Source organism: Salvelinus fontinalis, chromosome 28, assembly GCF_029448725.1.
Source record: "Salvelinus fontinalis isolate EN_2023a chromosome 28, ASM2944872v1, whole genome shotgun sequence".
In the NCBI taxonomy this organism is placed as follows: domain Eukaryota; kingdom Metazoa; phylum Chordata; class Actinopteri; order Salmoniformes; family Salmonidae; genus Salvelinus; species Salvelinus fontinalis.
In genome coordinates this window covers 11,691,044-11,792,714 of record NC_074692.1, presented here as the reverse complement: position 1 = coordinate 11,792,714, position 101,671 = coordinate 11,691,044, and the positions used below count along the sequence as shown (strand labels likewise).

The following is a 101,671-nucleotide window of genomic DNA, read 5'->3' as shown; positions in this document are numbered from 1 at the left end:
GCAGGACCTGGTCAATGACCTGAAGAGAGCTGGGACCACAGTCTCAAAGAAAACCATTAGTAACACACTACGCCGTCATGGATTAAAATCCTGCAGCGCAAGCAAAGTCCCCCTGCTCAAGCCAGCGCATGTCCAGGCCCGTCTGAAGTTTGCCAATGACCATCTGGATGATCCGGAGGAGGAATGGGAGACGGTCATGTGGTCTAATGAGACAAAAATAGAGCTTTTTGGTCTAAACTCCACTCGCCGTGTTTGGAGGAAGAAGAATGATGAGTACAACCCCAAGAACACCATCCCAACCGTGAAGCATGGAGGTGGAAACATCATTCTTTGGGGATGCTTTTCTGCAAAGGGGACAGGATGACTGCACCGTATTGAGGGGAGGATGGATGGGGCCATGTATCACGAGATCTTGGCCAACAACCTCCTTCCCTCAGTAAGAGCATTGAAGATGGATCGTGGCTGGGTCTTCCAGCATGACAACGACCCGAAACACACAGCCAGGGTAACTAAGGAGTGGCTCCGTAAGAAGGTCCTGGAGTGGCCTAGCCAGTCTCCAGACCTGAACCCAATAGAAAATCTTGGAGGGAGCTGAAAGTCCGTATTGCCCAGCGACAGCCCCAAAACCTGAAGGATCTGGAGAAGGTCTGTATGGAGGAGTGGGCCAAAATCCCTGCTGCAGTGTGTGCAAACCTGGTCAAGAACTACAGGAAACGTTTGATCTCTGTAATTGCAAACAAAGGTTTCTGTACCAAATATTAAGTTCTGCTTTTCTGATGTATCAAATACTTATGTCATGCAATAAAATGCAAATTAATTACTTAAAAATCATACAATGTGATTTTCTGGATTTTTGTTTTAGATTCCGTCTCTCACAGTTGAAGTGTACCTATGATAAATATTACAGACATGCTTTGTAAGTAGGAAAACCTGCAAAATCGTCAGTGTATGAAATATTTGTTCTCCCCACTGTACATATCTACCTCAATTACCTCGTACCCCATGCACATTGACTCGGTACTGGTACCCTGTGTACAGTATATAGCCAAGTTATCATTACTCATTGTGTATTTATCCCTCCTGTTATTTTTCAATTAAACATTTTTTTTTCTATATTTATTGTTGGGAGGGACTGTAAGTAATCATTTCACTGTTATTCTACACCTGTTGTTTGCGAAGCATGTAACAAACACAATTTGATTTGATGTAGCATACAAGTCAGCAGGACATGCCGTGAATGGACTGAGGTCCTCAGATGATCTCCTGTACTGGTCATTGTTATGGTGTTATGTGCGGAATGTGTGGAATGTATTAAATACAACTTGTGTGGTATTGTGAAATAAGAGGAAAAGCTCAGATCCCTGATCCTAATGTTTCTAAACAAAAGACAAATCATTTCTCTCTTAGATTTGTTGTGCGAATGATGCGAATGGTAACAACTGGCTTGTCATTATAATTCACTAGGTAGTAGAGTAGCATTGCCTCTACGTGTAATGGTCAGTCTAATCCCAGTTAGTGGTCGGCTGACAAACAAAGTCATCCCCCACAGTATCTAAGTCAGACCTCAGTGTTCAACAAGTAGCAGTAAAAGCCAGAGGACTTGTGTGACTGTGTGTTGACTCCATGGAAACAAACAATAACACTTCCCTCACATAAAAGGTTCTGTCTTCTCTTCTATTGAAAGGAGAGACGAGGGGGAGTCAGATGGGTTATCAACCAGGGGGAATGTGCTTTCGATGTGTGTATAAGACAAACATTTTTGCTTGCTCTGCAACAGTTCAAAACTGTTTACAGGTCTGGCTTTAAAATGCCAAATGGATAACGTATCCTGTCAACTGTTGGTTTACTCAGAGCAACTGCAGAAGCAATTTACAATGGCCTCCTCAGTGCAGAAGCTTAGTCACTAAGTATGACAGTAGTCAACAACATAGATTTTCTTTTTTTGTTGTTGACTATTGTGGCACTGTGTGCTAAGCCCAAACTCATCACTCCTTTGGCTCTATGGAAGAGGCGAGTGCTTCAGATACTTGTAGCAACATTATGGGAGGTGGCTTTAGAGGTCTGGTCTGAAGCGTTTTGTGTAGAGACAAGGTGAAATGTTTGTCACCGTGCAGTTTGGAGGTAAGTGAAAGAGTGCTATATCATCATCATCATCATGATGGAGTATAATTCCATCATCTCAATGGAGGCCAACAGCTGACCTCTAATGAAACCATCGGAGACCTATGGAGATATAAACAGATCATTTGAGAATAACACATTTAAACATTAGATGTACTTTTGTGATGTACGATGTCATATGAATGTAATACAATGTTAGAAGAAATGTACAAACGTACTTCTCTTCTCTTACTTTGAAAGAGGGCCAAACAGAACTGTTTAACCTGAACTGCAGGGTGATAGACTTCATCCACAGTTTGAAGGAGAGATGTTGTCTGGATTCTCAAGGTGCAGTTCCGTACATCTCCCACAGAGCAGAATCATTTACAGTTGAACTTCAGATATGTTGTATTAGATTCTTTATTCAACCTCAGAAGCACCTGATAGTGTTGTTTGTATTTGTATTTATTAGGGATCCCCATCAAGCTACTCTTCCTCGGGTCCAAACACATAAAGGCAATTGCATTACACATAAAACAAAATATTTAAAACATTATTTTTAAAAGATAAGAGTCTGAAAGCATGATACAAATACTATTGGATATATATTATACAGTACATTTCCGTGTGCGGTTATATGCACATGGTATCTGTGCCAATGACTGGAAATTATAGAAACAGCCTGCCAGATTGTCTCCTGACTGAGTAAATACCAATAAGTGAAAATGTAATAGACAGAGATCCCAGTGTAAAGGTCACATTACAGATGTACTCTACAGACTGTGTGGATCTGATGGACAGGACAGGGGAGCTGGTGAACCTGAGTGAAAAGGAGAAGAGCATGGAGCAGGCCAGCAGTCTGATGAAGGAGAGGCACAGCTATGTTCTCATACGCATCTGCAGTGAGTCTCTCCAAATATAATAAACGCACTAGGCTGTGTATGTCTAAAGAGCCCATTGGATCAAAGAGTGGTTTCTCACATTGCCTGCTCTACACACGATTACTAGGCCTACTAATATGTTATACATAGGTTGATAAGGCCAGGCACCACAGGCAAAAATTGTGATTTTGCTTGCATTTGTAAATTTTCAGATTTTGGGACATTTTGCAACTACAAATAAATCGGCAATAATGTATATAAATACTTGATTTGTATAATTTTATCTCAACTCCGTCAATTACACCTGCCATAAATGTTGTTCTCGTTAGCATTTTTCACGTAGAACTTCTACCTCTAATTCTACCTCTAACTTTCCATGTTGAATTATACATCATGCAAAAGATTGTTTTCCGGTGTTGTGCCGAAAAGCTCCCCCCTGTCAGATTGGTTTCTAGAGCCCTAGAAAATGGTGAAGATCCAACCAGTCGCAAAAACCATGGAAGCCATTTTGTTTTATAGAAAATGGTACCTCAAATCAAATGTTATTGGTCACATACACGTGTTTAGCAGATGTTAATATCAGTAATATCTAACAAGTAATATCTAACAATTTCCCAACATATACTCAATACACACAAATTTGAGTAAGCAAATGGAATTAAGAATAACAAAAAAAAATTCTGGGCTAACAATGTAATAAATAATACATAAAAAAAACTAAATACTGCAAAGTTTCCTAAGAGCTAGAAGCGAGGCAGCCCTTTCTGTCGGCTACCTGTATATCATAGGATTTCAAAAACTCCAAGATGGCGTAGCAGTCAGACGTCTTTGTCTTGTCGTGTCCCGTGTATATCTTTTTTTTCTTCGTATACATTTTTTCATGTTGTTAACCTCAATTTCAACATACTCTCCTGCAACCCGCCTCACCCAATGTGGTATGGATCTGCTATTTTCTATTCTTGAGAACCGGAAACCCCAACAGAAGCTTGCCAGCTAACTAGCTACTAGCTAGTAGTCAGTTAGCCACTGCTAGCGGTCATCAGCTAACCTCAGCCCGGACAACTCCTGCCAGTCTGCACAGCACGATTCAACCCAGAGCATATCGGACTGCTCTTTCTCTACCCCATCGACCACATCTCCACATCTCCGGATTCCTACCGCAAGCTCTGAACCTTTACATCGGATCATCGCCACCATCTAGCTGCTATCCGAGTGGCAACTCCTGGCTAACGTCTCTGTCCCGAAGCAAGCACCAGTTAGCCTGGAGCTAGCCCCGAGCTAGGCACACCTCCTGGCTAGCTGAAGATTTCTTGGGCTGCAATACCTATTTTGCCAATTGGCCTGGACCCTTTTACTGCCTACACGGAGCCCTGCCGAACCATCACGACTGGTCTACCGACGTAAGGCTTCAACAGACTCTTCTGTCACAACGTCCCCTAAGGCCCTTCTGCTAGCCCCGGCCTGCTAGCTGTCTGAATCGCCGTGTCTCCAGCTCGCCTAGCTACTCACTGGACCCTATGATCACATGCCTACGCATGCCTCTCCGTAATGTCAATATGCCTTGTCCATTGCTGTTTTGGTTAGTGATTATCGTCTTATTTCACTGTAGAGCCTCCAGCCCTGCTCAACATGCCTCAGCTAGCCCTTTTGTTCCACCTCCCACACATGCGGTGACCACAACTGGTTTAAATGGTGTCTCTAGAGACAAAACCTCTCTCATCATTACTCAATGCCTAGGTTTACCTCCACTGTATTCACATCCTACCTTACCCTTGTTTGTACATTATGCCTTGAATCTATTCTTCCGCGCCCAGTAACCTGCTCCTTTTACTCTCTGTTCCGAACGCACTAGACGACCAGTTCTTATAGCCTTCAGCCATACCCTTATCCTATTCCTCCTCTGTTCCTCTGGTGATGTAGAGATTAATCCAAGCCCTGCCGAGCCTAGCTCCACTCCCATTCCCCAGGCGCTCTCATTTGTTGACTTCTGTAACCGTAAAAGCCTTGGTTTCATACATGTTAACATTCGAAGCCTCCTCCCTAAGTTTGTTTTATTCACTGCTTCAGCACACTCTGCCAACCCGGATGTCTTAGCCGTGTCTGAATCCTGGCTTAGGAAGGCCACCAAAAATCCTGAAATTTCCATCCCTAACTATACATTTTTCCGACAAGATAGAACTGCCAAAGGGGGCGGAATTAGCCTGCAGAGTTCTGTCATACTATCCAGGTCTGTGCCTAAACAATTCGAGCTTCTACTTTTAAAAATCCACCTTTCCAGAAACAAGTCTCTCACCATTGCCGCTTGTTATAGACCACCTTCAGACCCCAGCTGTGCCCTGGACACCATATCTGAATTGATTGCCCCCCATCTATCTTCAGAACTCGTACTGTTAGGTGACCTAAACTGGGACATACTTAACACCCCGGCCGTCCTACAATCTAAGCTAGATGCCCTCAATCTCACACAAATTATCAATGAACCTACCAGGTACAACCCCAAATCCGTAAACACGGGCACTCTCGTAGATATCATCCTGACCAACCTGCCCTCTAAATACACCTCTGCTGTCTTCAACCAGGATTTCAGCGATCACTGCCTCATTGCCTGAGTCTGTAATGGGTCTGCGGTCAAACGACCACCCCTCATCACTGTCAAATGCTCCCTAAAACACTTCAGTGAGCAGGCCTTTCTAATCGACCTCGCCCGGGTATCCTGGAAGGATATTGACCTCATTCCGTCAGTAGAGGATGCCTGGTTATTCTTTAAAAGTGCTTTCCTCACCATCTTAAATAAGCATGCCCCTTTAAAAAATGTAGAACTAGGAACAGATATAGCCCTTGGTTCACTCCAGACCTGACTGCCCTTGACCAACACAAAAACATCCTGTGGTGTACTGCATTAGCATCGAATAGCCCCTGCGATATGCAACTTTTCAGCGAAGTTAGGAACCAATATACACAGGCAGTTAGGAAAGCAAAGGCTAGCTTTTTCAAACAGAAATGTGCATCCTGTAGCACAAACTTCAAAATGTTCTGGGACACTGTAAAGTCCATGGAGAATATGAGCACCTCCTACCAGCTGCCCACTGCACTGAGGCTAGGAAACACTGTCACCACCGATAAATCCATGATAATTGACAATTTCAATAAGCATTTTTCTACGGCTGCCCATGCTTTCCACCTGGCTACCCCTAACCTGGTCAACAGCTCTGCACCCCCCACAGCAACTTGCCCAAGCTTTCCCCATTTCTCCTTCACCCAAATCCAGATAGCTGATGTTCTGAAAGAGCTGCAAAATCTGGACCCCTACAAATCAGCTCGGCTAGACAATCTGGACCCTCTCTTCTAAAATTATCCGCCGCAATTGTTACAACCCCTATTACTAGCCTGTTCAACCTCTTTCGTATTGTCTGAGATTCCCATAGATTGGAAAGGGAGACACTCTAGACCCAAACTGTTACAGACCTATATCTATCCTACCCTGCCTTTCTAAGGTCTTCGAAAGCCAAGTTAAAATCTCTACCGCTTCTCTCTCCCGAATCCGGGATCCTCCTCATCAAAAAAGCTGACTAGCATAGCCTAGCCTAACGGGACAGCGATATCATATAATATAATTTTCATGAAATCACAAGTCCAATACAGCAAATGAAAGATAAACATCTTGTGAATCCAGCCATCATTTACGATTTTTAAAATGTTTTACAGCGAATACACAATACGTATTTCTATTAGCTAACCACAATAGCCAAACACACAACCGCATATTTTCACCATGTTTCCACCGCATAGGTAGCTTTCACAAAACCGACAAAATAGAGATAAAATTAGTCACTAACCAAGAAACAACTTCATCAGATGACAGTCTTATAACATGTTATACAATACATTTATGTTTTGTTCGAAAATGTGCATATTTGAGGTATAAATCATAGTTTTACATTGCAGCTACCATCAAAAATAGCACAAACGCAGCCAGAATAATTACAGAGAGCAACGTGAAATACATAGATATTCATCATAAAACATTTATGAAAAATACATGGTGTACATCAAATGAAAGATAAACATCTTGTGAATCCAGCCAATATTTCCGATTTTTTAAGTGTTTTACAGCGAAAACACAATATAGAATTATATTAGCTTACCACAATAGCCAAACAGACATTTACATTTACATTTAAGTCATTTAGCAGACGCTCTTATCCAGAGCGACTTACAAATTGGTGCATTCACCTTATGATATCCAGTGGAACAACCACTTTACAATAGTGCATCTAACTCTTTTAAGGGGGGGGGGGGTTAGAAGGATTACTTTATCCTATCCTAGGTATTCCTTAAAGAGGTGGGGTTTCAGGTGTCTCCGGAAGGTGGTGATTGACTCCGCTGACCTGGCGTCGTAAGGGAGTTTGTTCCACCATTGGGGTGCCAGAGCAGCGAACAGTTTTGACTGGGCTGAGCGGGAACTGTACTTCCTCAGAGGTAGGGAGGCGAGCAGGCCAGAGGTGGATGAACGCAGTGCCCTTGTTTGGGTGTAGGGCCTGATCAGAGCCTGAAGGTACGGAGGTGCCGTTCCCCTCACAGCTCCGTAGGCAAGCACCATGGTCTTGTAGCGGATGCGAGCTTCAACTGGAAGCCAGTGGAGAGAGCGGAGGAGCGGGGTGACGTGAGAGAACTTGGGAAAGTTGAACACCAGACGGGCTGCGGCGTTCTGGATGAGTTGTAGGGGTTTAATGGCACAGGCAGGGAGCCCAGCCAACAGCGAGTTGCAGTAATCCAGACGGGAGATGACAAGTGCCTGGATTAGGACCTGCGCCGCTTCCTGCGTGAGGGAGGGTCGTACTCTGCGAATGTTGTAGAGCATGAACCTACAGGAACGGGTCACCGCCTTGATGTTAGTTGAGAACGACAGGGTGTTGTCCAGGATCACGCCAAGGTTCTTAGCACTCTGGGAGGAGGACACACAAACGCATTTATTCACCGCAAAGGTAGCTTTCGCAAAAAACAGCAAAAGATATAAAATTAATCACTAGCCTTGAACAAATTCATCAGATGACAGTCTTATAACATCATGTTATACAATACAATTATGTTTTGTTCGAAAATGTGCATATTTATAGCTACAAATCCTGGTTATACATTGTGAATACGTAGCATCAATTCACCAGAATCTCAAGAGATATTTTGGACACTCACCTAATCTGACCAAAGAACTCATCATAAACTTTACATAAAAATACTTGTTGTATGGCAAATGAAAGACACACTGGTTCTTAATGCAACCGCTGTGTTAGATTTTTAAAAATAACTTTACCATAAAATACAGCTTGCGTTATTGTGAGACAGCGCTCACCAAAACGGCGGAGAATAGGAGTCAACATTTTACACAGAAATACGAAATAACATCATAAATGTTTTCTTACTTTTGCTGAGCTTCCATCAGAATGTTGTACAAGGAGTCCTTGGTCCAGAATAAATCGTTGTTTGGTTTTAGAATGTCCATTTCTTCTGTCGAATTCGTGCCACAATGCTAGCCAAAGTTGCTAACATTCCCATCCTCTCTTGACGCAAAGAACGGAAAACTCCAAAAGTCCCAATAAATGTTGAATAAACTGATAAAACTTGGTTGAAAAATCCTACTTTATGATGTTATTATCATATGTATCAAATAAAATCAGAGCCGGAGATATTCGCCGTGTAAACCGAACGCTTTTCAGAAGACAATGTCGAGCTCCGCCGCGCACCTTCGAAGACAAATAAAATTCCGAACCTATCACTCCAAAAGCTCTTGTTCGGCCTCAGATCAAGCTAGACACCCCATTCCACCTTCCACTGCCTGTTGACATCTTCTGGAAGGCGTATGAAGTGCATGCATATCGATAAATGAAAGCCAGCTGAATAGGCAGGCCCTGAAACAGAGCCTCGTTTTCAGATTTTTCACTTCCTGTATGGAAGTTTGCTGCAAAATGAGTTCTGTTTTACTCACAGATATAATTCAAACAGTTTTAGAAACTTCTGAGTGTTTTCTATCCAATAGTAATAATAATATGCATATTGTATTATCTAGAAAAGAATAGGAGGCCGTTTCATTTGGGCACGATTTTTTCCAAAGTGAAAACAACGCCCCCCTATTGACAAGAAGTTACAAACAGATCATCGACCATTTCGAATCCCACTGTACCTTCTCCGCTATGCAATCTGGTTTCCGAGCTGGTCATGGGTGCACCTCAGCCACACTCAAGGTCCTAAACGATACTATAACCGCCGTCGATAAAAGACAATACTGTGCAGCCGTATTCATCGACCTGGCCAAGGCTTTCGACTCTATCAATCACCACATACTTATTGTCAGACTCAACAGCCTTGGTTTCTCAAATGACTGCCTCGCCTGGTTCACCAACTACTTCTCAGATAGAGTTCAGTGTGTCAAATCGGAGGGCCTGTTGTCCGGACTTCTGGCAGTCCCCATGGGGGTGCCACAGGGTTCAATTCTCGGGACGATTCTTTTCTCTGTATACATCAATGATGTCGCTCTTGCTGCTGGTGATTCTCTGATCCACCTCTACGCAGACGACACCATTCTGTATACTTCTGGCCCTTCTTTGGACAATGTGTTAACTAACCTCCAGACGAGCTTCAACGCCATACAACTCTCCTTCTGTAGCCTCTAACTGCTCTTAAATGCAAGTAAAACTCAATGCATGCTCTTCAACCGATCGCTGCCTGCACCTGCCCGCCCGTCCAGCATCACTACTCTGGACGGTTCTGACTTAGAATATGTAGGCATCTACAAATACCTAGGTGTTTGGTTAGACTGTAAACTCTCCTTCCTAGCTCACAATACGCATCTCCAATCCAAAATGAAATCTAGAATCGGCTTCCTATTTCGCAACAAAGCGTCCTTCACTCATGCTGCCAAACATACCCTCGTAAAACTGACTATCCTACCGATCCTTGACTTCAGCGATGTCATTTACAAAATAGCCTCCAACACTCAGCAAATTGCATGCAGTCTATCACAGTGCCATCCGTTTTGTCACCAAAGCCCCATATACTACGCACCACTGCGACCTGTATGCTCTTGATGGCTGGCCCTCACTTCATATTCTTCGCCAAACCCACTGGCTCCAGGTCATCTATAAGTCTTTGCTTGGTAAAGCCCCCGCCTTATCTCAGGTCCCTGGTCACCATAGCAGCACCCACCCGTAGCACGCGCTCCAGCAGGTATATTTCACTGGTCACCCCTAAAGACAATTCCTCCTTTGGCCGCCTTTCCTTCCAGTTCTCTGCTGCCAATGACTGGAACCAATTGCAAAAATCACTGAAGCTGGAGACGCATATCTCCCTCGCTAACTTTAAGCATCAGCTGTCAGAGCAGCTTACAGATCATTGCACCTGTACATAGCCCATCCAACTACCTCATCCCCATATTGTTATTTATTTATTTTGCTCCTTTGCACCCCAGTATCTCTACTTGCACATTCATCTTCTGCACATCTATCACTCCAGTGTTTAATTGCTAAATTGTAATTACTTCGCCACTACGGCCTATTTATTGCCTAATCTTACCTCATTTGCACACACTGTATATAGAATTTTCTATTGTGTTATTGACTGTACGTTTGCTTATTCCATGTGTAACTCTGTGTTGTTTGTGTCGCACTGCTTTGCTTTATCTTGGCCAGGTTGCAGTTTTAAATGAGAACTTGTTCTCAATCTGGCCTACGTGATTAAATAAAGTTGAAAAAAATAAGAAATTACCTCCTCAAAAGAATATAGCATGGAGGAACCCAGAATGTATATGACTGTCTGAATTCTGTAATATGGTCGCAGTGCCCCAAAACTGTCTTTGTGGGCAAATGCGACCGCTCGGTTTGGGGCGAGCGGTCGCATTTGCATTCGCTCTGCATTCGCTCTGCAGGTAGTATAACTTTTATAACTTTTCATTACATTTCATTATAGTACAACGATTTAATTTGTCCAACCTTAGCAATTTCTTCTTAACTAGCTACATAGCCGTCTGTGTATCAAAGATAACTGCGTAATTATCGTATTTCGTCGTCTCGTTGTCCACTGCTATCTGCCCAGCAGCTAGCAAACGTCCACCGTCTACCGAATAGTAGTATAACTTTTCATTACATTTCATTATAGTACAACGGTCTGATTTTCATTTTCATTACAGTACAACGGTTTGATTTGTTTGATCTTAGCTAGCTACATAGCCGTCTTTTATCAAACATAATTGCGTCGTTATTGAGGTTCGCTAGCGAGCTATTTTCGTTCGAAATTAACGCAACGTAGCCAACACTGCTAGCTAGCCAGCTTGCCACCGAAGAGCATTGTAGAAACGATTACAATACAACGGAACGACTTGTTTTGTGTAGTGTTAGCTAGCTACATAGTTTTCTTTGCTAGCTTTGTATCTAAGATAATTGTGTAACTCTGAGTAATTATCGGTTAGCTAGCCAGCTAGTTTCGCCTGCCGCGCTGCCGTCCTCCTACCTAGCCAACACTGCTAGCTAACACTGCTAGCTAGCCAACTTCTACCGAATAGCAGCACTGTAGAAACTTACATTACAACGGAACGACTTGATTAGCGTAGTGTTAGCTAGTTGTCTTTGCTGTCCTTGTATCCATGATAATTGTGTAGTTTAGAGAAACTTAGAGAAACTGTCGAGGTCACCTAGCCAGCTTCACTTTCAACAACGCAGCTACTGCTAGCCAGGCTACTTCACCAGCCAGCAGTACTATATCATTTTAGTCAATAAGATTTTTAATTTTATTGATTTTTTGCTACGTAAGCTTAACTTTCTGAACATTCGAGACGTGTAGCCCACTTGTCATTCTAATCCCCTTTGCTTTAGCGTAGCCTCTTCTGTAGCCTGTCAAATATGTGTCTGTCTATCCCTGTTCTCTCCTCTCTGCACAGACCATACAAACGCCTCACACCGCGTGGCCGCGCCCACCCTAACCTGGTGGTCCCAGCCCGCACGACCCACGTGGAGTTCCAGGTCTCCGGTAGCCTCTGGAACTGCCGATCCGCGGCCAACAAGGCAGAGCTCATCTCAGCCTATGCGTCCCTCCAGTCCCTCGACTTCTTGGCACTGACGGAAACATGGCTCACCACAGATAACACTGCTACTCCTACTGCTCTCTCTTCGTCTGCCCACGTGTTCTCGCACACCCCGAGAGCTTCTGGTCAGCGGGGTGGTGGCACCGGGATCCTCATCTCTCCCAAGTGGTCATTCTCTCTTTCTCCCCTTACCCATCTGTCTATCGCCTCCTTTGAATTCCATGCTGTCACAGTTACCAGCCCTTTCAAGCTTAACATCCTTATCATTTATCGCCCTCCAGGTTCCCTTGGAGAGTTCATCAATGAGCTTGATGCCTTGATAAGCTCCTTTCCTGAGGACGGCTCACCTCTCACAGTTCTGGGTGACTTTAACCTCCCCATGTCTACCTTTGACTCATTCCTCTCCGCCTCCTTCTTTCCACTCCTCTCCTCTTTTGACCTCACCCTCTCACCTTCCCCCCCTACTCACAAGGCAGGCAATACGCTTGACCTCATCTTTACTAGATGCTGTTCTTCCACTAACCTCATTGCAACTCCCCTCCAAGTCTCCGACCACTACCTTGTATCCTTTTCCCTCTCGCTCTCATCCAACACTTCCCACACTGCCCCTACTCGGATGGTATCGCGCCGTCCCAACCTTCGCTCTCTCTCCCCCGCTACTCTCTCCTCTTCCATCCTATCATCTCTTCCCTCTGCCCAAACCTTCTCCAACCTATCTCCTGATTCTGCCTCCTCAACCCTCCTCTCCTCCCTTTCTGCATCCTTTGACTCTCTATGTCCCCTATCCTCCAGGCCGGCTCGGTCCTCCCCTCCCGCTCCGTGGCTCGACGACTCATTGCGAGCTCACAGAACAGGGCTCCGGGCAGCCGAGCGGAAATGGAGGAAAACTCGCCTCCCTGCGGACCTGGCATCCTTTCACTCCCTCCTCTCTACATTTTCCTCTTCTGTCTCTGCTGCTAAAGCCACTTTCTACCACTCTAAATTCCAAGCATCTGCCTCTAACCCTAGGAAGCTCTTTGCCACCTTCTCCTCCCTCCTGAATCCTCCTCCCCCTCCCCCCCCCCTCCTCCCTCTCTGCAGACGACTTCGTCAACCATTTTGAAAAGAAGGTCGACGACATCCGATCCTCGTTTGCTAAGTCAAACGACACCGCTGGTTCTGCTCACACTGCCCTACCCTGTGCTTTGACCTCTTTCTCTCCTCTCTCTCCAGATGAAATCTCGCGTCTTGTGACGGCCGGCCGCCCAACAACCTGCCCGCTTGACCCTATCCCCTCCTCTCTTCTCCAGACCATTTCCGGAGACCTTCTCCCTTACCTCACCTCGCTCATCAACTCATCCCTGACCGCTGGCTACGTCCCTTCCGTCTTCAAGAGAGCGAGAGTTGCACCCCTTCTGAAAAAACCTACACTCGATCCCTCCGATGTCAACAACTACAGACCAGTATCCCTTCTTTCTTTTCTCTCCAAAACTCTTGAACGTGCCGTCCTTGGCCAGCTCTCCTGCTATCTCTCTCAGAATGACCTTCTTGATCCAAATCAGTCAGGTTTCAAGACTAGTCACTCAACTGAGACTGCTCTTCTCTGTATCACGGAGGCGCTCCGCACTGCTAAAGCTAACTCTCTTTCCTCTGCTCTCATCCTTCTAGACCTATCGGCTGCCTTCGATACTGTGAACCATCAGATCCTCCTCTCCACCCTCTCCGAGTTGGGCATCTCCGGCGCGGCCCACGCTTGGATTGCGTCCTACCTGACAGGTCGCTCCTACCAGGTGGCGTGGCGAGAATCTGTCTCCTCACCACGCGCTCTCACCACTGGTGTCCCCCAGGGCTCTGTTCTAGGCCCTCTCCTATTCTCGCTATACACCAAGTCACTTGGCTCTGTCATAACCTCACATGGTCTCTCCTATCATTGCTATGCAGACGACACACAACTAATCTTCTCCTTTCCCCCTTCTGATGACCAGGTGGCGAATCGCATCTCTGCATGTCTGGCAGACATATCAGTGTGGATGACGGATCACCACCTCAAGCTGAACCTCGGCAAGACGGAGCTGCTCTTCCTCCCGGGGAAGGACTGCCCGTTCCATGATCTCGCCATCACGGTTGACAACTCCATTGTGTCCTCCTCCCAGAGCGCTAAGAACCTTGGCGTGATCCTGGACAACACCCTGTCGTTCTCAACTAACATCAAGGCGGTGGCCCGTTCCTGTAGGTTCATGCTCTACAACATCCGCAGAGTACGACCCTGCCTCACACAGGAAGCGGCGCAGGTCCTAATCCAGGCACTTGTCATCTCCCGTCTGGATTACTGCAACTCGCTGTTGGCTGGGCTCCCTGCCTGTGCCATCAAACCCCTACAACTCATCCAGAACGCCGCAGCCCGTCTGGTGTTCAACCTTCCCAAGTTCTCTCACGTCACCCCGCTCCTCCGCTCTCTCCACTGGCTTCCAGTTGAAGCTCGCATCCGCTACAAGACCATGGTGCTTGCCTACGGAGCTGTGAGGGGAACGGCACCTCAGTACCTTCAGGCTCTGATCAGGCCCTACACCCAAACAAGGGCACTGCGTTCATCCACCTCTGGCCTGCTCGCCTCCCTACCACTGAGGAAGTACAGTTCCCGCTCAGCCCAGTCAAAACTGTTCGCTGCTCTGGCACCCCAATGGTGGAACAAACTCCCTCACGACGCCAGGACAGCGGAGTCAATCACCACCTTCCGGAGACACCTGAAACCCCACCTCTTCAAGGAATACCTAGGATAGGATAAAGCAATCCTTCTGCCCCCCCCCCCCCCCCCCCCTTAAAAGATTTAGATGCACTATTGTAAAGTGGCTGCTCCACGATGTCATTAGGTGAATGCACCAATTTGTAAGTCGCTCTGGATAAGAGCGTCTGCTAAATGACTTAAATGTAAATGTAAATGTAAAAGCTGCATTGACACAACAGCCAGTATGGCAGTAGCAACGTTCAATGAGGGAACCACTGCTATATCAAATCTGATGGAAAAACTGTGGCTTGACAGTGCCCCAAAACTGTCTTTGTGGGCAAAAGCTGCATTGACGCAACAGCCAGTATGGCAGTAGCAACGTTCAATGAGGGAACCACTGCTATATCAAATCTGATGGAAAAACTGTGGCTTGACAGCCCTTTGGTGACACTGGAGCAATCAGAGAGGAGTTGTGAGAGCTGATGCTGCTTCAATGGAGTGTGTCAAGAGTAGGCGCAGGTCCCATGACACAGTCAAGAAAGTAAAGCGTCACCAGCAACAACTCAAAGAGGGCCTTACATATGGGGCAGGCATAGCTGATTACTGTTCTGCACATTTCAATAGCCATAAAATCTTCTTGTATGTGACACATTGGGCAAAGTGACATGAGAATTTGCCCAAAAGTGCATATTTGCCCATCAGACCAGTATTTAAAGCATATGCTCTATTCCGTGAAAGAAATGTATGAAACGTGCTAATGTATTAGTAAAAGGTATATCTCATGTTTATTTGTCAGTTTAGAAGTGATATATGAATAAGAGTTTAATTAATGTGACATGAATGGTAATATTTATGGAAAGTACATTTTAATTGCATTAGCCTATCTTTATCGGCCATTTTCTCAAAATGACATGTTCCCTGTGCTCCAATTCATTTTTCTCAGCCTTCAAATGACATACATTCACATTATTCCACATTATTCCATACACAGGTTCTTAGGTCTTATTTTTATTTTATCTTTATTTAACTAGGCAAGTCAGTTAACAAATTCTTATTTTACAATGACGCCATACCCTCCACTAACTGGGCCAATTGTGCCCTGCCCGATCACGGCTGGTTGTGATACAGTCCGGGATCGAACCAGGGTCTGTAGTGACACCTCTAGCACTGAGATGCAGTGCCTTAGACTTGCTGTGCCACTCGGGTAGACTTTTAGTCAGACTTTTACTGAGGCTTTTATTTTACATCTTGTGTTGTTTTGATTTTAAGTGTAATCTTATGTGTAAATATATGCAAAATATGCATCCATCATACATGTGAATAGTGTTTTTTAAATAATTGCACGAAATTACAATATTTTTATAAAATGATCTGTAAAAGTCTGACTATTGAGTGTCATATCACAATAAAACAAAAACAAAAATCATTCTGCTTTGAAGCAATGTGTTTAAGAACGGATTCTTAGAATATGCAAATTAGCGCATATTGTAATAAAATAATATATTGTATTTATGTATACTTTCAACTGGTAAAGGTTCAGTCTGATGAGAGTAAAGGAAGAAAAAAATCCCTAGTAGCCTGTGGTGCCTGGACTTAACATGGCTGAAGTTAATGTTATTATTACTAAAGTTACTTTACAGTAATGAAACTGGTTAACTTTAATTCACTTCATATTGCCCCCTGGAGGTGATGGGACTGAAGAGCAGAAGTATGTGCCACTCCTAAATGACCTTGGCAAGAGCCATCCCGAGTTAGCAGGTAATGAAAAAAACATCCACAGCACTGAGGCAAATGTGCCCGACTGAAACCACTGCATGGCTTTATTCAGTGCCGGCACCGAGCATGATCTAAAGTAATTCTTTGTGGACTCCTAATGGGACAATACCTGTAACATGACTTTGTTGCCTAGTTACTGTACATGTGCAGTACACTAGCCTTAAGCAAACCCACATCAAGCCTGATTTAAGACTGTATGATAAGGATGGTTAATATGTGGTGGTTAATATGTATTAACTGTCTATACTTGTGTATGTTACTTTTGTAAATGTTTCTACCTCAGAGGTCCTAAAGAAGCTGTCCAACCCCTATAAGGAGGGGATGAAGGGTGGTCCCTCAAGGAAAGGCTCTGTCAACCAGATCCGGCGCAAGCCCACTGCTGGAAACAAGAAGAGCCATCCTAGAAGACTTAAAGATATGAAGAAAGGAGAGGAGGAAGGCTGAAAAAGATGGTGATGGACATGCATGTGTAGAAAGCTGTGGATCACATACATGTAATTGTGTTGGTGCTGTGGTTCTCTTCACTCTAATTATTTTTTACTCACGTAAATTTAGGTTGATAAATTAACATTCCCACATATCCCTGGGAAAATTAAGAATGGCATTTGCATGTAGCTTGTCTCCTGTATGTACTAGAAGCTGGTATTGGCCCAGAAATGTTTTTTACTAATCTAGGATTATTTGGCTGAGTTAACACAGGCAGCCCAATTATATGTAAAAGAGCTGATCTGATTGGTCAAAAGACCAATTAATGAAAAAAGATCAGAATTGGACTGCCTGTGTAAACTGCAGCCTAATGTGAGAATTAGACTATATGGACCATTGAACTTATTAAAGGAATATAAATGTAGCCTGAGCATACTTGTCCATTTATTCACAACAATTAATAATGTTTAAATTAAATTATTAGTTGAACAACTAATAAAGGTAGCCTATATATGTACAGAACAACAATATAAATGTTGGTCCCATATTTCATGAGTTGAAATAAAAGATCCCAGAAATGTCCCATATGCACAAAACGCTTATAACCAGAAAGGCGTGGCATATCAAGAAGCTGATGATTAAGCAGTTTAATCATTACACAGGTGCACCTTGTGCTGGGGACATTAAAATACCACTAAAATGTACAGTTTTGTCACACGTCACAATGCAACAGATGTCTAAAGTTTTGAAGGAGAGTGCAATTGGCATGCTGACTACAGGAATGCCCACCAGAGCTGTTGCCAGATAATTTAATGTTCATATCTGTACCATAAGCCACCAATTTAGAGAATTTAGCAGTATGTCCAACCAGCCTCACAACCACAGACCACGTACGTGTATGGCGTTGTGTGGGCGAGCGGTTTACTGATGTCAACGTTGTGAACAGAGTGCCCCATGCTGGCGGTGGGGTTATGGTATGGGCAGGCATAAGCTACAGACAACGAACACAATTGCATTTTATCTATGGCAATTTGAATGCATAGAGATACCATGATGAGCCCATTGTTGTGACATTCATCCGCTGCCATCACTTCATGTTTCAGCATGATAATGCACGGCCCCATGTTGCAAGGATCTGTACACAATTCGTGGAATTTTAAAATGTCCCAGTTCTTCCATGGCCTGCATACTCACCAGACATGTCACCCCTTGAGTATGTTTGGGAAGCTCTGTGTTGACGTGTAAGACAGCGTGTTCCAGTCCCCTCCAATATCTAGGTCAAAAAGGCTCATTAATAACAGTTTCTACCCCCAAGCCATGACTGCTGAACAATTAATCAAATCTCCACCTAGACTATTTGCATTGACTATTCCCCTTTTTACACTGCTGCTACTCGCTGTTTATTATCTATGCATAGTCACTTTCCCCAACCTACATGTACAAATTACCTCGACTGACCTGTACTCCCGCACATTGACTCCGTACCAGTACCCCCTGTATAGCCTCATTATTGTTTATATGTATATATATATATATACACACACTTTTGTTTGTTTAGTAATGTGACCAATACGTCGCATGTGACCAATACAATTTGATTTGGATTTGATATTCAGCAACTTCGCACAGCCATTGAAGAGGCGTTGGTCAACTGGCCACAATCAACAGCTTGATCGACTCTACGTGAAATAGATATGTCGCGCTGCATGAGGCAAATGGTGGTCACCAGATACTGACTGGTTTTCTGCTCCACGCCCCTACGTTTAAAAAAAATGTATCTCTGACCAACATATTGTAATGAAAAAGGCAGGGAGCAGGCTTCGAACCCTCGATCTTCTAGCCCGAAGTCCAGCGCGCTATCCGTGTGTCCCAAAAGCATGCTCAAGCGGCAGAGTCAATATCGATATCCGCGCGTATAAACCCAGGGCCGTTACAATATGTATCTGTATTCCCAGTCATGTGATCCATAGATTAGGGCCTAATGAATTTATTTCACTTGACTGATTTCCTTACATAAACTGTAATTCAATAAAATCTTTGAAATTGTTTCATGTTGTGTTTATATTTTTGTTCAGTACTTCTGTTGACACAGTAGACCTACCCTAGTCCGATACTACACCTGAGACCTGTCAAAAGCGTACTTCCTGTAGTGCTGAGCATGACATTTGACCTTGAGAAATGTGATGGAATCCGGCTGGTTGCATAACCGCAGCAAAATTAACTATGTAGATTTTGCCCAATAGTCGAAGGGGTGGATTTACTAGGCTATCGGATTCACAAACACACGCACAAGGCTTGGACAGTATACAGAAGGAGCCTCAAAATGTCGGGGTCTGAGTTTGAATCTCTGGAGAAGATATTGGAGAAACATATTCCAGATGAGGAACTGAAAGAAGTTAAACGAATCTTGTTTGGAAAAGAAACCAAGTGAGTTGTTGTCGAATTCTGCACGCAACATTATCAGGGTTTAAAAATCCTGTCTGTAAGTTACTAGCCAGCAGATTCGACCCGCTTGCTTATAGCTGCACTAGGGTCAGACAGGATTCCTGTATAGATTAAGACAACATGGAGCCGGCACGAGATATGGCTCAGAAAACGTACCTCAATCCAGTGATGAGAAAAACGGTGTACTCTGAATTGTCAACTTATCCAAACTGTTACATCGAAAAGATTGAACGACTGCTATTTCTTTCCGGAAAACTTTCCTTTTCGTCCTCATGCTAGGTAGCAGAAACCAAAGCAGTCTTTTTGGAATGGCAGTGTCAGCCAATCAGCTCCTTTGTGACACTCCCCAGTAGGAGAAGTCCTCCATAGGAATGAATGGAATTTTACAGTATTTAAATTAAATTGACATGTATTTAAGTATTTATTTATTGTAGTTGGGACAGTAACATTAGTAATCTAAAAAAAAATCTACTTTAAAGGAAATGTATATATATATTTTAATGTTTTTATTTTGTATGTTTAGATCACATAATATATTTTAAAAGCATACATTAAAGTGTCTTTAAAATAATACATATATAATACAAAACAAATAGAGACATTAATAAATGCATTTCTATAGCGTCCAAAACATTTTTTTACAATGGTTGGGGTGCCAAGATGGAGGCACGGTGGCTTCAACACAGCACCACCTATCAGTCATCTAGTCTATATATAAATCCTTGAGTGCAACGCATTTCTCATCCCTGGAATGAGGTATGTTTTCCGAGCCATATCTCATATCTCGCACTGGCTCCTATGGCGTCTTAATCTACAGTGGAAGCCTGTCCAACCCTAGTGCAGCTGTAAGCAAGCGGGTCAGATCTGCTGGCTAGTAGGCTAACAGAGAAAATAGATCAAGTTTCATAACTACTTGGACAGTATGTATGGCCACATTTTGACACTGCTACTATAAAGTGAAACATATAGGAAAATATTGCTGTCTTTATTTTTCCTATCCAATCATTCCTTTTCACTATGATGTTCTGCATAGTGAGTAAATTATTTACAATCAAGTGGACTTTGACCAGTCAGTGTCCTTTCAACCTCTGTCATATTTGTGCCTGTAGATGGGGGCAGTATTGAGCCTTTCACTGGGTAATCCTCAGTCTTAAGTATATGGTTGGTGCACCCTGGCAGCGGTGGCCAAATTAAAGGGATAGTTAAATCAAAAACAATGTTTTGGTATTTTGTTAGTTAGCCAACTGTTAATACAATCACACAAAAATGCACTTGTTTGTAGGTTTTACTAGCAATACATTTGTTGCTGACGGTCTGTGAACCCAGATGAGAGTCAATGAAGTCATTTTTGTCTGGGTAATTAGGGTTATCTGACCTTCTGGCCCTCCACATATTGAGTTATTTCCTCCTTGAAACTAAAAGGTTTACAGCACATTTGACAATCTCTTGCAGGAAGTTGGTTCTACCAGCATGTGCAGTGGAGGCAGCTTTGGCGTGGGACTTTGAGCTTCAGGGGTACATGTTTGAAGCTTCCATGGAGCAGCTCAGGACCCCGAGAACTGTCCGGGTGGGCCTCATTCAAAACCGCATCGTCCTGCCCACTGATGCCCCTGTCCTGGATCAGGTTAGAGAAGAATGACTACTTGGATTCCATTTATTTTACCAACCAAAGCCTACTACAATATTGTTTAAAGCTATGGCTTTCTCTCTTCCTTCTCATTATATATGCATGTGAAGTTACAATTGCACTTTCAAGTCCTTGCTATGAGCAGTGTTGAGAAGATGCATGAGGCTTGGTGACTGATCCCTGTGTTTATCCCTCTGCCCAGATCACAGCGCTCCACAAAAGGATTGGTGAGATGGTGGATGTGGCAGCCATGTGTGGGGTCAACATTGTCTGCTTTCAGGAGGCCTGGAGTGAGTGACATAACTAAATCTCGGTCTTACTGGGGTAGTCTATTAGAGCTTATCAATGCTTTCCCAAAACTTTTCTTTGTGCAATTTGTTACAGAGAATACGGTAATTCCACCTTAAATAGGATACATATTGTGCTTGTTCACTTTACAGTATCTGTAGAAATTTGGAATTATAACAAGGTGATATTGGATTAGCCAAGGTGATAGGATCTGGGTATACGGCAGTAGGTTCATTTGTCCTTAATTGGTCATAGGGACGTCAGCAGCACACCAAACAGTCTGTTGTCTTATTTGTTTTGGCTCCTAAATGGCATGTTGATGTGTTGTGAATGAGGAGTGCATTACTCTGGTTCCTTAGAGTCTCCCAGTATAGAAACATACTAAACTCACCCCAAAGTGTCCCGCAAGGGAGGTGACCCCCATTCCCACAACTATTTACGGCATTGATAAGCGTACACAGAAGTTTGCACCAAAATGCTTCTCATGGTGTAAAGAAGGATCATGTGACAAATAGTTTGAGCATATTTTCTGTCCTCTGAGAGATGTACTTATGATATGCACCCAAAGTGATGTTTAACTGCTCTCTTGCCTTACTCTTACTGCCTTGAGTTTTTAGAGATGATCCTGCTTTGTTCCCCACCACAGCTATGCCCTTTGCTTTCTGTACCCGGGAGAAAGAACCGTGGACAGAATTTGCTGAGTCTGCAGAAGAAGGATACACTACCCGCTTCTGCCAAGAGGTGAGAGGTCAGGGGTCATCCAGAGTACAGGAATGTACCATGTCTAATGCAATACTGCTAGTGACTCGTACTCTGAGAACAGTCAGAGTAGTAGCCATTTAATAGTATGGTTAGTAAGTATGCACAACTATACTGAAGTTTTACAAATTCCTTTTACAGCAACTAACAAATATGAAACAGTTTAATAATGTCATTGCATAGATTGGAGATTGGCATTGCTCCTTAGTGTATTATTTAGCATGTGAAATAATGTTCCATTATGATTCATTACAAGGCACATTCTACAACATTTATTTACACTGCTCAAAAAAATAAAGGGAACACTTAAACAACACAATGTAACTCCAAGTCAATCACACTTCTGTGAAATCAAACTGTCCACTTAGTAAGCAACACTGATTGACAATAAATTTCACATGCTGTTGTGCAAATGGAATAGACAAAAGGTGGAAATTATAGGCAATTAGCAAGACACCCCCAATAAAGGAGTGATTCTGCAGGTGGTGAACACAGACCACTTCTCAGTTCCTATGCTTTCTGGCTGATGTTTTGGTCACTTTTGAATGCTGGCGGTGCTCTCACTCTAGTGGTAGCATGAGACGGAGTCTACAACCCACACAAGTGGCTCAGGTAGTGCAGCTCATCCAGGATGGCACATCAATGCGAGCTGTGGCAAGAAGGTTTGCTGTGTCTGTCAGCGTAGTGTCCAGAGCATGGAGGCGCTACCAGGAGACAGGCCAGTACATCAGGAGACGTGGAGGAGGCCGTAGGAGGGCAACAACCCAGCATCAGGACCGCTACCTCCGCCTTTGTGCAAGGAGGAGCACTGCCAGAGCCCTGCAAAATGACCTCCAGCAGGCCACAAATGTGCATGTGTCTGCTCAAACGGTCAGAAACAGACTCCATGAGGGTGGTATGAGGGCCCGACGTCCACAGGTGGGGGTTGTGCTTACAGCCCAACACCGTGCAGGACGTTTGGCATTTGCCAGAGAACACCAAGATTGGCAAATTCGCCACTGGGGCCCTGTGCTCTTCACAGATGAAAGCAGGTTCACACTGAGCACATGAGCACATGTGACAGACGTGACAGAGTCTGGAGACGCCGTGGAGAACGTTCTGCTGCCTGCAACATCCTCCAGCATGACCGGTTTGGCGGTGGGTCAGTCATGGTGTGGGGTGGCATTTCTTTGTGGGGCCGCACAGCCCTCCATGTGCTCGCCAGAGGTAGCCTGACTGCCATTAGGTACCGAGATGAGATCCTAAGAGCCATTGTGAGACCATATGCTGACACATGCACATTTGTGGCCTGCTGGAGGTCATTTTGCAGGGCTCTGGCAGTGCTCCTCCTTGCACAAAGGCGGAGGTAGCGGTCCTGCTGCTGGGTTGTTGCCCTCCTACGGCCTCCTCCACGTCTCCTGATGTACTGGCCTGTCTCCTGGTAGCGCCTCCATGCTCTGGACACTACGCTGACAGACACAGCAAACCTTCTTGCCACAGCTCGCATTGATGTGCCATCCTGGATGAGCTGCACTACCTGAGCCACTTGTGTGGGTTGTAGACTCCGTCTCATGCTACCACTAGAGTGAGAGCACCGCCAGCATTCAAAAGTGACCAGAACATCAGCCAGGAAGCATAGGAATGAGAAGTGGTCTGTGGTCACCACCTGCAGAATCACTCCTTTTTTGGGGGGTGTCTTGCTAATTGCCTATAATTTCCACCTTTTGTCTATTCCATTTGCACAACAGCATGTGAAATTTATTGTCAATCAGTGTTTCTTCCTAAGTGGACAGTTTGATTTCACAGAAGTGTGATTGTCTTGGAGTTACATTGTGTTGTTTAAGTGTTCCCTTTATTTTTTTGAGCAGTGTATATAGGCCTAATTGTTGAATGTATACTGTTTTAAGAAACAGAGTGATTGTACTGTAGGTTAGTTCGCAAGGTAATAATATTGAATAATACATGTTTGCAGTGGGAATTCATGCTCAGCTTGGGGACTAAAACATGTCAAAAAACATCAGCTCCCATCTGAGATGAGCATTCCAGCACGTAGCTGTGCGCTGTTGTCCACAATACATCCCTGTATGTACACATACTGTATGTGTGCTGATAAAGATGGGCAATTCCAGCCTTGTGTCTTTGTATGATGACCCATGTCTAAAACTGCTCTTGTTTGTCTTTAGCTGGCAAAGAAATACAATATGGTAGTGATATCGCCCATTTTGGAGCGAGAGGAGGTACACAACGTTCTGTGGAACACGGCAGTAGTGGTCTCTAACTCGGGCAGCGTGTTGGGTAAAACCAGGAAGAATCACATTCCCCGAGTGGGAGACTTCAACGAGGTCAGTACAGTAATCAATCTTTTTTTTAATCAGCGATCAAACAATCAATAAACAATTGTATGTATACAGCCCAATTTGTCACAAAGTGCCAAAACACCCAGTATACAGTACTGTATGTCTCACAGCTGGCACTATGTATCCTTCCCATGGTGGTCTGTGCCTCTGTCCACAAAACTGGTGCCTTCTTTCACAGAATATGGTTTTCCAGTGAGCCTCAAGGAATTGAACAGTGAAAGCACACTGGCACTAGTTAAATTACAGGGTTCAGAGAGGGTTCTTGCATGTGTGGACAGCACACCTCCTACCTTACTTTACTGCCATACTTGCCGTGCAGTACATGCTGAGCTTTCTATGTCTGAAAGGTTATGTACATGTACAGTGCCTTCGGAAAATATTCAGAACCCTTGACTTTTTCCACATTTTGTTACGTTACAGCCTTATTCTAAAATTGCTAATAGTTTTTTCCCCTCATCAATCTACACACAATACCCTCTAATGACAAAGCAAAAACATACCCTTTACTCAGTACTTTGTTGAAGCACCTTTGGCAGCGATTACAGCCTCGAGTCTTCACCGGTATGATGCTACAAGCTTGGCACACCTGTATTTAGGGAGTTTCTCCCATTCCTCTCTGCAGATCCTTTCAAGCTCTGTCAGGTTGGATGGGGAGTGTTGCTGCAGAGCTATTTTCAGGTCTCTCCAGAGATGTTCGCTCGGGTTCAAGTCTGGGTTCTGGCTGGGCCACCCAAGAACATCCAGAGACTGAAAGTCACTCCTGCGTTGTCTTGGCTGTGTGCTTAGGGTTGTTTTCCTGTTGGAAGGTGAACCTTCGCCCCAGTCTGAGGTCCTGAGCGTTTTGGAGCAGTTTTTCATCAAGGATCTCTCTGTACTTTGCTCCGTTCATCTTTCCCTTGATCCTGACTAGTCTCCCAGTCTCTTCCTCTGGAAAACATCCCCACAGCATGATGCTGCCAACACCATGCTTCATTGTAGGGATTGTGCCAAGTTTCCTCCAGACTTGACATTTGGCATTCAAGCCAAAGAGTTCAATTTTGGTTTCATCAGACCAGAGAATCTTGTTTTTCATGGTCTGAGAGTCTTTAGAGGCCTTTTGGCAAACTCCAAGCGGGCTGTCATGTGCCTATTACTGAGGAGTGGCTTCCTTCTGGCCACTCTACCGTAAAGGCCTGATTGATGGAGTGCTGCAGAGATAGTTGTCCTTCTGGAAGGTTCTCCCATCTCCACAGAAGAACTCTAGAGCTCTGTCAGAGTGACCATCAGGATCTTGGTCACCTCCCTAACAAAGACCCTTCTACCCTGATTGCTCAGTTTGGCCGGGCGGCCTGCTCTAGGAAGAATTTTGGTGGTTCCAAACTTTTCCATTTAAGAATGTTGGAGGCCACTGTGTTCTTGGGGACCTTCAATACTGCAGACATTTTTTGCTACCCTTCCCCAGATCTGTGCCTCGACACAATCCTGTCTCTGCGCTCTATGAACAATTACTGTGACCTCATGGCTTGGTTTTTGCTCTGACATGCACTGTCAACTGTGAGACCTTATATAGACAGATGTGTGCCTTTTCAAATCATGTCCAATAAATTGAATTTACCACAGGTGGACTCCAGTGAAGTTGTAGAAACATCTCAAGGATGATCAACGCAAACAGGATGCACCTGAGCTCAATTTCGAGTCTCATAGCAAAGGGTCTGAATACTTATGTAAATAAGGTATTTCAGTTTTTTGGGGGCAAAAAATTCTAAAAACCTGTTTTCTTTTCATTATGGGGTGTAGATTGCTGAGGATTTCTATTTTATTTAATCCATTTTAGAGTAAGGCTGTAACATAACAAAATGTGGAAAAAGTCAATGGGTCTGAATACTTTCCGAATGCACTGTAAGTGTCCTGAGCAGATCACCATGTACATATTAATCGAATAGTGTCCTATTTGTTTATCAAACAGTAAATCCTAATGTCCAGCTCCCACAATGGTGTTTCTAGGAAGACATTGGTGCATGCTCATTTCGGGCAATTTTCAATAAGTCATGTCATCCACTAAACCTATTTACAGGTCAATGGATTCTGCATATTCATGCAGATGACATGGCATGTATGACATGTTCATTGCTCATGTTTATTGTCCTACACTGACATCTACAGTATCAACAATTTCCTTAACCTCTACAGGTCTACTGTATTTCTATGAGAACTTATTTGAACCTTCTTTAATTTTTGTCTTTTTTTTCTATACTTCCTTACATGTAACCTTGTTATGCTCACCTCTTACATGTTTTTAAGGAAGATATACTGTACTCGATGCAGATATGCACAGACTTTTGCTTTGACATATTTTTCTTCCCTCCCTAACTCAGTCCACATATTACATGGAGGGAAACACTGGCCACAAAGTGTTTCAGACCCAGTTTGGAAAGATTGCTGTGAACATCTGCTATGGGCGCCATCACCCTCTCAACTGGTTCATGTACAGCATGAATGGAGCAGAGATCATCTTCAACCCCTCTGCAACTGTTGGAGGACTCAGTGAGCCCATGTGGTCAATTGAGGCTAGGAATGCAGCTATAGCAAACCACTGCTTCACCTGTGGAATCAACCGTGTTGGGACAGTAAGTACCACCAAAGACAGGATTATTTTGTTGCACATCTTTCTCTATTACAACCACCTATTATTGAGCCAAGTCCTAGAGGCATTGTAACATCTATTTTATGCTGCCCCCTACTGCCTCCATAGTACAATTATCTACAGTATACTGGTATTCCTTCTATTGTGTATAGCCATACATGCCATTGCTAGACTTCACAGCTGGTGTAAATAACATCATGTATGTGCCATCATGATTCTCTTTCTGACAAGGATATCTCTTGTTTTATGTAGGAGCACTTTAACAATGAGTTCACCTCTGGGGATGGAAAAAAAGGTATGAATCTTTTAGTATTTTTTTTAGGACAGCGTAATATCATGCATACTACTTTGTCCTCTCCTGCCTTATGCTGTCTGTGACAAAATATAGTCATATGCATATCTCTATTTCAACTCACCAATGCATCTTTCTGTCAAGAATTTTACATGGATGTACACTACCGCTCAAAAGTTTGGGGCCACGTAGAAATGTCCTTGTTTTTGAAAGAAAGGCACATTTTTTGACCATTAACATAACATCAAAAATGATCAGAAATACAGTGAAGATATTGTTAATGTTGTTAATGACTATTGTAGCTGGAAACGCCTCATTTGTTTATGGAATATCTTCATTGGCGTACAGAGGCCCATTATCAGCAACCATCACTCCTGTGTTCCAATGGTACGTTGTGTTAGCTAATCCAAGTTTATCATTTTAAAAGGCAAATTTATCATTAGAAAACACTTTTGCAATTATGTTAGCACAGCTGAAAACTGTTGTGCTGATTAAAGGAGCAATAAAACTGGCCTTTTTTAGACTAGTTGAGTATTTGGAGCATCAGCATTTGTGGTTCGATTACAGGCTCATAATGGCCAGAAACAAATAACTTTCTTCTGAAACTCATCAGTCTATTCTTGTTCAGACAAATTAAGGCTATTCCATGCGATAAGTTGCCAAGAAACTGAAGATCTCGTACAACGCTGTGTACTATTCCCTTCACAGAACAGCGCAAACTGGCCCTAACCAGAAAAGAAAGAGGAGTGGGAGGCCCCGGGGGCAAAACTGAGCAAGAGGACAAGTACATTAGACTGTTTAGTTTGAGAAACAGACGCCTCACAAGTCCTCAACTGGATGCTTCATTAAAGAGTACCCGCAAAACACCAGTCTCAACGTCAACAGTGAAGAGGCGACTCCGGGATGCTGGCCTTCTAGGCAGAGTTCCTCTTTCCAGTGTCTGTTCTTTTGCCCATCTTAATCTTTTCTTTTTATTGGCCATTCTGAGATATGGCTTTTTCTTTGCAACTCTGGCTAGAAGGCCAGCATCCCAGAGTCGCCTCTTCACTATTGCCGTTGAGACTAGTGTTTTGCTAGTACTATTTAATCAAGCTGCCAGTTGAGGATTTGTGATGCGTCTGTTTCCCATTAAGACCATTCTTGATTCACACGGGAAACTATTGAGTGTGAAAAACCCAGCAGCATTGCAGTTCTCGACACAAACCGGTGCGCCTGGCACCTACTACAATACCCCGTTCAAAGGCACTTAAATATTTTGTCCTGCCCATTCACCCTCTGAATGGCACACAGACTGTACACAATTCCTGTCTCAAGGTTTAGAAATACTTCTTTAACCTGTCTCCTCCCCTTCATCTACACTGATTTGAAGTGGATTTAACAAATGACATCAAGACTGATTCACCTGGTCAGTCTGTCTTGAAAAGAGACGGTTTTCTTAATGTTTTGTATACTAGGTGTAAGTGAATTTGCCCAAATACTTTTGGTTCCCTAAAATGGGAAGTCTATGTACAAAGAGTGCTGTAATTTCTAAACGGTTCATCCGATATGGAGGAAAATACCCTCAAATTAAAGCTGACAGTCTGCACGTTAACCTCATATTCATTGTATCATCCAAAGTGCTGGAGTACAGAGCCAAAACAACAAATGTGCCACTGTCCAAATACTTTTGGTCCTCACTGTATGAGCCACACCCCAAAGCAAAGTGTCTGTTTGTTGTTGACACTCAGAACAGGCCTGGGGAAAGCAGCCAAGTCAACAAGTGTCATGTTTCTGAACGTTATATCCACACTCATATCCAAAGACTTCATTACCCATGTATAAAGTGTAAGTTTGAACATGCAGTCCTGCCCTACTATTGTTACACGTAGGTGAAATCTGACCAGGTCCACACGAGCCATCTGTCATTCAGTTGGGATTCCTAGACTAGTTTTATTGAAAAGCTCATTGTCAACTAGAGTCCTGTCTTTGTCCTTTTATAGCTCACCAAGATTTCGGGTACTTCTATGGGTCAAGCTACGTGGCTGCTCCGGATGGCAGCCGCTCACCAGGCCTGTCCAGAACCCGTGACGGACTCCTTGTGACCGAAATGGACCTCAACCTGACCAGGCAAATCAGTGACAAATGGAGTTTTAAGGTGAACTACTTTCATAAGAACCTTATTTCACAGAAATGCATTTTTGCCTAACAGACATCACTATCTGGTCTACCTTTCTAGCTTTCAGTTAGGCGATAACACAACCCTGGTTTATTACATTTGCATTAAGTAGTTTGCACTGTAACTATTTGCAGATGACTGGGAGGTATGGAGAGTATGCAGAGGAGCTCACCAGGGCCACCAAGCAGGACTTTAAACCCAACATTATCAAGGAGTAGAAGATCCATGTGTCCTGAAGGGGACTCTACATGGAGACGTGCTGCACTGTAGACCGTATCTCAATGAGGACATGAAGTCACTGTTGAGGCAGACATGTCTAGTGCCATCAAGAGTATGAACAGACCAATCAAGCCAGCCATTTGCTCAAATTATTTTATTGATTACAGTACGTAATTGGAATTGTAAAAAAATAAAGCCATTTTAATACCTAACATGCTCACAACAAATACACAACCAGGAATAAATTGTCTTCCCACCCAATTAGTAGATTGGGAAAATATCTTATGTTAAAATATAAATTAAATAATACATAATTATGGCTGGTACAAATACCATAGTGCAATAACATCATCCATGATACCAAAATGTAAAAATAAATGTTGAATGAGAATGAAATAAAGGTGTCATTCTATGTGTTGTCTCTACTTGATTGCGGTTTTCAACAGAAAACATCTTATGTTCGGATTCCTTTAAAACCTTACGGTAGTGTTAAGTTATACAGTGAAAAAAAACCTACAAAGCATCCATACCCCGTACTGAGTATTTCAGACTTTACACTGTCTCCATTCTCTCTTTTTTCAAACTTAAAGAGATTGGAGATCGAGGCATGTCGTGCAATCCTGAAAAGGGACCTTCTGATGAAAACGAAGTTAACTGATTATCTGGTGCACACAACAAGAGCAAAGTCTGTTCAAAGCAGCTGGCTGAGGTTGAACATGATGTCCTGATTGCCGACATCTAAGCCTGCCGGGCAGATGTGGTTCCATAAACAGGCTATTGAATAAAGAAAATGAGTTTGTGAAATGGGTTTGCCATCGTAGTACAACACACAGACTTCATGGACATTAATTACCAGAGTCCTTCAAAAACAATTTCTCCCTCTATTCCCTGTTATTAGAAAATCCTAAATAATAAGTTAAGTTTAACAAACAGACATGCCAAAGGTCTCTTCACGTTCCCCAAGTCAAGAACAGACTATGGGAGGCGCACAGTACTATGTAGAGCCATGGCTACATGGAACTCTATTCCACATCAGGTAACTGATGCAAGCAGTAGAATCAGATTTAAGAAACAGATAAAAATACACCTTATGGAACAGCGGGGACTGTGAAGAGACACACACACAGACACATGATAAGACACGCACTCTTCACACACATACACATGGATGTTGTATTGTAAATATGTGATAGTGGGGTAGTGGACTGAGGAAACACTATATGTATTGGGTAAAGTGTTATGAAATGTAATGTCATGTACTGTTTTAAACGTTATATAACTGCCTTAATGTTGCTGGACCCCCGAAAGAGTAGCTGAGCAGCTAATGAGGATCCTTAATAAATACAATTAATACAAATCAAACTATTAATAAAATAAGACTATGCTAGTCTTAGGGGAGGAAAGCAGCTATACATGGCCCATCAGACTTGCATGACAAGTAGCATGACACCGGAATAAACCATTAAGAAAGCATCATGTTGCCGTAAGCCCTTGTATGTGCATTGTTTTGCCCTCGTCTCCAAGTTTAGAAACAACTTTAGTGTCATTGGCATTTTGTCCACTCAGCAATAGGAATAGGATTTATAGGCATGCACTGCTAAATATTTCACAATGTCAATTGGTAGAATCAACTAAAACTAAACAAAAGGGGACACTGTCAAAATTAATTTATTCTATTTCATCTATCTGCTTGTCCCCCAACTAACGTAAAAACCACACTTGCTTTGTTGATCTCTTCAGCTGTTATTCCTTTAGACACTGACGACTAGCATGGGCTATGTGTGGTGACGTAGGAGTGGTGTTGTATGTTCTGTGAGCAATCAGCCATGTTAGCACTGGAGTGGACAGCCCAGAACCATCTACAACACTGTGCCAGAGCTGGAACCAGCAGTCCCTGTTCAGGGACCTGTAGACCCACTATTGTGTCATCATAGTGAGGATGGGACGCTATGATGATGTGGAGACCATCTGCATCGTCATCTGCACCGTCACCATCAGCTCTCCTTGAAGATGAACAGAATATCCTCATCTGTCCCGTAGCTCATTCGAGCCTCTTCAAAGTTACTAATGCTGGTGCAACACACGCCTGCAAGCAAAACACCCAAAGGCTTTCTGTCAATGTGATATTTTCACTCTTACTCAATCTCCCTGTGCTTACTGCCAAGAACATGGTCAACCTTTCACCCTCTGGTTACATGTTAATGCAATGCACCATGCAGGGGTCAGGTGTGGGTGTTAATGTTATTGTGCAATGTATTAAGAAGCATTTAAATGTAGAACTTCAATGCCCAAAAATACAATGCGATTTATTCCACACTTATACATAATGATATATGGGTCTGATATGTCAGTGGCCCTGTTTACAGTTGGAGATGTGTAGAGGGACCACTCACGGTCTGAGTAGGCAGGGTTGTTGTAGAAGATGCAGCCGCTGCTCCGGTTGAAGCCGCACACCACCACGAAGTGACCCTGGTATTCTGGCTTCCTGCAGAAGCACTTCTGGCCCACAGGCAGGAAACAGCAGTACTTGACAGACGAAGTGCAGAGTTCACACACCAGAACCACAGCGTTGACCAGCACTATGGCCACATGGCTCTGGTCAACATGTTCCTGGATTTCCTGAATTGTCACAGAGCTACAGGTGACATTGAAAAAGGGAGAAAGTTGGGATCTGTTAGTTATTCTCTCTCTAGGTCTGAAAAACAACTATTACTAACCAGACAAGCTGGTAATTTTGGAACAATTTGTCTTTACTTTTCACAGTTAATTAACCATTGTTTCACCACGACACTCTTGCTCTCAGCCTTAAGGAAGAGTTTGTTCACTCTGTCTTCCTCAGTGTCAAAATGCTTTTTGTAGAAGGACTGGAAAAAGATCAAAGAAACACAAACACATAATAAGTCTCTCAGGTTAATTAATTAATTAATTAAGGATATTTGTTATGGTGGGCTACATCAAAAAAGGTGTGATGGGTCCGCACTCAAAAAGATGTTGCATAAAGCTTACTTCATTTTTATAATTGTTTTATTTACTTCACTAATTTCATCAGGGACATTTCAGCTTTGCAGCCTTCTTCTACACACTGAAGAATGCTGCAAAGCCGAAACATCTGTGTACATTATCCCTGATGCAATGAAAATAATAAAAAAAGCTATGCAACATCTTTTTGAGTGTGAATTCACAGGTTCTATGCACCAACCAAACTTCCTGAAGAGCGCAATGGTCTCCTTTTAATGGGTACATGACAATGAAATATACTTATTCATTATAACTATTGTACTTCTTGTAAAGGTCTACAAAGTGTTTCCTTGTTACCTGATTCTTGAAGCCCTTGTCAACACCCAGTGTCTGAGTGCAGAAGCGGTACCTGACCCCCAGCTGGCACATGAGGTAGGCCAAGTCAATTGTACACACACTCTCTGTCAGCTTCAGCTCCCAGCAAGCACCCTGAAACTCCTCATCACTTACAGGGTGGAGGTACCTGCCAAATCATGGACAAAAAGTGACACTTGCATGATGAGGTCTTCAGAGTCACAATTTGCTGTATCTACTGTGGTTAAAATGCCGACACATGCAAGTCTGTGTACCGTGTATGTAAAGTATATGATGAAATGTTCCCGTACTTCAAAACCATTCTTGCGCAGGCTAATCCACAGTCACAGTGGTACAGCTGCCGAATGACAGGTACATTCAGCAGAATGGCATCACCTGTCAAAAACAAGAAATGATGAGGCTGCTACAAAGAAGTACACAATCATAGATACTGGTCTCAACTGGGCCTAAATCTGTCTGTATCTTGCTGTTCTGGCAAGCTTCTCTAAATGAATTCAAATCATGTTTACAAAACTAGCTAGCTAGTTAATGTTTTTCTCGTGGATTGGAAATTCCTTTAGCACCCCTGATATAGAAAGCAAGTACTATTCACATGTGACAACGTCATGAAATGGATGGGGTGCTTTTGCTCCACTGTTTACATTGGTGGCTAGCTAACTAACGTTAGCTAAATTAAGTGGGGTCAACTACCAAACTCTACATTTCAAAACCACTCTCTAGCTAGAACATAACTACATTTACCTGACATTCTGTTGGATTGTTCTTTGCTGCTAGATGCAAAACCCAAGTTAGTCAAACTTGTTTACAGTTGGTAGCTAGCTAATCCTCCGGAGTTGGATTGCCTCATGAGGGTGTTGGCTAGGACTGCCTAGCTAGCAACGAAATTAGCTTACCCTAACAGATAACGTTAGCATTATTTACATCTGGTAGGTCGACTTGATGGTCGATTCGCTCACTAAATTAACTGTTAGATCCTTCAAAGTGGTAGCTACAGCTTTGACGTATGTGAACTGTTGAGGAATGGTTTCTAGTGTACACAGACAGTTCTGTTCAGCTAGCTAGTAAGCTAACTAGCTATATGGTTATATTCAGAGACAACTACAAACAAAACACCATTGTGAAGTGTGCAAGAATAACTAAGTTCTTCCGGGTCAAGGATTTTTAGACTCTTCAGCATAACAGTTTCGTTCTGTATGCTTTGTAAATGAATAATTAGGCTAAAACGATGGAAAATATGCACAAGTATCTATAAATGTTATACTAGTTATGATATAAACAATAATTAAAGTATTTAAAGGAGATATTATGTGTTTTAATTCTTTCTTATTTTTTCAAGACTGTCAACAATGTTTATTTTTTTGTATGTACTCTTGTAATGTATTGCGCCATACACAATTTCTGTACGTTGTGTTGCAGTATAAGGGGGGTCTATTTTACTCAGGAGAACTAAGTAAATTAATGTTTCTTTTCTCTATATAATGTTTCTTTTATCTATTTTACTCAGTTCTCCTGAGTAAAATAGACCCCCCTTATACTGCAACACAACGTACAGAAATTGTGTATGGTGCAATAAATTACAAGAGTACATACAAAAAAATAAACATTGTTGACAGTCTTGAAAAAATAAGAAAGAAATAAAACACATAATATCTCATTTAAATACTTTAATTATTATTTATATCTTAACTAGTATAACATTTATAAATACTTGTGCACATTTTCCATCGTTTTAGCCTAATTATTCATTTACAAAGCATACAGAACGGAACTGTTATGCTGAAGAGTCTAAAAATACTTGACCCGGAAGAACTTAGTTATTCTTGCATACTTCACAGTGGTGTTTCGTTTGTAGTTTTCTCTGAATATAACAATATAGCTAGTTAGCCTACTAGCTAGCTGAACAGAACTGTCTGTGTACACTAGAAACCATTAGTTTACACCCAGAGGAGTTTCGCTGCTCATTGTGGAGCCCTTAAAGAATGCCAAATCAGCTTAAATACAATACTTTTTCATATTGGACATACATATTACACCATATACAATTTTCTGTACACTGTTTTGCATGAAATTGGGGTCCATTCTACTCAGGAGCATCTCTAGTTTAAAAATTCACAGTTTACACTCCGGGGGGTTTCGCTGCTCATTCTACAAACAAACAATACGTTTATTAAAAAAGTGAAGAGAGATGCAATTTTCTCAAAAAAGCATACTTTATTCACAATGAAGTTAATTAATCCAATACTTTCGTGAAATTGATAATCAACAGTAAAAAATAAGTTTCAAATTATATGCAAGATCCTCTTCATCTCATGGGCTGAGTCAGCCCACTGGGCACAAACTGGTTGAGTCAACATTGTTTCCACCTCATTTAAAAAAAATCTGCATGATGATTGGGGAGATACTAACCTGTAGCATCATGATCTTATTAGGAAACTGCCTCAAAAAAACATAGTTAGCTTCTCACCTAATCAGCTGCTAATAGTCGGAATTTGGCACCTCCATTTTAGGGCAAGCCAAGAGTATACACTGAGTGTACAAAACATTAGGACCACCTGCTCTTTCCATGACATAGACTGACCAGGTGTAAGCTATGATCCTTTATTGATGTCACTTCTTAAATTCAATTCAATCACTGTAGATGAACGGGAGGAGACAGGTTGAAGAAGGATTTTTAAGGCTTGAGACAATTGAGACATGGATTGTGTATGTGTGCTGTTCAGAGGGTGAATAGGCAAGACAAAAGTACCTTTGAACGGGGTATGGTAGTAGGTGCCAGGAGCAGCAGTTTGAGTGTGTCAAGAATTGCTGGGTTGGGTTTTTCACGCTCAACAGTTTCCTCTGTGTATCAAGGATGGTCCACCACCCAAAGGACATCCAGACAACTCGACATAACTGTGGGAAGCATTGGAGTCAACATGGACCAGCAATCCCTGTGGAACGCTTTCGACACCTTGTAGAGTCCATGCCCCAACGAATTGAGGCTTTTCTGAGGGCAAAAGGGGTGCAACTCAATATTAGAGAGGTGTTCCTAATGTTTTGTACACTCAGTGGAGTACGCTAAAACAATACATTTATTGTTTTGTAATTAAGATATAGTCTGGAATTAGTCAGTCAGCAGAGAATTAAAGTGATAGACTGGACCCTGGTTTTATGGACACAAACAATCACTAGTTTTTCCTCTAAAATGCAATATTTGTACCATATAGTCTCCCTGCACCCCACATTAAGCTGTCTGACCAAAGTAAAAGCCCAGCAACACTTCCTATGACATAGCTTTTTGTTCAAACTAATCCGTTTTGTACACATAATTATGTAAGGTGCAATATGTACGTCCAATATGAGAAACATACTGCAATTCAGCTGATGCGCCACTCTTTAAGGGCCGCATAATGAGCAGCGGTGCTCCTTGGGTTATGAGCTCTATGGATTTAGACAGTATAAATTCTCCTGAGTAGAATGAATCCCCCCCCCCCCCCTTTTTCTGTTTTACTGTGACACAATGTACAGGAAATTGTGTGCAGTACAATATGTATGTCCTATATGAAAAATATACATCTTGCAATATAAATGGGCTAATTAACAATGGGATTTAATAGTGCTTCCTAACGTTGATTATTAGAATTATAATAGTAATATTATTAATACTGTTATTACTATTATAATTAATAGTAACATTATAAATCATGCTTTGTTATTTATATTACTGTTGTTACCATGATAACTTTATAGTAATCATTACTTTTAATGCTGTTAACAATAATGTCAATAATATTACTTGTGCTATAAAGGCGATAAACTGGGTGGTTCGCGCTCTGAATGCTGATCGGCTGAAAGCTGTGGTATACCACAGGTATGACAAACATGTATTTTTACGCCTGGTAACCAGTTTATATTAGCAATAAGGCACCTGGTGGTTTGTGGTATAAGGGCTGTATCCAGGCAATCCGCTTTGCATCGTGCGTAAGAACAGCCCTTGGTAGCCATGGTATATTGGCAATATACAACACCCCATCGGGCCTTATTGCTTATTTAACCTTTTTCCATTTGTATCTTTTTTTTTTTAAACGTCATTATTGTGGGACATTTATTTTGAAGGGAAATCGCCGAGGTCACGGCCTTATTCTTGGTATGTCTTGCTTATTCTTGCTGGCTAATGAGTCTACTGATCCAAGCAGTCAAAAGTGTCTGCAGAAACTACACTGCCTCAGAGAAACGCTGGTTGCGCACAAGAAGAACATCCATCACAGTGTATTCTACATTATTATAATTGATTAATTTATTGTGCACACTTTACATTTAATATAAAACACGCATTTTAACGGTTTGAGCGCTGTTTGTAAAATAAAGCGGTAGTAGGGCAATAAACTGCACCGTCGGCAGTAAGTTGCAGCATACAAAGTTATCTACGGTAGTTTTCGCCGTGCATGGCTGTGAATCAAACAGGAAATTAACGGCGCTGGAGATGCTGAAAGCATCTTTGGCATTCTCCCATAGCTAGACCTACATAAAAACAGTAGTTAACGGGCTAACTGAATAATTGACACGAATATTCGCCAACTGGTTTGCAAGGATTTAAACGGTAAGATATTACGGTTATCACCATGATTAGCTAGCTATAGTAGTAGAGTAGTTACAATATTGTGGCAGTGTAAGTTACACGATGAGCTAGCTAGGTACTGTACCATGCTTGCTAACTTCATGCCAACCAATTCCATTCATCCTGTTTTAGCTACTAGCTACTCATTTTATAGGCAAAGAAGCAGACGTTAGCTATTAAGCTAACTATTTACTCTGACTAAAACCATTACGGTATATGTGGTGGTACTCAGAAAGATGTCCATTGGAGTGCCAATCAAAGTTCTTCATGAAGCTGAGGGCCACATTGTTAACTGCGAGACCAACACCGGGGAGGTGTACCGCGGGAAACTCATTGAAGCCGAGGACAACATGAACTGCCAGGTATGATCATGAATCTCAAACTTTAAAGTCAGGGGAGCTACTTTTGTTTTAGAAGTGGGGGGTTTGGGGGTCCTCCCTCAATTTTATTGGCCATCTAAAGCTAATTTCCTGCATTTCTACACAATCTAATATTTTAGGGTCACTTTTATTGTAAATAATAATATGTTTCTAACCACTTCTACATGAATGTGGATGCCACAATGATTATGTATAATCCTGACTGAATAATGATGAGTAAGAAAGTTATAGACTCAAAAATATTCCTGCTAAAATTGCTAACCTCCCCTGTTATTGTAATGGTGAGAGGCATGTCTTATTTGTGCGTCTAACTTTCTCATTCATCATTATTCACGATTCATTCAGGATTATCTGTAGAGTCACAATCTTGATTTAGTCATGGCTTGCTATCAATGTGGGACCAAATACTTAACTTTTTACTACTTTAATACACAAAGTGAATTTGTCCCAAAACGTACAAAATGCGTTCTAATTGCTAAACGGTTCCCAGATATGGATTAAAATACCCCTTCAAATTAAAGCTGACAGTCAGCACTAGGGTTGCACATTTTGGGGAATATTCAGAGGTGGAAACTTTCCATGGGAATTAACAGAAGTGTATGCAAATTAATATTAATACCACTTAAATGTAGATGTTTTTTGCATTGGATATATTTACCATATCATATGGTGACAGAAACATAAATATTTTAACTTATCATAAGTAGACATCATTTCAAATGATTAAATCCTTCCAATAGAAATGTAAAAAACTATTTTATTACAAATTGAACTAATTAAATGAGTTGACACTTCACATGGGATGATTTCACTGAGCAACAAAAGAAAGGGAATATTCAATGATCCATCGCATCTCCCAAAAACATTTTCAATATGCATCTGTGAAATGATAGTCTAGAAACTAAAGCTTTGGTTGTCTTCCTCTCAGACTTCCATGTCTTCTCCCTGGACCTCAATGTTCACCTCTTGAACATCAGACTCTATGAGGCCTCATCTTCACTGTCACTTTCCAACCTTGTTGAGGATGGCTCATTGTCAGGCTCAAAAAGCCTAAAATTTGCCCGGATGGCCACTAATTTTTCAACCCTTGTATTGGCCAGCCTGTTGCGTGCTTTGGTGTGTGTGTTCCCAAACAAGGACCAGTTGTGCTCTGAGGTGGCTGATGTTGGTGGGATTTGGAGGATGATGGAGGGAACAGGGGAAAGAGCCTCAGATCCACAAAGTCCCTTCCACCAGGTGGCTGATGAGATATGTTGGCACGACTGTCATATTGCATTTCCATCCCAAAGCCCTTGCTTGGACTTCGCCAGACTGCCAAGAACCTTGCCCTCGTCCAGGCCAAGGTGGTGAACACGGTAGTGATGACACCATAGGCCTTGTTGATCTCTGCATCAGACAGGATGCTCTTGACAGCATACTTTGGGTCCAACATGTACGCTGCGGCGTGTATGGGCTTCAGGCAGAAATCTTCATGTTTTTTTATGTATTTCAGAACTGCAGTTTCCACTGCTTGGAGCAACAGTGAAGTGGGCAGGGCAGTACGGATTTCTTCTCTTACATCTGTAAGCAGAGTCTGAACATCAGACAGGATGGCATTGTCTCCCTCAATTTGTGCAATGGCTACTGCTATAGGTTTCAGGCTGCTTACCACTCTCTCCCAAAATACATCATCTAGGAGGATCCTCTTGATGGGGCTGTCCATATTTGCAGACTGTGTTATGGCCATTTCTTGGAGAGACTCCTTCCCCTCCAGGAGACTGTCAAACATGATGACAATACCACCCCAACGGGTGTTGCTGGGCAGCTTCAATGTGGTGCTCTTATTCTTCTCACTTTGCTTGGTGAGGTAGATTGCTGCTATAACTTGAGGACCCTTCACATACCTAACAATTTCCTTGGCCCTCTTGTAGAGTGTATCCATTGTTTTCAGTGCCATTATGTCCTTGAGGAGCAGATTCAATGCATGAGCAGCACAGCCAATGAGTGTGATGTGAGGGTAGGACTCCACCTTAGACCAAGCAGCCTTCATGTTCGCAGCATTGTCTGTCACCAGTGCAAATACCTTCTGTGGTCCAAGTTCATTGATGACTGCCTTCAGCTCATCTGCAATGTAGAGACCGGTGTGTCGGTTGTCCTTTGTGTCTGTGCTCTTGTAGAATACTGGTTGAGGGGTGGAGATGTAGTTAATTATTCATTGCCCACGAACATTCGATCACCCATCAGCGATGATTGCAATACAGTCTGCTTTCTCTATGATTTGCTTGACCTTCACTTGAACTCTGCATCTAGCAAATTAATAGATAAAGCATGTCTGGTTGGAGGAGTGTATGCTGGGCGAAGAACATTCAGAAATCTCTTCCAATACACATTGCCTGTGAGCATCAGAGGTGAACCAGTTGCATACACAGCCCGAGCAAGACATTCATCAACATTTCTCTGACTACGTTCCTCCATTGAGTCAAAAAAAACATCTGATTCAAGGAGGACCATGAGCTGTTGCTAACGATAAGGTGTCTGATTCATCATTTCCACCTCGATTAGAAGTAGAGGAACTTTCGTCAAAGGTTGCTTGTTGTGAGCGCTGAGGGAACTTTATGCACTTGGCCAGATGATTCTGCATCTTTGTTGCATTCTTCACATGATTTGGCACAGTATTTGCAAATGTACACAGCTTTTCCTAGCTGCAGGGAAATGTCTCCACACATCAGATGGTGCCCGTGGCATTTTTATGTAAAGATTAGAATAAAATTTGTCAAAAATAAATAAAATACAATTCCATGTACAGATAAATAGTTAAGCAGTTAGATTAAACAACTCCTTTGTAAGATAAATGTTTTAAAATTAAACGTGTATTGAAACAGGTGAATTAACACTCCTCAGTTAGCGGGCTCAAGCAAGCTAAAACCCACATGGTAGCAAAAACTAACTAGCAGAAATTGTTAAGTTAGAAATGATTTAAACACTTTGCTGTAGGCAACTATTTACTAGTTAACAAAAAGTCATGTATGTCATATAAATTATTCACCCCACCCAGTATTGTAATCAAATCTTACCAGAAAGCATGTAGTCCTTGGCTCAGACAGTGTAGTAGTGTGGGCTCAATAGCATCTCATTAGTGTGCAAGATCTTGAGAATCAGCTGTACATGTGATGGAAGAGTGCACTGCACATGTGATGGAAGAAGACATTGTGCATGCAAAGGGTTGCAATTCCATTGAATTGAGGATAGTTGAACCAAAATATGCCACAAGACCTAGAATTGCCTTATGTGTATCCCACAAAAAAAGGTTCACTGCTATAAGCTAACTTTTTTTTGTTGTTGATGAAATTCTATCAACATATTGATTGTTGTACTCGCGCTGCTAAAACCCTCGACCATTGCTATACTACCTTCCAGAATGCACATAAGGCCCTCTATTCGGCAAATCGGAACACAATTCCATCTTGCTCCTCCCTTCCTATAGGCAGAAACTCAAACGGGAAGCACCTGTGGTGAGGACTATTCAACACTGGTCTGACCAATCGTAATCCACGCTTTAAGATTGTTTTGATCACGCGGACTGGGATATGTTCAGAGTAGCTTCAGGAAATAATATCGACACACAAACTCATTCACCGTTTCAGTATATCAGGAAGTGCATAGAAGATGTTGTACCCACTGTGACTGTTAAAACCTACCCCAACCAGAAACCGTGGATAGATGGGAGCATTTGCACAAAACTGAAAGCACGAACCACCGCATTTAACCAGGGCAAGAAGCCTGGGAATATGGAAGAATACAAACTGTAGTTATTCCCTCTGTAAAGCAATCAAGCAGGCTAAACGTCGGTATAGGGACAAAGTTGAGTCCCAGTTCAACGGCTCAGACACGAGACGTATGTGGCAGGGTCTACAGACAATCACGGTTTTAAAAGGAAAACCACCCACGTCGTGGACACCGTCTTGCTTCCGGACGGGCTGAACACCTTCGCTTGTTTTGAGGCTAATACTGTGCCACCGACACGGCCAGCTATCAAGGACTATGGGCTCTCCTTCTCTGTGGCCGACGTGAGTAAGACATTTAAGCGTGTTAACCCTCGCAAGGCTGCCAGAGCATGCACAGACCAGCTGGCTGGTGTGTTTACAGATCTATTCAATCTCACCCTATCCCAGTCTGTTGTCCCCACATGCTTCAAGATGACCACCATTGTCCCTGTACCTAAGAAAGCAAAGGTAATTGAACTAAATGACTATCGCCCCGTAGCACTCACATCTATCATCATGAAGTGCTTTGAGAGACTAGCCGAGGATCATATCACCTCCACCTTACCTGCCACCCTAGACCAAATTCAATTTGCTTACCGCCCCCAATAGATCCACAGACGATGCAATCGCCACCACACTGCCCTGTCCCATCTGGACAAGAGGCATACCTATGTAAGAATGCTGTTCATTAACTATAGCTCAGCATTCAACACCATAGTGCCCTCCAAGCTCATCATCAAGCTTGAGGCCCTGGGTCTGAACAACGCCCTGTGCAACTGGGTCCTGGACTTCCTGACGTGTCGCCCCCAGGTGGTGAATGTAGGAAACAATACCTCTTCGCTGATCCTCAACACTGGGGCCCCACAAGGGTGCGTGCTCAGCCCCCTCCTGTACTCCCTGTTCACCCATGACTGAGTGGCCAAGCACGACTCCAACTCAATCATCAAGTTTGCAGACGACACGAGTAGTAGGCTTGATTACCAACAACGATGAAACAGCCTACAGGGAGGCTCTGGGAGTGTGGTGCCAGGAAAATAACCTCTTACTCAACGTCAACAAAACTAAGGTGATCTTGGACTTCAGGAAACAGCAGAAGGATCACCTTCCTATCCACATTGATCGGACCGCAGTGGAGAAGGTGGAAAGCTTCAAGTTCCTCGGCGTACACATCACTGACAACTGCAGTGGTACACCCACGCAGACTGTGGGGAAGAAGGCTCAACAGCGCCTCTTCAACCTCAGGAGGCTAAAGAAATTTGGCTTAACACCTAAAACCCTCACAAACTTTTACAGATGCACAATTGAGAGCATCCTGTTGGGCTGTATCACAGCCTGGTACGGCAACTGCACCACCCACAACCGCAAAGCTTTCCAGAGGGTGGTGCGGTCTGCCCAACGCATTACTGGGGGCAAACTTCTAACACTCCTGGACACCTACAGCACCCAATGCCATAGGAAGGCCAAAAAGATCATCAAGGACATCAACCATCCGAGCCACTGCCTGTTCACCCTGCTGGAACCGAGAAGCTGAAAAACAGCTTCTATCTCAAGGCCATCAGACTGTTTATCAGCCATCACTATCACATCAGAGGTGGCTCCCTATAGACATAGATTAGGAATCACTGGCCACTTTTAGAAATGGATCACGAGCCACTTTAATAATGTTCCGTATCCAGCATTACTCATCTCATATGTGTAAACTCTTAGTCACTTTAATTGTAGTAAATATTGCTTCACCCATCTCATATGTACAGTTGAAGTCGGAAGTTTACATACACCTTAGCCAAATACATTTAAACTCAGTTTTTCACAATTCCTCACATTTAATCCTAGTAAAAATTCTCTGTCTTTGGTCAGTTAGGATCACCACTTTATTTTAAGAATGTGAAATGTCAGAATAATAGTAGAGTGATTTATTTCAGCTTGTACTTCTTTCATCACTTTCCCAGTGGGTCAGAAGTTTACATACACTCAATTAGTATTTGGTAGCATTGCCTTAAACAATTTAAACTTGGGTGAAATGTTTATGGTAGCCTTCCACAAGCTTCCCACAATAAGTTGGGTAAATTTTGGCCCATTCCTCTTGACAGAGCTTGTGTAACTGAGTCAGGTTTGTAGGCCTCCTTGCTCGCACACACTTTTTCAGTTCTGCCCACACATTTTCTATGGGATTGAGATCAGGGCTTTCTGATGGCCACTCCAATACCTTGACTTTGTTGTCCTTAAGCCATTTTGCCACAACTTTGGAAGTATGCTTGGGGTCATTGTCCATTTGGAAGACCCATTTGCAACCAAGCTTTAACTTCCTGACTGATGTCTTGAGATGTTGCTACAATATATCAACATCATTTTCCTGCCTCATGATGCCACCTATTTTGTGAAGTGCACCAGTCCCTCCTGCAGCAAAGCACCCCCACAACATGATGCTGCCACCCCCGCGCTTCATGGTTGGGATGGTGTTCTTCGGCTTGCAAGCATCCCCCTTTTCCCTCCAAACATAACAATGGTAATTATGGCCAGACCATTCTATTTTTGTTTCATCAGACCAGAGGACATTTTTCAAAAAAGTACAATCTTTGTCCCCATGTGGAGTTGCAAACCGTAGTCTGGCTTTTTTAAGGCGGTTTTGGAGCAGTGGCTTCCTTGCTGAGCAGCCTTTCAGGTTATGTCAATATAGGACTTGTTTTACTGTGGATATAGATACTTTTGTACCTGTTTCCTCCAGCATCTTCAAGGTCCTTTCCTGTTGTTCTCGGATTGATTTCCACTTTTGGCACCAAAGTACATTAATCTCTAGGAGACAAAACACGTCTCCTCCTGAGCGTTATGACGGCTGTGTGGTCCCATGGTGTTTATACTTGCTTACTATTGTTGGTACAGATGAACGTGGTACCTTCAGGCATTTTGGAAATTGCTCCCAAGGATGAACCAGACTTGTGGAGATCTACAATTGTTTTTCTGAGGTCTTGGCTGATTTCTTTTGATTTTCCCATGACGTCAAGCAAATAAGCATTGAGTTTGAAGGTGCATCCACAGGTACACCTCAAATTGACTCAAATGATGTAAATTAGCCTAAAAGAAACTTCTAAAGCCATGACATCAATTTCTGGAATTTTCCAAGCTGTTTAAAGGCACAGTCAACTTAGTGTATGTACACGTCTGACCCACTGGAGTTGTGATACAGTGAAATAATCTGAAATAAGTTGGGAAAATTACTTCCTAACCGACTTGCCAAAGCTATAGTTTGTTAACAGGAAATTTGTGGAGTGGTTAAAAAACCAAGTTTTAATGACTCCAACCTAAGTCTATGTAAACTTCAGACTTCAACTGTACTCTATATGCCACTGTATCTTAGTCCAATGCCGCTCTGACATATGTATATATATTCTTAATCCATTCCTTATTTAGATTTACGTGTATTTTGGGTATATGTTGTGAAACTGTTAGATATTACTTGTTAGATATTACTGCACTGTAGTATTTCGCTACACCCGCAATAACATCTGGTTAACACGTGTATGTGACCAATAAAATTTGATTTGATTTTTGGGAACCACACATGCGGAGATCATCCGCTCACCTACTCTGTCCGAAAATCTCACATTTGGACTCATCCGAACGAAGGACAGATTTCCACTGGTCTAAGGTCCATTGCTCGTGTTTCTTGGCCCAAGCAAGTCTCTTCTTATTGGTGTCCTTTTAATAGTGATCCTGCTTCTGTTGCCTGTTTGAGTGTTTTGGTTGATAGCCTACTGATTCCGTGAGCACCAAGCCTCATGCAACAATTTCACAAATTCCTCTTTTTTTAATCTTTGCTATGCTGTAATAAAGGCTTTATACTTTTTTTTTTCGTTAGACCAGCCTGTTATTATTTGTAATTCATATAGTGTTGCTTACACTGTTCCAAATTGTCATAAAAATAATATTTATAATAATAACCCTCCTTTATCCTTCCTGTTTATTATTATGATCATCATTATAATAATAGGTAATGTCATCATCATTAGTAGGCTTAGTATAGCAGCCTTGTATAACCACCATCAAGATGTAGGCCTAAGAGCGCACCCTGTTTAGTCTTAATACCGTAACTTACTTAGGCCTATATGTTAACACTTATAGCCTGCGGCTATGGAACTCTGACCTGTTCACCGGATGCGCTACCTGTCCCAGACCTGCTGTTTTCAACTCTCTAGAGACCACAGGAGCGGTAGAGATACTCTTAATGATTGGCTATGAAAAGCCAACTGACATTTACTCCTGAGGTGCTGACTTGCTGCACCCTCGACAACTACTGTGATTATTATTATTTGACCATGCTGGTCATTTATGAACATTTGAACATCTTGGCCATGTTCTGTTATAATCTCCACCTGGCACAGCCAGAAGAGGACTGGCCAACCCTCATAGCCTGGTTCCTCTCTAGGTTTCTTCCTAGGTTTTGGCCTTTTTAGGGAGTTTTTCCTAGCCACCGTGCTTCTTCACCTGCATTGCTTGCTGTTTGGGGTTTTAGGCTGGGTTTCTGTACAGCACTTTGAGATATCAGCTGATGTACGAAGGGCTATATAAATGATTTGATTTAAATAGGATACTGTATCAATCAATCAATCGTTTATTCGTCATCACACAGCATACAAGTCATTCATGATGTGAAATGTAATCAAGCATTTTAGTTTAAAAAGCGACCATTAAATACTTAACGTAAACAATAAATATACCAGAATTTGCATTCATGAATGAATGTGACTTTTTTTTGTCTTTGTTGTAAGGCTTTACAACCAAAAAAGCATTACAACAGACTCTCTTGGTATGCTTATAAATTATTCCAAACAGTCTTTAAAATTATTGTAATCTAACAGCACCTGTTTGACACACACAGGCCTAAAATGCATACAGCGCTTACTCCATACCTTTTCTTGATCTCCAGTATTTTCCAGAACTAGACCAATTTATTCCAAACATCTGACTTCCCCTTTACCTCCTGAGCAACCAGTAAACATTTCCCTGTTTCAAGTTTATATGTCACGTCCTCGCCATCCATTTTGCTGTTACGTGTAATTATATGCTATAGGTTAGGCCCGATTGGTCAGGTGCATGTGAAGCATATGTGTCCCATACAGAGAGCAAATGTTGAGGGAATAGGGAATGTTTTTCCTAAACAAATTAGGGATTTTGGTAAACCAGCCTGTCTTTTTAACACAGCACGGCAAGTCTGAGCCAGGTGGCACAATCAAATCAATTGTGGTCAGACTTCCTCTAGTCATTTATGTGTCTTAATTATTTAATCAAACTGATAGCTAATCTAGAGCTGAACTGGCTGTGGTAGCTAGCTAGTTCATTCACTTCAGACAGAACTTCAGTCGAATGGTCGAAACATGTAATGCATTAGCTTACGTTACATGTCAGTTACACTACTAACTCAGCACTGGGAATAAAATACTTTTTTTTCTGTTAAGTAAAACGGCAGTTACCTTGCCAGCTACATCAGTAAAATAAAGAATAGCAAATCAGCCTCTGTGATCCCTGAGTCCCCCATAAAGTAGCTGAGGAACCCTCAACTCTGTTCCCTTATATCAAGGCGGAGTTGAATTTTGATGACTGGTCACGGGATTTGCGAGCAACAACATTGAGTCACCATCAGTCGATTCTTGTAAAAAAATTAATTCTGAAAACACTATGTTTGTCCTGTACAACTGCGGCGCTTCCACCGGAGGCTGAAATTCATCCTGCTATAAAATCTTTTAGCGAATACAACCACCAACTTTTTCCCCCCTCGTTGCTCATACTACATATAAGGTAAGCTGAGATTCAATTGGTCTGCTATCCGGGTACCATGATGTCCCTACCCTAACCGTAACCCCTACCCATATTCAGGTGTCAGCATGCTTAAGTACGCCTAGCCGAGCTCGGCTAACCGAATGAGCGTGCTCGCATACTCCCTTAAAAGACCTTCGCTTGAAAAGCGAGAAACATTTTCAGAATTGACATTTTTACAAGAATCGACTGATGGTGACTCAATGTTGTTGCTCGCAAATCCCGTGACCAGTCATCAAAACTCAACTCCGCCTCCATATAAGAGAAAGGAGTTGAGGGCTGCTCAGCTACACATAAAGTTGTCCTCCACAACCTACCTTCTCCCTTCCTTATCTAGATGTGATGTATTTGTTATGACACATTCTGCCTCCTCCAGATGGCCAACATCACAGTGACCCACAGAGACGGCCGTGTAGCCCAGCTGGAGCAGGTGTACATCCGAGGCAGCAAGATCCGATTCCTCATTCTCCCTGACATGCTGAAGAACGCACCCATGCTAAAGAGTATGAAGAACAAGAACCAGGGAGCTGGAGCAGGAAGAGGCAAAGCGGCCATTCTCAAAGCACAAGGTACAGATTTACATTACATTCTGGCCCTAATCAGACCCACCTTGGAATCCTACTAGCCTGGGTGCCAGTCTGTTAGTGCCATCATGCCAACTCCTTGTTAGTCATTGGCCGTGTAAGAATACCAATACTAGCGTACTCCATACTTAAACTGCATACTATGTAGGCTACTCATCGTCTCATACTATTTAGCACGTGCGGTTTAGTAAAAAGTATGCATTATGTCACTGCTGCGACGTAGTAGCGGATCCTGACTGGGTGAGAATGTGGAGCGGGGCTGAGTGTGGGATGAATTTTTTTTCTTCTTCAGATTCAACAGACATACAGTCAGAAGAAAAAGTATACGAACCCTTTAGAATTACCTGGATTTCTGCATGAAAAAAAAAAAAAACAAAAAAAAAAAAAGGAAAAAGGGATAAATTGGTCATAAAATTTGGTCTGATCCTCGTCTAAGTCACAACAATAGACAAACACAGTCTGCTTAAACTAATAACACACAATGAATATTTTTCATGTCATTATTGAACACACTGTGTAAACATTCACAGTGCAGGTTGGAAAAAGTATGTGAACCCTTGGATTTAATAACAGGTTGATCCTCCTTTGGCAGCAATAACCTCAACCAAACGTTTTCTGTAGTTGCGGATCAGACCTGCACAACGGTCAGGAGGAATTTTGGACCATTCCTCTTTCCAAACTGTTTCAGTTCCACAATATTCTTGGGATGTGTGGTGTGAACCGCTCTCTTGAGGTCATGCCACAGCATCTCAATCGGGTTGAGGTCAGGATTGATTGGGCCACTCCAGAAGGTGTATTTTCTTCTGTTTAAGGCATTCTGTTGTTGATTCACTTATGTCTTTTTGGTTGCTGTCCTGTTGCATCACCTTACTTCCGTTGAGCTTTAATTGGCGGACAGATAGCCTTAAATTCTCCTGCAAATGTCTTGATAAACTTGGGAATTAAATTTTTCCGTTGATGATAGCAAGCTGTCCAGGCCCTGATGCAACAACGCAGCCCCAAACCATGATGCTCCTTCCCTCCACCATATGTACAGGTGGGATGAGGTTTTGATGTTGGTGTGCTGTGCCTTTTTTTTCTCCACAAATAGTGTTGTGTGTTCCTTCCAAACAACTCAACTTTAGTTTAATCTGTCTGCATAATATTTTGCCAGTCGCGCTGTGGAACATCCAGGTGCTCTTTTGTGAACTTCAGACGCGCAGCAATGGTTTTTTTGGACAGCAGTGGCTTCTTCCATGGTATCCTCCCATGAGCACCATTCTTGTTTAGTGTTTTACGTATTGTAGATTCATCAACAGAGATGTTAGCACTTTCCCAAGATTTCTGTAAGTCTTTAGCTGACACTCTAGGATTCTTCTTAACCTCATTGAGCATTCTGCGCTGTGCTCTTACAGTCATCTTTGCAGGACGGCCACTCCTAGGGAGAGTAGCAACAGTGCTGAAATTTCTCCAGTTTTAGACAATTTGTCTTACAGTGGACTGACTTTTAGAGATACTGTGTAACCCCTTCCAGCTTTATGCAAGTCAACAATTCTTAATCTTAGATCTGAGATCTCTTTTGTTCGAGGCATGGTTCACATCAGGCAATGCTTCTTGTGAATAGCAAACTCTAATTTTGTGAGTGTTTTTTATGGGGCGGGGCAGCTCCTAACCAAAATGTCTAATCTCGTCTCATTGATTCGACTCCAGGTTAGTTGACTCCTGACTTCAATTAGCTTTTGGAGAAGTCATTAGCCTAGGTGTTCACATACTTTTTCCAACCTACACTGTGAATGTATAAATGATGTATTCAATATAGACAAGAAAAATACAATTTGTGTTAGTTTAAGCACGCTGTTTGTCTGTTGTGACTTTTAGATGAAGATCAGATCAAAATTGGTCAAATTTCTGCAGAAATCCAGGTCATTCCAAAGGGTTCACATACTTTTTCTTGCCACTGTTCATCGCGTTAACCAGCCTGATAATAGCTCATTTCTAATTCTATTAATTTCTCTAAACTCTCTGAATAGAATAGAAATGGAGTCATAGGCCTACTCAGGCTGGTTTTAGGCAGACTATCACATTCAACATATACCATAGCCCATCTATCCCATTTTAAAATGGACTGAAGACAAACTGGTCATGTACATTAAATAGCCTAGTACACACACACTTTTCAAATTAAAATTCTGTTGCACAGAAAAACGTGGACAGCCGGGTGCATCACAAATTCAGAACCGCTGGACAGCAACATATTAAACTAAAGCACTGATCATTGGGAACGAGATCCATTAATTACATAGGTAGCCTAGGTTACAAAACTAAAGCTGGTTGAGAGAATGCCAAGAGTGTGCAAAGCTGTCATCAAGGTAAAGGGTGGCTATTTTGAAGAATCTAAAATATATTTTGATTTGTTTAACACTTTTTTGGTTACTACATGATTCTATATGTGTTATTTCATAGTTTTGTTGTCTTCACTATAATTCTGCAATGTAGAAAATAGTCAAAATAAAGAAAAACCCTTGAATGAGTAGGTGTCAACTTTTGACTGGTACTGTACTCTTTTATTGACAAACAATTTGCTTTGTCTCCTCTTTCACAGTGGCTGCCAGGGGTCGAGGACGTGGAGGGATGGGAAGAGGACATATTTTCCAGAAAAGGCGATAGTTTAAAAAAAATTTTTTTCTACTTTCTATATTACAACTTGTTTGTTATTCTTTTGTGATCAATTATGTGAAATGACAATTTCCATATTAAAATTATTTTCTTACTATTTATTTGTACCTTGTTTTAAGGTATCTTATAACAGATTATATACTTCACATTTGACGAGGCTTAATCTGGAATATTAGGAAATATGAGTATATGCCTCATGATGATGTTTAGGGGCAGGGGCTGGAGATGGCTAGAGGTCTGGACAAAAGAAGATGGCTTCAACATTCCCCCACAATGTGAAATGACCACTTCTCTGTGCAGGATCTACCGGGTCCCATACGTTGTTTCTCCCAGCTGTACAGACAAATAAGAATTTGTCAGATTAATAATACATGATTTATATAACTAATTTAAGTCAAATCTGCATAATGAAAAAGTTGATTAACAGTCAAGTTGCAGTTGTTAAGCAAAGAATAGTGATGGTTATTTTTGTAAGAATTCCCTGATAATTAATTTGGTCCTGTATATAGTGGAATAAGCTTGAGAAGTCAGTAACTCACAGGTTCACCAGCATTGTCATCAGTGTTGTCCAGATATGTGAATTTGTGTTTGCTGTAGTAATCTCTTTTCTTTGTGCATGTCAGGAGAAACCAGTTACAAACTGCATTCACCTAAGGGCACACACTTGCATGACTATTTCAAACTGAAAATGACAACTCAATTACACTGTATTAACAGGCTAACATTTCTCTGAAAAATGCTTTACGGTACTAATAAGGAATGTTTGTTTACAAATAATGAGTGTTTTGGAGATGGCTCCACTTAACAGAACTTACCAAAGAGAGAAACGAAAGCCCTGCACCTACATTCACTATGGTCGGAACCATGTTGAATTTACCTGCCTGTAAAGATGGAACAGTAGAGGAAGGTAGGTCGATTTGTCATTTGACATTGAAACCCTAATTGTGGTCGTCTCAATTGTTGCCTTTACCATCTTGTGAACATAAAGCTCATACATTGTCAAAATTAAGTATTCTACTCCTGTGGTTTGAAGAATAGATCATTTTTTTTATGTTGAGTCTCACCGTTCCAAATACAATGACATCAAATCGGATTCCATATGCTTTGATCAAGGTTCTTGTTTCCCTACCATCTGTGGTTTTGTAGTATTTGGCAAACCTGTGGAAATAAGTCTTGTTGAAAAGCTGTATTTATTCTCTATGAAAGTATTGTGTCCACAGGTTCATTGATTTCACCTAAAGTTGTATCCAGGGGCCACATTGTTTTCAGGGATTTTGTTGTCTAGCCTGCGGAAGGAGTACTTAGGGCCACAGTAATGTTCAGGCCAGTCCAGGTCACAGCTCCAGTCAATCATAATCCCAAGAACACCACCCTGAACAAACATAACCAAATAGTCTCATCTCAAATTCATCTATTTAAATGTGTAATTTGATATACCAATGAGTGACACCACTGCCAAAATGTGGCCTGGTGAACAAGGATGATTAAAGCCCTCATTCAATTGCAACACACACCAAACACGGCATTAAGAATAACTGCAGGAAAATCTAGTATGGGCTTATGCAGAATCGAGGCTTGTAAAGGACCTAAGAGGAGAGTGTAGAGCAAAATGTTATACCCTGATTGCCATGGTCTGAAAGTCCTCCTCAGCTTCAGAGACCATGTCTTTAAGGCGGAAGATGGGACAGTCAGGGTCTGTTTTGCGATTGAATTCACATTGCTTCAGATATGAGGAGTTAACATCAGGCAAAATGTTTCTTCTGCAAGAGACCAAAGAGAAAATATTAGGTATTCTACAGAGTAAAGTAAAACTCTCAAGCAGGTGTCCTGCATTTATTCCTTTTCATGTTTCATTTCGATGCCAGACAAATTAACATGACTCACTTGTGAAAGTTGAATTTGGGGTATGTCACACTGTTTTTGATTAGCACCGTGAAGTCCTCTGCTGCAACCAGCAGTGCATGTCTATGATACAAAATGTGTTCCACTTATAATACCTTGCCCCATGAGTATACCCCCATGAGTATACCCCCATGAATCATATTATCATTTGTTCTTACTTACTCGGGTAAGTTGATGTCTATTTCAAGAGGACACCAAGATAGCACTTCACATGTTTTGACAGTCTCTGAGTAGTTCATGCATAGCCCTGTCTGGATACCTTTTAACAGAGTAATATGATTAGAAAACATTGCTCTTTAGTTAATCAAATATGTTGCAGGAGGATTCTAAAAGAAGAAAAAAAGTTTCAGCTGTCTCTCTGCTGGTTGCTGCCCTTGTTAACAATTTTACAAGGACTCATCAGCATGGCATAAAGACCTACCGTTTCCACGAACATCATTGGATCCCTCTAAGCAGTCACTGTCTGACATGCAAATGGTGGATTGGTTTGGGAGCTTAAGAAGATACAGGATCACATTTCACTTTCATTCAAATAGTTTTGATTACCATTGAAATAATGGTTGTATAACGCATATCTTCTAAGTTGATGTATTTAAGTATAAATACAGTCCAGCTTAACATTTCACTGGATATTTTCAGTAGTTTTTAATTCAAACAATAAATACACATTTTACAATATAGACTTACACATTTCAATGTATTTGAAATGAGAAATCAGCAACTTACCTCGGGACAGGTCGATTGAGTTTGATTGGGGGTGACAATCATGTTGGTCAACACAAAGAAAGAACTCTCACCCTGCCAGACAGAAGAGATTTTCCTAAAACAAATTATCTTTCTATACAAAAATACAAAAACAGTTACCAACACAATCTGAACTCAAACTGACAAAAAAGTGGTAACGTGTATGGAGTATAGGATGATGCTACCTGAGCAGGGGTGTAAAGTACTTATGTAAAAATACTTTAAAGTGCTACTTAAGTAGTTTTTTTATGGTATCCGTACTTTACTATTTATTTTTGACAATTTTTACTTCACTACATTCATGAAGAAAATCATTTACTTTTTACTCCATACATTTTCCCTGACACCCAAAAGTACTTGTTACATTTTGAATGCTTAGCAGGACAGGAAAAGTGTCAAATTCACACACTTATCAACCCAAGTGCCTCTGATCTGACAGACTCAGTAAACACACATGCGTCGCTTGTAAATTAAGTCTGAGTGTTGGAGTGTGCCCCTGGTTTTCTGGTTTGCTTAATATAAGGAATTTTAAATGATTTGTGCTTTTACTTTTGATACTTAAGTATATTTTAGCAATTATATTTACTTATGATACTTAAGTTTATTTAAAACCAAATACTTTTAGACTTACTCAAGTAGTATTTTACTTGGTGACTTTCACTTTTACTTGAGTCATTTTCTATTAAGGTATCTTTACTTTTACTCAAGTATGACAACTGTGTACTTTTTCCATCACTGTACCTGAGGGGGGATGTTGTAATCAGCCACGTCCCACACACGGGCGCCCAGATCAGAGGTGTTGGTGAAGCCAGTGCCCTTCACCTTGGTTGTGACAGAACTGATCACTGAGTCTGTTTCCTGGTAGGACTTTTGCACCACACAGACATACCTATAGTGTAGCAGGTCAGACAGGAGACAAGGGGGCACAGATGTAGAGACAAAGTGATACATTCACACATCCACTCTGAGTAAATGTAGTGGAACACCGGCTTTTTAATGTAAGAAACAGAAGAATTGAATCCCAACTTACCCAATCACATAAAAGAGGATCAGAAACTGGATTAATCTGAAGACGGATCCCACTACTTTGCTCTTCACCACAATCATTCTTTCAGTTTCATATTCAAAGAAACAGCGGTGGCAGCTCTGAGAGCTACAGCCACCCATCTTCTGAGTTATGGTTACACTGTAGAAAACTAGCAATGGGAGTGATAAAAGAGGTAAAGAGGTGTCACAGCCTGCTGAGATAATAGTCTAATCATTTTAACGACTAGTATGAAAATTACAACTGACCCTGGCTCAGTTGGCAAATATACCCTATCTGAAAAGTGGCATGATGAAACTGCTGTTCATCCACTCCAATGGATGCATGAAAATGGTATGTATTACTGTATGCACACAAGAACTAGCAAAGTTGTGAAATGATGTTATCAAGTCAACAATATTTTCAAAGTTACATTTATTGCACATGGTAAAAAACACATGTTCCAATCTAAATGTAAGTAGACAGTCAAAGAAAAGATAAAGCAGTTCCCACCTCCAGTTAGCTCCCGTTCAGTCTCATCTAAGATAAGTCTATTATGTTATTTCCGTCTTCATTATTGATGGTCCCTAGACAGTGAGATGGATGGACACAATATCTACAAGACAATGTTCCGGTTGAAAATGTTAACCTTAATGCTGAATGGAAGAATAGATCAATACACCAGTACAAATGCGTTGCACAGTCACTACATGATGAGAACCAATCTCTGATGGAGCTTTCTAGAACACTGACTCTTCCTCTTCCCTAAAGCTGTGTGTCAGGGCTGGACTGGGGAGAGGTAGTTCTCCTGGGCCTCAGACAGTGTACTCTCCTTCTTGGCTGGGGTACTCCTCTCTGATTCTCCACACACTACAACTGGGCATGACAGGGATACTTTCTCTGGGTGGGGCCCCAATTCTCCAGCTGATGTACTGTCTGTAGGCGCAGTTGCGAAGGGCGGCGATCCGTTGCTCCCCCTCGGTCAGGTCAGAGAGCGGCTCCCTGTACAGCAGCACTGCGTCCAACAAGGGACGACTCAGCACCAGCTGTTCAAACAGAGAGGAGGTGGTAATGCAGCAGCCAATGCTCTGCCTGCAGCACAGCTGCTCCTGGGGATGGGTGGAAGGGAGACAGCAGCCACACAGACACCAGGCTGGACGGTTGGGCCGGGGGAGAACCTGGGGCGGCTTGTCTATGATGTTGTTGGCTTTCTGCAATACACCAACCATGGCACTCAGGTGCCCTGTGTCGTCCTGGCAACAAGTGTGCAGTACATATCAAATTAGTCATATGCACTGATACAATATGTATGTTTTACCATACTGACTTACTGTATAAAAGACAAGAGGAGGATAACAAAGTAAGATTAAAAGTGACATCTTTATCTATTGTATCGGGGTGAGAATGGCACTACATTGGGGAGAACACAGTTATGCTAACCTTGCATGGGTGAACAGAGATGGGCTTCACTTGTTGTAAACTTTTCTTATGTGATTTTTTCACCACTCTTATATGGTTCTCGTCCACAAACGAGACACAGAGAATGCACTGGAAAATAGAAGAAGAATTGTCTCATTGTTCAGCATCTCACCACATATTTACATCAAACAATTCAGCCAATGAGAATGAAAATCTTGCTGTGGGTTTGTATAATCCTCAGTGGGGAATGCCATCCCACTCCTACATCCCACTCCTACCTGCTGTCTGTCCTGAACAGATTCAACTTTCTTCTCTGAGTAGTTCTGTCTGGCTTCTTTAGAGTAACAACTGGTCCCAATGAGCCAGTCGATGAATACAGTGGTCTACGAAAAATCACAATCATTGTCCTTTACTTTCCCTGTTCTTAGTTTTGCATTTGAAACAAGTTGAATAAAAAAGTCTGAATAACACTCACCAGTGTATAATATGATAGAGTTGATCCAATAAAGATGATCAGTTGGATTATGCTGAATTTTCCTGCCTTAGAAGAACACATTATATAAATTACCATTTGTATTTTTCAGATTTTCATGAATTAGAAAAAGAAATGCACGCCTACTGAATGGCGCAGCGGTCTAAGAGGTATCACTACAGCCCTGGGTTCAATCCCGGGCTGTATCACAACCTCCCGTGACCGGGAGTCCCATAGGGTGGCGCACAATTGGCCCAGCGCCGTCTGGGTTAGGGGAGGGTTTGGCCTGGGGGGACTTTACTTGGCTCATCGCGCTCTAGCGACTCCTTGTGGCGGACCGGGTGCCTGCACGCTGAAAGCAGTCGTCAGTTGAACGGTGTTTCCTCCGACACATTGGTGCGGTTGGCTTCCGGGTTAAGTGGGTGGGTGTTAAGAAGCGAGGTTTGGCGGATCATGTTTTGGAGGATGCATGACTTGACCTTCGCCTCCCGAGCCCGTTGGGGAGTTGCAACGATGAGACAAGATCGAAATTAAGGAGGAAAAAGGGGGTAAAGGGGGTAAAAAAAAAAAAAAAAAAAAAATACATTCACAAGATTACCATCATCATTGTTGCAGGTTTAAATGATGAGACTTACTCAGTCATACAAACCTTTCCAAACACCATGACATCAAACCTGATCCCAAATGCTTTAAACAGGGTTCTCTCCTCAACACCTTTCTCTGTCTGATATCTGGCAAACCTGCCAACACAAGTAGTAGGTTAAACAATGTAATATCTGGATTGCACTGATATATACAATTACAAATGTCTAGAGCAGTATTGAATGACAGATTTCCATAATTTGACATGGGTCAACTGACCATGTATGACCTATGACGTGACCGTTGGCCTCAAGAAGAAGGCCTGTCACAATTACCTGAAGTTGAGACCAGGGTACAGTGTTCTATTGCTCTCCTTCTCATCCAGCCGGCGGAAGGAGTATTTGGGCAGACAGTTCCGCAAGAACCCATCCAGGTTACAATCCCACTCAATTTGGATCCCAATGACGCCACCCTTTGGTGAGAGAGCATGGTGGAGATGATCTACTCATCGTGTTTTATATCAACCTGACAATCATGTAATCTGACGTAACTAAGGTGATTTAGGGCTAGATTCAATCCGTATCGCCGAAGTATCGCGGGAACATCTGCGTTATATCTCGATTTAAATGTAAAGGCAATGTTCCCGTGGTCGCGGAGACTGCACTGCACTCACGGTACACGCTGCACATGTTGGCTCAATTTTTGACACCACACTCCAAAAAGCAAGTTCTGCAGGCTCTAGTTTTGTCTAATCTTGATTATTGTCCAGTCGTGTGGTCCAGTGCTGCAAGGAAAGACCTAGTTAAGCTGCAGCTGGCCCAGAACAGAGCGGCACGTCTTGCTCTTCATTGTAATCAGAGGGCTGATATAAATACTATGCATACCAGTCTCTCTTGGTTAAGAGTTGAGGAAAGACTGACTGCATCACTTCTTCTTTTTATAAGAAACTTTAATGTGTTGAAAATCCCAAATTGTTTGCATAGTCAATTTACACACAGCTCCCACACACACACTTACCACACCAGACATGCCACCAGACTCTTTTCATAGTACCCAAATCCAGAACAAATTCAAGAAAACGTGCAGTATGATATAGAGCCCTTATTGCATGGAACTTCCTTCCATCTCATATTGATCAAATAAACAGCAAACCTGGTTTCAAAAAACAGATAAAGCAACACCTCGTGGCACAACGCCTCTCCACTATTTGACCTATTTAACATTTTTACGCGGATACGGATTGAATCCAAACCATAATTCTGTAATTCATTAAGTAATCAAACATGTCCAACATTATGTGCAGTGCCAAAATAGATACAGACAACAGTGAGTGACATACATAATTGAGGGTCATAGAGTTAGTTAATGTGAAAGTTTGTGGTTGCTTGAGAAACTCCCTGTAACAAAGCAGCCCACCTCAACTGCCATCTCTGAGAAGTTCTCTTTAGCCTCCTTTACAATGTCCCCCAGACGGAAGATGGGGCATGAGGAGTCTGTATGCCTGTTAAACTGGCAGCGCTTCAGGTAACTTTCCGTCATCTCAGGGAGGATGTTCCTTCTGTAAGACAAAAACGCATCGGTTAGATCCACTTTCACTAAATTGAAGAATGTGCTTATTTTCCATATTTTTATGAATTCATTTAATAGTTTTTTATGCTCTCAGAGTATGTGCAGATGAATGATCTTAGTTTGAGCCAGTTAGCTACAGCAGGAAAATAATCCTGCAGCAACAGGAAATTTGAATTATTATATGAATTACAATTGATGGACATTTTTGATACATTTTTCTTAAGGGAAAATCAAGTCTGAAATTTCTAAGTGGATATTACAAACTTCAGAAGCCTTTAAAATGTTTTAAACCTCAAATACACTACAATTTTGAAATGTCCTGCATTGCAGGAATGTTCTCCTGCAACAGGGTGTTCAAATTAAGATCCCACATCTGTAAAGGTAGTGAAGGTTACTCTAATTATAATATACTTGAGAACTGTGGTGTGCAAACTAAAAAGCCAAATTAATTCATATTGAATTGGAAAGTCTCACCTCATGAAATTAAAGTTGGGGAATCTGATGTTGTTTTTTATGAGGACTGTAAAGTTCTCAGCTGATGCCAAGAGAGCAGGCCTAGACGTCAGAGCAGTCATGAATTGTATTATTGAAGCAAAGTTGTGAAAACAATAATTTTTTACAGCGGACGGTTTCATTTTCATTTAAAAGTTTCTGTTAGACTACTGTGAAACAATGTTCCTTGGCATATTTGACTATATATGCAGCACTAACAAAGTGAGCTTCCTCCACATTAGAGGAACTAAAGTATAAATATAGCTGTCAGGCAGTGGTCTATGTAGAAGAGAAGATAACATTATTTACTGAGTAACTAACCTCTGCAGGGATCACATGTCAAATCACACTGAATTTGATGAGAGTAGGAGGACAGGCACACATAAATGCATACTGATGCTGAGAACAACAACAACAATAATAGTGAGCTTATTTACTTGGGGGGCTTTTTCTTGGACTCTATGGGGCACCACGCAGACACCTCACATGTTTTCCGTGTCACATCAAACTTCACACATGCACCTGTCTGAACCCCTGATAAGGAAAGCAACATTTGAATTATTGAATGGGTCACATGACAAACAATACCAACTATTATCTTAGATGTTCTATTATCATGTGTCTACATGTTTACTACTACTGTATAAACGTATATAACCATAATGTATCTGCAAATAGTAAAGAGCCCAGAGCGGAGCTGACCGTCTAAAACCTTAACACATCAGGGACAAATTCCTCCCCTCCATGCAAGAACAAATGGTATCACCAGATAGAGGTGACACAAACAGAAGAGAAGGATAATGGGAGAAGTTCTGGACAGTTGTAGTTGTACCATGACTGTGCTGATCCCAGAATCCCTTTACACAGTCCTCGTCTGTCCGACACACTTTTCCATAAGGAGGGACCTGTAATATAAACACTCCTAGGAGATTAGTGGGTTCTAGTCATCAAATAGAAATGATATAAGACATTAGAATGTACAGTAATTGGATGTCCTACTGGCACTCTACCTCAGGGCATTTTCCTTGCCTTTGTTTCTTTGTAACAATGACATTGGTCACCACGAAAAATGAATTCTTTCCCTTAAACAGAAAGTCAAACAAATGTATAGAAAGTCAGAAGCAATGTAAAAATATGTGCATGTATATTACAAATGTAATATGTGTATAATATACAACAATAAAACAACAATATTCTTTCACTATCTCACACACACATAAACACACACACACACACACCTGTGATGGCCCACTGTAATCCACAACGTCCCATACTATATCACCAACATCTGGTAAACTGGTCAAGGCCACTCCCTTGACCTTAGCAGTAACAGAGCTGACCACATAGTCGTGTTCTTGGTACTCCTTGTGCCAGAGCATCATAATGCTACAAAATAAAACATTATTTTATCATGGTATTAGGCAAATTGGAGTAAGTTAGCCTACTTTGATATATATCCCTGATCGTTTTAAAATACTATTGGCATGGTTACAAGAGATACAGTTGATGCAAGTAATACATTATTTTAGAATATAATCATTATATAAAACATTCATACTTTATTTTCATGCACACATTCTTGATCAGTCAAGGCGCGTGGGCGTTCGTAGTCTATTGCCGTTATTACCGCAAGATGAATCATTCTGCAGAATAGCCTACTCACCAGATGAACATCAGTATGACTCCGTTAAATGTCCATTTCAGCGATCCCAGCCTTACACTTTGTATTCGGACCAGTTTATGTGTTTCATACTCACATAGATTTAGCAGTTTACAAGGCATTTTGGATAAGTCTGACTGAGAGAAAGGATCTCTTCTGACTCATACTTGGTTCTTTCTTCTCCTTCCTCTGGGTCAGCTTGCAGCTGTTGCAGTTCCATTGACCGAACAATATTCTACGTCTGTGAAATTCAAGACTGGTCCAGTCATCGTTGTTGTGGAGGCAGTGTGCGTGCACATCCCTACTGAGCAGCCAAAGCGGAAAACAAAGTCGTCTTTGTCGATTGTTTTATGTTATTTGCTACTTTGAAATGATTTGACAATAAATTGCTTGAATAATAATATATTCATATTGAATAATGATGTAGGCCTTGGGCTATACCGGCAAGAACATTAAAAGAGGTAAAGGATATTAAATTAAGATTTCTGTCTATCAGTATTTGCATATCAAAGGGTCACATATCCTTATGAAGGGTTTCATTGTATCTGGGCAGGGGCACAACTTTCACTGGGGAAGGGGGGGATGTCTCCCCACACATTTTTGTCCCCCCCCCCAGTATTATCATTGTAATGTGATACAAAACAAGGCAACGGTGTGCAGACACCTACGAGTGGTCGGGTAGGTTTTTTGGAGTGTTTATCCGACTGGATTTAGGACCATGTGGAGACCACAGAGTGGGTAGACAGGCTGTGTGAAGGCAAAGTCTCTGGAAGTCTGTCTGGACCAGCACAGGAGAGTTGAGCATAGTTCAGTGTACTCCTTGCGCTCTTTCATAGAGTTGTAAAAGGAACAGAAACTAGCTACTCTTTAGTTGACTGACGTAGCCGCAAGGTAACTGCTCTTTAACAGAAAAAAAATAAACTAGTGTTTATTCGCAGTGCTGAGCTAGTATTGTAACTGACATGTAACATCCCCTCTCTGCTGAAGTGAATGAATAAGCTACACTAGTGAGTAGCTACCACACAGCTAGGTCAGCTCTAACTTCTAGTTATCTGTCAGATAGATAATAATAATTGCCACCTCATATCGCTAACAGCAGTTGTTTGTATGGATATGTTTTGTACCCTTTGTTTTGTTTGTATGGATATGTTTTGTACCCTTTGTTTTCTTTGCATGGATATGTTTTGTACCCTTTGTTTTGTTTGTATGGACATGTTTTGTACCCTTTGTTTTGTTTGTATGGATATGTTTTGTACCCTTTGTTTTGTTTGCATGGATATGTTTTGTACCCTTTGTTTTGTTTGCATGGACATGTTTTGTACCCTTTGTTTTGTTTGTATGGACATGTTTTGTACCCTTTGTTTTGTTTGCATGGACATGTTTTGTACCCTTTGTTTTGTTTGTATGGATATGTTTTGTACCCTTTGTTTTCTTTGCATGGATATGTTTTGTACCCTTTGTTTTGTTTGTATGGACATGTTTTGTACCCTTTGTTTTGTTTGCATGGATATGTTTTGTACCCTTTGTTTTGTTTGTATGGACATGTTTTGTACCCTTTGTTTTGTTTGTATGGACATGTTTTGTACCCTTTGTTTTGTTTGCATGGATATGTTTTGTACCCTTTGTTTTGTTTGTATGGACATGTTTTGTACCCTTTGTTTTGTTTGTATGGACATGTTTTGTACCCTTTGTTTTGTTTGCATGGATATGTTTTGTACCCTTTGTTTTGTTTGCATGGACATGTTATGTAGCTTTTGTTTTGTCACATTTCAGAAGTAAATGAACTTGGCAAGCTTTCGCCAGTTGATGTACCATTAGAGAGAGAGCACCAAAAGTTGGCTTACATAAACTATTATTTTTGCCTCAATCAAACTAGACAATGTGAGTTTAATTAGTCAGTATGTCAATGTAACGTTATTGATCTGTCAGTTTCCCTAGTTAATTCCCTACTTTTCACACTGACACAGTAATAAACAGCTCTAACATTAGAGGCTTCACTATCATGGTAAACAGAAGAGGTCTGTGCAGGACCAATTTCTTAATCCTTTTTTGCCCGCAGTCCCGCAATGTTATTTTAGGCGTGTGTAACGCAGCTCACTTGCCAGCCATGGTCCCAGCAATTTTGCGCCCAATAGGCAATATCAAATGTGCAACAATACCTTAAGAAACAGGTTAAATTACCAGAGGTTCTGGCACGGCCCTTATATTAGGCTATCTGTATTACTGAGCTATATCAGCCAATATGCTAGATGTAGATTGAAGCAAGCAGAGTAGGAGAGACTTGCACTTCCTCTTGAGCTATTTTTATAGCCTACCTTTAAGGAGTAGGAAGAATGTCAGACTGAGAAATATGGGTGATCAATATTTAGGCCTATTTCTAGGCAATGTAGTAAACTATAGCCTAATCATAGGAAAATTTAGGAAGTACATTTCCTTGGAAAGATAACTGCCCTGTGCTTTTCCGTCCATGTATACATAGGCTATAGCCTACTCTATTTAATTGAGACCACACACGCACCTGATTTCGCAGGTATGGCTACTGAACTGGAAGCAGCAAGAATGAAGACAGTGACACTTGCTACATTTTGCATAATCCTATAGGATATAGCCTACCTTTTAGGAGGACTATTTACAGGCAGAGATAAATAAATGGGTAATCCATACTTATTGAGAATGAAAAGGCGCAACGCTCACTCAGCATAGTAGCCTAACCTATGTGTGCGTTGTGCCTTTTCCTTTTCAATCATGATAAAAACATTTGATTGCACTTCGACTCACATTGGTTGAGCGCCTTCCACTTCTTTTCATTATCAATGTTTATTTACAGACACTGCAGTAAACTACAGTCTAATCATATTTAAGTTAATTTCATCGCTTACTCTATTTCAACGAGAACACAGATACTAGGCACCCAACTACGAGAGGTAGGCTACTGAAGTTGAAGCAGCGAATTCTAGTGTGTGAATAATGCGAAAAATATGTGCTTTTAATACAATAGGTAGGCTAATGCTTACAAAGCAGAAAGAGGACAGTTTCAAAATAATCTGTGGGACAACAAAAATATTTTCATCCCAAAGTCGTCTGTCTGACCGCCCGCTCCCGCCTGTAGCATGAAAAATGTCAAACGAGCCATAATCTCTGTCGGGACCAGCAGGTCCAACACTATGCTCATCATGTCTTAGCAGGATCAGACGGTGACAAGGGTCCCAGCAGGGTCAGACAGCCAGGGAAGACCAGTCTATGGAGCTCAGGTGAATTTCGCAGTATGTTTAGTGAATGATACAAAGTTCCATCTTGAATTGATGGGTAGACCTACAGTAGCTACATGACAGTAGGTTAAGTTTAAAGCTACAGTCTGGGATCTGGGAATAATGTTAGTTTCAATTATTGAACCATTTCTTCTATTTTTGGATAACATAATGTATAAATGTTCACCAAGGTAATTATTTGTCATGCCTCATTGTAGGAGGATCAGATGGTGACAGGGTTTCTCGGCAGGGTAAGGCAGCCAGGGAAGACCAGTCTGTGACAGAGGTGAGGTGGATTTTTGCAGATACAACACTTTATTCTCTCTGTCTAGCGAACACTGGACAAGCCAGATGCTATTTTAAGTCAGTCTAACAAACTTCCAAAGTTGATTTCCAAACTGTATCAAGGGTTGATAGAGGCTTTTCCTGATGACACAAAACATGTAAAACACAAATGTGAGGAAGACCTGGGAGACACTACTGATGATGATGAATGGATACAGATATGTTTGAATGCCCAATCATGTTCATATAATCTCAGACATAAAGACCATCCATATAACATATGCCAGTGAAACTGAATATCATGCTCTCAAAAATTGTATTATTCTGCTGGAGGTGTAAAACACAAAAGGGGACATATGTGCATATGTTATGGTCTTGTGAAGGCTGGCTGAATTCTGGCAAATAGTATGTTCTTTTATCTCAGTGTGTCTGCAGATTCTCCCTTCTCCTGTCACACCCTGACCTTAGAGATCCTTTTTATGTCTCTATTTTGGTTGGTCAGGGCGTGAGTTTGGGTGGGCATTCTATGTCTGGTGTTCTATGTTGTCCTTGTTTTGTATTTCTATGTGTTTGGCCTGGCATGGTTCCCAATCAGAGGCAGCTGTCTATCGTTGTCTCTGTTGAGAACCATACTTAGGTAGCCTGTTCCCACCTGTGTTTGTGGGTAATTGTTTTGTGTTTTGTGTTTCGTCACCTTACAGAACTGTTCGTTTGTCGTTTTTGTTGTTTTGTCAAGTGTTTCGTATTTTATTAAAAGTAATATGAACACTTACCACGCTGCACCTTGGTCCTCTTCTCCTTCTCCCGACGACAGCCATTACATCTCCCTGTTTTTGTTTGCTTGGAAATGTTGATACTTGTCACAATCGTCTTGAGGATAATGAGTGGACCAAGGCGCAGCGTGAGAGAAATACATCTTCCTTTTATTAGACGAAGACGTAACACGAAAACGAAACACTCTTACAAAACGAACAAAACAATAAACAACCGTGAAGCTATAAACGAAAGTGCACACAAAAGCTACTAACGTTCAACATAGTCAATTACCCACGAAAGCCTACTGTCTATGGCTGCCTTAAATATGGCTCCCAATCAGAGACAATGAATGACAGCTGTCTCTGATTGAGAACCATTCAGGCAACCATAGACTTGCCTAGACAACTATACTAAACCCAACCCCATACACTCAACAAAACCCCCTATACAATACAAACACCCTAAACTAGACAAAACACACAAACATCCCATGTCACACCCTGACCTAACTAAACTAATAAAGAAAATCAATATAACAGAGGCCAGGGTGTGACAATACTGGAGACTGTTATCAGAAGAAACTGTGTAACCTAGTATTTATAGTGGCTAATAAATGCATTGCCATTCATTGGAAGGTTAGTTATCCTCCCACAATGTATGGAAGAAATGTCAAGTTATGTACAGTATCACTACATTTGTTTTAAGATTAAAGGTATACTGTGCAACTTTCATAAGGTCTTATATGGACTACTAATATACGACAAAAGGAGTCTGTATTGAAAACATACCCACATCAGGGGAGATGTAGGCAGTCCCTAGCTGCTGGGCTGCTCAGGTCTGGCCATGGGGGTCTGCTGTACTGTTGTCACTCTGGCCTAACACACCTGAAACCAATAATGAATGTTTCACTAAATCAAATTTTAAAAATGGTCACATGCGCCAAATACAACAGGTGTAGAACTTACCATAAAATGCTTACTTACTAAGATCCTAAAGCTGAGTGTGGTGTGTTGGGTTGGGGCGCTACAGGGACGTGGACCGCTAGGGGCAGGACGGGGTGACCCAGCTATATTGTGTGCAAATAAAAAGCTCTACAGTACTGTTAGGCCTATGATATTAATTATATGGAGGGTGTACTGTTTCTGTGTGTTAATGGTGTATGTGTGTTTTCATTCATCTTTTTTCCCCCAAAACTTTTCCTTGAAATACATTTTTTTTTAAATGGGAAGGAAGTTGGGGAGAGAGTTGAGTTATTGACTAGACTGGTGGGGGTTGGGCATGTAGGCGGCTTGGGTTGGCTGGGCGTTCTGGCTGAAATTTGATATAGAGGATGTCTTAAAGACAATCAAAAGTTGTCTTTGTACTTTATTTGTAAGAGTTGTTCATTTGTTAGGCTATTGGTTAAAGGTGCAACACAATATTGATTATGGAATTATCATGGATCTTGTTCAGTCTTATCAATCACTTAAACATATTTAATAATCTCTTACCTAGCTTGATGACTGTGGGCATTTTTGCTGACTTTTTGTGGTTCTAAAGATGGCTAGAAGGGCCATGGGTCATATTAGATTATGTAGAAATGCAGGAAAAGTGCTTTAGATGCCCCCAAAAATGGGAGGGCCCCCAGACCCCCTGCCACATTATGTCCCCCTCTGCAAATAGCACTGCTGGGTGATTTAAAAAGTCATAGTCAATTGATCAATAATATAATAATACCCGGAAGCCAGCCGCACCAATGTGTCGGAGGAAACACCGTTCAACTGGCAACCAGGGTCAGCCTGCAGGCTACAGGCCCGCCACAAGGAGTCGCTAGGGCGCGATGAGCCAAGTAAAGCTCCCCCCGGTCAAACCCTCCCCTAACCCAGATGACGCTGGGCAAATTGTGCGCCGTTCTGTAAGACTCCCGGCCATGGCCGGTTGTGGCACAGTCTGGGAATGAACCCGTGTCTGTAGTAATGCCTCTAGCACTGCGAATTCTTTTGTAAAATATGTCAAATCTATGAGAATAGAAAGGTTCAGTACATTTGTGTGTACCTGTATGTCATTATCACACACTATTTAGTTCAGTTCTTTGCACCCCATCATTGTGAGGTATTGTTTGTTTTGTGACAGTTCTATTCAGAGCTCTGTTTTTCCCCGTAATTTAGTCCTCCCGTGTATGATAGTTTTTGCCTGTCTCACTAACGATGCCTTTGGCCTATTCCCTGCATGTACCGTAGCCTATCGTATTTCCTGTTATCAACCTATTGCATGATCTCCCGGACGACGTTGCTAGCCTTTTCCCTGCCTGTACTGTTGCCTTGTTGGACCCCCTGTGTATGACCTTCTGCCTGCCCCTGGACCCAGCTACCTGCCTCCTCCTGTGGTCCTTTACAAATAAACACCTGCTGCGCCCTGCGCTTGAAACCAGCACTCTGTCTCCCAACATGTTCATTACAGTTAGATATTAGTGCACTGTCGGAACTAGAAGCACAAGCATTTCGCTACACTCACATTAACATCTGCTAACCATGTGTATGTGACCAATAAAATTGGATTTGATTTTATATGAATATTGTCATTCTTCTGCAGCAGGGGTCTCTGCAACACCTGCCATAGACCTATTGCCCATGTTTCAGATGTTTTTGTTTCCTTTCACTCGACATGCACACCTGTGCCCAATGTATCATTAGTATGTAATGATTCGAGCATCCGCGTGTATCTTGCTTGTAAAACAGGACGAAACTGACTTGTGAACAAAAATAGCTTTGAAGAAAGAATTAACTGATCACGAAAGCTGTACATGACATTATTACAAATAAAATCAGTACCATACTACATCATGGTTTGATCTTCCTTCAGTCTCACTAAGGGACCAAACCAAACTCCCACCTCATTCCTTTGTTGTTGTAAGTCTCACAGGAGGTCAAGCCAGGTCACTCATGGGGAGACTTGTATACTATATTCTACAAGTTTTATCAGATTAATTGTTTTGTACAGATAATTATCACACTCAAGTTACAAATGCTGGTAAACACTTAAATACACGGAGTTTAAAGTTTTTCAAAAAAGTAGTGCACTGGGCCTTTACTAGTCCTGTATTAGGGACAGATATATATCTTCAGCTCTGGACAATTTTTTGCACCCCCTACACATCTGCAAAAAAGAATCGCAGCATCCCCACACTTACTACTTCCCGCTGCTATGGTGGGCAGAGCACTGGATTCTTGGACAAATATTCCCTAGAAGGTCATGTTCTTGTCGGGTGTCCACTCAAGCCTTTCAGTCCTTGAAAAGCTTTAGCTAGTCAGTAATTTTGGGAACACTTTACTTGACACCCAGCGCCATAACACATTATGACACAGTCATAACCATGTCATAATATGTCATAATAGCTGACGTAACTTGTCACATCCTGTTATAATATAGTCATAACACTGTCATGACACATATATTTAGACCTGTTGTGACATATATTGCGTTATTTTATGGCTGGTTATGACACCTACATAAGAGTATAAAAACCTTGGAAACCTACCATGGAATTATTTTATGGCTGGTTATGACATCTACAAAAGAGTGTTACCGCAATTTAAATACTTCACACACACACACACACACACACACACACACCTCTATAATATCTTTCTGTGGTTTGTGGGTTGTGATTCTCTTTCAGGCAAACGGGATATATTACGGCCTTTTCCCTGTACCAAACGTAACGTCTGTCAGTAATTAAATAGACTGGCAATGTTCAATTCCTGAATCCTGTTATTTAATGATAACAATTACTGAAATTAACTTAAATGGAGTTTCAGGGAATGCCTTGCTGCGGGTGAAGCAGCTTTTTTGTGGCTGGTGGGACTGGTGCCCACTTGGAGATGGGCACCAGTCCTAGGACAAGGTTTGGGTAAAGAGGGTTGTTGTGACGCATTATTTTCACATCAAAAACACAAATGGTTATATGTTATATGGAAACAATTACACAGCTTGCTGCAAACGAAATGTGTGTAGCCTATATGTGCCATTATCAGTTGCCTGCGCGAATAGCTAAACCTTGGCCAATGAATATCGAACCAAATATAAACAACAAACTTCAATAGCATTTAAAAAATATTTATTGATGAAGAATAAATTACATTTGAGTTACACATAAGTTGTTTTTCCAAAAGACCACATGCATTCGTTTCCTATTCTGGTTATTGCAGGTAGATCACATGTTTTGAATCAACGTTAGCGCAGCACAAAATGGGTTAAATGTCACGTGGTAGCGGGTGGTATCGCTTGAGGCTATAAAATTTGTATTTGAAGAAAGAGAACAAAGAATCAGAACCTATATAAGAGTCCCCAAGACGCTGCGCAGTCACTCTTTGGCATTAGAGAGAGCAGAGAAGATTACTGCCGGTGCAATCTGCGTCCACGGGTCCAGAAGAAGATGATGATGATGATGCTGACTTCTATCCTTCTATCCTGCGTCTTTACGCTGCAGTGCCTCCGAAGCATGCATTGTTCGCCAGTGCCAGAAAGAAGCAGGTACCAAGCGGCGCCGGTGAGTGCAGTATACTTGAGTTTTATACATTTTCTTTGTTTGATAATATCTCTCAACAGACAAAATTAACTTGATAGTAATTACTGGAAGTTTCATCGGTAATGCAAGTCAACCATTATCCGTGCATTTCAAATTCACCTGCTATTTCAAATCACGCACACACGAGAGTGCAGAAAAGTTTGCTTAGTTGTCATTCCCAGTTTTCCAGTTCAGATTTTCACTGCAGTGGGGGAAAATCATTTTTTTTTCTTTTTTTGAATGGTCAGTGTGCTATACCCACACTACAGTTTGCTTGCAGTTATGATTGTGCTGAGCCCTGGTTGACAGATACCAATCTGCTAAATGTTTAAAACCAATCTGGCAAACAAACAAAAAAACGAATCTTGTAGATGTATTGTTCAATATTATTAGAAGGGTTCTATGTCAATACTTAGTGTTAAGATGATGCGCCTGCCCAGTGGACAAAGTGTCATATCTTTCAATGATGACCAATACATGACAGGAGTAAATCACAACAAGATTTAAACACGGCATCATTAATCCTAATCAAAAAGATGTCTCAGTCGAATACATAACCATCCCATGATGGGACTAAGTCTAAGAAATGTTTCATTTAGCATTGACACTGACATCAAGAAGGCTTTTATTTTCAACCTTGGCTACCATGGCACAACTGAAAGTCCTGCAGGGTGTGGGCATGTGATCAATAGAGAAAGTAATTGAGTTCTTGTCTCTGCAAGGCAGGAAATTATAACAACTGGGCTACAAATACATTTTGTCAACAACCCCATGAATGAGAGGATAAAGAGATATTGCTGATAAATATTAGCCTACTGCCTCAATTACAGAGATTATCAGGGACGTTAAGATGAAAACTGAAGATTTTTATTTTGAGGTAGCCTACTGTAAACCTACTGTATAAAGGACGAAGTATGGTAAACGTCTCCTCAATGGAATGGAGGAAAAGATGTTAGTTTAGTTTCTACTCTTCCTTTTACTGAAATGACTTGCACCTGCGATGGCAACACATACAAATTGTAATTCAATGTTATCCCACTGGTAACACACTGTTTGAATCAATGTTGGTTCCACGTCATTTCAATGAAATGAAGTTGATGTCTAGTTGGTAACTGAACTGAAAATCTGTAGTCTTGTCAATTTGTTTCCCATTGTTGACAAAAGAGTGGGTGATTAAACAAGCACAGACAAGTTTCTCTGTATGTGGCATCTGGGTCAGGAAACACAGTGCCTGTTTGCTCTCTCAGGGAAAATGGAGGGAAGGGAACACGAAGGGCTCACTGTTTGGATATCTCTTTGTGAATAAAACGCATGTCCCTTGGTTTTTCGTCTTGTTTTGCTCCATTAGTTCTGTCCTCTGGCCAAACTGACACAGTGAGACCAGAGAGATTACTAGCCTCAGTTAAATAGCATCCACCTGTTGAATTAGGCTACAGCAGCTCCACATCACTGGAAGGCTCCAATGGAATGAAAAGTTAGAACGCTTTGAAAATGAACTGATCGTATTCATTTTCTCGGTTTTTATGGTCCTCAGGAACCCTCCTCTGTTTTGCAGATGCTTTACAGAAACCAATCACCTTTCAAGAGGGAGGGTTCCTGAGGACCATAAAAACCGAGAAAATTAATACGATCAGTTCATGCAAGGTGAGAGTGGCATCATCTTCTTGATTCTCAGCTCAGCACGAGGAAGTTTGTTTGCCAGGAAAGATAAGAGAGCACAGTAAGTACCCAGCGGATTTGTAATATATCTTCCATTGCCTGGTGTTACTGATTGTGGCTGATGTATTCGATTAAGGAGGATAAGGAGGCAGATACCAATGAATGTATTGATAGTGGTGCATCTATCTCTCACCTCATGAGTTTAATCCTCCTTCCTGTTATAGTGAAATAGTTTGTCTTTATTTACTCAGTTGTATATATGCACTCTCCAAATCCAGACCACATCTGATTTCTCATGTAAACATTCACTCAAGAAGACCAGCTTCTCTCTTCATAACTGGATTCACTCCAGATTCACTCCAGAATGCTTACCAAGTTGCTCAGTTTGCAGAAGATATCCTCTAGTATTGTTCTAATAGGAACGAGTTTTAGTATCCTCCTTCTAAGTTTTTACAAGACATAGTGAGATCTGACAGAATGTCCACATGTTATAATGTCAGGGCTTTAGTATAGATGGAGAAACTTTTCAGAGGTGCCTTGTACAGACATGTTGAGTTGTGCTCTTTGAATATCACTCTGCCAGATCCCCTCCACTGCATTGGCTCAGAGATCTTGTCATCACTGTTACCAGAAGCTAGATGTGTCCATACATGTAATGAATCCCCCTCTCAAAACCCGTTGGTTCACAGACACAATGATAAAACAGCCTGAATCACCTAGATGCCCACTTTCGGGGTGTACTACTTTAAAAATGGGCTATTTGCATAGTCAGCAGAACAGAAGATGATGGACTGACTAAGTGGCAGCCAAAGCAGTGGAAGCACAACACCACTGTGTACTGGGTATACACTACATATGTACATAATTACATATGTGTCCAGCCTGTACGCGCAATGGGTATACACACAGAACATCATATACAATACATGCTGTAAATGTCAACAAAGGCATGCAAAATGAGGACAGTTAAAGTTTCCGGTTCAACCCGTGACACCATGGACGTGAACTTTTACCTTTACCCTGTTGGGAATCTGAGGGGAGGAGCTGTGCTTTCTCTCACCTCAGGGGCTAGACTGGTTCATTTGATTGATGAGGGGGAATAACTTGTCAACAACACTCATTTCTTTTCTCATTTCTCTCTTTGAAACATGTTGAGTGCACACTTCTACTGCCTGTTAGCCATGATTTACAACGTACTGTAGATAGCCCACACTTCCTTTCTCATGCTGTAGGGTATATATATCTTCTTATCGCCAAACTAGATTAGAGAGCAACCCTAACATCCATATATTGAGTTGAATTCCAGTTTAAAAACTCTACAAAGTGAAATGCAGGTGAAAGACTGAGAGTTCTGCATAGTGTTCCTCCCCTTGTTTAGGGGCACATAACTCAGGGTAAGGCCCTCTCGTTTTGAGGTCTGGAGCACATTCCACAAATCCTTCTGGACATTGTTCCCATTATAGTGGGGCAGCTAAGCACATTTTGTGATAAAAGCACTAAATTTGGCACATAGGTAGATTTATAGACCCTGAAAATATTTAGATTCGTGTTCCAAGGTGGCTTAGCAGTTCAGACGTCTTTTTCCGTATTGTCGTGTCGTGTCCTGTATATATATATATTTACACCTTTTCTTCACATATCTTTAATTTATTTTATTATCCAAGAACTCAACTACAAAAGCTTTCCTGCAAAAGCTTTCCTGCAACCCGCTTCACCAATTACAATGAGTATTATTTACCTCAATCTGAAAATCCATCGTGGAAGATAGCCAGGGGCTAATTCAGAAGCTAGCCTGAAAGCTAACCAGAAGCTACTCCGATAGCTAGCCAGAAGCTAATCTGTAGCTGCCCCGAAATTAGCCGGTTTGCTGGCTAGCGTTGGTGTTTCAGCTGCCCACGTTTTGCGGTCATCAGCTATTCCTTTAGCTCGATAATCTACCTGCACTTTTGTGCAACGCGACTCGGACCGGAGCATTCCGGGACTTTTTTTTCTCTCAGTTTCCCCGGATTCCAACCGCAGGCTCTGGACACTTGCACCTTGATTTCGCAGCTAGCTAGCTGCATACCGTGTGACTATTGGCTTACGTCGACCCCGGAGCAAACTCAAATCATGCTGGAGCTAGCCAGCTGAGGAGTTCCATCACCATCCGGACCCGTTTCTTTTGTTGCTGCTGCAGATACGGAACCCCACCGGGCCTTCACGACTGACTGCCGACGTTATCTGCCCGAGGGATTTATCCAACCGGCACCTCCGTCCCGACGTTACCTGAACGCTCATCTGAGGCCCGCTAATCGTTAGCTGTCTTATCGGCTGCTATCTGAACAAAACCCCACTACACGGAACCTACCGACGGAAACGCACGAGGTACATACAATCAGACCTCCATCCTATGCTGCTACCGATAGACATATACCCGGCCAGCTGTCTGGATCGCCACGACCCCAACCAACCTCTACTCACTGGACCCTTATTGATCACTCGATTAAGCATGCCTCTCCTTAATGTAAATATGCCTTGTCCATTGCTTTTCTGGTTAGTGTTTATTGGCTTATTTCACTGTAGAGATTCTAGCCCTGCTCTCTATACCACATCCAACCTCTCAGTTCCACCACCCACATATGCGATGACATCACCTGGTTTCAATGATGTTTCTAGAGACAAGATCTCTCTCATCATCACTCAATACCTAGGTTTACCTCCACTGTATTCACATCCTACCATACCTTTGTCTGTACATTATTCCTTTAAACTATTTTATCGCCCCCAGAAACTTCCTTTTACTCTCTGCTCTAGTAGCTCTAGGCGACCAATTCTCATAGCTTTTAGCCGTACCCTTATCGTACTTCTCCTCTGTTCCTCTGGTGACGTAGAGGTGAATCCAGGCCCTGCAGTACCTGGCTCCACTCCTATTCCCCAGGCGCTCTCTTTTGATGACTTCTGTAACCGTAATAGCCTTGGCTTCATGCATGTTAACATTAGAAGCCTCCTCCCTAAGTTTGTTTTGTTCACTGCTTTAGCACACTCTACCAACCCGGATGTTTTAGCCGTGTCTGAATCCTGGCTTAGAAAGACCACCAAAAATTCAGACATTTTTATCCCCAATTACAATATTTTCAGACAAGATAGAACGGCCAAAGGGGGCGGTGTTGCAATCTACTGCAAAGACTGCCTGCAGAGTTCTGTTATACTATCCAGGTCTGTTCCCAAACAATTTGAACTTCTACTTTTAAAAATCCACCTCTCTAAAAACAAGTCTCTCACCGTTGCCGCCTGCTATAGACCACCCTCTGCCCCCAGCTGTGCTCTGGACACTATATGTGAACTGATTGCCCCCCATCTATCTTCAGAGCTCGTGCTGCTAGGCGACCTAAATTTGAACATGCTCAACACCCCAGCCACCCTACAATCTAAGCTTGATGCCCTCAATCTCACACAAATTATCAATGAACCTACCAGGTACCACCCCAATTCCGTAAACACGGGTACCCTCATAGATATCATCCTAACAAACTTGCCCTCCAAATACACCTCTGCTGTTTTCAACCAAGATCTCAGCGATCACTGTCTCATTGCCTGCATCCGTAATGGGTCAGCGGTCAAACGACCTCCACTCATCACTGTCAAACGCTCCCTGAAACACTTCAGCGAGCAGGCCTTCCTAATCGACCTGGCCGGGGTATCCTGGAAGGATATTGATCTCATCCCGTCAGTAGAGGATGCCTGGTAATTTTTAAAAAATGCCTTCCTCACCATCTTGAATAAGCATGCCCCATTCAAGAGATTTAGAACCAGGAACAGATATAGCCCTTGGTTCTCTCCTGACCTGACTGCCCTTAACCAACAGAAAAACATCCTATGGCGTTCTGCATTAGCATCGAACAGCCCCCGTGATATGCAACTTTTCAGGGAAGCCAGAAACCAATATACACAGGCAGTTAGAACAGCCAAGGCTAGCTTTTTCAAGCAGAAATTTGCTTCCTGCAACACAAATTCAAAAAAGTTCTGGGACACCGTAAAGTCCATGGAGAATAAGAACACCTCCTCCCAGCTTCCAACCGCTCTGAAGATAGGAAACACTGTCACCACCGACAAATCCACTATAATTGAGAATTTCAATAAGCATTTTTCTACGGCTGGCCATGCTTTCCACCTGGCTACCCCTACCCCGGACAACAGCACTGCCCTCCCCTCTGCTACTCGCCCAAGCCTTCCCCATTTCTCTTTCTCCCAAATACAGACAGCTGATGTTCTTAATGAGCTGCAAAATCTGGACCCTTACAAATCAGCCGGGCTAGATAATCTGGACCCTTTTTTTCTAAAACTATCTGCTGAAATTGTTGCCACCCCTATTACTAGCCTCTTCAACCTCTCTTTCGTGTCGTCTGAGATCCCCAAAGATTGGAAAGCAGCTGCGGTTATCCCCCTCTTCAAAGGGGGGGACACCCTTGACCCTAACTGCTACAGACCTATATCTATCCTATCCTGCCTTTCTAAGGTCTTCGAAAGCCAAGTCAACAAACAGATTACCGACCATTTCGAATCACACCACACCTTCTCCGCTATGCAATCTGGTTTCAGAGCTGGTCATGGGTGCACCTCAGCCACGCTCAAGGTCATAAACGATATCGTAACCGCCATCGATAGGAAACAATACTGTGCAGCCGTATTCATTGACCTGGCCAAGGCTTTTGACTCTGTCAATCACCACATCCTCATTGGCAGACTCGACAGCCTTGGTTTCTCTAATGATTGCCTCGCCTGGTTCACCAACTACTTCTCTGATAGAGTTCAGTGTGTCAAATCGGAGGGCCTGTTGTCCGGGCCTCTGGCAGTCTCTATGGGGGTGCCACAGGGTTCAATTCTTGGACCTACTCTCTTCTCTGTTTACATCAATGATGTCGCTCTTGCTGCTGGTGATTCTCTGATCCACCTCTACGCAGACGACACTATACTGTATACTTCTGGCCCTTCTTTTGACACTGTGTTAACAACCCTCCAGGCGAGCTTCAATGCCATACAACTCTCCTTCCGTGGCCTCCAACTGCTCTTAAATACAAGTAAAACCAAATGCATGCTCTTCAACCGATCGCTGCCTGCTCCTGCCCGCCTGTCCAACATCACTACTTTGGACGGCTCTGACTTAGAATATGTGGACAACTACAAATACCTAGGTGTCTGGTTAGACTGTAAACTCTCCTTCCAGACCCACATCAAACATCTCCAATCCAAAGTCAAATCTAGAATTGGCTTCCTATTCCGCAACAAAGCATCCTTTACTCATGCTGCCAAACATACCCTTGTAAAACTGACCATCCTACCAATCCTCGACTTCGGTGATGTCATTTACAAAATAGCCTCCAAAACCCTACTCAATAAATTGGATGCAGTCTATCACAGTGCCATCCGTTTTGTCACCAAAGCCCCATATACTACCCACCACTGCGACCTGTACACTCTCGTTGGCTGGCCCTCGCTTCATACTCGTCGCCAAACCCACTGGTTCCAGGTCATCTACAAGACCCTGCTAGGTAAAGTCCCCCCTTATCTCAGCTCGCTGGTCACCATAGCAGCACCTACCTGTAGCACGCGCTCCAGCAGGTATATCTCTCTAGTCACCCCCAAAACCAATTCTTCCTTTGGACGCCTCTCCTTCCAGTTCTCTGCTGCCAATGACTGGAACGAACTACAAAAATCTCTGAAACTGGAAACACCTATCTCCCTCACTAGCTTTAAGCACCAGCTGTCAGAGCAGCTCATAGATTACTGCACCTGTACATAACCCATCTACAATTTAGCCCAAACAACTACCTCTTTACCTACTGTATTTATTTATTAATTTATTTTGCTCCTTTGCACCCCATTATTTCTGTCTCTACTTTGCACTTTCTTCCAATGCAAACCAACCATTCCAGTGTTTTTTTTTTTTGTTTTTATTTTACTTGCTGTGTTGTACTCACTTCGCCTCCATGGCCTTTTTATATTTTTATTTATTTATACATATATCTGTTTGCCTTCACCTCCCTTATTTCACCTCACTTGCTCACATTGTATATAGACTTATTTTTTTTTTCACTGTATTATTGACTATATGTTTGTTTTTACTCCATGTGTAACTATGTGTTGTTGTATGTGTCGAACTGCTTTGCTTTATCTTGGCCAGGTCGCAATTGTAAATGAGAACGTGTTCTCAATTTGCCTACCTGGTTAAATAAAGGTTAAATAAAATAAAAATAAAAAAGATATGTAGCCACCCCAGATTTGGCCCATGCGGGGCATGGCAGCCATTTTTCTAAATGGCCGCATAGAGTAATACTATTTTAATATTCAGAAGGACTATATTGAGGCAAGCACACCACATTTGACACAGAGGTAGATTTGTGTAGCCTGAAAAGATTAAGATATGGAACCACCACAGATTTGGCCCTTGTGGGCCGTGGTGGCCATCTTATAAAATGGCCACTGTCGGTACTACAATGTTACAACTCTAAACAGTTTCTTTTGTAAACACACTAAATTTGTCACAGAGGTAGATTTATGTACCCTGTCAAGATATATACATGGAGCCACAACAGATTTGGCCCAAGGGGGACAAGGTAGCCATCTGAATTTGCTTCTGATATGGGCATTGCAAAGTAGCTTTAGTAGACATTTGTTTACATGCTTATGTACCTGGTAGGATGTGAACCCCAGTCTCCACCTCCAGAACCAAACGTCAGAACCAAAATAAATATTCTGTGCTTGGCCTTGAATTCAGTACCTCACGCATTCTACCTCATCTCCGCTACACTAATTAAAAAATATTGACCTACATGACTGCTGTGTTTACATTTACATTTTACATTTAAGTCATTTAGCAGACGCTCTTATCCAGAGCGACTTACAAATTGGTGCATTCACCTTAAGATATCCAGTGGAACAGCAATAGTGCATCTAAATCTTTTAGGGGGGGGGGGGGGGTCAGAAGGATTACTTTATCCTATCCTAAGTATTCCTTGAAGAGGTGGGGTTTCAGGTGTCTCCGGAAGGTGGTGATTGACTCCGCTGTCCTGGCGTCGTGAGGGAGTTTGTTCCACCATTGGGGTGCCAGAGCAGCGAACAGTTTTGACTGGGCTGAGCGGGAACTGTACTTCCTCAGTGGTAGGGAGGCGAGCAGGCCAGAGGTGGATGAACGCAGTGCCCTTGTTTGGGTGTAGGGCCTGATCAGAGCCTGAAGGTACTGAGGTGCCGTTCCCCTCACAGCTCCGTAGGCAAGCACCATGGTCTTGTAGCGGATGCGAGCTTCAACTGGAAGCCACTGGAGAGAGCGGAGGAGCGGGGTGACGTGGGAGAACTTGGGAAGGTTGAACACCAGACGGGCTGCGGCGTTCTGGATGAGTTGTAGGGGTTTAATGGCACAGGCAGGGAGCCCAGCCAACAGCGAGTTGCAGTAATCCAGACGGGAGATGACAAGTGCCTGGATTAGGACCTGCGCCGCTTCCTGTGTGAGGCAGGGTCGTACTCTGCGGATGTTGTAGAGCATGAACCTACAGGAACGGGCCACCGCCTTGATGTTAGTTGAGAACGACAGGGTGTTGTCCAGGATCACGCCAAGGTTCTTAGCGCTCTGGGAGGAGGACACAATGGAGTTGTCAACCGTGATGGCGAGATCATGGAACGGGCAGTCCTTCCCCGGGAGGAAGAGCAGCTCCGTCTTGCCGAGGTTCAGCTTGAGGTGGTGATCCGTCATCCACACTGATATGTCTGCTAGACATGCAGAGATGCGATTCGCCACCTGGTCATCAGAAGGGGGAAAGGAGAAGATTAATTGTGTGTCGTCTGCATAGCAGTGATAGGAGAGACCATGTGAGGTTATGACAGAGCCAAGTGACTTGGTGTATAGCGAGAATAGGAGAGGGCCTAGAACAGAGCCCTGGGGGACACCAGTGGTGAGAGCACGTGGTGAGGAGACAGATTCTCGCCACGCCACCTGGTAGGAGCGACCTGTCAGGTAGGACGCAATCCAAGCGTGGGCTGCGCCGGAGATGCCCAACTCGGAGAGGGTGGAGAGGAGGATCTGATGGTTCACAGTATCGAAGGCAGCCGATAGGTCTAGAAGGATGAGAGCAGAGGAGAGAGAGTTAGCTTTAGCAGGGCGGAGCGCCTCCGTGATACAGAGAAGAGCAGTCTCAGTTGAATGACTAGTCTTGAAACCTGACTGATTTGGATCAAGAAGGTCATTCTGAGAGAGATAGCAGGAGAGCTGGCCAAGGACGGCACGTTCAAGAGTTTTGGAGAGAAAAGAAAGAAGGGATACTGGTCTGTAGTTGTTGACATCGGAGGGATCGAGTGTAGGTTTTTTCAGAAGGGGTGCAACTCTCGCTCTCTTGAAGACGGAAGGGACGTAGCCAGCGGTCAAGGATGAGTTGATGAGCGAGGTGAGGTAAGGGAGAAGGTCTCCGGAAATGGTCTGGAGAAGAGAGGAGGGGATAGGGTCAAGCGGGCAGGTTGTTGGGCGGCCGGCCGTCACAAGACGCGAGATTTCATCTGGAGAGAGAGGGGAGAAAGAGGTCAGAGCACAGGGTAGGGCAGTGTGAGCAGAACCAGCAGTGTCGTTTGACTTAGCAAACGAGGATCGGATGTCGTCGACCTTCTTTTCAAAATGGTTGACGAAGTCATCTGCAGAGAGGGAGGAGGGGGGGGGGGGGATTCAGGAGGGAGGAGAAGGTGGCAAAGAGCTTCCTAGGGTTAGAGGCAGATGCTTGGAATTTAGAGTGGTAGAAAGTGGCTTTAGCAGCAGAGACAGAAGAGGAAAATGTAGAGAGGAGGGAGTGAAAGGATGCCAGGTCCGCAGGGAGGCGAGTTTTCCTCCATTTCCGCTCGGCTGCCCGGAGCCCTGTTCTGTGAGCTCGCAATGAGTCGTCGAGCCACGGAGCGGGAGGGGAGGACCGAGCCGGCCTGGAGGATAGGGGACATAGAGAGTCAAAGGATGCAGAAAGGGAGGAGAGGAGGGTTGAGGAGGCAGAATCAGGAGATAGGTTGGAGAAGGTTTGAGCAGAGGGAAGAGATAATAGGATGGAAGAGGAGAGAGTAGCGGGGGAGAGAGAGCGAAGGTTGGGACGGCGCGATACCATCCGAGTAGGGGCAGTGTGGGAAGTGTTGGATGAGAGCGAGAGGGAAAAGGATACAAGGTAGTGGTCGGAGACTTGGAGGGGAGTTGCAATGAGGTTAGTGGAAGAACAGCATCTAGTAAAGATGAGGTCAAGTGTATTGCCTGCCTTGTGAGTAGGGGGGGAAGGTGAGAGGGTGAGGTCAAAAGAGGAGAGGAGTGGAAAGAAGGAGGCAGAGAGGAATGAGTCAAAGGTAGACGTGGGGAGGTTAAAGTCACCCAGAACTGTGAGAGGTGAGCCGTCCTCAGGAAAGGAGCTTATCAAGGCATCAAGCTCATTGATGAACTCTCCGAGGGAACCTGGAGGGCGATAAATGATAAGGATGTTAAGCTTGAAAGGGCTGGTAACTGTGACAGCATGGAATTCAAAGGAGGCGATAGACAGATGGGTAAGGGGAGAAAGAGAGAATGACCACTTGGGAGAGATGAGGATCCCGGTGCCACCACCCCGCTGACCAGAAGCTCTCGGGGTGTGCGAGAACACGTGGGCAGACGAAGAGAGAGCAGTAGGAGTAGCAGTGTTATCTGTGGTGATCCATGTTTCCGTCAGTGCCAAGAAGTCGAGGGACTGGAGGGAAGCATAGGCTGAGATGAACTCTGCCTTGTTGGCCGCAGATTGGCAGTTCCAGAGGCTGCCGGAGACCTGGAACTCCACGTGGGTCGTGCGCGCTGGGACCACCAGGTTAGGGTGGCCGCGGCCACGCGGTGTGAAGCGTTTGTATGGTCTGTGCAGAGAGGAGAGGACAGGGATAGACAGACACATAGTTGACCGGCTACAGAAGAGGCTACGCTAATGCAAAGGAGATTGGAATGACAAGTGGACTACACGTCTCGAATGTTCAGAAAGTTAAGCTTACGTTGCAAAAATCTTATTGACTAAAATGATTAAAATGATACAGTACTGCTGAGGTAGGCTAGCTAGCAGTGGCTGCGTTGTTGACTTTGTTTGAAAGTGTAGCTGGCTAGGTGACCTCGGTAACTGGCTAGATAATTAGTCTAAACTACGCAATTGTCTTAGATACAAGGACAGCAAAGACAACTATGTAGCTAGCTAACACTAGCTAGCTAACACTACACTAATCAAATCGTACCGTTGTAATGTAATAGTTTCTACAGTGGTGCTATTCGGTAGAAGTTGGCTAGCTAGCAGTGTTAGCAGTGTTAGCAGTGTTGACTAGCAGTGTTGACTAGGTAGGAAAATGGCAGCGCGGCGGACGAAAATAGCTGGCTAGCTAACCGAAATTACTCTAGACTCCACAGTTATCTTAGATACAAAGACAGCAAAGACAACTATGTAGCTAGCTAACACTACACTAATCAAGTCGTTCCGTTGTTCCGTTGAATGTAATAGTTTCTACAGTGCTGCTATTCGGTGGCTAGCTGGCTAGCTAGCAGTGTTGATTACGTTACGTTACGTTAAAAGGACGAAAATAGCTGGCTAGCTAACCTAGATAATTGCTCTAAACTACACAAATTATCTTTGATACAAAGACGGCTATGTAGCTAGCTAAGATCAAACAAATCAAACCGTTGTACTGTAATGAAATGAAATGAAATGCGATACTACCTGTGGAGCGAAGCGGAATGCGACCGGGTTGTTGAAAGCGGAAAGTGTGTTTCTGTCACGCTCGTCATTATGAATGGACCAAGGTGCAGCGTGGTAGGCGTACATTTTCCTTTATTAAATGAACACCGAACAAAAACAACAAAATACCAAACGAAACGTGAAGCTAATAATAGTGCTGACATGCAACTATCCATAGACAAGATCCCACAAAGCACAAAGGGGAAATGGCTGCCTAAATATGATCGCCAATCAGAGACAACGATTGGGACCGTGGATTGGACCAGTTTATCATTGTCTCTGATTGGGAACCATAACAGGCCAACATCGACATATAAAACGCCTAGATGACCCACCCTAAATCACACCCCGACCTAACCAACATAGAGAATAAAAGCTCTCGATGGTCAGGGCGTGACAGTACCCCCCCCCCCAAAGGTGCGGACTCCGACCACAAAACCTGACTCAATAGGGGAGGGTCCGGGTGGGCATCTACCGTCGGGGGCGGCTCCGATGCAGGGCGAAGTACCCACTCCGCTCGCAGATACGTCTTCCTCCATGGCGGCTATGGTGCGGGGATCGTCGCCGGAAGCTCCGGACCACGGGTGCCGCAGGAACCGGACTGTAGGTCGCCGCTGTAGGAACCGGACCGTGGAGCGTCGCCGGATATTCCGGACTGTGGATCGTCGCCGAGGGCTCCGGGCCGTGGATCGTCGCCGGAGGAACCGGACCGTGAATTGTTGCCGGAAGCTCCGGACCGTGGATCGTCGCCGGAGGCTCTGAACTGAGAACCCCCGCTGGAGGCTTTGGACCGCAGATTGTCGCTGGAGGCTCTGGACCTCAGACCGTCGCAGGAGGTTCCGGGCTGTGGACCGTCTCAGGAGGTTCTGGACATGCAACTATCCATAAACAAGATCCCACAAAGCACAAAGGGGAAATGGCTGCCTAAATATGATCCCCAATCAGAGACAACGATAAACAGCTGCCTCTGATTTGGAATCATAACAGGCCAACATCAACATATAAAACGCCTAGATGACCCACCCTAAATCACACCCCAACCTAACCAACATAGAGAATAAAAGCTCTCGATGGTCAGGTTGTGACCGTTTCCTTCTGTACTCTTTGTAATATACTGTGTGTTACTGTTAAACATTTTGGTTTTGAGGATATCCAGAGCAAGAAGTATAGACCAGAAATATGACTTAGTATAGGCGATAACTTTTTGTAGATTCAAGGTTTGTAAAATAGTGGCACAGTCTGCAGCCTTTGAGTAAAATGATTATGGCTCCATATCTTAATCTTTTCAGCACACCTCAATCTACCTCTGTGCCAAATTTGGTGTGTAAGTCTCAAAATAGGCCTTCTGAAATGTAAATTGTATTACCATCTGCGGCCATTTCATAAGTTGACTGCCACGACCCCCAGAGGCCAAATCTGAGCGGGCTTCGTTTCTAAATTGTTTCAGGGTACATGAATATACCTCTGTGTCAAACTTGGTGTGTTTATCTAAAATAAAGTCCTCCAAAACTCTAACATTGTATTACCGACAGTAGCCATTTTGTAAAATGGCTGCCATGCCCTCTAGGGGTCAAATCTGGGGTGGATCCATAGCTAAATGTATTCAGTGTTCATAAATCTTCCTCTGTGCCAAATTGTGGAGCTTTTATCTTAAAACAGTCCTTCTGAATTCCCAAAAAGTTTTGCTGTTGGTGCCCATTTTTTTTTTAATGCTTCCACGCCCACAGTGGCCAAATCTGTGGTGGCTCCATATCTAAATGTTTTCAGAGTACATCAATCTACACCGGTGCCACATTTTTACCACAAAAATGCACAACACATTTTTGCAGCTATCGGTCACCCCACAACTCCACAACACGATTTCCTCACAGAGCAGAAGTTAGCTACCAGAGGAGGGTGGTCACTTCAGCAACATGGTATCTTAACCCAATGACAGAATGATTATCTGGTATCTATCATTCATTTAGAAGACACTGCAGTACACTACCTTTTTTGATCATGAATACACCGCAATGGCTCCTGAAATGCAATGCTGCAGGAGCTGTAAAAGGCCTGCAATTGTACAACTTCAAAAAGCCATCGAGACACTGTGCCACTGACAGAATTTCTCCTTTCTGTAATTTACGCTCGAGGTATGAGTTAATGAGCAGAACCATTTCCTCTGGGTTCTGCAGGGGGATATTTACTGTACTAGTTCCTATGTGTAATGATAACTGACAGTACAGTAAGCTCCAAGCCCACAATATTTTCTGTTATTTTTGACCTCTCATACTTCCACCTTCAGAAATATTTACAGGCAATCATGTTCAGGCAATGTTTCTATTTTTTATTTTACCTTTATTTAACTAGGCAAGTCAGTTATGAACAAATTCTTATTTTCAATGACGGCCTAGGAACAGTGGGTTAACTACCTTGTTCAGGGGCAGAATGACAGATTTTTACCTTGTCAGCTCGGGGATTCAACCTTTCGGTTACTAGTCCAACGCTCTAACCACTAGGCTACCTGCCGCCCCAATGTCAATGTATGCATGGATTATAATAAAAAGTAATGCATTTGGATACATATTTCTACCAAATCTGGTGTTCTCTAATGATTTTAAAATTATTTTTCTAATAAATGTTGCTCATGTTCCTGCTTTTACAAAGGGATGGCTCCAGAGGTCTGATCTCTACAACCTGAAGAAGAGAGGAAGAGTCGCCCATCCTCAGGACACACTCAAAGACACAGCCTTGGTCAGAGGAGACCCTATAAGAGCAGCCCTGGTAACTAACAGCACTGAGGTGTCTAACCGCCCCCGCTGTGGCGTCCCTGACTACCCTATGCTGAATGATGTCCTCTACAGGGGGAAACACAGGCAGAAACGCTTTGTCCTGTTCGGGGTGCGCTTGGAGAATACTGACCTCACCTACAAGTAAGGATATATTATTATTATCATAGTATAACCACACTGTTGAACGGCTTGTATGTATTTAGAGATGGACTTGGACCCAACCAAGGAAATATACTTTTATATATGACATGTTTTGGTGGATAGTTGCCAGTACAACTGGTTATAAAGGTACAGTATGCCCAGAATCCAGTGTTACTCTATCCATCATTTGTTTATTTTTTAAGTCCCATGTTGAGTCACAGCTCGTATATTCTAACTCAACAAGGCAAGCAGGAGGTGCACTCTCATCACGTTTGCCTCAAAAACAAAGTGTGTCTCTGAAAAGGAGGGACCTACGATGTTATTTCTTTGCCTCCTTCGGAGACTCACGGCATGGAGTGTCTGGGCTGTCTGTCAGCTGGATGCTGCCTCTCTGTCTGTGTCCTCTGGTTCCTCTCATTGTGGCTGTTCTTTATCATAATGCATGGTATCTAAAGAGCCACTCAGAGAGAGGAGGAGAGGGCAAGCCATGATGGGCTAATGAGACTGCTGGAGTTGAGCAATACATTTGTCTCAATGTGCCCAGGGATAGGAGTAAGGCTCGCTGGTGTCATGGCAGTGTTACATTGGGAGCCCTCATGCTCAGGACAGTGGAATCACTGGGTTTGCCAAGGGCTTTAGTTTGGATAGTCCACTTAGGCATGCATTTGATATGAATCAACTTCTTTGATGATTCCCTAATTTGATTTTAATTGTTGACATAAGCTCTCTAAAGAGTTTCTTTGTTTTAATGTAATAGTCATCCTGGTTTTACCTGAGACAGCTCATGTAAAGGTGAAGGAAGAGGACTGTTATACACAATTATCTTACAGAGCCTGCGGGGCTATGTAACAGCACACCTCTCTGTTGATTTGATGGTTAGATATCAAATCAAATTGTATTGGTCACATACACATGGTTAGCAGATGTTAATGCGAGTGTAGCGAAATGCTTGTGCTTCAAGTTCCGACAGTGCAGTAATATCTAACAAGTAATCTAACACACAAATGTAAAGGGATGAATAAGAACATGTACATAAGAATATATGGATGAGCGATGGCCGTGCGGCATAGGCAAGATGCAGTAGATGGTATAGAATACAGTATATACATATGAGATGAGTAATGTAGGATATGTAAATATTATTAAAGTGCCGTTATTTAAAGTGACTAGTGATACCTTTATTAAGTACATTTATTTAAGTGGCCAGAGATTTGAGTCTGTATGTTGGCAGCAGCCTCTCTATGTTAGCGATGGCTGTTTAACAGTCTGATGGCCTTGAGATAGAAGCTGTTTTTCAGTCTCTCGGTCCCAGCTTTGATGCACCTGTGCTGACCTCGCCTTCTGGATGATAGCGGGGTGAACAGGCAGTGGCTCGGGTTGTTGTCCTTGATGATCTTTATGGCCTTCCTGTGACATCGGGTGCTGTAGGTGTCCTGGAGGGCAGATAGTTTGCCCTCGGTGATGTGTTGTGCAGACCACTTTACCCTCTGGAGAGCCTTGCGGTTGTGGGCGGTGCAGTTGCCGTACCAGGCGGTGATACAGCCTGACAGGATGCTCTCGATTGTGCATCTGTAAAAGTTTGTGAGTGTTTTAGATGACAAGCCAAATTTCTTCAGCCTCCTGAGGCTGTCTGTGTCGGTGGACCATTTCAGTTTGTCCGTGATGTGTACGCCGAGGAACATAAAACTTTCCACCTTCGCCACTACTGTCCCATCAATGTGGATGGGGGGGGGGGGGGGTGCTCCCTCTGCTGTTTCCTGAAGTCCACAAACATTTCCTTTGTTTTGTTGATGTTGAGTGAGAGGTTATTTTCCTGACACCACACTCCGAGGGCCCTCACCTCCTCCCTGTAGGCCGTCTCGTCGTTGTTGGTAGTCAGGCCTACCTCTGTAGTGTTGTCTGCAAACTTGATGATTGAGTTGGAAGCGTGCATGACCACGCAGTCATGGGTGAACAGGGAGTACAGGAGGGGGCTGAGAACGCACCCTTGTGGGGCCCCAGTGTTGAGGATCAGTGGGGTGGAGATGTTGTTTCCTACCTTCACCACCTGGGGGCGGCCCGTCAGAAAGTCCAGGACCCAGTTGCACAGGGCGGGGTCGGTCTCGAGCTTAATGACAAGTTTGGAGGGTACTATGGTGTTAAATGCTGAGCTGTAGTCAATGAACAGCATTCTTAGATAGGTATTCCTCTTGTCCAGATGGGATACGGCAGTGTGCAGTATGATTGCGATTGCATCGTCAGTGGGCCTATTGGGGCGGTAAGCAAATTGGAGTCTAGGGTATCAGGTAGGTTGGAGGTGATATGATCCTTGACTAGTCTCTGAAAGCACTTCATGATGACAGAAGTAAGTGCAACGGGGCGATAGTCATTTAGTTTTGTTATCTTAGCTTTCTTGGGAACAGGAACAATGGTGGCCATCTTGAAGCATGTGGGGACAACAGACTGGGATAGGGATTGATTGAATATGTCCGTAAACACACCAGCCAGCTGGTCTGCGCGTGCTCTGAGGACGCGGCTAGGGAAGCCGTCTGGGCCGGCAGCCTTGCGAGGGTTAAGACGTTTAAATGTTTTACTCACCTTGGCCACAGAGGAGAGCCCACAGGTTTTGGTAGTGGGCTGTGTCAGTGGCACTGTATTATCCTCAAAGCGAGCAAAGTTGTTTAATTTGTCTGGGAGCAAGACGTCGATGTCTGCGACGGGGCAGTTTTTTTATTTTTGTTTATCCGTGATTGACTGATGAGAGGGAGGTTATAGATATGTAACAATGCTGGTGGTCTATGGTGTGTTTCTACAGACTACAGATGATGGTGTGTGGAGTTTACAGTCTCTGATGTTTATATCTATATCTCTTCCTCAGAGTGGTTCGCTTCCCCTGGCAGATGAGTGAGGACAAGGTGCGGCGTGTCCTGCAGGAAGCACTGAGAGTGTGGAGTGAGGTCACACCCCTCACCTTCACTGAGGTCAGCAGTGGAAAGGCTGACATTGTCATCGACTTCACCAGGTACGCATGTGGTAGAGTAAGTGTATTCAAATGTCCGATTACAAGTTACTGAGTTACTGAGTCACTTTCCTGATATGGAGCTCTACTGTAGGTACTGGCATGGAGATAACCTGCCCTTTGACGGGCCTGGGGGCATTCTAGCTCATGCCTTCTTCCCCAAGACCCACAGGGAGGGCGACATCCATTTTGACTATGATGAAGCATGGACCCTTGGCAACTACATGGGTGAGTGTTTGCTTGGTAGGGAACATGCAAGAAGTATGAAGAGTTCATTTACATAGAGCTCTATGTAAAATTAGTACAGTCAGGAAGTAGTTGTCAGCTCTGTGGTTGTACTGTGTATCCCTGTAGGTGTGACCCTCTCCCTGTATCCACTGCAGGCACAGACCTCCTCCAAGTGGCTGCTCATGAGTTTGGACATGTTCTGGGCCTGCAGCACTCACGGGAACTGGGTGCAGTGATGTCCCCTTATTACAGCTTCTCCTATCCCCTGGAGTTGAGCGAGGATGACAAGCTGGGGATCCAATACCTGTACGGCCATCGTCCACATATCCTGCCCCCACCTCCACTATCACCACCACTACAAATCCCCACAGAGACCAATGAGATCATTAGTAGTATCGTGAGTGTTACATCTTGCCATTCATATGTTTTGAGGTGCTACACAGGCAAATAATAATAACATAAGACATAAAATACAACTGAGAAACTAGCCACACAAGAATACACATAATATGACAGTATGGAGATGCACTATTGATCCTCTTTCTGTTTCCAGCCTGATGTCTGCCAGACAGACTTTGATGCTGTGTCTATGATCCGTGGGGAGCTGTTTTTCTTTAAATCAAGCTATGTGTGGCGCATTCGGGAGGGGCGGCTGGAGGCGGGCTACCCCGCGCTGGCGTCCCGCCATTGGAGGGGGATTCCAGAGAGCATTGATGCTGCCTTTGAAGACCAATCAGGGAGTATCTGGTTCTTTCAAGGTATGTGTCAGAGATGTTGGCTGTCTGTGCTGTGGTTAGTCATGTCTTATGAGTATAGGATTAGATAAGCCTCAAGTTGAGTACAGACAGGTAAATATACATGTAGACAGACAAGCAGTAAAATGACTGCTTTATAGCGTTATGCCCTTTTTGGTTACCCAGAAAAGTGTTCTTCCAAGACCAAATGCAGCAACCTTAAGTAGGGCATGTCAACAGTGACAAGAGTGTTGAATAGCCAATAGTTATGGAAACTATGAAAACTTAGCCCAGATCCTTGCAGGGCCACAGCAAGGGCATCTAATGTATGAAGTTCTCTCTCTCTCTCAAAGGTCAAAGCTACTGGGTGTTTGATGCAGAGAGACAGATCACAGGGCCAGAACCTGTGCGCAGGCTCGGCCTGTCAGTCTCCCACATCCAGGCAGCCCTGCTCTGGGGCCGGGACAGCAGTTACAACACCTACTTCTTCAAGTCAGGCAGCTACTGGAGGTTCAGCCCCAAGGAGAACCGCGTCCACTCTGTCTACCCTCGCAACATGCAGGACTGGAGCGGCATCCCCAGTGATGTTGACGCAGCCTTCAAGGACCAGTACGGTAATATATCTTATGAATGAATCACCCAATCAGCTTTACATTTTGAGGTGAGTCCTACATTGAAATGTTCCATGATGGAATAATTATTGGATTGCATTGAGTAGTCCTTTTCACTCGAACCCGTATACGGGTTGAAAATTGCAGATTCGGCCAAGGATAAGCACCTTAATTGGAACGCAGTGCCTGCACTGTAACATGCTATACATGATGTCAGAGCCCAGGGTCTTTGCTTCACAGAGCTGTATGGGTTTTGACTGACAGCTGCTCTGAACTTGAGCACAGAAGTTTCCCCCATCCCTCCTGCTAATTGGGCAACTTTAGCTAAATGTTTGTTGTCTGAGAAATGCTGTAAATTACGAGTGCTCTGTGTATTTTTAAAGATGAGATGTTGAGGATTATAATAAATACTGCTTTGATGTTATACAAGCAAGCCAGACACCAGTGAGTCCAAATGTGCACTTCACATTTCCATATCATAAAACTAATGTAATATACAGTTGGAATTCTGAACTTACATGCTCGCAACTAGATTTAGAATTTTGGAATATTGACAAGTGGCAGTTGGGATGTCGAGTGCGCAAACATCACTATGTTTGATGCACAGTTACAAGATGACATGGCGTCATACCCTGAATTGTTCAGAACAGAATGTGTTTCTGTGTTTCTCTATTGTGTAGAAAATGAGCTGTGGACCACGCATCTGAATGCAGTCATGACTCCATTCTATGATCACCAAAATTACTATCTGTTTCTCTGAACTGCCCTGTGAAAGACTTACCCTGTAAGATCCTATTTTATAACTTAGCTAGTCATGTTGTCAATAGAACAAACTTAGAAATGATGCCCACCTGACCCAAATGGCAATTCATAATGGTCCGTTTTTGGATTGCGTAAAAAACAGTAATTATGGAAAGGCAGGGATGCAGGGCTGTGTTCCAAACAAAACAACTACAAGTGTGCTTGCTCTAGTTCCTCAATGGCAAAGCTAGGAGAGATAAAATAAGTTGAAGACTTTTATGACTGAGTCATAAAAGTACATTGAAATTACTTGGGAACTGTACACACTTTGGAGAGGTGTGCAGCCACTTGGAGACACCAATTAGTCCTCTCACCCAAACCCTTGTCATTTTTTGGTCTTATATTTCACCTACCCCACATTTTCAGGAATATTCTTAGCATGTTACTGAATGTATCCAGAATATTTCCAGATTTCTCTATCAATAAATGCAGCGAATAGTACAGTAAATGTAAAATGCACAGAAAATCTATCAAAATCAGGGCAATGTTTGGATTCAGTCTTGTGTCAAGTGAACTGTTGAGTCCTCACCTTTAGTCTAATAATTTTTTCCATAATCTCCAAACTGTTCCCTTTTAATTGCTACCATGTTTATGCATATGTTTTCTGTAAGAAACATTTCAATGTAGCCCAGTCCTTATAGGCCAATTCCCACGAGTGTAAGGAGCTAATAGATTTTTTTAATTTATTGACAGGCTATGCCCACCTTATCCGAGGGAGGCAGTACTGGAAGTTTGATCCTGTGGAGATGAATTTACTAGAGGGGTATCCTCGCTATATTGGAATGGACTTCTTTGGTTGCCTAAATGCATGAATAATCAGTATTAAGTGATGCTGCTGTCTCAAGATCAAACCCAAGTCCAAGTTTAGTCCAACTATGCCCTCGTACTTATGGTCTTCAAATACAACGTTGTAATGTTGTGCATTTTTTGGGAACAAGACCATTGCATCTACAGAGGCTTCTTCATCTTCTTCCAAATGTTGAAGAAACAAACTATTTAGAGAGAGACTATTTCTTTACTTGAGTGAGTTCCAAAAAATGTGTGTTCTTCCTCAAATACGTTTTTGTTTAATCATGATCTTAACACTTTGAATGGACTAGATGCTTAATTCTTCTCAGGGAAACACAAATTCAAATGTTTCCTCAGAGTTTGGACTTCATGTGCAGCTATGTACTTGTATTTATTTGTTACTGGGTTCGGTTCTAGGGTCAGAAGTTGCGTTGTTCAAGACCATGGGCAGACAGTACAGTGCCATCTACAGTCCAGTACCAACCAATTGCAGGAGGTTCTTTTGAACTATATTATGATGTATAATTTACTCCAGAGATGTTGCAGCATAAACATGTTTGCTTTATTCTTAAAGGGAAATATGTCTAAGGCACTGCAGTTAAGGTGTTAAATCTGTTAATCACTGACAATCAGGGACACCTTTTGTTCTCAAATGTTATGAACACTTACTCAGAGTCTTATATGTATGACATCAAGTACATTATCGCGTCACATTTCATTTCTCTCTAAGATTACTATACTTAATTCAATAATGTTCCATCCATGGAGCTCTCAGTCAGTGCAAAGGGATGGGGTGAACTTGGTGTTGCATTATGTGAATCTAAGCCATGCGGATAAGTTACGTTTTGGTTCACTGCAGTTTGTCAGTGCAGGACACTGATATATCTGCTTTACTGTAAAATACACTACCGGTCTAAAGTTTTAGAACACCTACTCATTCAAGGGTTTTTCTTTATTTTTACTATTTTCTACACTGTAGAATAATAGTGAAGACATCAAAACTATGAAATGGCACATACTGTATGGAATCATGTAGTAACCAAAAAAGTGTTAAGAAGGGGCAGTATTGAGTAGCTTGGATGAAAGGTGCCCATTGTAAACGGTCAGTCTCAGTTGCTAATATATGCATATTATTAGTATTGGATAGAAAACACTCTAAACTTTCTAAAACTGTTTGAATTAAGTCTGTGAGATTAACAGAACTCATATGGCAGGCAAAAACCTGAGAAGTTCCACATCCTGTTTGGATTTTTTCTGGGGGTGCCATATTTTCAACCAAGCTCTTATTGAATATAAAGAGAGATATGGATGGGTTTTCACTTCCTACGACTTCCACTAGATGTCAACAGTCAATAGAACTTAGTCTGATGACTCTAATTTGAAGGGGATTCGAAGGAGACAGGAATGATTCACCACTGCCATGGGGTGACCATGCATTCAACACGCGCGTTCACGTGAGAGGCAGCTCCGTTCCATCTCTCAATTGAAGTCGATTTAATTCTCTGGTTGGAACGTTATTCAAGATATATGTTAACAACATTCTAAAGATTGATTCAGTACATCGTTTGACATGTTTCTACTGACTGTAACGGAACGTTTGGACATTTCGTCACGTTATAGTGGTCACGCTTTGAGACTTTGGTTAGGGTATTTGGTAAACAATTCGAAAGTAGCTAATTTGACATAAATAACGGACATGAACGAACAAATCAAGCATTTATTGTGGGCCTGGGATTCCTAGGACTGCATTCTGATGAATTCATCAAAGGTAAGGAAACATTTATCATGTATTTTCTGGTTTCTGTTGAGTCCAACATGGTGGCTAATTTGGCTAATCATCTGAGCTCCGTCTCAGATTATTGCATGGTTTATATTTCCGTAAAGTTTAAAAAAAAATCTGACACAGCGGTTGCATTAAGGAGAGGTATATCTATAATTCTATGTGTATTACTTGTATTATCATTTATATTTATGTTGAGTATTTCTGTTGAAACGATGTGGCTATGCAAAGTCACTTGATGTTTTTGCAACTAGGGAATCTAACGCCTCAATGTAAACTCCGATTTTTTTATATAAATACGAACTTAATCAAACAAAACATGCATGTATTGTGTAACATGAAGTCCTATGAGTGTCATCTGATGAAAATAATCAAAGGTTAGTGATTAATTTTATCTCTATTCTGCTTTCGCTGGAAAAAATGGCTGTGGTTATTGTGGTTTTGTGGTGACCTAACATAATCGTTTGTAGTGCTTTCGCTGAAAAGCCTATTTGAAATCGGACACTTTGGTGGGATTAACAACAAGATTACATTTAAAATGATATAAGACACATGAATGTCTGAGGAATTTTAATTATGATATTTCTGTTTTTTGAATTTGGCGCCCTGCACTTCGACTGGCTGTTGTCATATTGATCCCGTTAACGGGACTGCAGCCATTTAAACAAATCAAAATATATTTTATATTTGAGATTCTTCAAATAGCCACCCTTTGCCTTGATGACAACTTTGCACACTCTTGGCATTCTCTCAACCAGCTTCACCTGGAATTCTTTTCCAACAGTCTTGAAGGAGTTCCCACATCTCAAATAAATATTTTGATTTGTTTAACACTTTTTTGGTTACTACATGATTCCATATATGTTATTTCATCGTTTTGATGTCTTCACTATTATTCTACCATGTACAAAATAGTAAAAATAAAGAAAAACCCTTGAATGAGTAGGTGTTCTAAAACTTTTGACCAGTAGTGTATGTATTTGTGATATTTTGTGTTTGTATGTATTTGTGATATTTTGTGTTTGACAGCCAATAGCTGCAGCCGGGCAGATAACTTGTTTTTAATCTGTCTCTTCTAACATTTCGAGTGTTGACTATAGAGCTCAGAAGTATTTCAGGACATAATTGACCTTTAATTAAAAGAGCCATTATATCGGTTCTAATTACATATTAACATGTTTTTCTACTCAAATGTCACATTTACTATGTAAATACAAATATATGAATTCTGTACTGTGTTTTGGTACAAATAAAATATTTTAGCTTGAGTACCTTGTCCATTTTTATGAATCAGATAGATAAATAGATAGATGGATGAATATATACTTAACAAAAAATATAAATGCAACATGTAAAGTGTCCCATGTTTCATGTTTCATGAGTTGAACTTAAAGATCCCAGAAATGTTCCATACGCACAAAAAGCTTCTTTCTCAAAAATGTTGTGCACAAATTTGTTTACATCCCTGTTAGGGAGCATTTTTGCTTTGCCAAGACAATCCATCCACTTGAAAGGTGTGGCATATCAAGAAGCTGATTAAACAGCATGATCATTATACAGGTACCCTCTAAAATGTGCAATGGCACAGATGTCTCAAGTTTTGAGAGAGCGTGCAATTGGTATGCTGACTGCAATGTTGTTTTAGAGAATTTGGCAGTACGTCCAGCCAGCCTCACAACCGCAGACCACGTGTAACCACGCAAGCCTAGGACCTCCATATCTGGCTTCTTCACCTGCGGGATTGTCTGAGGGAGGGGGAGGTGGTGGATGCTGGGTGCTGAGGAGTATTTCTGTCTGTAATAAAGAACTTTTGTGGGCAAAAACTCATTCTGATTGGCGGGGCCTTTTTTCCCTTGGTGTGATATGAATATGGTATATCCCATTAACCAATTTTCACCCAAAATGACATACTGAAATCTAACTGCCTGTAGCTAAGGCCCTGAAGCAATGATATGCATATTCTTGGTACCATTTGAAATGAAAAACTTTGAAGTTTGTGGAAATGTGAAAGGAATGTAGGAGAATATAACACAATAGACCAGGGAAAAGATAATACGAAGGAGAAAAAAAACATTATTTTGTACCATCATCTTTAAAATGCACCAGCCCAGGTGCAATATACATTTTGGCCACTAGTTGGCAGCAGTGTATGCGCAAAGTTTTAGACTGATCCAATGAACCATTGTATTTCTGTTCAAAATTTTGGCTCAAGACTGCTCAAATATGCCTAATTTGTTTATTAATAACTTTTTATATTCAAAATTGTGCATTCTCCTCAAACAATAGGATGATATTCTTCCACTGTAATAGCTACTGGTAATTGGACAGTGCAGTTAGATTAAAAATAATTTAAGCTTTCGGCCAATATCAGATATGTCTATGTCCTGGGAAATGTTCTTCTTACTTACAACCTCATGCTAATCGCATTAGACTACGTTAGCTCAACCGCCCCGTGGAAGGGACACTGATCCCGAAGAAGTTTTAATAAACTTCTATAATTACCTTTTAAGATGTATTTTCGTTAGACCTATTTGTATCCTGTTGTGATTTTGAGTGCAATATTTATGTATTCATTCTCCCATGCATGGTTTCGCACTTTTAGCAGGTGAACATCACTCTAGCAACCTCTGGGTCTGTCTCTGCCCTCTGGGGAGGGTCTTGTTCTTTTACTTGGCCCTAGTGATGGTGCAGATATTGGGGGCTGGCTGCGCTGCTCCCATTCCTGGTTCTCACTCCCTGCATTAGACCATCAATCGCCTTGTTCCCTCTGTTCCCTCTGTCTGTCCTACCAGTTTCACTCCTGACCGATTGGCATACGTGATCCACCCTGGGAGGGCCCATATCAGCCGTGCCTCTTTTGGAGACCCCCCCACCCACCCTCTGCTCTACGTGGTTGATATTCTAGCCCCAAAGATTAACCAATTACACACGGCCAGTACATTGAAATGGTGAATGGTTTATGTAAAAATGTACCACCAGCCACTTTAAACAATGCCACCTAATATAATGTTTACATACCCTACATTACACATCTCTTATGTATATGTATATACTGTACTCTATATCATCTACTGCATCTTGCCATCTTTATGTAATACATGTACCACTAGCCACTTTAAACTATGCCACTTTATGTTTACATACCCTACAGTACTCATCTCATAGGTATATACCGTACTCTATACCATCTACTGCACCTTGCCTATGCCGTCTGTACCATCACTCATTCATATATCTTTATGTACATATTCTTTATCCCTTTACACTTGCGTGTATAAGGTAGTAGTTGCGGAATTGTTAGGTTAGATTACTTGTTGTTATTACTGCATTGTCGGAACTAGAAGCACAAGCATTTCGCTACACTCGCATTAACATCTGCTAACCATGTGTATGTGACTAATAAATTTGATTTGATTTGATTTGGTTCATTAAATCAGTTATGGTTCCATTTATCACTCCAATGTTACTTGGATTACTGCCAATTCTAGTGCTAAGATATGCAAACAAGTTCTGACCTTTGGGGACAGGTGCATTTATCAGACCCAAAACCCATTCGGGGTGCTGTCGGGTGCCCTGGACGCTTTTGGCGACCCTTTGTGGCCCTGGAGTCTCATTTGAATGTCGGTAGTTTCTGTGCCTACCATGGTTACCACGGGAAACAGGGAATCAGGGATCGATTCCGGAGAGGGAGCCTGAGAAACGGCTACCACATCCAAGGAAGGCATCAGGCACGCAAATGATCCACTCCCGATTTCGGGAGGTAGTGATGAAAAATAACTATGCAGGATTTACGAGTCCCTGTAATTGCAATGAGTACACTTCAAATTATTTCATGATGATCCATTACTGATGTTCAGAACTGATTTTAGAAGCATTCTTACAGTGGTAAAAAACTTCCACAGTAAAATTTGACTGCCTGCTGTGTATTGTCATTCAGTGTGACATAATGCCCTATGGGGTGACACCATTAAATGAAAGGGATTTTTTTTTTTTTTTACAAAATGGTAAAATAATTGTTAAGCATGAGGCATGTAACATTATAATAATACACAAGTAAGATAATTGCTTTTTACCTAGGCTTAGTGAAGTTACTGTGAATCTTACCCAAAATGTAATAGCGAGACACTTGGTTATCATCATAATACAAGGAAATTATCTTTTTAATTTGAAATGCAAGAATATGATTACAAATTTAAAGACACAAGTAACAAAATAATTAGTTAAAAAAATATTGTTTATTTGGGAATCATTAAACCTTTATATTAACATTGATTGTAATGTCACACCAGAGGTCAAATTCAAGCCATTAATACATGAAATGGTTCATTAAATTGGATATAAACTCAAAATTGAAGCGGGCGGTATGACATTTTGAGTTGTTTAGACATAGTTTATTGTAACTATATGTTTTTTTACTTGAATTTGAAAGAAAACACATTTTATTTGTTTTACTTTTGTTTTGGCCATATGGCAACTACCCATATACAGATAACTCCTTTTTACTATACATTATTTAAAGGTATACCATATTGAAACGGTGATGAATTCAAACATGTAGCAACTGGAGGTCCTCACCCCATTTCAGCTTTATTTCAACCCAGACCTGATCATTAAAAGATACCATGTACGAGGAAACCTCTGTTAAACGCAATGTACAGTTGAAAACAATTAGGCCTACTGTACATTTTACTGTATAGATTATTGTTGAAAACAAGTCTAGGTTGGAACTGTTGCTGTTAAAATACAGTTAATTTTTATTCTGAACTGGAATAAACTGATTGAAGCAAGATGCTTTTTGAGGCAAACACACTGACACAGTTCTGGGTTGCTCATCTACAGCAGGAGGCGGTCTCCTGCCTGGCTGAGAAAGCAGTAGATGTTCTGATCTAGTTTGGCACCACATACAGTCGGAAGTTTACATACACTAAGGTTGGAGTCATTAAAACTTTTCAACGTTTTCAACCACTCCACAAATGTATTGTTAACAAACTATAGTTTTGGAAAGTTGGTTAGGACATCTACTTTGTGCATGACACAAGTCATTTTTCCAACAATTGTTTACAGACAGATTATTTCACTTATAATTAACTTTATCACAATTCCAGTGGGTCAGAAGTTTACATACGCTAAGTTGACTGTGGCTTTAAACAGCTTGGAAAATTCCAGAAAATTATGTCATGTCTTTAAAAGCTTCTGAGATGCTAATTGACATCATTTGAGTCAATTGGAGGTGTACCTGTGGATGTATTTCAAGGCCTACTTTCAAACTCAGTGCCTCTTTGCTTGACATCATAGGAAAATCAAAAGAAATCAGCCAAGACCTCAGAAAAACAATTGTAGACCTCCACAAGTCCGGTTAATCTTTGAGAGTAATTTCCAAATGCCTGAAGGTACCATGTTCACCTGTACAAACAATAGTACGCAAGTATAAACACCATGCGACCACGCAGCCGTCATACCGCTCAGGAAGGAGACGCCTTCTGTCTCCTAGAGATGAACGCACTTTGGTGCGAAAAATGCAAATCAATCCCAGAACAACAGCAAAGGACCTTGTGAAGATTCTGGAGGAAACCGGTACAAAAGTATCTATATCCACAGTAAAAACGAGTCCTATATAAACATAACTTGAAAGGCCGCTCAGCAAGGAAGAAGCCACTGCTCCAAAACCGCCTTAAAAAAGCTAGACTACGGTTTGCAACTGCACATGGGGACAAAGATTGTACTTTTTGGAGAAATGTCCTCTAGTCTGATGAAACAAAAATAGAACTGTTTGGCCATAATGACCATCGTTATGTTTGGAGGAAAAAGGGGGAGGCTTGCAAGCTGAAGAACACCATCCCAACTGTGAAGCACGGGGGTGGCAGCATCATGTTGTGGGGGTGCTTTGCTGCAGGAGGGACTGGTGCACTTCACAAAATAGATGGCATCATGAGGCAGGAAAATTTGGTGGATATATGAAGCAACATCTCAAGACATCAGTCAGAAAGTTAAAGATTGGTCGCAAATGGGTCTTCCAAATGGACAATGACCCCAAGCAAACTTCCAAAGTTGTGGCAAAATGGCTTAAGGACAATAAAGTCAAGGTATTGGAGTGGCCATCACAAAGCCCTGACCTCAATCCTATATCAATCCCCCATTTGTGGGCAGAACTTGGTTCCAACCTACCGCACCCAATGTGATACAGAATCGCTATTATTTTTTAACTTTGGAACACATTCAAGAATCCCCAGTAGCTAACCAGCTAATCAGCTAGAAGCTATTTAGACATTTTTAGCCGCTGCTAGCAGCTTTTACCTTCTGCACAGACACCAGCCCTGTTATTAGCCTGGATATTACTCACCAATTTACCAGCATCGGACTGTCTCTCGACAACAACGCTGGATTCCTGCCGTAATCCCTGAGCCACTACTTCTGATCCTCACAGCTAGCTTGCTGCTAGCGCAGCTAGCGCCACTGCCACGAAGCTAGCACCAGTTAGCAAACACAATTCTACAATCACAACCTCTCTTTCGCCATCGCCATCCGGCTTGGATTCTCTGTCGACATGACCACGTCTGGTCTGCAGACGAATACCCCATCCGCTGTGCCCTCAACCGGCCTCCGTCTGAGCAGACCCCCTCCGTCTGAGCAGACCACCCCCCAGGCTACTAACTTTAAACGCCGCGTGCTAGCTTAGTGGCGGCTTCCCTGCTCCATCTACGGCTGCCCCCTGGACACTATGATCACTTGGCTACATAGCTGATGCCTGCTGGACTGTCCATTAATTCACGGTACTCCATTCTGTTTATTTGTGTTTTATCTGTCGGCTCTGTTTTAACTCAGGCTCTGTGTGTAGTTAATCCGACCCTCTCTGCCTAGTCGTCGCCATTTTACCTGCTGTTGCTGTGTTAGCTGACTAGCTGCTGTTATCTCACCTGTTGTTTTAGCTAGCTCTCCCAATCAAGACCTGCAATCACTTTATGCCTTACTGTATGTCTCTCTCAAATATCAATATGCCTTGTATACTGTTGTTCAGGCTAGTTATCATTGTTTTGGTTTGCAATGGACCCCGTAGTTCCACTCTCCGTACCTCTGATACCTCCTTTGTCCCACCTCCCACACATGCGGTGACCTCACCCATTGAGACCAGCATGTCCAGAGATACAACCTCTCTTATCATCACCCAGTGCCTGGGCTTGCCTCCGCTGTACCCGTGCCCCACCATACCCCTGTCTGCACATTATGCCCAGAATCTATTCTACCGCGCCCATAAATCTGCTCCTTTTATTCCTTGTCCCCAACGCTCTAGGCGACCAGTTTTGATAGCCTTTAGCCGCACCCTCATCCTACTACTCCTCTGTTCCTCAGGTGATGTGGAGGTAAACCCAGGCCCTGCATGTCCCCAGGCACCCTCATTTGTTGACTTCTGTGATCGAAAAAGCCTTGGCCTCATGCATGTCAACATCAGAAGCCTCCTCCCTAAGTTTGTCTTACTCACTGCTTTAGCACACTCTGCCAACCCTGATGTCCTTGCCGTGTCTGAATCCTGGCTTAGGAAGGCCACCAAAAATTCTGAGATTTCCATACCCAACTATAACACTTTCCGTCAAGATAGAACTGCCAAAGGGGGAGGAGTTGCAATCTACTGCAGAGATAGCCTGCAAAGTTCTGTCATACTTTCCAGGTCTATGCACAAACAGTTCGAACATCTAATTAAAAAAAATTATCTCTCCAGAAACAAGTCTCTCACTGTTGCCGCCTGCTACTGACCCCCCTCAGCTCCCAGCTGTGCCCTGGGCACCATCTGTGAATTGATCGCTCCCCATCTAGCTTCAGAGATTGTTCTGTTAGGTGACCTAAACTGGGATATGCTTAACACCCCGGCAGTCCTACAATCTAAGCTTGATGCCCTCAATCTCACACAAATCATCAAGGAACCCACCAGGTACAACCCTAAATCTGTAAACATGGGCACCCTAATAGACATTATCCTGACCAACTTGCCCTCCAAATACACCTCTGCTGTCTTCAATCAAGATCTCAGCGATCACTGCCTCATTGCCTGTATCCGCTACGGGTCCGCGGTCAAACGACCACCCCTCATCACTGTCAAACGCTCCCGAAAACACTTCTGCGAGCAGGCCTTTCTAATCGACCTGGCCCGGGTACCCTGGAAGGATATTGACCTCATCCCGTCAGTTGAGGATGCCTGGTCATTCTTTAAAAGTTACTTCCTCACCATATTAGACAAGCATGCTCCGTTCAAAAAATGCAGAACTAAGAACAGATATAGCCCTTGGTTCACTCCAGACCTGACTGCCCTCGACCAGCACAAAAACATCCTGTGGCGAACTGCAATAGCATCGAAGAGCCCCCGCGATATGCAACTGTTCAGGGAAGTCAGGAACCAATCCACGCAGTCAGTCAGGAAAGCAAAGGCCAGCTTTTTCAAGCAGAAATTTGCATCCTGTAGCTCTAACTCCAAAAAGTTCTGGGATACTGTAAAGTCCATGGAGAACAAGAGCACCTCCTCCCAGCTGCCCACTGCATTGAGGCTAGGTAACACGGTCACCACCGATAAATCCGTGATAATCGAAAACTTCAACAAGCATTTCTCAATGGCTGGCCATGCCTTCCTCCTGGTGACTCCGAACCTTGGCCAACAGCGCCGCACCCCCCCCCCCCCCCCCCCCGCTGCTACTCGCCCAAGCCTCCCCAGCTTCTCCTTTACCCATATCCAGATAGCAGATGTTCTGAAAGAGCTGGAAAACCTGGACCCATACAAATCAGCTGGGCTTGACAATCTGAACCCCCTATTTCTGAAACTGTCCGCCGTCATTGTCGCACCCCCTATTACCAGCCTGCTCAACCTATCCTTCGTATCATCTGAGATCCCCAAGGATTGGAAAGCTGCCGCGGTCATCCCCCTCTTCAAAGCGGGAGACAC

At 42.6% G+C, this 101,671-nt stretch overlaps 7 protein-coding genes across 18 annotated transcripts; 4 read left to right on the top strand and 3 right to left on the bottom strand.

Moving 5' to 3' along the window:
- Positions 1–1,963: 1,963 nt before the first annotated feature.
- LOC129826165 (uncharacterized protein C22orf15-like) lies at positions 1,964–17,381 on the top strand. The gene is made up of 5 exons (XM_055886560.1): positions 1,964–2,121; positions 2,362–2,448; positions 2,880–3,002; positions 16,442–16,513; positions 16,815–17,381. The coding sequence occupies exons 1-5, from the start codon at positions 2,097–2,099 to the stop codon at positions 16,973–16,975; spliced, it is 468 nt and encodes a 155-aa protein (XP_055742535.1). The 5' UTR covers positions 1,964–2,096; the 3' UTR covers positions 16,976–17,381.
- Positions 17,382–19,111: 1,730 nt separating this feature from the next.
- upb1 (ureidopropionase, beta) lies at positions 19,112–30,113 on the top strand. Its single transcript, XM_055886546.1, has 9 exons — positions 19,112–19,384; positions 20,855–21,026; positions 21,232–21,319; positions 21,964–22,058; positions 24,239–24,397; positions 26,767–27,018; positions 27,288–27,330; positions 29,307–29,461; positions 29,617–30,113. Exons 1-9 carry the CDS (start codon positions 19,281–19,283, stop codon positions 29,698–29,700), a joined length of 1,152 nt encoding a protein of 383 aa, XP_055742521.1. The 5' UTR covers positions 19,112–19,280; the 3' UTR covers positions 29,701–30,113.
- Positions 29,841–37,900, bottom strand: LOC129826163 (protein GUCD1-like). Of its 10 annotated transcripts, none has more exons than XM_055886557.1 (6): positions 37,843–37,900; positions 33,325–33,409; positions 33,017–33,182; positions 32,474–32,565; positions 32,095–32,336; positions 29,841–31,787 (listed from the first exon to the last, which is right to left on the bottom strand). In XM_055886557.1, exons 1-6 carry the CDS (start codon positions 37,898–37,900, stop codon positions 31,696–31,698), a joined length of 735 nt encoding a protein of 244 aa, XP_055742532.1. In that variant the 3' UTR covers positions 29,841–31,695. The 10 variants fall into 10 exon arrangements, with proteins under 10 accessions (XP_055742532.1, XP_055742525.1, XP_055742529.1 ...); XM_055886550.1 differs by lacking the exon at positions 37,843–37,900 and adding an exon at positions 33,776–34,159 and having other exon boundaries at positions 32,456–32,565; positions 33,289–33,409; XM_055886554.1 differs by lacking the exon at positions 37,843–37,900 and adding an exon at positions 33,776–34,159 and having other exon boundaries at positions 29,841–31,704; positions 32,456–32,565; positions 33,289–33,409.
- Positions 37,138–50,901, top strand: LOC129826164 (small nuclear ribonucleoprotein Sm D3-like). 2 transcript variants are annotated; one of them, XM_055886559.1, is made up of 4 exons: positions 37,138–37,613; positions 37,868–37,993; positions 47,942–48,134; positions 50,731–50,901. In XM_055886559.1, the coding sequence occupies exons 2-4, from the start codon at positions 37,868–37,870 to the stop codon at positions 50,793–50,795; spliced, it is 384 nt and encodes a 127-aa protein (XP_055742534.1). In that variant the 5' UTR covers positions 37,138–37,613; the 3' UTR covers positions 50,796–50,901. The 2 variants fall into 2 exon arrangements, with proteins under 2 accessions (XP_055742534.1, XP_055742533.1); XM_055886558.1 differs by having other exon boundaries at positions 37,143–37,613; positions 37,864–37,993.
- Positions 50,666–54,796, bottom strand: LOC129826161 (P2X purinoceptor 4-like). Its single transcript, XM_055886545.1, has 12 exons — positions 54,481–54,796; positions 54,192–54,339; positions 53,433–53,504; positions 53,128–53,200; positions 52,869–52,965; positions 52,689–52,769; positions 52,423–52,564; positions 52,040–52,176; positions 51,869–51,962; positions 51,620–51,685; positions 51,344–51,454; positions 50,666–51,137 (listed from the first exon to the last, which is right to left on the bottom strand). The coding sequence occupies exons 1-12, from the start codon at positions 54,615–54,617 to the stop codon at positions 51,108–51,110; spliced, it is 1,188 nt and encodes a 395-aa protein (XP_055742520.1). The 5' UTR covers positions 54,618–54,796; the 3' UTR covers positions 50,666–51,107.
- A 96-nt stretch (positions 54,797–54,892) lies between these two features.
- Positions 54,893–60,975, bottom strand: LOC129826160 (P2X purinoceptor 4-like). Of its 2 annotated transcripts, none has more exons than XM_055886543.1 (13): positions 60,672–60,975; positions 60,247–60,394; positions 60,019–60,090; positions 59,841–59,913; positions 59,446–59,542; positions 58,991–59,071; positions 58,364–58,505; positions 57,283–57,419; positions 57,015–57,105; positions 56,369–56,434; positions 56,172–56,276; positions 55,915–56,022; positions 54,893–55,727 (listed from the first exon to the last, which is right to left on the bottom strand). In XM_055886543.1, the coding sequence occupies exons 1-13, from the start codon at positions 60,788–60,790 to the stop codon at positions 55,290–55,292; spliced, it is 1,677 nt and encodes a 558-aa protein (XP_055742518.1). In that variant the 5' UTR covers positions 60,791–60,975; the 3' UTR covers positions 54,893–55,289. The 2 variants fall into 2 exon arrangements, with proteins under 2 accessions (XP_055742518.1, XP_055742519.1); XM_055886544.1 differs by having other exon boundaries at positions 60,766–60,975.
- An 8,241-nt stretch (positions 60,976–69,216) lies between these two features.
- Positions 69,217–94,013, top strand: LOC129826159 (stromelysin-3-like). Its single transcript, XM_055886541.1, has 8 exons — positions 69,217–69,485; positions 84,539–84,804; positions 87,662–87,805; positions 87,897–88,030; positions 88,186–88,427; positions 88,584–88,788; positions 89,118–89,378; positions 90,870–94,013. Exons 1-8 carry the CDS (start codon positions 69,372–69,374, stop codon positions 90,986–90,988), a joined length of 1,485 nt encoding a protein of 494 aa, XP_055742516.1. The 5' UTR covers positions 69,217–69,371; the 3' UTR covers positions 90,989–94,013.
- The last annotated feature ends 7,658 nt before the right edge of the window (positions 94,014–101,671 follow it).

Bases quoted from the DNA above. Each gene is read 5' to 3' on its own strand.
- upb1 (XM_055886546.1), top strand. From the start codon at position 19,281: ATGTCGGGGTCTGAGTTTGAATCTCTGGAGAAGATATTGGAGAAACAT. The intron at 24,398-26,766 runs GTCAGTACAGTA...TCCCTAACTCAG, and splicing joins GAGTGGGAGACTTCAACGAG to TCCACATATTACATGGAGGG. The intron at 27,331-29,306 runs GTATGAATCTTT...GTCCTTTTATAG, and splicing joins CTCTGGGGATGGAAAAAAAG to CTCACCAAGATTTCGGGTAC.
- LOC129826165 (XM_055886560.1), top strand. From the start codon at position 2,097: ATGTTTGTCACCGTGCAGTTTGGAG. The intron at 2,449-2,879 runs GTGCAGTTCCGT...TGTACTCTACAG, and splicing joins ATGTTGTCTGGATTCTCAAG to ACTGTGTGGATCTGATGGAC. The intron at 3,003-16,441 runs GTGAGTCTCTCC...TGCCCCCTGGAG, and splicing joins TGTTCTCATACGCATCTGCA to GTGATGGGACTGAAGAGCAG.
- LOC129826159 (XM_055886541.1), top strand. From the start codon at position 69,372: ATGATGATGATGATGCTGACTTCTATCCTTCTATCCTGCGTCTTTACG. The intron at 88,031-88,185 runs GTGAGTGTTTGC...TATCCACTGCAG, and splicing joins GACCCTTGGCAACTACATGG to GCACAGACCTCCTCCAAGTG. The intron at 88,789-89,117 runs GTATGTGTCAGA...TCTCTCTCAAAG, and splicing joins GAGTATCTGGTTCTTTCAAG to GTCAAAGCTACTGGGTGTTT.
- LOC129826163 (XM_055886547.1), bottom strand. The intron at 32,566-33,016 runs GTAACAAGGAAA...ATCTTTTTCCAG, and splicing joins ACAAGGGCTTCAAGAATCAG to TCCTTCTACAAAAAGCATTT. The intron at 32,337-32,455 runs GTAAAGACAAAT...TGTCACCTGTAG, and splicing joins TGGTTAATTAACTGTGAAAA to CTCTGTGACAATTCAGGAAA.
- LOC129826164 (XM_055886559.1), top strand. From the start codon at position 37,868: ATGTCCATTGGAGTGCCAATCAAAGTTCTTCATGAAGCTGAGGGCCAC. The intron at 37,994-47,941 runs GTATGATCATGA...TGCCTCCTCCAG, and splicing joins AGGACAACATGAACTGCCAG to ATGGCCAACATCACAGTGAC. The intron at 48,135-50,730 runs GTACAGATTTAC...CCTCTTTCACAG, and splicing joins GGCCATTCTCAAAGCACAAG to TGGCTGCCAGGGGTCGAGGA.
- LOC129826161 (XM_055886545.1), bottom strand. From the start codon at position 54,617: ATGGGTGGCTGTAGCTCTCAGAGCTGCCACCGCTGTTTCTTTGAATAT. The intron at 53,505-54,191 runs GTACAGTGATGG...TCTGTCTGGCAG, and splicing joins ATTACAACATCCCCCCTCAG to GGTGAGAGTTCTTTCTTTGT. The intron at 52,177-52,422 runs GTATAACATTTT...ATGTTTGTTCAG, and splicing joins TTCAGACCATGGCAATCAGG to GGTGGTGTTCTTGGGATTAT.
- LOC129826160 (XM_055886543.1), bottom strand. From the start codon at position 60,790: ATGCCTTGTAAACTGCTAAATCTATGTGAGTATGAAACACATAAACTG. The intron at 58,506-58,990 runs GTGAGACTTTCC...TTTGTCTTACAG, and splicing joins CCCAACTTTAATTTCATGAG to AAGGAACATCCTCCCTGAGA. The intron at 56,435-57,014 runs GTTTGTATGACT...TGTTCTTCTAAG, and splicing joins ATGTCATGGTGTTTGGAAAG to GCAGGAAAATTCAGCATAAT.